Below are 140255 nucleotides of genomic sequence, written 5' to 3' on the forward strand. Positions count from 1 at the left end.
AATATTTTGAAGGATTCCATTGTCATAAAACTTTAATTTATAGTAGCAGGGTAGATGTGTTTGGCAGATGTGTTTTTTTCTTTTTTTGTGTATGTGTATATTTCTTTAGCCGATCATCAGTAAATATAAATTAGTATTATTGATCATTTATTTTATTCTTTTTTTCATTGATTTCTTGTTCTTTTATATTCTTAAAATGCTGAGCTGGAGCATTGAAGAATCTTAATATTGATTCTATAGAAATCGTAATCCTAATGGATATACAGAAATTCCCAGTTTTATTTTTATTTTTTTATTTGATGGAGATTGAGCTAGGCAAAGGTAAAAAAAAATAAAAAATCATAGATTTGAAAATTATGAGACTGATTTATTTCTCCAAGATGACCAGGTGCATTAGTTTGTAAATCTCAACATAATTTGCAGCACCTAAACTATTCTACATTTCCTTTAACAAGCACAAACAAGCCAAGGAAGAGTTTGTTTCCAAACTCAATATGAGATATAGATCAAAACTGCTTTAAAGCTGAAACATATATGATAATTCCATAAGAACAGTCCTGCTGACTTTAAACTGGAACACAATACATATGGTCAATTTAGTGTCCCCCCCCCCCCCCCCCCCCACACACACACACACACACACAACCACACTTTATTTTCCCAGTGGTTTAGTCCTGCTCCGTCTGGTTTTATTTGCCATCAATATTAATAAACTATCTGTTCAAAAAGCAACAAATGGATGAAGAATGGGATGAAGCACTATGAGCACTATGGGAAAGCAATACTTTGAGGTTAACTGTGAGCACAGCATGGCTGATAATGGTTGTGAAACAAAAGCTGGAGACAGGATGATGTTAGGAGCAGCAGACTAGATCACATCTGTCAATCAACTACATCGGTATCAACGCACTCTCAGCCAATAGACGTCATTACCAGATGAGTTCTAGTCTACTTATTGGTGACTTCTGCGAATGAAAGATATTTCCTTTGCATTATATTTTACTTCTCTTACCCATATGGAGTATAGTTTTGGGAATGTGTTTGCTAAAAAAGATTGACATACGTTTAATGGAGAGATCCAATCAGAAGTGGCAGTTCATGTGCCTCGGTTTACACCTGGTAAAATGGCTCCAGACGGACTGTGATTGAATCTTACTTCTTTATACAAATAAACACGCACGCTTCTTCACTCACAACAGCTGTGGACAGAATGGACATCCTGTAGGTCTGCTCGAGTTTCTGCAACACCCCAGGTTAAGCTCGGTGACCCGAACCACAGAACAGACCGCAGCATAACATAGGATTGAAATCTTTGTCAAAATACAGCAATCAGCGTGACTGAGGGAAGATCTGAAACATAGATGTGATATTAGAGACATGGACAAATTTATGTGATGTGAAGCTTGGTGTAAGCATGCCTCAGCCCCCTTCAGACTTATAAAAGGATTCTTAGCTTTGATTTCAGACCAAAACTGAATCTTTTGGAAATCTGCTTACAATAAATTTTGCACTGCTTGTTCCAAAGTAGATTAATCATTTGGGCATTTTATAATTCACAGGAAGTGCAGATAATAGACTAAATATGTTCTAGATTGTCTAAAAGTGAGCTTAAAGATGTATTCAGTGTGTTAACAGATAAATATACTCTAAAATGCAAGGTTTACCAGGGGTTCAAACAATGTACACACTATTTCATTAGATCTTCATTCTTCCATGTTTATTAATATCAGAAGCATTAGATCTTAATGGACAACCAGAGATTCAGTTTTCTTTGTATTTTCAAATAAAAACTACCAAGTTGTTCCTGCGTTGAGGCTGGTTGCTGTTTCAAAGCTTTGCGTTTGATAACTAATCATTTCTAGTTTTCTGCCATGTTTAAGATTATTTATGTTGAAGACTAACTCTGACATTTAACAGACGACCTCTATTTATAAGAACACTTATTCCTTTCATTAATTCGTGAAATACCATCCTAAACCTAACAAGGTCTGTATCTATGGTTTGCATCTATAAAACTGGAATCTGTTGACGTTATTAGCCTGTTCTTGCTCAAATCAAATATAAAAAAAAAAGTCTCACACAAACCTTTTCACCTCTCACTGTTCTGTAAACAAAATCAGTGAAAGCTGTTACAGGTTCACAACTTTGTGGACCCAGTGAATGCGTGTTTATGCACACACACATTTGGTCATACGTCGCTCGCAAACCGCAACCCCACAGCGATCGCTGGCTCTCCATCCGTCTCCGTCAGGAGGAAAAAAACGTTCCCACATTCACGTGTAGGTCAGCATGTTGAAGTGATCACAGCCAGGAGCTGATCCCCGGTTTCTGCTCCGTTAATGTGACCAAAGTCTCACCTGCTCATGTAAGTTAATATCACTCTAGCATTAATGAGCAACATTGCACAGAATGATGGAGCATTTTGTTTCAATTTTCCAGATGTCAGTTTTCTTTTCTGGTATATCTGCGATGTCTGCAAATTTACATTTTACAGTTAGAGGAGAAACACCAACATGAATTAAGATTATCTCCTTTCTTTTTATTGACAAATAAGAAATAATAGTGTTTTCATGCCACTGAATGGATTATATATTTTGTCATTTTTTGATGATAATTTGCATGGTTTTCAACCAAACCACCACCTCACTGTAGTGTTTCACATGTTGTCAGATGGATTCCTATGCAATGTTCAGATGTTAAGCCTCCTCTACCTGTCACAGTTTTCTCACTCTACATGTGCATCTCTATTATTATACTACCAAGGAAAAGTTTATTTCCTCCAGTAATTTTTGTTCAAAAATGTAACCTCTTATTTCAAAAGACCACTTAAGATAGGCACCAGCCCCAGCTCCCCTGCAAGGATAAACATGGACAGATAATGGACGGATGGATTTCAAAAGGATTTTATTTCTATAATAGTTTTTTCAAAGGTTTGTTTGGATGTCCATGCTTTTAATTCATTATAAGGAACCGGTTACTGGCCAGAGCTTCCCCAAAAGGACCCAGTTTACTCAGAACCAGAGTAATTGATCTCTTGAGGTAGGAAACTGCAACCAAATCTGACGTCAAAAACACAAAGATTATGACTTAGCCTTCAAAAAATTAGAAAATAAAACATGTCTTTGCCCCTAGAGAAAATGAATGCAAACTAGAATTATCATTGTTTTCCATTGCGTCAGAGATTCACTCTTTACCAAAAGTATCATGCATTTAGCTCTTACAAAGTCTGGTTCAATAGTTGGATTTAGTGTCCTCCCAGAACAAAACAGGACATTAACATGAAACTGATGGTTTCATGTTAATGTCCTGTTTTGTTCTTTTTGTTGTTGTTGTAGTTTTTCTTTGTATTTTGGGTGTGTGTAGGGTTAGGGTTATTTTTTTATTTATTTTTTTGTAGAATTAGATCATCAGTCTGCATTTTTTTACCTTCTGTTTCCAAATCAGATTTTATTTGAATGTGGGATGTGAGGCAAAGTTGTGAACTTGATGATGCTTAGCTTGAGTGGTTTAGAATTTGGAAGATCGGCCATTAGTAAATTACTAATGACAGCAGAAGGTTACATTTTCTGGGAGATATCAGATCAAAGGAAGAATTCAGGGTCTATAAAATGTCTTTCTGCAACACCAGTGGCTGTCAGCTTTAGTTTTTTGCAGTTGAGTGTTTTATTGTCGCCAACTTTACATTTATGATCAAGGAGAAAGAGATTAGAGAGCTTCCACAGTTGAATGGTATAAAAAAATCCAAAAATAGAAGTGTTGTGTTTTCATGTACCGATTGGAACTTATAATATCTTAACCCCGAGTTGGGAGAGTCCTTTAATCATAATATGTTGAAACCTTTATACATATGATATGCATTAAATAAAGCATTAGGATCCAAAAGGAGAAGCATAGACACAAGCACAATGCCTAATGTTTTACCAGCACTGGTGTTATTCTGCGGCATAATGTGCTCCGATTCCTACCAACGTTTTATAAACGATACCAGACCACAAAACTAATATTTTAAATCATTGAAGACATTTGGGGAAAAGATGTGATTACCGGTGCTTCTTATGTTATTCGTAGCAGAAAGTCGGTCAAATATCACGTGCAAATGATTTTCTTTCAGGACTTCTTTTCTCTGTGTTTCGTTTAGCCGTTTGGAGAGCAAAGTTCAGCTGTTGGAGTCTCAGCAGAGAGGAGAGCTGGAGGACATGAGAGTGGAGAAGAACCGGCTGCAGGTACAGTTAATGAACAAGACATCTGTGTGTTATTATAGTAAAGAAACATCATTGGCAGACGACTGTTTGGACAGGTGTCTGGGTATGTATTAAAATTAAAATGAATCATGAAAGGTCTCTCAGATGTTTAGACTCATTTAATCATGATATCAGTATAGGTTTTGACTCCATTGAGCGCCATAGTTCATGTTGGAAAAATGAGGCTTTTAACATATGCAATAAAACTCGGTGTAATTAATGTAGGCCTGAGTCAAGCACAAACATGCAAATAACTTTTTTCTCATGTCATTCCAGTTTTTAAAAAATAATAATTGTTTTACTGCAAAGGGAGATCATCTCAATATTTAATGTTTGCACTTTTAGATAAAATGCATGATATCCTAACAGTATTTAGAATTGATAAAGGTGCTTAAAGAAGACGCAGACGAATTAAACCTAAATGAACCTTTTGTTTTTCAGTCTGTGATCAGGACTCAGATGGTGGCCATTGACTCCTTAGAGAGGCAGCTGAGAGTCGCCACCAGCAACAACACGGCTCTGCAGAAGCAGCAGGCTCAGCTGATGGAGTCAGTCCACACGCTCATCGACATAGTGGCCACGACCACCGGTACGTTCCCAAACACGACGAGAGGTTGTGTGAAAACGAAATCTTAACGTTTCATATCGTATAGCATAATGTCACGTGTTTTGCTTTCAGGGTCTCCTCCTCAGAGCCAGATGTGGAAGGACTGTGCAGATGCTTACAAGGCTGGTCGCTCTGCCAGCGGCCTGTATCATATCTACATCGGTAACAGGACAGAACCTGTGCAGGTAATCACGTTGAGCTTTTCCCACATTATGCTCTCAAACTAAAACTGACCAGTTTAGTAAACATTTGACAGTCAAAGGTCACTAAAGGATCAAAATATTTGGATCCTAGTGACGTTTTTAATGAGTCTGTGAGGCTAGGGCTTTAAAACACATCAAACATGTCTTTGCTTACTGGGCTGGTGGGGAGTGGGAACAATTGGGGCAAACAGAAGGAGATGCTGAGATCCACCACTGTTGGCCAATAAGTGTGAAACCTTCATTTGGTTGGTCGACCTTGCGGAGGACCATTAAAATAAATAAAATAAATGAAAAAAAGGTCTGGAAGCAGAGAAGTCTGTTAATGAGTTAAAGGCAGTTTCCAGGGCAATTTTCCAGGGTGGAAAGTTTGATTTCATGATGAAAAGTATGGGCCTAAAAGCATGACATGACTAAAAGATCATTAGTCCAACTTTGTAGTCCAACTGTTTTTAATATTTGCTTTTAATTTCTATTTCCCCATATTTTATTTTGTTTCTACATTTTATTACAATTCGCTTTTAATCTGTTTTATTTTCCTATGTTTTAATCATATAAAGCACTTTGCATTGTCTTCGTACTGAAATGTGCTATACAAATAAATTTCCCTTGCCTTGCCTTTAAGAAAAAAGTGTGAAAAATTATATTTGGTATTATATTTGGTATCAAAAACAAGGTAGAAATATGCAGTGTGCTCTTTTTTTAACTCTTATTTAACTCTTATTTAAAGTAACAAATTTGTACTGATCATCAAACTTTGCACATTATTTACAGCTTTGAATGCTGTCTGAGTTTGACTTAATGATCCAACTTCAGCTTCTTTCCTATGTGGACGCCATTGTCTCCCACGTTGGTGATAGTTTTCCATTTCCCCTCCTGAAGGTGTACTGTGACATGGAGACGAACGGCGGCGGCTGGACAGTCTTCCAGCGGCGCTTTAACGGCAGCGTGGATTTCCAGAGGAGCTGGAGGGAGTACAAAATGGTCAGCATGCCTGAGAATGAAAGCAATTAAAAACAATGAAGTTTTAAAAAAAAAATAAACCATCAGTCGAATCAGTTCACCATCACACCTCACCCTTTGTCCTCCCCCCCTCTCACAGGGTTTTGGGGACGTGTCGGGGGAGCACTGGCTGGGTAACGAAGTTTTATACCTGCTGACCAGTCAAGGCCAGTACTCTCTGAGAGTGGAGCTGCAGGACTGGGAGGGGAGTTCTGCACATTCCCAGTATGACCGCTTTACACTGGCCAGCGAAAGACAGCAGTACAGGTAAAAACATTCATTTGAATTTATGATTTAAATTAAAATTTAATATCTTGACTCGGGTCTCTCATATTAACTGGATTTGTAGTCATGGCAAAAAGAAAGTACACCTTCTTTTAGACCTGGGGATTAAATATAAAAAATACCTGGTTTGCCAGGTTTAAAACTACTTACATCTCACCTAAAATGCACAAAACACACAAAGTACACTAATATTCCTTGACTAAACACACTAAATATGAAATAGAACGTTATTGAAAATGTACACTAAATTTCTTAATAGCTACAAACACGGCATACACATTTTATTTTTAATTTTTTTAAACAGTCTTTTTTTTTTAACAAGATGTGTCAATACAAATTAAGCAAAAATTTATTTTTATTTTCATTCTTAAACAATATTCTTGAACAATAAGTCTTTTTCATGTTTCGCATTTAGGAATATCCCAAGAAAGTAAACCCACTTTAAATTATAAGATTTTACACAGTTTATCAGTGGTTAAATGACTTTTATCTTTTCCATCGTGGTTGCAGCCAGTCAGATTTGCAGCTTTATGGTGACCCAGGGAAGTGTAAACTTTTTGTTTTAATCATCTTTAACCTCTTTGTTTTGAGGGGTGTAGTTCAACCCCAAAAAAACATAAGTGATGACTAAATTCTGTAAACATTTTGATGAGATGTTTTTTTTTTTCTTCTTAAAATAGACCAATAAAGTGAAGAAAACATTAAATGTGAAATTAACTCTGTAATCATTGTTCCTCAGTTTAGGATTTTTCGCAGGTTTTGATTTTTGTGAGGATTAGTGCCAGGCAGAAACATGATGGTTATCAATTGTTGCACATCAAGCGCTCTGGAAAGTTCCTTTATTTGACTGTGATTGCATGTTTATAGGTAGATGGAGAAAGATAATGATGTATGACAATCACAAGCTTTTTTTTTTTTTAATCAAGCCAAAACACTGATAGGTTCTTCTGATTGTTTGTCCATACATCAAAAGCTTTTTGTCATGCATAAAACAGATGTAACATGATCAAAGAGCTGAATTTTTTTAATTAGCAACATAAAAACTGTTAGCTCTGTGATTTCTCATCACAACATTGAAACTATTGGAGTTCCTTTGGCTGTTGCTACTTTCTGGACTTTAAAAATGACTCCAAAGCATAGATCAAACACAAATGTAATACAATCCCAGATTAATGTACAACAGTCTATGAAAAGTTAAAAGTAAATGCACATGTGAATTTGATTATTCCTTTATTAGCTACATGCGTAGATGCACAGAGATTTTGAGGAACTAATCTGATTGTTTTAAAGTATTTATTTGATAAACTTAGAAAAAGGTTAGGGCTGTTACCATATAACCTGAACCTTGGTACAGTTTTGGATTTGAATCTTACAGCCAGATGGCAACAACAGTCAGAGGGGCTTCTAAAAAACAATTATCAAGAATTAAAGAATTTTTGTCCAGAGTAGGAAAAAGTTCATTTTTCCTGCTGGCCAGATAGAGGTAAAGGTGTCCTCATCAGTCTCAATTGAACAAAAATACCTCAGACGGCTGCAGTTCGTCCAAAGTTCTGCTGTCATGCTATTCACTAACACCGTTGAGGTGGAGCGCATTCCACCGCTTCTTAAATCACCACAACGGCTCCCCGTGTGTCAAAGGGTAGATTTTAAATTCCTATTATTTCTCAAAAAAGCTCTCCATGGCCTGAGGCCTAAATATATCTCTGATTTACTTGAAGATTACAAAACATTCTGATCTCTCAGATTGTCTGTGACAGGTTTAGTGAGTGCTGATAGAATCAGACTCAGTTTTTATCCTCCCTACCTGTGGAATAGCTTAACAACAGAGGGCAGCTCCAAGCGTGTGCTCATTTAGGTCATGTGGATTTTTGTTGTTGTTGTTGTTGTTGTTTGGCTAAGGTGCTTAACTCTGATTAATCAATCAATCATTATTAATTAGAGGAAAAAAGGTTCAGAAACTTAATGGATAGTTACCACAAACAGAATTATGTCTACAATTACTATACTACTTATATATGCATTAGATATGCCTTTTCCATGAGGAAAACCAATGTTTTATTAGTTAGTTAGTTAGTTAGTTAGTTAGTTAGTTAGTTAGTTAGTTAGTTAGTTAGTTAGTTAGTTAGTTAGTTTTTTTAGTTAGTTAGTTAGTTAGTTAGTTAGTTAGTTAGTTAGTTAGTTAGTTAGTTAACTTTTAGTTCAAATACAAGGAGTGGAAATAAAATTAATGAAAAAGAATGCATAGTCCAAATAAAAACGTTGGAGGACCTCCATAAAACCTGTGGAAATTAAACGTTAAAAAATTACAAAACAATCTGGTTTATTGGAAAGTAGAAAGGCACATTATTTATTCTTTTACATTTCTGCAAAAAAAACAAACAAAAAAAAAAACAAGACAAATGGTCAACCTGTCCCAACATATTTTGTTCATCATGTTGTCTGTTCTCCCTCAGGTTGTATCTGAGAGGTTACAGCGGTACAGCAGGAAGGCAGAGCAGCCTGATCACCCACGGCGCCGGCTTCAGCACCCGAGATCATGACAACGACAACTGCGACCACTGCAAATGTGCCTTGATGCTCACTGGAGGTACGCCTTCCTTTAGACTTTTTTTTTTTTTTTTATTGTCCACAGGATCAAGATCTACAATTACCCGCTATTAGAAACATTATCTTTTCTAAAGATAAGCTACTAACACATGAATGACAAAGTAAAAGTTAGAAACTTTTTTAATTTAGGAATTTCTAAAGGTGCAACGATGCAGATAACAGCTTACTACATTTTCACCCAACAGTCTCGCTCTATTATAAATCACTGTAAATGTTTTAATGCTTTAAATGCTTTAAGAAACATTTTACTGGCTGAAGAGCTGAATTATTGGTGTTTTGCCAAAAGGTTTGGTCAGTCAAACATCTGTCTCTGTCACTACAATTTGACCTTGAGCCACCGCCAACACAAACAGCTCTTTGGTTCTCCTCGGCCTCCCCTTGATGGCTCGTAATCGCAGATTAACTTAATCGTTTCGGCCAAAATCCTCGAGATCTCAAAGGAAAAGACTCCAGCAGTGACCATTAGTCAGTGAGTCATTTCAAATCACAGCACATTTACAGAGAAAGACAAAGCAAAATAAAATAAAAAAAACGAGAAAAAAAAAAACGAGAAAAAAAAAAACGAGCGACTGAGATGGAAAGGGCAAAGAAAAGTAAAAGAAAAAAGACAAACACAGCTCCATCATCTGTCCCTTAAGGCAGAACATACATTTGGGCCCAATTTGAAAATAATGAGTGCTCTTTAAAAAAAAAAAAAAAAAACATGTTGTTTTTAGGAATTTCAATGTAATTTCAGACACGTGTCACAAGGTAAAGCAAAAAGCTCTCTGTGAATCAGTCCACATTTGACTGAGTTTCTTAAAAAGCTTCTAATGACTCATTTCAAATGTTTTTGCAGATTATTAATGTTTGCAGAGTTGAACAACACTTTATTAAACATCTTATGAATTAATAAAAAATAACTATATAGTTACAACTATCTATTTTGCATAAGGAACTTGATTTAATTCCATATTTTAAGCTCCTTCTTGTTATTGTGCAGTGGTATTTGTTATCGCTTAGCATTTTAAATGCAAAGGGAAAAGTAATGTGGCTTCATTCCAGCATCAGAAACTTATATTGTCTGGGTTCTTCTAGACTTCACTACAGTCTTCATGCAGTGAATTTAAGTGGTGTTTATGCAGTTGTTTAAACATGACCAAGGCCGTCTGTTACTTTCTGAATTTTAAGGTTGAATCAGCGACACAAACAGAGAATGGCAGATTTTTATAATTGCTCATGCACAACAATTCTATGCTTTATTTTACATACATAAAAACATAAATGTCAGAGCCATTATTAGAGGAATCCATTCAATAAAACTTTGAGAAGTAGCCATTTATTAAACCAGAGCAAGGCGAGGCTTTTATGGGGTCCTTAAGGAGAAAATGGTTGGGGGCCCCATGCAGCATGTAATAATGCCACCGGGACACTCAGGATTTAACCACTCACATTCATGTTAATTGACTGTTGCAACTCCTGAGCTGCATTGCAACCTAAAATTATTATAAAGACAGACATGTGGGTCCAAGTATTCCAAACCGCAATTCTTTTAAGGCTTCGGTCTTCATGTTGCATTTGGCCAAAGTTCTACACGTGGACATATTCATGTGCCTGCAGAAACGTATCAGCTAAAAGAACCAAAACAGAACAGATAAAGTTTTCAGTTTAATAAAAACAATATTTTAATTGAACTCCCTTAAGGTCTCTGGGATTTGTTATTGAGAGATTGGGACCTAAACAGTGCCATGCTGCCAAACACGAATTACTCTTAATTGCTACTAATGAATCCCTGTTAGAAGTATGCGTCTGACTCGGGTGGTCCACAATTAGTGGTTCTGAAAAAGTAAAATAGTCCCTTCGCCGCCAATCTCTCCTTTCTCTGTCTTTCCCCTTTAAAATTAGAATTTGTGCAAAAACGATTTCTTCTCTCCGCTTGCATTCATCTCCCTTCGCGGTTGTGCTCTTTCTCCACCCAGGTTGGTGGTTTGACGCCTGTGGCTTCTCCAACCTAAACGGGATCTACTACACAGTCGGCCACAACATCAGAAAGCTCAACGGCATCAAGTGGCACCACTTCAGGGGCCCCAGCTACTCCCTGCGCTCCACCACAATGATGGTCCGACCTTACGACTTCTAAAAAGACCGCTCCACATTCAAGACACCTGATGTTGGGCAACGACCGTCCAAGCATCTAGATTCTGCTAAAAAAAAGAAAAGAAAGAAAACATTCCTAATAATGTTGCTAACTTGTAACTTGTAGCAATGAGCCTCAGCTTCTGCCTCATGGTGCAACCCTGGTGCATCCCCTGCTGGATCTAACATGGTACAGTCCCCCAATTCAAGACCAACAACTGATCCACTGTCAAACCCCTGCAGCCTAAATAACTTTCATCTTACAGGCTCTAGACTCATGAGAGATAAAACGTAATAAAAAGATTGTTTCAGTTTATCGAAGTTCATATTTTAGATTTCCTGATAGCAGGACACATTTGTACGTTGCTTTTGAAGCCACCGGTGTTGTTACAGTTGCTTGTGTACATTTCCAAAGACATGAATTGTGTTAAAATATGATGTTTGATTAAAAGGAAAAAAATAATCTGTGCCTTTCACATCTTGTGCTGCTCAGACAGGACGGCCTGCTAGTTGTTTTTCTGATTTAGAAAGAGGTCTTCACAGTGTCCTTCCACACACACAGTTGACAGGTAAAGGCAGGGTAAGATGCTTCAGCATCCTGGGTCAAAATTCTGCCATAGTCGTTTTCCTAAGCAAAGCAGAAAACAAAGTGTAGCTTGTAAATGATGAGCTTTTGATTGAAGAGCCTGGCTGCTCATTTTCTGCACCGCCCAGGGTCAGTCAGTCATCAGACTTTTTTAAGTGAAGTCAGTTAAAGCATCACTGCAATGATGGTGGGGGTAAAGGGAGGATGTATAATGTCTTTATGAGCAGACCAGAGGATGAAAAAATGTGATATCTTCGGCTGTTTGATACAGACAATGTGGTCCAACATCATGTTTATTATCTACAAATGTATCTAAAAAAAGATTACAATATCATCAAAAGTTATTTTATTCAGGTAATTTAATTCAAAAAGTGAAACTCATGTATTATTTAAAATGGTTGATTCTGTGATTACAGTTTACAGCTAATGAAAGCCCAAACGTCAGTGTTCCAGATCATTTCAAGATAATCCAGGATTGATGAGATGCTGATTGGGTGAAAAGTGTCTCCATGTGGTGTACAATACATGCTTGGTTGTGGCATTTGTGCATGAATTACTGCCGCCATTGCTGCTGACACACTGGTCAGGGTCACCAGCTGATTTGTTGATGCAGCTCTATGTGTCGTTGTTGTTTCTGTTTCTTGTTTGTTTTTTTACCTCCAAGAGAAATTATTATATGTTTTTGTAATTTGTTTTAACTGTCTAAGCATAAATTGACCCAGTCAAAATACATCTACATTGAAATGATTAAGGTTTCATTTAACAAAGTTCTACCAATTTTACAAAGCATCTTACTTTTTTTTTTTTTTTTTTATAAAACTCACAAACGGTAACCATTTAATCTACGGTTGGTATTCTTTTGTCACAGAAGCACAACAAAGCGTCAAAGCAATGGATATACATTTATTTGTGCAATCTAATAAAGACAACAATAAAGACACAGAAATCATATTTATCTAAAACTAAGTAAAAACATTAAATTAAGGTTAGTAGAAACAGTTTAGGGTGGCAGTAACAAGTTTCAGTTCGACAGACAATTTACAAGATCTCTGTTTCTGATGTGTTTCTGAAATGACAGTAAATATATTCCAACTTGTACCCAAGCTGTGAGAATGTCAGCGACAACAGATTTTCTACAGGCTTCGTTGATGGCAGTGATGCCAACCAGGTATTGGTAGTTTTGGCACTGTGGCCAAGGGCCAAGTCCATTAAAAAATTTATTCAGTTTAGATATTGTGAGCAAAAGGAAACATAGTGCTCTCGAATGTCATGGTAGATGGCTCCTCTGGCTTTAGACTGGATAAAAACACAATGGGACCAAGACCAACAAATGACATGACTTCACACAGAATCTCAGGCAGCTTGAACTCTGCACTTCTCTTTTTTTCCCGCCAACTATGAGACCTTGATTTCCAAAAGAAATGAAAAATAAGTGCTTTGGTCCACTGAGACACAGTCCAGTCCGTATTCTAGTGCAGTTAAGATGCTTTTGACATATGTGAGTCAGGAGTGGCTATGACTTTGTGTGTGTTCATGCCTTGTGAATCTACCACAAACTCTGGTGCTTGTGCACCTTTTTCAACCATGTTTGATTCCTTCCACTTAACTTTCTGTTAATATATTGGTATACACACTCTGAGAACTTCCAGCTTCTTTAGCAATGACCTTTTGCGGCTCACTCTCAGTGACTGACCGTTGAATCGTTTTAATTTATTTCTATTATTATTTCAAGTTACATTAGCTGTAAGCCATATTCCTCAAATGAATACCTGAAATATATTACTATCTGGGTAATGGATCTACATAAAATATGAGGTTCACTTTTTGAAATAAATGAATCAACTTTGCAACGATTTTGAACTTTTTGCCTGCACCAGTGCAGGCTAAAAGGTTTTTGTCTTTCCTTGAGGAAAAATGTTGCTGACAAAATGCTGTTAAACTGCACAGAATATTGTGGACATTGTCAAACTGCCACCAGATTTATTAAAAGAGCCACAAGCATTAAAATAAATGACGGATAGATAAAAAAGAAGAAAAACTGCTGCATGAATGAAGCTTCTCTTTTAAAATCACAAAGTATATGGGAATCCAAGGTACTCTGTGCTACTTTTATGTCTACAGTAAAAGTGTGCATCTATTGGCACCAAAGAGTTTGTGGACAAAGATGCTGATAAGAAGATTTGATGCAAAAACACGCCTTAACACACCAGGAACAAAGGAAAGAAGTGAAGACAATGGGGGGAGGAGGATCGAGTTGATTTGATGCCAGAGCATCAGGAGGCTGCAACAGATGTTCATCCAGAAAAAGGAAGTGATTCTTAAAGAGTGTTCTCATTCTGGGCTCTGGTTTCCTTCAGAAGGTGGCTGACTCTTACTGCCCTGGAGAAAGTGCCAAATACACATCTCTATGTGCAGCAGGACTAAACAAGGAGTGTGTTGTTGCTCATAAGAGTCAAACAAATATGAGAGTTTCTTCTGAGATGCCAAAAACAGACTAATGGACACAATTGAGTGCATCTCAAACCCTGATTACTGTGTACAATCCCTGTATAGGAAACAACTAACAGACACACTGTAAATAAATGGAAACTGATCAGTAATTGTGTGGCAGGTTAATGGAGGTCTTGCAGCTGTAAAGTTGCTGACTGCTGCGGTTTCCGCTTATTGTTCAGGAAACATAAGCACGCGAACAGTTTCTTTTCATGCAATTATCAAGTGATATGGCAACACTTACTGGACACTGATAGAAGGAGGAGAGCTAAGTAATCAGGAAAGAAGCAAATCATCTGTATAAGCGAACCGGGAGTGCAAGCCAAATCCAAATCAATCTTTTTCTTCCGTGTTTTATGTTGGGTAGAAATTCTGGGCAATGAAATTAGAAAAGAACAAATAAATGACAGATGTTGGAATTTGATGGGGTCCAGATCCTGAAGCAAATAAATGTTGCTTTGATTATTACCTAATCTGAACAATCTGGGCATGTTCTTGTTTCTTGCTGAGGTCTGCATTTTATTACGGCCTCTGGATTAATACTCTCATGGCACTCATTCAGATAATAAATAAAACCAAGAACATATTTATTCTATTCTGTGTATTGGTTTCCTTAAATTCTTCATTTGAGATGTTGTCTTCCCCCTTTTTTATCATCACACATCCACGACATGTTTTTTAAGGTTTAAAAAGTGCCGCAAACCTATTGTAGTTACTCCTCAGTTCAGTTCAATCAGTTCAGCTCAATTGGTTCAGATCAGATTTAACGTATTCTAAAACACTCATCTGAAGAAAGGTTTGTCAAACTTTAGAAGAGAACATTTTACATCAAAGCTTCACTTCGGTTGTACTTCTGCAGAACCAGACTAAGAAAGAGGCAGTGTCGGACACATCAGCAAAGAGACACTATAGGCAAGAAAATACTGCCAGCATTACAGAAAAGAAGAATAGCTGATACCGGCTACAATAATTGCAAATGACACATGGATTAGAATAAAAGAAAGTAAAAACAGAAGATAATGAGAAGCTTAAAGCTGTACCAGCATAGCTATTGTAATAGCTCAGCGTGACCTAAATTGCTCAAAGATATAATTTTTTTCAAAATAAAGGATTTTGATAAGTGAACAATTTGACAAAGGGACTGTATGCTCCTGAAATCTTTTTGGAACCATAAGTAAGCCTGCGGTCTAAGTGAATAGCTCAGGACCTGTGAGTTCTTTGGGAGGTATGGAGATTGGTTATTCTGAGCTTCATTTGTAGAAAATTTAATATTATAATCTGGATTGAAGGGAAGCTTATTTTGAAGGAAAGTGGTCCGACTTTTGACCTTTTATGAAAACGCTCACTGCTTCCTTATAGAAGAAGTAACGATATTTCAAGAATTGTTTTGGACATCTTGTTGCTGAAGAATCCCAAGAGATTACTCTCATTTACCAATGCATGGACTATTTCTGTGCGCTCTGTACCCCATCTTTTACCCAAAGACTGCAGTCCATTTCCAAGCCTTGTAACAATCTTCAGCATGATAACTCTTTTTTTCTGTATCACTCTGAGATAAGAGTTCTCTAAATTTTGGCAACACTGAGCAGATGAAACAAGGAGGTCTTGGCAATATGTTTTACATTGGACTTAGGAGACAAATCCTGCTCATTAATAACACGTTTAGCCATTCAGATTAATCAGATTGAGAATGAATGGGAACATTACGCACATGGATATCAAACACAGGTTTATCTTCATTTGGAAGCGTACGCATATGCAATAAAGGCTTATTACACATTAGAGACATGTTTGTAGATTATTTAATTCATTCTGGCATAATGGATACTAACCTTCAAACAGCTGTCCCTCAGACCCGGGAGCAGCTAGAGACCCATTTTTTACAGAGCTTGTTCCGCTCATAGATCATGAATGGAAATTTTGGTAACTCTATCTCTGTTTTAAACGTTTTCACAAGAAAACTTACCTAATCCTAATGCTCAATGGAAGCACGTAGGAAAGTAAGAGTATTGCTCCAGCATGAAACCCTGTGGAACACCATAACTAACTTTAGTGCATGACGAAGATTCATCATTTACATAAACAAACTGGAATTAATATAACCTGTACAAGCCTGGCATCATTTTTCTAATAATAACAACAGTGGAGCATTGAATTATTATTTTATTTTATGTTTATTTGCACAGTATTAATATGACTTTTTGTTGAACTGAAATTGATGAAATTATGTTTCTATTGAATATTTATTATTATTTCTCTGAGACTTTTTATTACCGAATGATATGTGGTATGATCCTTGTTTCCAAGGAAGATTTCTCTCAAGGGAGATTAGTAAATATACTTTGACTTTAAGCCTCTGAAACAAATTAGGACAACTGACTATCAAATGTAGAACTAAGATATAATAACTACAGGGATGAGTTCACTGTTATAAACTCTAAATCCAAACTCGACATTTTTTAATGACTTTGTCCTCATTATTTCAACAGACTAGATTAATGCAGAAATATTTGAAATTCCATTTTAAACTACTTTTTAGCATTTGGTACATATACCTGGATATAACTAGTTCAATTCAATTCAATTCAATTTTATTTATATAGCGCCAATTCATGAAACATGTCATCTCGAGGCACTTTACAAAGTCTAATCAATCATATTATACAGATTGGTCAAAAAATTCCTATACATGGGAACCAGTTGGTTGCTTCAAAGTCCCGACAAGCAGCATTCACTCCTGGAGAAGAGCTACAGGGAGAGTCGTCTGCATTGTCCATGGCTTTGCAGCAATCCCTCATACTGAGCAAGCATGAAGCGACAGTGGGAAGAAAAACCACCCATTAGCGGGAAGGAAAAACCTCCAGCAGAACCGGGCTCAGTATGAACGGTCATCTGCCTCGACCAACACATTGATCTAGTAATCTGTTCTACATTAGATGGTAGTAGCGGGTGAGCCGTCCTCTCTGGATGATGTCACAGTTAACAGAACGTCAGACCAGGTGTTCCTACTATGAAGAAAAAAGAGAACAAAAAGCTAAAAGCTGAAATGACAACAGTCATTTCAATGTAATGCAATGCAAAACTGGAGAACAGTAGAAATCAGTAGAGTGAGAAAAACAGGCCCTGATGTCCTCCAGTAGCCTAAGCCTATAGCAGCATAACTATAGAGGTAGCTCAGGGTAACATGAGCCACTCTAATTATAAGCTTTGTCAAAAAGGACAGTTTTAACATTGGTCTTAAAAGGGTGTCTGCCTCATGTGAGGCAAACACCTTGAGGGTCCAAATGTTAAATGATAACCATATACATCTGCAATACACAGCCTGACATAAATTCAGATTAATCACATTTAAAAATGGTGGATGTGATAGTTCTGGTGAAAAAAAGAAAACTCACTTTAAGTGGTCAAAAAAGTAGTAAAAATGAAACAACTTAATAATTTAGATGACAATACTGGGCTCCTTAGATTTTATTCCTGCTCAAAAAGCTGGAAAGAGCATAAGTAATATCATTTTAATAGCATTTTTATTTCTATTCTCATTTCTGTAGTTGGTCAGTTTTTATTTATTTATTTTTGCAATACAGAGAAATATTCTATATGACAAACTAATGGCGTCAATACAGCTGAGACTTGAATGAATACATGGTTCAACTTGCTTCAGACTCTTAAACGTTGATCCTATGTCTGACCCAGGTATACACTAGTTCAGGTTTAGAGTGAATTGCTTTAAAACTGGACAACAGTAAAGGGTTGCAGCCAAAGCGAAGGATTCCCACACACTGGACATCTTGACCCATGATGTAAGGTCTGGAATGAACACCTTTTAAAACCCCAGTTTCATCCCAAACATCAATTAGACTCGGCACTTTCCATTGCAAAGAGGGATTACTGGGAATTACTTTAGATAACAAAACATTATTTCAAAAGTGTCTGTTAAGACATTTATTAATACAGCTGCAGAAATATGAGCCAAAGGAAATCACATCTTGGGGATTGCTTCCTTGTTGTGAGGCCCTCTGCATACGCTTATTAGTGTCTCCTCCACATGTTCCTGAGCGCCCCCCGCCACACACATACACACACTAACAGTTTCTAAGGAAAAACTGGTTCCCAGAGGTGAAACACAGCAATACCCTTAAAAAGATGTCTAGAAAGATATGTTTGATTTCTGTTTTACATACCAATATAAAAATATGGATTTAAAACTACTAGAAGGGCATATAAAATATTACATAAAAAGCCATCTTTACTCTGGGGAAAATTTAAGTTTAGTAACAGAATGGTTGACATTAGGTGGAACAATGGGGGGGGGGGGGGGGGTTCAATCCCAACACATGCCATGTGCTGAACTGTCTCTGGGCAAGATGATGAATCACTCTTTTCCTTGATTTGCTCATAGGTTACATAATTTTCAATACTTTAAGTTGTTTTGGATCAAAGCTTCCACAAAATGACTAAAATGTAACTCAATCTTATTTTCACAGCCTACAGAAAGTATGCAGCGTATCGGCCAAGTAAGAACCCCAGCTGTGAGGAAAACAGCTATAATCATGTGTCAACGGAATCGCTACATCTCTGTCCATCTGTGTGCAGTTGGCAGCGAACACCGAGTGCAGATGTCATTCAGTCTTTCATCAAGAACTGGTAAATCAGGTCAAATTAAATCATGACACCGATTAAAAAAAAATAAGCTTTGCACACAGTAAAGGTTGCAAAACTAAACACTGTAAATTTGTAAACTTCTGTATTTGAAAAAGGGATAAAATGTATATATTCACAAAATGGTCTCGCACATGTTTCCTGATTTTAACAAATATAAATAACTTTGGAAATCCTAAATTACCTTAAACAGGAGGAGGTTTAGTCTAATATGTGGACTGTGAGTATGTATGTATATACAACCTTTTTTCGCAAAGTTAGAAACAGGACACCAAGATAAACATAAATACTGCATTTAACAACAGATAGACTCTCATTTTGCTGGAAAATACATATTTTATTCTTTTTTTTTGATCGTCAACGTTTCTATAGTTTGAAAGTGGCACTCTACTGCCTCCTGGTGGTTCATTTTCCTACTACACAAATTCTCTCCAGCTTGTGGACAGTGGGAGCCCTGAAGATCTTTCATAAAATGTTTAATTATCAACCTCTTCAAAGAGAAAATATTGTAGAGTATACTGTAAATAAGAAAGGAAACAAGTAGGTATGCAAATTATTTCTTTACTGGACATTTTATAGATTAAAAAAAAACGCATCACAAAGAAAGAGCCTAAAATTTTAAACATGATGAAATATATATTTAAAGGCATACAAAATAGGCGCAAGATCGACGGTACACTCTTCCACTCATCTTCAACCGAAAAATGTATACATGTATATTGTTTTGTGGTTGGGGACTTAATTTCTGATGAAATTGTTTTAGCATAAGTCACACAAGCATTAATTAAGGTTAGAGCAATGAATACACACATTTTGTAAAAAAGAAACTAATAAATAAAATATGGTGAAATTGAATACGAACAAGTTTTTTAGGAACATTGGAAGAAATACTCTAAACGCTATATTGTATAGAATTTTATTTCCCCTTATGACATCGACAGCATCCACTTTACTGGGCTTTTTGTCCTTTCGCGGCACCAGTAGAGACTCTTCCTGTAGGACTGAAGCTCAGCTGAAGTGTGCTAGCGGTTTCTCTGAAGGTCGTCGGCCTAACTGTGAGTTTATTAAGAATTCATTAAGACGTTTTCTTTTGTTGGAGTTTGTACTGTATTGCTCCTGACAACGACACCAAACCGTAAGATTCTGTAGGTTTATATTTTAATTTAGCTGCTGATCATCCTTGACGCGGTCTGGTTAGCATTTAGTTCATCTTGACCTAGCTAACATTAGCTCGTCAGGAGCTAAATGCTAACTAAAAGCGGGTTTGATGACCCGGCGAATGACACGCTTAAATCGTTTTCTTTTTTGTTACTTGCATTTCTATGAATAATTTCCTAATTCTATGGGTTTGGATAATGGATAAAGTCGTTTCTCTGCAAGCAAACTGATACGACCCTGCGTCTCATTCAGCTGTTTTTGACTGTTTTACAGGATAATTTAGCTTTTGTACAGGCTATATTTAGGTGTTTTGCTCAATACGTGTTTGGTTTGACAGTATAACTCTAAGTTTTTAATGAAATTACTGTTGTGGACAGTCGACGTGTTTTTGGTGCTGACCTGACTTGGCAACAGGACATAATGGCGATCTACCTTTAGCTAAACATGCACGATACTCATTGCGTTCTCAAGGCTATAAAAATAACTTCGCGTCCAGGTTTATTGGTATATGGTTGTATTCATTTGTACATATCAATTAATAAAATACCTGAAAAAATAAATGTAAATACTCTAACGTCCAAAAGGTAACCAGTAAAGGTAAAAGAAAAAAAATGGCACAATCCTGTTCAGTTTAGCATTCATTAGTTAATGATCAGTTAAATTGGTTAGTCATAAAAGGTCTTTAAAATGCAAATAAATAGAACAAAAAGCACAATACTGAGAATCCTTAAGACTGAAGTACCAAAAAGTCACATCATAAACACAAGAAATGTACAAAATAAGTTAACTTGTATTATAAGAATAGCTAAAAGTAACATATAAATAATTCTCAGTTCTCCATAATTCTATGAAAAACTCTTTAACTTGCTGGATATATTCATTGGCAAGCACAACTTGATCACAGAAGGTCAGTGTAGAATATTCAAACCTAACCGATCCTCCGTACTTACACTAATGAATAATTGCAAACTCAATAGATAAAAAAACAGCACATAGCTGGAATAATGCTGGAAATTAAGAAAATATTCAAAACATTGTAGTTGAAAAACTTTAATTTTTCAGCATGAGGAGCAATGTTTTGAACTGGATGAAGTGACAGGAAAAAGTTTGTCAAGCGGGGTGATTACTGTTGTTTATATTTGGACAGTTTCGGCTCCTTAGTTGTTTATTTTGTACATTAATGATTTGTGTTAGGTCTCGCAAGTCACTGAAGCAAATATTTTATAGGTCAGGTGCTAATTTGCAAATGTTTGTACACCGGATTCATATAGAGCTAAGAAAATTAAAAATTAGTTTTATACAAATAAATTATCATTAAATTTCTGCAAAACAAAGTTTGTTTTAACTAAACTGCAATTCCAAGTTCATTTAGATGACTTTCAAATAAAAGGGTGAATGTAATAAATTTTCTCTGAGGAGCAATTAATAAGCAAATATGCTAGAAATCTAACATTAAGCATGCATAAACCTGTTAAAGAGGACTGCAATACTAAAGGTTCTGGTTTACACATCCCTTCACATTCTATACGGTACAACAGTTATTTAATATTGCTTAATTTTCATGTCTCAGGTTTACAGATGTTGTGGAGGTACAAACAGCACTAAAAAGGTCTTAAAACAAATATAATAGATTATACCAAGTTACATAAAAAAGTAAAAACATTTCTAGGTGGGCAGTTTAATTTAAGTTGGAATGTAGAACTCCAGGAATGTCCAGACATGAGACATGTTAAACGATAAAGGGATGTGGATTGTCTGAATATATTTTGCTAGTTAATGATAGAAGGTATAAATGTGGGTATAATGGTAGGAATGCATATTTTGACCAGAAAACAAAAAAACAAAGTTATATATCAATGATAACTTTCGTGATTTATATATTATAACTAGGCAAATTGATTATTGTTTGAGTTGGATGTTGGATAAAAAGGTAGATAGCTACAGTGTTTGTAAAGTTTGAAATTCTTGGGTAATTGTCTCTCAATATACATTCAAGCAAGTGAAAAATTGTGACCCAAAATAAAAAAAAAATGACATAATTTTTTAGATATTTCAGTATTCAATATTGCATATTTAACAAATCATCTTTTATGTTTGTCCTTCAATATTTGGAAAAAGTAAATAGACTTGCTAAAATCCTTTTTCTCAGCCAGAAGGTCGTGTTTGTTGCTTTGGATTATTTTAGTTTTACTAATAAAAATACAAACAGAGAATATTTAGCCTTGAAAGAAAGACATTTGGCATGGATTCCTTAAATGAAAACAATTATATAGTTAAAGCATATTTTGCTGGAATCTTTTGCTGTGCTGTAGTCATCAGTTCATCTTTGGTATATAGTTAACAAAAAATCTCAGGCATTAACCAAAAAATTAATTTGTTGATTTTAAAAGAAATTATACTCGTCTTTAGAAAAACAAAACTAAAAATCACATATGGTGTCGTTGGATCAAAACTTCAATAATAAACACCGGCTGTTCATTAACAGGTATGGGGGGAAAAACGTTCACTTTGCTGCTTATCATTGGGAATAATCAACACACATGAGCGATTTAAAATGTGTTTTTGTGGGGCTCTGCAGCAGTAATGTAATCACCAATCAAGAGCCTGGAGCACAAACGACAGGCTCTGGTTTGTATATATTATACCAACGATTAACCCTAAAATACAGCCTAATGGCACACAGTGCTTAAAGATGTATATTTCTCATGCTGATTTCCGTGATGATACTATTCAACTCAACCATATGAAGTTTTTCTTTTCTTGCCAACAAACATGTAAGAGGTGTTGGGGATTTTATTTTTTATTGTTTTATCCTTGGAAAACAAAATCCGGATGATTACTTGCCATGTCGTATGTTGTAAAGGAGGGTTACCATACTGGTCTGTGAAGTCATCATAAGTTACATTTTGCCTTTTTCCCTTCTACAGTTCAATCAACCATGTCTCTGCCAAAGCCAGTAATGAGGGGATTGTTGGCGAAGCGCCTGCGGTTCCATCTTCCCATTGCATTTACCCTTGCTATAACGGCAGCAATAGCTTTCAAGGTGAGAACAGGGCACACATTAGGGCTGGACAATTAATCGCATTTGCAATATAATCACAATTTTGAAAAACTCGATTTCCAGTTTTTTGGCTTGATGTTCAACTCAACAAGCTGTTCTCTTGAATAATAATATTCTGATTGATAAAAAGTTACATTTCTTGTTTTAAATGGTTCTTGATTACTAACATTTTTATCTACCGGCCATTTTTGTTGCTTATGGTTAAAGCAGAGAAAAGTCAACATTAAATCGCAATTATGGTTGAAATATATCACAATTTAGATTTTTAGCAAAATCGTACAGCCCTAGCACACATACGGCCCAACTGTGACTAGTTCTCTAATGCAAACTGTTGGCTCACGTCAAAATGTTCTGTAAGCGTATTCAGTGTCTTAAAAGGAGACAGATGTATCTACCTGGTGACTTCAAGCCCTGCACAAAGATCTAACAAGTCTGTATATTTTCCCAGAAGCACAAGAACAGAAATGAAGTCTGTAAATCATTTGTTAGCTAACATTTACTAAACACAGTTTTGATTGTTTCACGTTTTGAATTCCAGTGCAGAACTTAACTAAAAGCTCATTTGCTTTCATTTAAGTGTTTTAAGCCAAATAATTAGGAACTCTTTACGGGCATGAGGATGTGTGTCCATGTGTCAGCAGTCTCTAGAAGAAACAAACTTTGGTTGAAATAAAAAGTGTGAAAAATCTGCAACAACCCATCCCAACCTTTTAAACCTCATTTGTTGCAAAACATTATATGTCACATGTCAGAACCTGGCAGGCTGTAGCAGAAAAATGCTAATTTTAAATTTGTTGAAATGTATATTTACTTTGTAGCATATAGATTCTAAGTTGGGTTGCAATAGAAAGTATTTTTACACAACTTACACAACATTTTACAGGTGAATTATTAATGTGAAACTTTACACTTTTACGTTGTAATATTTACCCTTCAAACTTATTTTTATTTTAGGAAGAGTTTGGCCTAAACCTTACACTTTACCTTCCAGTTTTCAGGATTTATTTGTCAGTCCAGGTTATGTGAAGCAATAAAAAGTGAAATCCTTTTTTTGCTACAGTACACAGTGACCGAGCCCAGGAAGAAAGCATATGCTGATTTCTACAAGCAGTACGACGCCGTCAAAGAGTTCAATGCCATGAGAGAAGCCGGCATCTTCGAGAGCGTGCGGCCCTCTGGAGAGTAAAGCTTCTGTGAGTCTGTCTTGCCGTTGAAAATGGATTTTTATACTTTGTCAGGACAAGCAACACATTTCATGCTGATACGATAGTTTCACAACTGAAAGTAGCCGCGTCTAATGGTTATGCGTTTCCTTCCTCCAGCTCCCCCGTCCTGTCAGTCATTCCTGGTCTGAAAATGGTTTCCCTTTGATGCTTACTGATCACATGTGAACATCGTTCTGCTGTTGGTTCCTGAAAATACAATAAACTATTCTATTAATGAAACTCTGCGTCTGTGCTGTGATTAAAGAAAGTAATGGTAAATGGTTTTACAGATCAATATATTCCTCATATAGGAAATAAACATGAGCAGTTGTGTAATTAAATTGGAGATGTAATATTTGTAATATTTGATGCTGTATTTTTTAATACTATTGGGTTTTGTGTAGAACTTTTTCTCTCTATCTATCTATCTATCTATCTATCTATCTCTCTCTCTCTCTCTCTCTCTCTCTCTATATATATATATATATATATATATATATATATATATATATATATATATATATATATATATATATATATATATATATATATATATAATAAAAGACGACGGGAAATCAGAATCAAGTTTAATCGGCAAGTAGATTTGCACTTACAAGGAATTTGACTTGGTGTTGATGGTGCACACAAAAAATACAATAAAATAAAATGTATATATATATACAGAAGCTATGACTATAGGTGCATATATATATATATATATATATATATATATATATAGAGAGAGAGAGAGAGATTATATATACAGAGAGTATTACAGTATATGTAATTTACTGCAATTTACCGTGACTTTCCAAGCTGTATGCAAACGAAATTTCGTGCTGTGCATACAGAATGACAAATAAAGTTGTAGTCTGTGTGCTCTATGTGCCTATTGCCCCCTGCTGTCGGGGCTAGGTACTGCACGCTTTGTTTGCGCCGCCTTCGCCTTCCTGCCCACACCTCTCGGCACTTCCTGGTTTTCTCAGATGGATGTTAAGGCGGCTGCCAAGCGCTCTGTCAAACAAGTCTAAAGTTGCCCAGACAGGGGAAGGATGTGCCCGGCGGCGAGGATACCACGGCCTGACAAAACGCATTCGCCCTGTGAAGCCAGCCGTACAGAATGATCAACGCAGGAGGTGTTTTTTACGGCAGCCGAGCAACAGCAGCAGCAGCAGCGGGGGGATCGTCAGCCGGGACGCTGGTGTGAAGCGGCGCGTTAGCCGCGGCTGCTAGCAGCGCAGCAGACCTGCTACTGCTAGCATCCACTTGACGTCGGTCAGCTCGGTTCAAAGTTTGCCTCCAGACCCGAAAACGCGAGAGTCCGAGGGGACAAGAGGGGACGACATGGAGAACAAGGAGAAGGTGCAGATGAGGCATCACCCTCGCAGGTAAAGCCAGTAATGAAAGCAGCAAACATGGCTTATCAGGGGATTTTTTTTTTATCTTTCTAAACGTTAGCCTGGCGTTGTCCTCAAGTTTAATGTTGGGTCAGATATCAAAAACGCGCTATCAGCAACTTAGCGCGCAGTAAGTCTTGTTATATTACATAAAGTGACACGTTAACGCTTCTTTAGAACTTGGTGTAAAGCCGCAAATTATAATATTTTACTTCAAGTCATCTGGTTCAGTTACAGTTTCTCAGCTGACATTTACACGAGCTTAACCGCGTTTTATCCCACCATTCATTTCGATATACTTAGTCTAAAATTTAAAGAGAAGACCGTTTAATTTCGCATGGAAGCTGCAGGTTTCAGTAGAAAAAAATAAAATGAATTCTCCTAGCCTGGTCCAGGTTGCTCGTGGGTTGCTGTGGTTTGTAATTTCATTTAAGAGAATTGGCCGATTAGTTTTCTGATAAGGGGGGGAGCTGACAAATTTAAACCGACCAATAATCATAATTCTGTTACACAAAGGAGACCTGTGGGCTTTATTATTTCCACCAGACTCATTTCAGACCTGTTTAAATACCACATATCTCCCTGCTTGAGCTGTCCTGTTTTAAATCTCAGGGCCTGTTGCTGCCAGGTGCCTCCTAATCTAATTTAATAACTCTGTTTAGATCTTTCTCCCCGCTGCCTTAATCCACGGTGGTTTGAAGAAGAGCGTTTTATTTGCTCTGTAATTAGAAACTGGTACCTCGGTGTGAGTGAGACAACCCATGCATATCCGACCACATTACTGGTTTTGTGGCAAGAAAATAGATCCAGCAGGTGTTCAGACGTTTATTTCTAGAGAATGTGATCTGTAAGAGTTGACCGTGTGTTAGTTTTGAATTCATTGTGCACCAAATTGTTTTTAACACTGTTTTTAAAGGCTGCTTCCTGTATTTAATCATATAATATTGTTGCTTCCTGTGTCCAAACCAGGCCATCAAATAACTACAAACTTTAGGCCCAAAATGGGCAATTCCATTCCTTGAAAGCAAGTGGGTTTTTTTTTTTTGTTTGTTTTGTTTTAGATGTGTCCTTGCTCCAACACAGTTGAATAAAAATAAGTAATTATCCCTCAGCATCTATCCTAAGCTAATAATAAACCCTTCAAGCCACCCATGTGTTTCATTCAGGTGTGTCGAAGCAGAGAAGCGTCTAAAACAGGAAGGACCACGGCCCGGAGGAAGGGAATTACCCATTCTGGCCCCAGGCTGACGGCGCTGTATTTTACAGTGACTTGCGTCATCTATTGCTAATTCTATTTTATTAATATGAATCTGTTCACCGTCCTCAGATATTAACTATATGCAGTTAATATGCCTAATGTTTTCCAGCTACCAACGTTTTTAGGCGTTTTGGATCCTGTATCTGACCAAGGTGGATTTAAATGATCGTCACCAACTTCCTGAAGAAACGCCCCTCCTGATGCCTGTTAATGATTGGCTGCCTGACATTGTAGCACAACGCGACCCCTTCATTTTGCAGATCCAATTTTTTAAATTTTTTTTTTGTAAACTTTGCCCTGTTTTAAATGCATGCAACTTGTAAACATGTTTTAGTACACGTTACGTTGCTGTTGCTCTAACTGATCTGGGGATTTTTGCCTCACAATCTCATAGTTTTTCAAGCTCTACAGTGATGTCACGGTGAAAAAGAGACGGTGTTGGCTGCTGCAGCCTCCTGTGCATAGGGCTGTGCATAAAAATCGATACAAAGATTAATATTGATATTTTTATCAATGATTTAATATCGATTTTCTGGCTTTCAATACCGATATACCTCCCAACACCTAGGGGGCGTTATTACAGCGCGCCATTAATGTTCACTGCGATGAAGTGCAAATAAGACGAATTTGCGGAATGGCCGACAGGATTTTAGAAGCGCATTCGTCCCTAAAATCAGACGTTTGGGCACATTTTTGGTTTCTGTGATACGTTAAATGCATTAAACCAAATGTGCTTTATTTTGCTGTTAATATATCAGTGTTCAATAAATTTAACATAAATCTAATATTTGGCTGGTTTTGTTGATTGAATGACTCTGAGCATTAATTTGAAAGTAATAAATATCGATATTGGAGTCAAATCAAGCTGAGCTATGTCGAGAATCGTATTGAATCGGCTCATCCTAGATGATACCCAGCCCTACTTGTGCATTTGTGCCTCGCAGCTGGCTGGCTCTGCTCAGATCATTGCCCTCAGGACCGCGGTATAGGGAGCCGCTAACTGTCCTGTAGCTGCATTGGTCGAGTCAGAAAAGAGCAAACGAAGCCAGGCTCTTTTTAAAGGATATAGTCGTGTTCTTCACACAGTTCATCGCATGTCGGAGCGTTTGCGTTGAGGCAGACATCTAGAAACTCTAGTTGAATGAAAATATCTCATAAAAGAGACTCTAGCTTGCTGGATGTCATTAGGGAGGTAGGTCCAATACAGAGTATGTTTTTATTTATTTTTTTCTTTTAAAGCTCTTCAGGATGAAACGCTGAAGCTGAATGAAATATGTGGGGAAATCGCAGTGTAAGAAAAGTCAGGAAAAGGTTTTTCTGATGTTGCGCCACCCTGGTTTTAAACACACGTGTCTTAGTTCTGCTGGATCCTACTAACCGTAATAAAAAAATCAGACTGCAGCTCTGCGTAAACAAACATTGACCTGCTGAGGTCGGCATTAGGGTGGGAAAACTCAGATTTTCCTGATAGATTGGTTTGATCATCTGTTCGTAAATAGGTGACCCAGTTGAGGTTTCCTGTTGCCCTGCTGGTCTGCCGGGCTTAACCTGTTGTTGGCTAAATACTATTTGAGTCAGTAGGAAGGTTTCCCAGCCGAGTCGCCGACACCATCAGAAGATCGATCACCAGGCCAGGGTGTGAAAGGCGCCGTCCATCTTCCCTCCGTGTAATCTACTGCCTGAGCGTGCATCTGGGTTGGTGGTTTTGGTTTCACTGGCCTGCATGTCGCCTTTGCCTCTCTTTGCATGAGCACGTGATGGTTTGTTAAACGCAACTCCTGACAGTCAGCGACTAAAACACAAATCAGGCTCCCTGCGACTGAGTGGCACAGATTTACTGGAAGGTTTCTGGGAGCAGAGAAAAAAAATTCAGCCTTTGCTTCGTCTCCTCCGACTTTAACGTATGAAAGCAGGCGCCAGCGTTGTAAGGTGACAAAACCAAAACACAAGACACGGTTTCAGCTCAAGCAGTAACAGCTCCTAACGTCGGCGGTGAAGAAATGGCTAGACACGAGCTGCAGCAGACTGACTGGGCCCCGGTGACTGCTGGTGTCCCATTCTGAGAACGGTGGCTGATCTTTGTCGCTGCGCTGAAGTGATTTTGTTTGTTTTAGAATAGGAACCAGTCTGTAGCTCAGTTTGCAGAGTGTGTTTGGCAGTAGGAACTAAAGAGTTCCCATTCTGTCCACTTATCAGGATGATGACAGTAAAAAAAACGTGGCTCTGTCATCACTATGTCCCCTCAGTCATCAGCTGTTTCCTCATCCAGTCACTGCGACAAGCGGCGTTTAATTATCTTAGTTCAATGAGAGTCAGCAGCAGTATTGATTGTAGAAGTAAAAGGCATCATACCTGAGGAATTGCATTATTATATATATATATATATATAAAAATTATATATATATATATATATATATATATATATATATATATATAATATATTTTTTTTTTTTTTTTTTTTTTTTACCAATTAATCATGTCCTAAAGGTCTATGAGGTTTCTAGGCTTCTGAGTTAAAACATCTACAGCCCCTTTTACACCGGCTCCATCTGGCCGGGTTCTGCTCGGCTCGCTTTGCAAGTTTTTTTTGATTACAGCATTGTTTGCTACCAGGCTGGCATTCTTTGGGCTCGGCTCAGGAGTAAGGCTGAGATGTGAGGTGACCAGACGGCGACTGCTGTCCACTGATTGGCCAAGGGTGAGGAGAAATGAGGCTTTCTCCGAGCAAGTCCAGGGAAAAGTTAAAAGTTAAACTGGCATTAATATTAACGACCATGACAAATGGAGTGGGTCAAACCAAAATACATTTTTTTTTTTTTTCTTTTTACAAAACATAAACCATGTCTGAACGAAACAAAAGAAAAGGAACACTTTAGCTTTTTATACGCAGACAGGCGCACTGTGTTTAAAAACCTAAATCAGAGGCGTTTTCTCATTTCACACGCTGAAAGTTAAGTTTCATCTTTAGTGTTTTTGGTTCAAAATGTTGTTCACAGCCCCTGATCCGAACCACCGTGTGCGGGAGGAGAAAGAGAGCAGCGCCCGCTCTCTTCTCGGGATCTAACCCAATCAGCAACCATCCAATATCCAATCTATAAAAAATAATTTCACTGCAGCCAAAAGTCCACGATTTGAGTCCAAATGTCCCTGTAAAGCAAACTTTGGAGCTGATCAGACGGTCACTTCTCTCCTCAACCATTCCCATTTCTGTGCTGGCAGAAAGAACCTGTGCTTCATTCATTAGTTAAGGCTGGTCTGTCATCCAAATTATCCCAGTGGATTATTTTTTTCATGCAAAAATATTCTAGACATTGTGGTATACAATAATGTAAATGTATGTTTTAATTAATGATTTATTAACTTTTTTATTCCAGGAGGGCGAAATAGAGTAGAGTTGGTGTAAAAGGGGCTTAAGTCCTAAATAGATCCAGACTTCTTAAATGTTTTAAAATTCATCTTAAATTTTCACTTTAGGTTAATTAGTTTTGGCCATCCACTATTTATTTTTTTTTAAATTTTGGCATAATTCATTGGTCCAGTGAGCCGTAATTCACGCTAAATGATTCAAGCTGTATTACGCCGGGGTAAAACTACAATGCCCATGATGCAGAGCGCCATGTTGGAAGGAATTTATCACCAGACACTGAACCTTCCAGAAAACCGGTTAAAGAGTGCTTTACCTGCAACTTTACCTTTTGCGTGTTCAGGCTATTAAAATCAGAATGTCGTTGGTTTACCCACGGCTCCTTTGTCATGGTAAATCCTCTGGTGATCTTTACTGAATGCATGTTAGATAACCTTTAAGAAAAAAACATTTGAGTCACACCTAAAAAAAAACACCAAGTTGAAAACATTGCATTTAAACCACCTAAGTTACTCTCAATATAAATTATTGGGTAACTGTAAATTTGTCATTTTTATCATTAATGTGGGGCTTTCATATGAAGTTTTTAGTTTGTGGTTTAATGAGTTACACCCAAATCTCCCTATTGTGGGACAATGAAGGGATTTCTGTTCTACTCAAACCCGGTTTTAAAAAGGTCAGCACAACTTTTTTTTTTTTTTTTTTTTTTTGCAGCCGTTCTTTTATTTGGGCGAGTAAGGAGGACAGGAGCTGAAGCTGCACGGTACATTTAGTGCCACGGCTGTTTTTAGGAGGAAAATGGACACAACTGGGGGAAAAACTAGGAAAAAAATATTTTAAATTTAGTAATAGAAACATTTGGTGTCTCCCACTCCTTTTTTGCAGGAGTTCGAAGGGTTCACTTAAAAGCAGATTCTGATTTTCTTGTGGGCTTCTGTAACAAATCAGCATTTCAGGACGAAGTCTGTGTTGCTCTTGGCTCCAGGTTGACTGACAGAGCAGCTCGGCTTCAGGCTGGAGTGACCTATATATATATATAGAGCTGCGGTGCAGAGGTTTCACAGAAAAACCACAGACTTACCGAGCAATGATCTTTCTTTTTAATAAGGGAGTCTTCAAGGCGGAAATTATTTTTAAAAAGGATTATTTTGTAACAGTCATCAGTAAAACGGGCATTTAAGTTTTGGTTTACATTGTGTTTTTGTTAGTAGTTATATCCTAAAGTATTCAAACATGGAATGTGAATAAGAATCTGTTTTAATATTTAGAGTAACAGACTAAAAAGAAAAAGCAACAACTAGGATTTAGTCAGAGTCTGACTTTAGAGGCTCTACGGTGTTGGCTTTTATCTGTCATGAGGATTTAAAGAGTCGATGAAACCCTCAGAAGATGCGTCCAGAGCTACATGTTGTCTGAACCGGCCCGCTTCACATGAAGATGAAACATGAGCATCATCTGTTAAGATGTTCTGGCGCTGGCCGGTTTGTACCCACCACGGCCGACGGGCTGCCAAAGCTGGTGGGCTGGTTCTAGCTAAGCAGCTGGTGGTCCGGTCCACCCACACCAGCGTCCCTGGAGCCCTGACTCAGCAGTCTGGCTCTGATTTGGTATTTAACACTTCCTCCCGCCTCCCTGCTCCCATCTTAAAATTAACTCGTCGCGGTCTGCATCTTGGAAGTGTTTAGATCTATTTTTGTCTCCAAGCGGAGGATATTTTCGTCTCGGATAAAAGAGCTTTTAAAAATCTGTTGTTTCCAAGAAGCGATCGTCCAAAAGGAAAACAGAATCTTTATTTAACTTCCTTTGGTTACACTCATGATGACTTTTTGGTTAACGTAGGTGTTTGATTATTTTGATAGAATTTGGGTTTTACTTAGATTCTTGAACTTAAAGAAACCAAAACAAATACGAAGCATCAAATTAATATATATTTGCCTTTTTTTTTAGGTTTTGTTTTCTGGATGATTGTCTGTTTAGCAAATGCCTGATACTTGAGACAAAGATCTGTCTGATTCTTGACTATAAATCTAAATGGTTGAGATTTTATTGGGAAGAAAAAGTAAAAAAAAGTTATGTCATAATTTAAATAACATTAGTGGGAACTTGCTTATCTGATGCATAAACATCATTTTATGTTTCTTTATTGTATTTATCACAATGCCTTTGGGTTTTAATTAACGAGGGACTTGGATTATTTTTTTCTATTTCATTTTAAAGGTAGGAGGAACAAATAAAAACAATTATATTAAGAGTGTACTGAAAACAACTGAATGCAGCCCTGCTGAGGGTTTGACTCCAGCTCTCCTTCACCAGCAGCATCTCTTCACCAGCATCCCTCTCTGGCTTCTCATTACAGGCAGCTGAAGAAGTTGAGTGAGGACAGCCTCACCAAGCAGCCAGAGGAAGTCCTTGATGTCCTAGAGAAGCTGGGTGAAGGGTGAGTCACAGTAAGATGATAACTGATTACCCTGATAGCTGATACCGTCTGGGTGTCTAAACTTGCCTGCATTTAAAGGCCTAAGGGTTGGTGGTAATCAGCCTTTTTTTTTCTCTCTATTTTCTTTCATACTCTCTCTAGAGTTTGTGCCTCGTTTATTCCTCCCTGCTCGTTTGTCAGAAGGCTCCTCCCTTCTGTTGTGACTGTCAGTCTAAACAGCGCCTCTTCATATCCTGTTTCTCAACGCTCTTCCTGTTTTCAGCTGCTGATTGACGCTGCGCTTGCATGTGTCACAACCGATGCCAGGCGTGTCACCAGGAAGGAGCAGAACCGAATGAATTTCCATCTAATCCAGATTTTTTTTTTTTTTTTTTAAGTTTGTGCCCTGTCTCCTCGTGTTTTCTCATAAATCAATCATTAGCAGCGCCTCTGATGTGACTCCTCCTCCGGGCGACGTTTATACTTTATTTTTAAAGCACTTGCTACCAGTTGAGAAGGTGACAAAATAGGACAGTGACTACAGACTGGTGCTCGAAGCAATGTGGAAAACAATGCAGTTCAGCCGGGTCCTCAAAAGTGACAGATGTTGTCGACTGATAGCTGTTAGTTCCTCCTGCCTGAAAGGCAAAGCACATGAAAACTTCACAGCAGAACACGCTAATAAAAACGACAATATCCGCACCGACGGGTGGCCTGGATCATGATCTCCTGTTTTTAAAATGTCTTTAACTGCTCTGAACCAAATTCTGTATTTTGTCTATTTATAAGCCGAATAAAAAATGTAGTCAGACTGAAAACAAGCACTTAAAATGGAAAAATTACAAGCAGGATCACCAACTCCAGAGATATATGATGTCTGCCATGTTTGATGTGATTGACTGGAGATCAGAACCAGATGTAAAATATGAGAATTCACCAAATTGTCCTTTAACAGATTGACATCATAGCAGGGTTTTAAACTGTGCTGATGTTTATGGATGGATACTCTGGGTTTACTTTATCCTATCGGTTATTGGTCGTTTTTCACAGATAAGATCAACAGATAAAACATTGAGCGCAAACTGTGTGTGTCTGCAGGTCCTATGGGTGCGTCTTTAAGGCCAATCACAAAGAAACCGGGGAGATTGTAGCCATCAAACAAGTTCCCGTAGAGTCGGATCTTCAGGAAATCATCAAAGAAATCTCCATCATGCAGCAGTGTAACAGGTACGTACGGAACGGCTCCCTGAATTAGTAACACCATCACCTGTCTGACGTAGGGCTACTTAATGAGTCGTCCCGTACTAGTAAGAGCATTTCTGTTCAGTCCTAAATAAATAAATGTCTGACGACTGCATGTCTGCGTTTAGTCCCCATGTGGTGCGGTACTATGGCAGCTACTTCAAAAACAGCGACCTGTGGATTGTCATGGAATATTGTGGCGGTGGATCAGTGTCTGATATCATCCGAATACGTAACAAGACGGTAATATGACACTCACAGACACACACACACACACACACACACACACACACGTGTTGTTTGTGGAACGGAAAGTGGCCAATTGTCTCCAATCAACTAGTAAAGGACAGATGGTTTTTACACTATTAGGATTTAAACATCTTTGGTACAGACATACATTTTTTCTTAATGTCAAAAACTTTATATATACCATTTAATGTAATATCATATATATACATTTTTTAAATCCTAGTGGCATTTTTCCTCTTAAACATGTCCAACACTTCAAAATAAGACTTTTCTGAGTTATTCATTTCATTTTATTTAAACCTTTTTATTATTTATGTTGGAGGTTTTTCCTTCCCGTTAAAGGGGAGTTTTTCTTTCCACTGTCGCTTCATGCATGCTCAGTATGAGGAATTGCTGCAATACCATGGACAATAAAGACGACACTGTGGCTCTACGCTCCTTCAGGAGGAGTGAATGCTGTTTGTCAAGACTTGATGCAATCTACTGAGTTTCCTTACATTGGAAATTCTTTTTGACCAATCTGTATAATGTGATTGAATTTGACTTTGGAAAGGGCCTTGAGATGACATGTTTCATGAATTGGCGCTATATAAATAAAAGTATTTCCCGATTGAAACATTTTAAACGTATTAAACGTTGTTTCCCTGAGACGTTAAGCGGCTAATAAACATAAGTCTGTGAATGTAAGTACTTAACCAGCTCTAGATGGCTGCTGGATCACAACTCGTCTAATCAGTCCTTCTGTGTGTGTTTGTGCTTTCTAGCTCACAGAAGAAGAGATTGCCACCGTCATCCATTCAACTTTGAAGGGTCTGGAGTATCTTCACTTCATGAGGAAGATCCACAGAGACATCAAAGCGGGCAACATCCTGCTGAACACAGAAGGTCAAGCCAAACTGGCCGACTTTGGAGTTGCTGGACAGCTCACAGTAAGCAGACGGCCCGAATCCTGATCAAATCAGCCAATTATGTCTCATTAGTTCAACAAAACAAGCATTAGAAAAATATGTAAAACAGATCTTAAAATTGAAATACTTAAACAGTTTTTTAAATATACATTAAGCATGGTTTATATTGTAAAACGTTTTTTTTTTTATTTTTGCTGTGTTGTTCTCAGTAATTTACCATAATGTAATTGGACATCACACGTGATTTATGGTTATTGCCCTGATGGCATTGAACTTTTTTAAAGACTGTTATTTTAATGTAACGGTAAATGTTCCTGTCTTGCTTTTGTCCTCCGTAGGACACCATGGCGAAGAGAAACACAGTCATCGGCACACCGTTCTGGATGGCTCCAGAGGTCATCCAGGAGATCGGCTACAACTGCGTGGCTGACATCTGGTCGCTGGGAATTACAGCCATAGAGATGGCCGAGGGCAAGCCGCCCTATGCAGACATACATCCAATGAGGGTGAGGTTTGCTTTTCTAAATCTGAAGGAAGGAAACGTTTAAACCTACTGTGATAACTGAAACATGGAGCCATGCTATCCTATTATTTGTCCTTTAATAAAAGGTTTTGAATAGATTTATCATTTTTCTTCTTGCAGGCGATCTTCATGATTCCAACCAACCCTCCTCCAACGTTTCGAAACCCAGATCAGTGGTCACCAGACTTTGTAGACTTTGTCAAAAAGTGTTTGGTGAAAAACCCTGAAAACAGGGCGACCGCCACACAGCTGCTCCTGGTAAAGTTCTCCGCCGTAGTGGTGCTGGTAACACTTTAGGGCCACGTCAAGTTACCCAGACATGGTTTTTACATCACTTAGCAGTAGAAATGCATGTTCCTCTTGTTGTCTTATAGTTTTCTTTCGGTGAAGTCATTGCAAATTCACTTTGTGCAAAACATTTAACAACTTCATGAAGAGTTGTACAAATATTTTATGTAACTTTTTGGAAATATTGTTTTGTGTCATGTATTTTTGTTAAATATCTGAAATATTTCACCTTTAAAAAAACAGCAATATGTTTCTGCCATGAACAATAACAATACCTTTATTGTATTTTTTAACAATAACCACTTTCTATACTATTGCTTAGGAAAACAAATGTTTTTTTATGAATTTCAGACTTAGCCGTGTTTATCTTTCCTCCCTATAGCATCCATTTATCAAATCAGCCAAACCCAACTCCATCCTCAGAGCCTTGATCCAAGACGCCATGGAGATCAAGCTAAAGAGACAAGAGGAGGCAGATCAGAGGGAACAGGATGCTGAAGATGAAAACAATTCGGTACGGGCTTGGGAAGCTCTGGAGTTCAACTGTTTTGGAATGATTTTATTTATTTTAAATGCTGCCACTCGAACGCTGCCTGACCCCAGTGCCTCTGTATTTCAGGATGAGGATGAGGTCGACCAGGGGACGATGGTTCGGGCCGGAGCGGATGATTGTGGGACGGTCCGGGCTGCTGGCTCGTTAGCAAGCTCGTTTAGCGGTACGATGATTGAACACGAGGACACGGGAACCATGCAGTCGCAGCTTGGCACCATGGTCATCAACTCCGATGATGAGGATGAGGAAGAGGCTGGTACTATGAAAAGTAAGTCCTTCTACGCAGGTTGCACCTGTGCGCACATTTATTTGGTCTCAGGGTCTATAAAAAATCAGTTAGACAGCTTTAGGAAATGATTGAAACTGGACCTTAATTTTATCAGTTAACCTTATGAATCTTTTTTGAGCTGCATTACTTATTAGTAAGACTTTAGTAAACATTGTCTGACAGATTGGCTGTCAAAATCTTTTTAAAGTTGTTGGATATCTAGCTTGTTTTAAGAATGGAAATTTTTAACAAGTTGTATGCTGTAGGCTTGAGTCCGTTTATCCACTAGGGGGCGCAGTGTGTCCATGACTCAAACCAAAAAGACTGATGAGTTGGTGTGTTTGTAGTTGGTAAATGACCTTTGTGAGAAACTTGCAACAACAGTCTGTTCTTCTGTTTAATTCTCATAGAAATGGTTTTCAGGATAATGATCTTATATTATAAAAATATATATTTCTGACCCCCGACCCTCAGTAGTAAAGCTTTGGTTTTCTCTTTTCCGTTTGTTTTTAGGTGTTTTTTTTTTTATCTTGCTAAACACAAAATTAAGTTTTCTCAGCTGCTGAAACCTTTTTTTGGTTTCCCGCGTTACATTTAGATATCCTACAAAACAGGAATTAATGCTATTACTATCACATTTATATAAAGTTATTTTGAAACACAAGAATATGCAATTCCAGCTTGTAAATTAATTCATTTCATTCATTCGTTTGATATTTTTTTCTTTTTTTTTTTTCTAGCATGTATTTAATCTAGTAGTCTTGAGAGACTTGGGCAGTAATGTGTTGAATCAGGTGTCGGGTTGAATATATTACCGCCTGGTACACATTACAGTTTATTTGGCCAGCGTCAATTTGGAGTCTGCGGTGTAGGAGTTGGAAACATTAGATCTCTTGGGTGCTTTTGGCAGGGAGGCTTTATTAGAGTTGCATTCTGTTTGTGTGGTTGGAGTCTGTGGGTGGACTTTGTTTTTATAGGCATTAAAATTATCCCCAATGAGAGCATTACATATGTGAATGTGTGTAAGTTGGACTCGAGCGACGCACGCTGTCTGAAAAACGGAGCTGCGAGAAAACAAGTGATTGGAGAACATAACGATGCGATACCAGGACTCCTGCACTGCGTTTAATGAGGCTTCTTTTTAAGCCAGGGAAGCTTTGTGAAACTTAGAGTCTGAAACCGATATTTGCTTCATTTAGGTGAACAGCAGGGCTCTGGGTAATGAGTCATGAGCATACAAACCCCAAGATCCTGACATTAAGGCACTTGTACATCACCGTTGGCTTTTAGTCATGCATGCATGCTGTCTGTAGAAAAATAGTCACCTCCTTTCTGAAGGTTGTGGTCAGTGTAATCTTGTAAAAAAAAATGTATTCATTTTTTTTTACAAGTTTTTATGTTGGATGCGGGCTTCCTATAACCTGACAACAGCCAGCTGCATGTATCGCTCCGCCTAGCTCCACTCACATACATCTGGGACCTCGCCATAGGCATTGCCTTTACTGAAGGCTGGGCCTTATCAAAACTCCTTGCATATGATTGGATAAGCCACTTGTCTGTCATCTTTATCGACGTGCTATTTCAACCAGTCACACCGAAGCTAACCCGTGACGCTGATGAGACCGACGCCGGAAAAAAAAAAACGTTTTTTTTTTTTATGTGTTTGCGGCTCTAGTGCAGGGTACCGCGAGCCGGTCCGCGGAGAAAAAGTCATCCACCCTCCCCCCGCTCCGCGAGTCGGTCCGCCTCGCATAAGCAAATTCCTGCGGGAAACACTGTAGTGGCAAGCGTTTTATTGACAGTGAGCTGACAGGAAGAGGGGGGAAGACAGGCGGCAAAGCGCCGCGGGTCGGAGTCGATCCCAGGCTGACCGCGTTGAGGACTAATAGGCCTCCCAATATGGTTAGCGCTAACCGCCCCGGAAAACAAAACTTGCCAAATCCGGTCGGGAGAAGGGCGAAAACATGGTTTCCACCAACAAAAGCCTTCAGAGGCGTTCTCTCATGTTCTTTTAATGAAACGGTATCAGATAGATTGGACAACACGGAAGAAATAGCAGCATCAATGCTAACGCTTGCTTCCTCGATGCGAGCCGCCATTGTTGTTGGAATCTCACGGTGGCTTCTCCACTACGTCACATCCATGAAACACCCGCCCTGCGTCCTGATTGGCCAGACCAAAAATTTGGTTGGGGAAATCACTTTCAATGAGCCGTGTCCCAGATGTATGTGAGTGGAGCTAGGCGGAGCGATACATGCAGCTGGCTGTGGTCAGGTTAGGCTTCCTACGCTGTCTTTAAAAGTTTGCAGTTTGATCTCAGTACATTACAGGTATAGATAGATAGATATAGGGCTGGACGATAATTTAATAACGATATATATTGATCGATAGACGTATATCGATGATAGAGAAAAAAAAAGGGGTCAGTAAAAGTTCAATAGAGTAACTGTTTTCCTTCCTTATGCATTTTTGCCATTTAGGTTATTCATTACATCCTTTCAACCAATGAGAATGCAGACCCAGGGAAGCTCCGCCCCCTCAGAATTTAGAGAGTATGCGTTCTTTTGTTTTTTCTTTATTCAAAAACTTGTAGCTTTGGTTAAAAGTTGGTTGAATAAAGGGTTGAGTTTTAATACAGTGTGCTAAGCAATATTGTAAAATGGCCAGGGCTGCACTTAAAATATGTGTTTTGAATTTGTTGATAATTATCTATCGATCAATGTGATTTCTATTTTATCGATATATTTCTTATCTATATCGTCCAGCCCTAGATAGATATGGAAAAGAGAATAGGAGTGTGGAGTAAAATGTCTATTTTAAAAGTTTACTCTCTATTCTATTGCTTAAGGATTTGTCCTCCTCTACTGCCTTTTCTCCATTCTTCCAACTATCCGTTCTTTTATCTTTGTGGTGTTCTGGGATTTATATCCCACCTTTTTTCCTTTCTTTTTCCTTCATTCTCGTCTTCCATCCATGCCTCTCCCCGCTTATCCTTGCAGCAGGGTCATGGGAGTGGGGTGGGGGGGTTCTGGTGCCCATCTCCAGCGCTCATTGGGCGAGATGCTGAGGACATCCTGGGCAGGGCATATACACCAGTCTATTGCAACCATGCCCACACACTAACTCCTAACAACCATTTAGAGAGATCAATTAACTCACTAGTCATGTTTTCTGGTTATGAGCGGAAGTCTGAGCACCTGGTAGGGAACCTATGCATGCACAGGAAGAACAAGTGAACTCCTGGCAGAAAGATTTAAACCCAGGACCTTTATGCTTCCAGGCAGCAGTGCTACCAACGATGTCATGGTGCAGCCCTTAAAACGCACAAAATAAAATAAAATATTGAATACAAATTCATGTCCCTTAAAGTGCGTAATCTAATTCAACTGAAGTCCATTAAATTGGACACCCGAGTTAATGAAATGGAGATTATCTCATTGCCGACATGTGTTAAGTGGCTGTGAAAACATCAGTTTAAGTCCAGAGATGGCTTAAAGACATCTACCACCACTCTGAAGGAGTTAAACGCTTCAGTGGCTCACATGATGGAGATTGTCCCTAACATATATAGGAGAGATGCAAAAAAAGGTAAATATGAAATTGCCTCGTTTTGAATTCACCCCAAAATATGTGGGAGAGTCCAGGAAGAAGGTCATCTAGTCTTATAAGACTAACGCTGAGCTTTTCGGTCACCAGGTGAGAAGCTGTTTGCAACAAACAAAACGCCTTAAAGCATGGCGGTGGTGGCATCATGCTCTGGTGATTCCTCTCAGTTCGTGTCCCTGAAAGGGTTATAAAGGTAGAGGGGACCCTGAATCCTGAAAAATCTTGCCAAATTGTGAAGGATGGTCATATTCACCCTGTCGGAAAACAACTTGGGTTTAGATTTATATTCTAGCGTTGCAGAAACGGTTCAATAACAATAAGGCGAACGTTCAACTTAAAGCCTAGTTTTCCATCCTGTTGAGTTTGTCCCTGAGCTTGAAAATGGCTTTTTACGTCCTGTCCCCCAGTAACCTGACAGAGCTTTAAATAATTAAGCTGTTTGTATGGAGGGATGAAAAAAAACAGCATTTCTCAAATGAGCAAACCTTGAGATATACTCACACTAAGTGCTTTAATTGCCACCAAAGATGTTTACTTAACACAAACGAGAAGAAGGTGAATATTCTTGACGTCATTAACAGTTTTTATATTTTTAATTAAGTAACATTATTTTGTCAATCTGTTTTTGATGTTAGAGGTATTTTTTTGGTCACATTCTTCTCAAAAAAATCCAATTATATTGACCCATCAATATAATTTAACATCCAAATGACGAGAGACTTTAAATGGGCATTCAGAACACTAAACACTAGCACACCTTTGTTAAGGATTACCTCATCACACACACACACACACACACACACAATGTGATTTCTTGCCATTGTGTTAGCATGGATCTTCTCTGCCTGCACTTTAAACTGCATTAACACAGGAACATTTAGAAATCATAATTGCATTAAAACCCTACATGCTGCTGCTGTTGTGTGTATGTCTCTGACTTGTAATGCCCACAATCAATGATGTTTTAATTGTGTTTTTGTGTAAGGATGTGTGTGTGTGTGTGTGTGTGTGTGTGTGTGTGTGTGTGTGCGCGCGCCCATTCACCAAATGAATGACTGATTAGATGGTGCCATGGCCCTGAGGATTTAGCTGGAGGATTAGATCAGAGATCGATCTCAACTAATAGTAATAAAAAATAAAAAGCTTTTTAATTTACACTAATTATCTATTAGCCCTCTCTCACAATGATTCATAAAAAGCGTTTTGCCTCTCGTCATCGTCTCGTCTGCTGCTCCCTTTTACTGTAAACCCAATTAACTCAAAACTCATTCCTAAAATCTGATTCTTTATCAATCTCAGACTAATTTGATGTTTTTATTACGAATAACTGTCACACAAACCCAAGGCGTTCGATTTAGGTGCTATAAGCAAAGCTGACAGTAGGGTTCTAACTAGAAGTTATAATTTTTTTTCTTTCTTAAATTTGGTTGAAACAGCAACCTGTTCCAGCATATTTTCTTAGATTTAACAGACTTCCTGATTAGCTTTTTTTGTTATGTTTACATACCGATTAATTTAGTCTAATCCCTTTTTATTTCAGTTCAATTAAATTAGTGTAATTCAGTACATTCATTTACAGATTCAGCCTGGATTAAATTAGACTCAAATATGTGATGGAAAAATGGGATTTGACATTTTATCTTTTATTTGCATTGGTTTCACAAAGACACATGACTTCCTAATCTTTGTTTTATGTCAAGTTGAATGCTAATTGATTAGCTCAAGGCTGATTTGCATGTTAGGGCTCTGCAGTTAAATGTGTATTTTAATTTCAGATCTAAATAAAAAAACTAATATCGGCAAAAAAAATCTAGAATTGTTTTTGACACGAGTGTAACATTTTCTTGAAATGGAATAAAAATAAGAAATAAATAAGGTGATAGAACTTGTGCCTTTGTTCACATGAGGCTATAATAAGCATAATATGGACTTGTAGTTTTTATTATAAAATTTTAGAATTAAAAAAGTTGACTTTCCTCTTTTTAATTTTAACAGAATTTATTTTCAAAACGATTTTTGGCTGATTCGGACCCTATGCAGGGAATGCTTCAGAACCTCTGAAGCCCAGTTTAAAACCAATATTGCATCAGCATTTTGAAGACCCGTTTTATTTCAACCGCATTTTAACGTTTTTATTTACCAGGTTTAAAAAAAAAATAGGTTTAGGTTATAAATGGGAAGTAAGGCTTCCTAATGATGACTATGATTTTTAAACTTCAACTTCCTAAAGGTGTATAAAAAGGCCTCTACAGTAAAGTTCTTTTGTAGAAGCTGGAAAACCCGAACTCCACAGCTAGCTTGCTGAAGATAACTCTGGCTATGCTCCATGCAGGGTTCCTTATTAAAAACACTGTAAAGCATTTTATGATGCTCATCTCTGACAACCTTTAGTCTATGAAAGTTTACTGTGGTTGAATAAAGACGTGGGAGGACTATGGTTTGGCTTTAACTTGTATGTTTAAACTGTAAAGTATTTTTCAACTTTTTATTAAATGCTCTGAGGTTACTTGGGTAGAAGATGCTGAATTTATTTCATCATAAGAAGGAAGACAGAAGAGCAGAGAAGGTTTTTAATGTGTAATGAAGATGATCCATGTTGACTTTGTTGTAGTCATTGCATCAGAAAAGGCTCAGCAGACCAACCGAGTGAAGAAAAAGAATGCATTGGCAGGTTATACACGGTTTTCTGCCAGTTTTTGAAAAACAACTTTAAACCACTTCACTTCTGTATGGTTTATTTAGAACCACACTTGTTTAACTACGCGTTACATAACAGATAACCTATATCGGTATTCTTCAGTCATTTTGATGTTTTGCAGCATGAATCTTCTCGTTTAGTTGCCACAGTTCCACGTTTCCCTCACAGGAATGGTAATAAAAATGAACTTGACATATTAAACTATATATGAAAAAGAGATGCATTTAACTGATCTCACTGACCTCACTGGCATAAAGAGGAAACAAATCACATCAGGTCATAATTTACAGGGAGGTAAAGCATCTTCTGAAAGTATTTTTGTCCAGTGAGATAATTGCTAAAATTCCCAAATAACATTATTACCAAACTAACTTTAAAAAGACATGAGATCATGGATTTTTATAAGGATGACAATTAGTTTAAGATTTTGGGTGGGTGGGGGCATCTTCATATTGGGAAAGCTAGCAAACTTCCTTAACTTGTGACTCCTTAAATAAGCTCAGAGTCTGAGCGTAGCTTTTTAATTCAGCTTTATTTACGTAGCGGCAATTCACAACACATCATCTCAAGGCACTTTACCAAGTCAGTTCAGTCACATCATACAGACTAGTTAGAAAGTTCCCTATCTTTTGAAAACCTAGCAGATTGCATCGAATCATTGACTTGCAGCAATCACTCCTGAAAAACCATGTAGTGGACAGTTGCTTGCAATGTGTCGTTGACTTTGCAGCAATCCCTCATACCGAGCATGCATGTAGCGACTGTGGAGAGGAAAACTCCCCTTTAACAGGAAGAACCGTGCAGCAGAACCAGGCTTTGTATGAACGGCCATCTGCTGCGACTGACCGGGGGTTGGAGAAGACAGAGCAGGGGCACAAAAACCTGCTTGCTCCCATGACTGCCCAAACCTAAGAGGGATAAATAGGAGCTTTTTTCTGCATTTATTTGAGTTAAAATCAACAGAATGGTTTGATAAGTCATTATTCTGAAATTAAAAGCGGAACACTGCTGTGGGTCAAAATCTGGATTAATGTTGAATCATTTCATTTTAAAATTACTGAATCAAGAAGATGGCTTCCAAGTTTATTTTTCCGTTTCTTTGATTGCATAACTAGATTTAATTTTTATTTTTTTGTGCCTTGTGTTGGATCAAAAGGCTCGTCATAACTAATTTTGTTGTGTAACTACAAAATATTTCATTAGGTGTAGAGGATTTTCTAAGACTAGTAGGAGAAATGTTAACTGTTTTCACAGCATTCACTGTGTTGTTATTTTTTTTTGTTTGTGATGTGTGCATGCCGTGGGAGTTTTCCCTTGGTAACACCACAGCTTATTAAAGCCATGAATCCAACTCTGAACTAAACTCTCTGATTTGCCCCACTGGTGCAGTCACACGGGTCAAATTTGTGACACAGTTTGTGGAGCCGTTTTATTGCCCAAAGAAGCTGATAGATGGATCCTTCTTGGTTGTTTGTCATATGGTATCTTGTTATAAACTGGATTCCTCCCATTTTTATCCCATTTAGTAACACACTTGAATACAGGTCAGATAAAAGTTCTTCTGACATAAGTAAAGCTAAGACGGATTTTTATTTTTTATTTTTTTTAAATTAGTGTAAAAACCTTTCAACATCCTACACACTAGGCCTTTAGACTTTAAATGTCTTATTATTTAAATTGGATGGAGTGTTGGGGGGGGGGGTTATATGTTGTTTAAATGCATCCTTCAGTACTTGCATATAGGGAAGCACAACATTTCTGCATTACCATCGGTAACAAACAAGCTGCGTTTTGGTTGTTTTCACAATGTCAAAGAGTAGGGTCACATGTATATCATATTGATAAATGAAGGTTATTGGCCATAATAGCAAAATTAAATGAACGTTATTGGCCATAATAGCAATACTAAAATCGGATTTTGATATAAGGCTTGGCTGATAGAAAACGCTGGAAAGTGTGGCGCTGTTTTTCAAGATGAACAGCAGATTACGCTCACTGCAATATCTTTGAGGCAAAGTGTAAGAACAGCATGTAATTACTTCTAACGTGAAGAAGCACATGGTCACATGTGCCAATTTAGCGAATTTTTAACTATATTAAGCAACTTTTCTGACCCATCCAGCGATTCAAAAAAAGCAACTAGCAAAAAGTCTAGGAGCTGTCTTCTGATGTGAGCTCCTTCCCACTTCTCCAAGAGCTGTCTCACAATCAGCAGCTTCGTCCTGAAACCCGCCTGCAGCCAGAGCAAAGAGTGCAGAGAGGAGAGCCTCTCCATCCCAGAATTTTATTCACACAATCCCGTATTCACCTGGTTCACTCTGTGCCTCTGAAAACTGTTGTTATGGTAAAACTTAGTTTTATGGACTGTGGAATAAAATTCATAATTAAAACTTATAGATTATTCAATAAGGTTCGTTTGTAGATCCAAACAAGTTTATATATTGAGAAGTAAAAATGTTAAATTGATTTTTTTTTTTTTTTTTTTTTTTAGATTTTATTAATAAACAGACATTTATTACTGCAAGTCTCCTTGTTTTGTTTTGTTTTTTTTGTTCACTGAAATTGTTGTTTTAAAGACTTCAAGGTTTCTTTTTTCCACCCCATTTGTGCTGATGTTTTATGTTTCCTTTTTCATTTTATTGCTGCTTTAATAATTTAACATCTAGTTGATCCCTGTGACGGTGAATTGTCGTAAGTTGGAGCAATAATGCTGGTTTAATGTGCAGTAACCTGCAGCATCGAGGGATGTGGGGAATTGCACACAGGAGTTATGCATGCAGTTAAAAGTTTCCATACTCTGAGCATTGTGCTGCCTTTTATTTCTACACTGATTCCACAGCTAAAATGTAGCTATTGTGTTTATTTCATCTTAATGAAATATAATATGAAAGCAATTTGGTGAAAAGTATAACATTGATATAGTAGCTATTATTTACAGCTTAGGTTTTTATACTATTAAGTGTTCCAGTGTTTCACAATAGGGTAAAAATAATTACTATTAAAAAGATAAGTATAAAGCAACACTGAAAACATGAAATTACAGGGGATTGTTTAGGTTGATGCTTTGTAATGTGGTCAGAAAGAACTATAGTTGAATAACTTGTTTTATAACGTGGGTCTTTTTTTTGCTTTAAGTATTAAAGGCTAAAGGATGTTGTAATGGGGATGGAATAAAAAGAATAAAATTGTCCTTATTTATGCTTGAATTTATGTCCTGTTCTGCTTTACTGCACCCAGAGCTCCTAAGTGCAGCAACTATTAAACCCACTCACACTTTAAATCCCACCATAGACTTAAGATTTAATTGGTTGGATGCAGCTGTATCGGTTTTACAACCTCCTTCATGTTGTATTGCCTATGTTCTGCCCTGGCACCTCATACCATTCTTTGCATGAAATGCTTCATTGTGTGATTTATTTATTTATTTATTTATTTTTTTTATAGTTCCAGAACAATATCTTCATATGATTGAATCTGATGCTTTAAATCCTTTTGTTTTCCTGCTTTAACCCTGTCTGGATTTAGGATTGGGTAAAAAGAAACTATTCTAAAACAAAAGCAATTGAATCAAGTTCTCTTAAATCCCTTCTGTGGCCTTTTAGAACAATCTTCTTTCCTATCTTTATTATGTTAATGATGTCTGCTAAAAGCATGCGACATGTGGAGTTCTGCTAAAAGACCTTTCTGCAGTCAAGTAAATGTTGGTCTGGTTGTGTGGCACACAGGGAGAGATGACACGATGCAGCAACCCAAGCCGTCCTTCCTGGAGTACTTTGAGCAGAAAGAGGTAAACAATCACAATGATGGAGGACGCCGCGGAGAAAACAATGCAGAGAACCGCAAACTCCCTGCTGAAGGAGATCTCGAAGTTGTGAGTATGAGACCGACACTTCAAACCACTGAGAGAGAAAAGAAAAACAGATGTTTATTGTAACTTTACCACTCGGCACCCCATAGACAGAGGCTTTAAGCTACTGGGTAACTTTTTGTGCATCTTGCAGCACTGTAGCTCATCCTGGGATGAATTCAGAAAGCAGATTAATGTTTCCATTTTTGGGACTGTTCTACTTCCACAATTTGCTTTGGGTCTCCACTGGATTCACAAAGCAGATTGCAATAATTACCTCCAGGAGCAAACATTCCCGTTGAGTTCAGCAAATGGGAGCAATGTGCATCTATTTTTGCATCAGAATGCTCAACAACATCTGGCTTTATCTGATTTATTGGGGGGGAACATTGATTAAAGCTGGAAATATATCAGATTATAACATCATCACAGGCAATCTACACAGATACTATTGTAATTGTAATTACATGATAATAAATATTTGTGAGTGGTTACATCTTGTCAGTACGGAGTTGCCTGCATGCCTTTTGGCAAACTCAGAATGTGCCTTCTTTTTAGCACCAAGTAATAGGGTTGAGCAATATGACTTTAAAATAAAATCGCTGATTTTATTTTAGCAAATCCAATTAATCGATTCATTCTATTTATTTATTTTTTCATTTTGCAAAAAAAACGTAAGAGATTATTTTAAAAACATGCTTTTATGTTAACTATATGGTCTGGGAGTTGACCTGAATTCAAAGTGCAACTAAATACAAGCTGTGAAAAGTGCTAGTAAAACAAGATGGCGGCCCTGTCACAGTAAACAATGAAAATATAACTAAATGTTTGCTACCCGTAGGATTACAACGAGGAGCTTAGAACAGACTTCACTTCATTTGTGTAACTTTGGGCTAACTTAAAAAAAAAAAAAGTAAATGAGTGAATTAAAGTGTGTCATCTAATGGTAAAAAAGTTTCCTATGTACACTAGTTTAACAATATATTTTTCTAAACATATATTCAGCATTTCATACTATTCTCTTCGTGGAAGCTTATTTTGTTTCCCAAAATTAAATCTTATTTTTTTTTTTATTCAAATTAATTGATTGAATTGATTTATTGCTTGCCCTACTTCTACAATTTTTAAAACCACAGAAGAAGAAAAATATCAATGGTGAATAGCAGAGTACTGTTTGTACTGCTGACTCTTCTGAATATAACCCAACGTTTTGTTTTTTTTTATCATGCAGTCACCTTAAGTTAGCGTATTGACTGATGGCGAGGTTAAACTGTTGCTTTATTCTCTGCCGTCTCAAACATTTATTAACTGCTACTGCATTTAGGCAGAAAGTTTCCGTATGCCTTGAGTTTCAAAGAACAAAGCATAGCACCAACTAGTGGCACGGCGAGAGAATTGCACAACTTTCTGGTTGCTGTGTAAACAGAGATTGTAATTAGAATGTTGTCATGTGGATGTATTAACAGATATGGGGGAAAATCCTATTTTCAGTATATTATGTAAACAGGACCTGAGATTGCTTACAGGTAGACTTTATTCAACTAATAGTGACTTTTAAAGGTAATTAATTGCACCAGAACGTTTTAGGGGCTTCATAGCAAAGGGAGGGAATACACATGCACATGTCAATTTTCTTTTTTGTTATATATATTTCTTATGTCACTTCCCCAACTTAGACTATTTTTGCAGAGATCATCACATATACATTTTGGATTGTAACAAAAATAGGTAAAAATCCAAGGGGGCGGTGAATACTTTTGCAAGACACTACAACTTTTTCTCTTAAAAATATCTGTGGCTCATAATAGCATGAAGTGAACCCTGAGGTTCAGCACCAGCTGTATCAGATTCTGTCGTGTCCCGTCACACAGGACCTTGTTTGGGTTTTTGAAGCAGGAATTTAAACTTTGAACATCTGCTCCAGCTCTCATTAACTTGTGATGCAGTTGGACGTTCTCTCACTGGGTCCAATTACACAAAGCAGAATTTTGGTCTTCATCTGATTAAGACTGCAAATAAATTTACAGCTACGTAAACAACAGTTTCTTAGAAGGACAATCTTAGTCCTGTTATGGATAAATGTGTAAATCTTAATTACAATATTGTATCCTGTCAGAGATTTTGTGGAATTTGTCAAAACAGCTCTTCTCCACATGCCTCCCTTTGGTTTTAAAGTTGTCAGGGATGTGTATTAATGAAATTTATGGGCTTATTAAAAAGAAAAAAAAATAAAAATTAAAGTGTGCTTGTAGTTGCTTTCTTGTAAAGACGCTCATTATGACTGGATGGCAGTTGGGATCGTAAAGCTGGCGTGACTTATTACTCTTCTTTGCAAAACCTAAACAGGAGTATAAGTTGAAAAATCTGGTATCCATGTAAGGAGATTTACTAGTAAAATTGTCATGTTTAGCATGTAAACAAAGCCTGGGGCTGATTAAATTAAGTAGCTAAATCGTCTCACTGATTTATACCCATTTTAACTTTATTCTGTCACTACTGTAAAGAACGGCTGGGTTTTATTTTGACTAACGCTGCTCTCACATCATTTATCAATGCATTTCAGGGCCATGAATATTTCTACAGACGTTGCATTACTGTGAAAATGCAGGTGGTGGTTGTCTTGCTCAGAGACATTTACACAGTGCAAACAGCTGCTGCTGGAATTAAATATTAAATACATGACCTTTTTAAATATAAGATGGATCCTCTAACTAGATCACAGAGCTGCCATTTCACCTTTAGATGTTCACCAAATGCTCGTTCTCACTCTTCCTCTGCACAGCTTTAATGAAACTGTTAATATCTTTGTTTTTATCAGGTCGCCTAAAGATTCTTAGTGTACGAAAAGGGTTGCTGCTAATAAAAGGGATGTTGAAGACAGAAAACATACAGCAGTCTCCTTTTTCTTTTTTTTCTTTTTTCCCAATATATGAATGTGTTTCATGGTTATGGAGAATCGTGTGTTTTCTTTTCTGTGCCAGGCTACACACGTTTGTTTCTAAAACCAGAGCAGAAATGTGCGCCAGTGGAAACATATGTGTGTCTTTTCTAATTTTTAATGAGCTGCCTGTTTGTATGTTTCATGCACCTCTTGAGGTTTAGGTTTCTGTCACGGTGGATTTCAAGGTTGCATTTTATTTTTTGATTGCCTGTCATTGACTGGTTCCTCATGCTTGACCCAGATTTTTCTTTTGTTTTTCTCTGTAGAGCCTCTTAAATAGATGCACGGTATCTTTTTACTGTCACATTTACTGTTGTTGCAGTGAAAGCGCCTTTAGTGAGAGGATCATCTCACTCAGGGGCGGGTTCTTACAACCAGTGGAAAACAGACCAGTTAATATAAAAACTAGTGATGATGAACTCGGAAGTCAAAGTTTCTGTTGACTTAGAAAATAAATCAATAAATCTATCTTTTTTTTTAATTCTTTATTGTTGCTCAGAACTGTCTTGCACATAAAGATTGTGGCATAATAATAGCTTTGGGTATTTTTTAACCTCTTAAACGAGCAGTCTGTTATTGAATTAAATCTGGAGACGTATGAGTTAGACACGGGCCGGTGTGACGGTCTGAGATGGTAACCTTCAGCAAATTACCAGTTTCACCATACAGAAAAATATGGCATTATCACATTTTGGTTCGATCCAGATTTTAATTTTGAAAAGCAAATAAATGCAAATGTCAAATCTTTTTTTTTTTTTTTTTTTTTTTTAATCACCAAATGCAGAATCCTAAGTAAGGCCAAACAAATTTGTTTTAAAGATTTAATTTTGGGTTGAGCCGATCTGCGCTGTCTCGTCTACAGTTGGATCTGAGTAAAGAAACGGGCCTGTTCACAAAAAAATTAATAAAAATCCTTTCATTTTAATTTGATCCTAGAATTATTGCAGTGGCTTTCTGTGAAGTATAAAGTTGAAATAAGAGTTTTTAGTTTTTAAGACATAGCATCGTGAGCTCCACCAATATCACTGACCAGCTGTTTAAGGTGAAAAGGTGAGCGAGCTTTTTCCAGGGCGGGGTCACAGTTATAGAGCAAACTCCCTCGCCTCATGCACTCTACTTCCATCATTCAGTTTTAAATCTACTGTATGTTTTAATTTAAAAAAAAAACATATTTACATTTAACAAAATCGTGCTCTATTACGCCTGGCTCACACAGCTGCATAATTATGCTGATTTAAAAAAAAAAAAATAGTATTTATTTTTTTTTAACCATATTTTTCTTGTCCAACAATGTTAAGGACACCTCCGCTATTGTAATGGCTCTAAAGATAATCTTATGAGCTATTCCTGCTGTGTGTGGCGTGTCAAGAGTGATCTCATTTGCTCAGACAACGTCCCGATGATGACATAGACGCACTTTGTCATTCAACCGCACATTCACAGTGGGAAGTTTAGTGAAATTTGTTGCAAGACTCAGACTAAAAAGATGAGAAACATAAATATCAGTTCAGGATTAAAGATTAAGAGGTGTATTTAACTTTTATGGGGACAAATGTCTTGTCAGTATAAACATTTTAGGCATTTATGTTGTGTTTTACAAAATATTAGATTTAATCATAATTTTTCATATTTGATGTGAACAAAACCAATATTTTTTCTTAACACAGAACTCTCAACAGATCAACTAACTTTGTTTTTCCTGGGGTTTTTTGGGGGGTTTTTTTGTATGTTTTTCTGTCATTTTGAGGAAAAGTACTGATTTTAGTCTAAATATCCAAACTGAAGGAAGTGCATAAAAAAAGATTAAATATGAGCGTTTTTTCCACCATCCGTAAGCACCGGTGTGTCAGAAGATCAAAAAGGCTTTTCTAGCTGACATAAATCCTACTTGGTTAGACTTATTGTTCCATTAGACTTGCAAATGAAAGGATTAAAAAAAAAAAAAAATCTTTTGGGACCCAGAACACACTGAAGCAGCTTGACAGCTTCACATTGGCCATGTTTTATTTTAGATTTGTCAACCTGGTTTTTGTAGTTTGTAGGCAGTTGTCTCTTTTTTCCCCATGTAAGCGGCACCATTGGTAGAAAACTGAAAGGCTGCATGTAAAATAAATGATGCAAACATTTTAAAGCTAAATTTAGATGTTCAGTTGAGAGCAGTATGTTTTTTTTTTTTTTTTTTTTTTTTTTGCTTAACTGTATATTAAGACTCGTACCAGTCGTATAGACTACTTTCCATTTACATTATATCTGCAATGTCTTGCTCTAGTTAGGGTTTTGTCTGTTTTTGCTTTAGCAGCTTCAGTGATGTGACAACGCTGCACAGAATGCGTGATTTGAACTTTCTAACCTAAATATTTCATGAAAGGCAGATGTAGAAGAACCATTCTGTCCTCTTTACATCTATTTTTATACTTCAACTTTCACCTCTCCACCCCCCCCCCCCCCCCCCTGCTGTCTTTTTACCGTCGCTTCCAAGCCGGATCACCCTTAAACACGTGTGAGCCTCAGTGTGAACAAAGCCGTTTGTAATTATGCTGACAGAAGAGTAAATATCAGCTTCAAAGTTGAAATTTGTCAACTTATAAAATTTCCCAAAGTAAATTAAACGCCTGAGGCTATTTATACATTAAAAGGACTGTTTTTATATAAGTTTAAAATGCAGGGTTGGCAAATATGTTAGAAAATGTACAACCATCGATGCAACAATCTGAGTGTTTGCCAGGAAGAGAAAATTTTAGTTTAAAGAAAAGTGAAACTATCCACCCAACCACTAGCCCAGTGGTGACCTAGTGGTTAGAGCAGCGTGCTTCTACTCTACTCTGAGGATCCGGTTCAATCCCCGCAGACTGCCACTGGGGGTCCCTGAGCAAGACCCTTAGCCCCAGATTGCTCCCAGGCGCTGTGATCGCTGCCCACTGCTCCCTGAGGGATGGGTTAAATGCAGAAGATAAATTTCATTGGAATGTACAATTACAATAACAAAGCAAGATTTCTTCATCAAATGATCTAAAGATAACAAACATAACATTTGAGAGTAAAATGAGTTTAATGTGTCAAAGGATTCCTGGAGCTTTAAACTCTGCGGTCATGTAGGAAAATTGTGATTTTAATTTGTACAGAACCTTCAATGCAGTTTTCAGAAAAAAAAAAATAGCAGAACAACAATTCCTTATTAAATGGCTTTGTTTTAGTTTTTTTATTTGGCCATTTATTTTAAAATAGAAATTGGTGCAACAAGACTGCATATCCGACCATTCAATTTCTGAACCGTTGCCAGACTGCAAGTTACTTGCTTTCAAGAAAATGTAGCATTGGCAACCAATCCTTTTGTTGCAGAAACATTTTGTCTTATTTTGAAATGGTGTCCTTTTTTTAAAGCAGAGTTGGAATACTTGAAGCTGCCTGCAGAAATAATTTATGAACACATCTACAGAAACATAGGATGCATTTTACAGGCATTTTTTTTTTCTACTTGATTCAGTTAAGACTTGGTTATGACGGCACTTCCACGTTGTTAATTTTTGATGGTCAGTTCAGTGTAGTGTGTTGAGTTTGAACAGCTTTAAATCCTTGTATTTTATGCTCCATTTAATTGGAAAAGCACTTTTATGTAAAGACTGTTAAACTGTGGCAGGTTTTCTTTTTTCAGCTTGATGCAAATATGTCCTGTTATTAGGTTAAACTTTCAAATTTAGTAGTTTTTTGAGCTTGATTAAAAACATAACACCTAAACTGGGTATAAATTAATAGATTTTTAGGAGAAAAATGAAGGAATTGCGATCTATGCGACATATTGACTAATGTAACAATACTCTGCTTAATTTTGAAGGTATAATAAAATCTGCATGATCACTCTCGGTCCATTTTATGCCAGCACTGACCCCTCAGCGACTGTTGACTCTAAAGTCATCCAGTAGCAGGACCTGCCAGCTTTTCTTCATTGGACTCTGTGTAGTGGACTAGGACGTCGGTGTAATTTTAGCTCTATCGATCGGAGGTAATAAATAGCTGGAGAGCGATGTGCTGCTGGTAAAAGCTAAGACGGGAAACCTCCTGGGGAAGGCTAAAGGAGGCACCGTTCCCGATCGGACCGACGACACAGAGAGGCGGTGAATGCGTGTCGGTGGATGTAACCTCTGACAAAGCCTCGAAAATGGGTACAATCAGACACCTCGGTTAGTGAGGTCATGCGTAAGAGATTATGAGGTTGTGAAAAAGGTTTAGTCTTCATCTACACATAGTGCTGGCTATTAAGTTGGGGAAAATCCAATCATTTTTTATCAAACTTTAAATCAACACGTTTTTTGCCCTCAGAAGTTTAATAAACCACTGCTTATAAAAAAAAAAAGCTGTAATTAATGAAGAATAATTCAGGCAGGGTTGACTGTTGTTTTAAACTAGCAGTGAATTATCAGATCACAAACTGTTGTATTTATTATCCGCTTAGTATAGAACAATCCAACTTGGGTTCGATGAATTAAAGTGTTTTAGATCATAAAGCTTGTAGTAAAATCCCATCTTCAATGCCAGTTTAACCAAACAGAGTCATATTGGTTATAAATGGACCGTGCTCTTTCAGAAAGACTTCCTGAAGATGAGAAATATTGGAACAAGCTTAACAGTCAACAAATTATATTATTGAGGCTAATCTTGATAGCAAAGTTTACAAGACGTTGCTTCTAAATTGCAAATGAGATTTTCTTTAGTTTTTCTTAAACAGAACTTCATTTTTTAAATACTTTTGAACTGTCTCTCAAATGGGACCATTTATAGTGTGCCATCGTATTAAAGAAATAAAAGTTGCTGTCTAAGGGTGATTAAAATAATATTTTATATATAATATTTCTTTGTGCAGGTCGGTACGTGGTCGGTGGAGGAGCTGCGGGTGAGGCTCGCCTCGCTGGATCCTCAGATGGAGCAGGAGATAGAAGAGATCCATCAGCGCTACCAGGCCAAGCGGCAGCCCATCCTCGACGCCATCGCGGCCAAAAAGCGACTCCAGCAGAACTTCTGAGAAGGGTCTGCGGAGCTCTTTACAGGACAAATGCAACCGGATGGTTTCTCCTGTTTAAACTGCTGTTTTGACTGATGTCTCGTCCAGATAGCTGGACTTAAAGGATTTAATGTAGCTGGATGTGACGTCTGGGAACCTTTTGGAAGAGGTGGATCTTTGGGTGGAGAGCAAACTTCCGACACAACGTTGGTTTGCTTTGAGAGAATCTGCACTCTTCTAGAGCTCCTTCAGTTTGATGTGAGAGTGGAGTTGAAAGTAAAAGTTTTAGATCAACAAGTGATCTGGATCTGTGAGTTATTTTCAGCTCATTTCAAACCTGCACGCTTTTGTCTGGTGCGACAGTGACTTTTCTCAGACCATCAAGTTCCCTTTTAAGTTTTTAAATGTTTTTTTTTTTAGGTTTTGTCAGTGGGTACTTTTTATCGAGGGTTTCCTCTCAGTGCTGGAAAAATGGTTGCTGCTAAATGTTTTAGTGTTCCCACCCCAGACTGTGAAAATCAAGAAATGATCAAATAACTTACTTTCCGCCGAACTTGGAGGTTTTAAATTATTAGTTTAGTCCAGCACACGACTGCCTCCTTGGTACACAAGTCGATCAGTTTACAGGTCAGAGTTTAATTAGGACCCAAACCAACTTGAGGCCTTCAGGAACAGCCGTAACAAATTTAACGCCGAGAAGAAAAGAGGCCGGGTTCCTTTTTTATTCCTCAACCCGGGCAATATTTACTCACATAGTTCAACCTTAGTTTCTTTAATTCGGTACATGTTTGTTATTTTTCCCCTCAGCCCTGAATGTTAAGCTTGGTGGTTTTATTCTGCATAGGAAAAGCTGAACCTGTGTGCCTCGTGACATCACCGGCTCTGTTCCCTCTGATTTGTTGTTTTTAAAGAGACCAACTGCAAAAATCTTACAGAAAGGAAGCAGCAAGAGTTTAGGTTTTTCTTTTTTTTTTTTCACATTATGCTTCATAGCCCAATAATGATGGTGAAGTTGCCTTCTTCTCCCTAAAAATGCTCATTTCTTTCTTTTATTAAGTGCCGCTGGTGCAGGCCCATAGTTTATCTTGTAGAATTATGCTTCTGATGCGTTTAACTTAATGGATCCAAACTGGACATCTGAGTTTTGACCCGACTGCAACCATTAGTGTTACCCCTCCATTTTCCTCTCGTTCCTTTTCCATAACAGCAGCCTCCCTCTGGGACTCTCTGCTCCTGGGTCAGATTTATGTTCTGGATATCTTTGCATCTTTATGTCTGAACTGTTTGTTTGTCCGCTGTTGCCTTAGTAGACGTTCCTTCCCCGTGAATCTAAAGAGTGATCTGGGGATCAGTTAAGACCAGAAAAAACGCAAACTATTTAAAAGCACAAAACTATATTTAGAGTTATGCCAGTGATATGAAGCTGGGTTTAGAGCACACTGCAAACGGAGATGGGGCATTTTTTTTAAGGTTTCCCACTGTTTTTGAGGCATTTTAACTGCTTACAGTAATTTAAATTTATTAGTCCATTTTTCAAGGCCTTGGAAGACTTGTTTACACTTTTATGATTGCAGTGTTTGAAAGTATTTACACGTCTTTATGCATCACATTAGAATTTTAAATGAGGAGAATTGAAAGCAGAGAGGAGCCGGTTTTGTTTGCTTTCATTTCATTTGGCTCTTGATTAGTGGCTCGTTGGGAAATTAAACTTGATTTAGTGACAAGTCTATAAGTTTTGGATGTACTGACCTTAAGGTACAGATGTGGATTTGAATGTTTGACAATAATTTGAGGTTTATGGTTTTGGTGTTTAGCGTAAAATAATGTTTGAAGGGAGTTTAATGTGATATTTTTGCCTTGTTTTCATCACCAGAGCCCTTAATGTTCTAATTTTAACCTTTCTTTTCTACGACGTATTGTAATTCCAAACTGACCTTGAAAATGGCAATTAGACAAATTTATTGGAACAGATTTAACGAGGATACTTTTATCTACTTCAAAACAAGTTTAAAGCGGTGCCAAAAGGCCTCAGTCCCGCTCTGATCCAGCTCTACGTGCATCATTCCTAAGAATCGCCAGCATTTTCAGACATATCTGCTTCTCATCCAGCACAAATGGGCGGGGGGGGGGGGGAGACGTAAACAAAGGGAGCGAGTATATTTTTGTTACATAGGTTTAGCGTTTGACACAGAAAGGAAGGACGCCTTTGGTCACTGTGTCAGAGTAAAACGAGCTTCTCAGGTCATGAAACTCCTCAGGGGTGTAAAATAATGACGATGAGAAAACTGCTGTAGATATTCAGGAGCGCTCCACGCAGAGCGAGCGTCTGTGAGTACTGTATGAGAAACTTTGGGCCGCGCGCTTGTTGTGAGTCGGCTGGACTGCAGAGGAGATCCCTTCGGCCGAATGCTGTAATTAACTGAGCCTGTTCTGTGGATGCCATGAATCTCTCTAATAACTCGTCTTCTGTATTTACAAGCTAAAGGGATTCTTATTTTAAGCTGTGGTTTTACACTGAATGCACTGTTTTTTTTTGTGACCGGCTGTCACCTCCTCGTAACGGACAGCACAGAAAAGGGACAAACCCTGAAAACGACAGTGATGTCGAATCGGATGAATAATCTGCTGGGTTCTGCTGAAACGTTTATGAAATAAAGTCAAAATCCACTGGAAACGTCGCTGACGGGAAGCTCGTCGCAATGTCAACCAAAGTTTTGTTTCTGTCTTGTTTGAAAAGCAACTGTTGGACTTTTGAAAGAGCAGGGAGGTCAGATATGCCTCAGCAGGAATCTGCAGCTCCACAAAAGCATTTTTTTTGTTTGTAACAGCAGTAAACTTTGAGTCTGTTGGAAGAAAAAAAAAAATACTTTAAGTGAAGCAGATTGTGGGTAGTTTAATTTCTGTTATTTAAATTATTTACATACATTAGGTGTACTATTGGAACTAATCATGCAAAGTGTAAATCCTGCTGAAACAGTTTCTCAAGTGTTACCGCTGTTCTGGGAATAAGTTTCTTTTTTTTTTTTTTTTCCTTTTTTGGTTTTTCAGTTTTGTATGGCTTTTCATCAACATGCAGTGTTTTTATATTCATGGAAAACTTAATAAACGTTTAAGCAACAGACTTAAATTGTGGATAGATGTAGGATTTATTAGAAAGTATTATGCCTCTGATAGCGGCGTTTTGGTTCATTCACCTTTTATCTCACAGAAGTGAATAAATCGGAGGGGTTTAGAAGTTATTGCCTTTTACTTTTCAGTCTCTAAGTACAAAACTGCTTGTCTGCATGTGAGTTTACTCGTCACTCTCCGAGGTGTATTTGCCTTAAATTTACAGCATGCAGTACAAGTCGAGCATATGTTGCGCTCAGAGGCATTTGCTTTGTGTTTTATTTGTTTGCTTCTTTATTAAAGACAAACTAAACATGCGGCTTCTCTTTTTTTTTTTCCATCCTTGTCTCTCTATACATCCATCCATTATCTGTACACACTTACCCATACACGGTCATAGCAGGCTGGTGTGACTCCAGCGGTCAATGGGTGAGAGGTGAGGTGTCCCTGGACAGGGTCGCCTGTCCATCACAGGGCAACGCAGATACAGGATGAACATTCATGCACACACTCACACCTACGGGCAATTTGGAAATGTCCAGTTCACCTAACAAACAAACAATGGACTGTGGGAAAACGCTGGCGTATCCGGACTGAACCCATGCAACTCCTTGCAGAAAGGAGGATTTAAACTTGGTGTCTTTTTGCGAGGAAACAGCACTAACAACTGCACTGCTGTGCAATGTTAGAAATATGCAACAGCAGAGGCTTCAGGGTATAGTAAAAATACCTTTGGGTAAGGTTTCCTGATTAATTTTAAAAGTCTTAGTTTACAAAGTTTTTAATGCTAGTTTCAAAGTTTATCCATTTAAAAACATGCGGTGCAGTTACAAGCCTAAGATAGACTATAAAAACACTATTTTAAAGATTAACATATATTTATCATTACATTTTCTCCAAACATGAAAGTGAATTCAGTTTACTTTAATATTTTCTAAATATTGTGGATTTACCGCCTCATGGCAGTTTTACGACCCAATGTTTTTGTTATATTGTTTTTGTTCTGTTTTTTTTTTCTTTTGTGTGTGTGTGGGGGGGTCTGGGCCTGTGGAATTATCAAAGGGTTTAGAAGGTAAAGGAATGATTTGTAGTGGCTTTGTCACTGAATCAAATTCAATATGCAATTTTTGAAAAACACAGAAGGGCCACGGGATGCACTTTTATTTTTAAAGGGGTATTAATCGCTGGAAGGAAAAAAAAAACGTAAAAAAAGGGAGTTCCTTCTCCAAAATACAAATTCTGGCAGGATTTTTGACAATATGCATCAGCACAATTACTTTTGTAATAAAAAAAAAAAGGGCAAGGGACCCTGGGGAGCTGAAGGTACTGTTTGATTTATTTCAGCTGAGTTTCTATTTAGTGCTTCTGAGTACTCAGTAGATTAGCTGCGGCAGACCGCTGTCAGAGCAATATCTGTTTGAAAATGCAAGAGGAAATTCTGAAGGAGGGCTTAGTGGGTCCAAACAGAAGGTAAATTAGTTCCTGCATGGATCCTGGCACTACTTCAGGGTTGCTGAGGTGGTCATTGGAGTTAGATCTTCCTCCAGACCAATAAAACCCATGGGGACAGAAGGATTATGAACGTGTCCCCTAAGGCTATGGTTGCAGCAAGAGTACGACTACCAGCCAATGCTTTTAAGGGGGACCCAGTTATTTTTAGAACCTCAGCAAGAGTTGTGTGTATTTTTGGCACAAAGTTGAGATTCATCCCGGTGCTGTTTGAACTAAGCCAGGACTGCCGCTTTTCACTGATTGGGTTCTTCTGGTGCTGATGGACAGGATTTAAAAAAGGTAGTTGTGGAGATGAGGTCATCATGTCTGCTTTTAGCAGATATGTTTCTGTCGGCTTCTTCAAGCCATCCGGAGTTAAATCATCTCTGATATGGATGCAGCGAGATATGGATAGTGAGATAGGGACATCGTTTGCATTAATGCAGATGTTGCTCTTCTAGTGGGGAGGAGGGAGCTGTCCGTCTACATTCCAGCCTTCAGCCATGGCCATGAGATCTGGACCATGACTGGAATAATATGTTGGAATCACGCAGCTGAAAGTAGCTTCCCATGTAGGTTTCCTGGACTCACCCTCAGAAAGACAGTGAGGATCTGCATCATCAAGCTTGGAGTTGAGCTTATACTCCTTTGCTTTTTTAATTTCAATTTAAAGTTGAGTTGGTTTGGGTGTCTGGGAGGAGAGCCCAGGGCAGAACCAGATCCAGATCTCTCTAGAGAAACTATACAGTCACATTCAATAACTTAGAGTATGCATTTCTAAGAGGTTTATTTGTAAGAAAAAAAGGACCTTTGGAAAAACAACCTTTAAGCAGGCATTAAATATATGCCTGCTTAAATAATAATATATTATGCCTGTATACTATATTATTAAGCCCCCATTTCTAAATGAATTGGGTTTTAATTGGTCAGATGCTAAAATTCTAATCTTAAATGCACTGTTTTTATTAGCTGGAGGTGGAAAAAATATAATTAACACAGACCGGTGATGTCCGATGATCTATATAATCTGTTTCCCTTAGTAAAATAGTTACCAAAATAAATTCGCTTTTCAATAAAAGTGTATGAATAATTTATTGAACATGATTGGAGATCCATTCTGGCCAGGGAACAGATTAAGATCCTCCAGAATGAGATGTCGAAGGAAATTTAGACCTGTAACCTCTACACTTCTCTGTAAAGCAGAAGACTGTGGATGAAAACTTTGATTTTTCACACGTCTTAAAGGGTGTCCTTACTATTTTAGATTTTTCTATGGGTCGACACACACCTGAATCAAATAAATGACTTGTTACGAGGATTCTGCAAAAGTTGATGACATACTGAGGAGATACTTCAGCTATTAATTCAGCTGTGCTGGGGAAGAGACACCAGCTTTTGGAGGACTGGAGCTGCTAAACCTGGTTTAGATTCCACTATAAAATAAAGACTGAACGCGTATTTTTCTTTTTGCATATCAGGGTGTCATCCTGACTCTTTCAGTTCATTTTCTGCCCTCACTATCACTCAACTTTGAGCAGTGGACAGACCGATTGCGCTCAATGTCCCCTTGACTTTCTAAAAGCCTTTTCTTGTTTCATCAACAAAACCTTTGAGGCACGTTTCCTTTTTCTTTTTTTTTTTCCATGTTGAGAGTCACTTCTGCCAAAATAGCTGAAATGAATATTTAATCAGCCAACAACAAATCTCATCTCACTCTCCTTCGCTGGGTCCGCGGGCCCGCTGGTCCTCTACACCCTAATTAGATAAATGTGTGTGCTTACAGAGGACAAACATTTGCGTCCAAGAGAGTCTTGTTTGTAAGAACAATTTTCCATGTTGTCCTGACACTTACTGGGGAACATTGTTTCATTCTGATTCATTTTACATCTGGCTCATGTTTCAGTAAAGAGTGTCTTCATGCAACATTGAGGGCATTCAGCTGCCTGATCAGAACGCCTGACAGTATCCTCAGCTCAGTTCTGAGAGGACAAAATTGCAGATAAAGAAGAGCAAAGACTCAAAGAGATGCTGTTAGATTACTCTACTGGACCAGTGTTTCTCCCCCAAGAACTTAAATGCCTAATTTTTATTTTATTGGGAGGAAAAAAACATCAACACCTTGATTTCTTTCTAAAACTGCACGATGCTGCAGTTACACTTGATACAAGCAAGAGTTGCCTTTTGTCAATGGTGTTAATGTTCTAGCCAACATTTTCTTAAGAATCAGTGGAGTTCAGCTTTAATTCGTTGGGAATAAAATCAGTTTTTATTTGTGTCTCTGCTTCATTTTTATCATCTTTATATAACCAATTTCACCAAATTATTCAGGAATCAACGGGAGACCATGAACCTTTATCATCATACCAAACTGTGTTTAAATGATGTCTTCATATGTCAGTTGATGTCATGCACTTTTTTTTTTTTACCTTGTGTTGAGTTTCGTACCAAGCACATAATACCATGGGTTGTGTTCACCCATTCACACATGCTATTACAGTTATCGCCTGGTGCTTTTCCTCTGCAACCAGAACCATGATCATATATGGATTTTTCCCAGGGCTACCTGTTGCATAACTTTATGGAAACCATCTCTTAATTTTCCTCATCAGAGCTCAATGATCAGGCTGCTAATATGAAAAGGTTTGTCTGACATCCCTATCCAGATTCACACATATATTATGGTTTTATCATTTTTTTTATATAAATGTACTCATTCAATGGATGTATTTTTCTCCTGATCTGGACGTTGTTTATATCCGTTTTGTATCAGTTGGTTCTGTCCCCCTACTGTTTGTTTCAGTTTGTAGATTTTGCTTTTTGCTGCTGCTCCATCTTTCCTGCTCTTTATTTTTTTTAACAAGAATACCTCTCTATCATTTAGCTGTCCCCTCTCTCAGTGGTGGGGTATCGCGGTTTCCATTGTTCAGTGCATGATCCTTCTTTGAGGGGATAAGATTTGACTTATTTCCCCCTAGTGGTGGCAGTGACAACAATTTCATTACAAAGTTTCCTGGTCAAAATCAATTATATTGATGACAGATCTGACAAAGAATCCCAGATTTACAAAAGAAAAAAAAAATACAGATTTTACAATAATTAGTCACAGGGTACTGGAAGTTACATCATTGTGATGGAGACCAAATAACACAGATTTGTCACCCCTTTCTTTTAAAATGAAATGTATTTTACAATGAAAGTGTCTCTGGTAAAATCGATGCTTATAGTTGACATACAAACTGCATCCTCCAGGCTCTTGTGATGTTAAAATGAAACCCTGATAACCTTTTTACATTGTTCCAAACCCTCTATCCAAAAACGATGGACTGTCACTGGGTTTTATCACAAATGCCCAAAATGTTTTGTATGTTGAGGCTGGGTGTGGGGGCAGATGACCTCCCCTCAGCTCCTCAGGTGGAATTAGTGTCTATGATTCATAACTGGATGCTGTCTATCTGATAAAGGTCCCTGCTGTGAAGCATGATCTGAAGAAGGCTTCACTAGACTTCCCTTTTTCACACAAACTGATATATATATATCAACAATTTGGAAATAATCAGATTGCAGCATCATTTTTTTTTGTTAATATCCAGCTGTACTCAGGTCTGGATATGGATATTGGTTCAAAAGTAAAGTTTTACCCGTGTATTTAGGCAAACTGCATGGCAATGCATCAAATAACAAGGTAACCACCAGACAAAGGTGTAGCCAAAAAAAAAAAAAGAGTAACACCAAACTCCAAAGCTAAGTTGAACTGGATTCAGGTTAAAGCATTAAACTACTTTAACAACAAACTACTCCTGTTTGTCTTAGCTTGGTGCCATTGAGACTTCTAAACATCAGAATCAGCTGTTTATTAAAACAGAGCAAGATTTAGAACACGGCTCCCTCCTTCTTCACAAGTTTCCTTGCTGCTAACAGAACAATTTACCTCAGCTCATCCCGCAGTGAGCCTGAACAGGACCCGACTTCTAGCAGGTTTTTCTCCCATGTGAGAGCCTTTAACAGGAGGGAGGAGATGCCAGAAAAGTCAGTCATCCATTAAGTGAAACATAAGCTCAGCAGCTGAACAGCAATAATTTCATTGCTACTTTTAAGACTGGCACAGTTTTCACCTTGCAGTTTTACAATAGGCATTTGTCTTCTAGAATGGATCTAGGAGAGGGAATGTTGTGTGTTAAAAGGGGTTACGACACCGATGGAGAGCAATCACCCACAGCAAAGTATCGTTTTAAAGCTTTCTTGACTTCTAAATTAGCAAATCAGGCACTGAAAAAACTTTTAAGCATTAACATCCTGCAAGGTCATATCTTCTTCATGTTTTTAAGGCCTTGGAGCGCCCAACTGGGTGGATAATAAAATGTATTTTAAGTAGACCAATGTCCCTTCAAGGCCATTTAGTGTTTGGGGCAATTTGAAAAAAAAAAAAAAAGTCACAACAGAGGGTACACTGCACAACCCAGTTCTCAAAGAAACTAATCCCCCTGTTTTATTTTTCTGAGAATTATTAGAACCCGATCTGACAAACCCTGTAAAAATGTCCAATTATATAGAATATAGTGGAGCTTAACTTTGGAGAGGTAATGTCGGACTCTGCAGCTTTCAGCATCCACAGAGACGGTGAGAATGATTGTAGGAGAGAGGAATCTGATAACTGAAGACCCTTTTTCTTACTTTTAGAAACTCCCAATCAGCCAAAGTTACATTTTGTGAACATAGAGTACCACGTAAGGACTGCATGAAACAAAAATAATAAACTTGTGGTCTAATGTGTAGTATATTTAAAATTGCGCCAGTAGAGGCAAGCTATAATCTGAGGGAGTGAATGAGCTAATTGAGCCATTTGTTTAACTGTGTTGAAGCAGGAAGACGTCTAGAACGTGCAGGAGCCTGGAACCTGAGGGCTCACTTTGGACAGCCCTGGTATTAAAAGTCAAGGTTTCACCATCAGGAGGTAACTGGATTAAGGGTTTCCAATGATAATCATTTTGTCTGAATTTAGAAGACATGAATCTTCCTATAAAGACTTTTTTGTCTGTAAAACTTATTTGGACTCTGAATAGTTGATTAGAGTCTTGCTTTGGCAGTTCGCCTGATGCAATTTGGCAATCCAACCTTGCCTAATGGAAGTGTTTTGTTTAAAAAATGTTGATTCAAAAGGTGACCTTTTTAGAGCTTCATTATTAACTACAGTGCATAAAAAAGATTTAAAATGTACTATTTAACCCAGCCAAGTCCTATTTCCTTATAGATGTAATATCCCTAAGCCTCTGTAAAAGGATATTATGATTGCTTGGATCAAGCACAGCACTGAGCAAGTATTAATAACTTTCACCAGCATCTTTCTCTGCTTTGATGGCTTCTGACCAGACCCAAGCTGAAGGACGGTTTCAGTGTTTGAATCTTATGACCTTTATAAAGCCATAACGGGATAAAGATAAATAATTGGCTAAAACCAATATCAACAAAAGTACTTACAGTAAAGATTTTATAACTCTTGGCTACAAAGTCTACAAAGTATGCAGATTGACTCTGTTTACTGAAGGAGGATTCATCGCACCCTGTTTAATGGTTTAGATCAGACTACTGAAACGACTGGGGGAAAAGTGGCTGAACGTGGATCAGGTTGGACTGTTGCTATTAAAGATGGCTCTGATGTTCATGAGCCTGTGATAAAGAGCGGAAGCCTGACATACATTTTCTGAAAGATTTTCTAGAAAGATTTTTATTGATAAAGATCCATTAAGTTGTAATTACAGAGTTACAGAGACGCATGTTTCAAAAGATCCATGGCTCTGTGTTGGTTTAGATACAACTGATATAAATAAGCTCTATGTGGGTGTTGTTTTCCTCTGTTAACAATGCATATAAAGTGGGTCCATCTTTTAAACGTTATACTCTATATAAGAACAGTACTGGATAAGAATAGTACTTTTCAATTTAGCTGGATCAAGTCTTTCTTAGTTTTACTGTAATTAGGCTCTAACTTTGTTGAGGTCATCAGGTTCTTTTAGTTTTGAACTAAATAAAAAAAAACAGAGTAGTACCTTTTATAATATGATTTCCCTTCAGATGTTGAGTAGTAACTAAAAAAAAAGTTAACTATTTTGGTTCCTTTAAAAATCGGGTAGACTTACAGTTAATTGTTCACTTGGTTTTTCCTACGTCAGAACAAGATCAAGGATAAGATGAAGAGGGAGCAATTTTACCAGCGGTTTTGCAAGTTCTTTGTCAAATTGAATTAAAGACATCATTTATCATCTAGACGGATCTTAACATCTAAAAATTTATAAATAGTGTGTTGCTGAGAGGTAAGATAGATTAGTAGATCCCTGTTCCCTCTCCTCTTCTCGACCTGTTGACCGTTATATGACTATAGGGAAGGGAGTTTATTCAATATATAATGAGTCGCCTGGTATGTCTGCACCAGTCTGCATCTGTAAGATGAAATAAATCCAAATAATTACCGCAAACAATGATGGCAAACTTTCTGGAAAAATGCTCTAAGTGAAGGAGGAAGGATGCACCACATCTGGATAACATTTTTCAAATAGAAACAAATTTGGTCCAGCTGTGACGGTGAGAGCCGCAGTTGTAGTCCTTGTCGTCTTCTGCTGCCTCCTTATTGCTTCCACCATGCTAAAATCCCACTGAGACTGTGTCCTCCTCACGTACCCAGGATAAATAAATCAGCAGAAGAGGAACAAATCATGAAAACTTTATTAAAATGAAGACTACAACTTTCTCCCAGGCTTATCTGTGAGCAGCTGCCATGGTAGGGCAAAAGGGAGTGTTGGCATAAGGAAGAGAGAGCACATTCAGGAGTAGAGCATCACCACTCCATAATCCCATTCCCTAAAAAAACACAAAAACTCTGCTCTTTAACAGGGATTATATGCAGAGGTGAAAAGAGAGCTGATGTGTAAAACCTAAGAGGTAGTTTAACACAAAGCATGCTGCAAACTCTTCAACAACACCTCCTAAAATTAGATTAACCAGAAAAGGTATCATCAGAAACTTCTACTTAGCACTGAATGCACCGAAGAATGGCAATACAAAGGTGAAACCACATCAGATAAATGAAAAGGGCAACAATAACAAGGTCCAACAGTATTTGTTTTGGACATGCAGATGATGATTTCAGAAAATGTTGTCAGTGCTTGTTTCAGGTTATCTTTACAGTTTGCTTTAGTGGTAGCACTTCAGCACTGCTCTTGATTTTAGGGTGCCGTGCAGGTGGATAAAGTGCCTAATGGAAGCCAAATCATTTCCATCTGGTGTACACACGCGAAGAAATTCACTGAAACATTCTGGAAAAGGGTGACGTTCGAGGGTCTTCCTGTTTATTTCCCCTTCGAGTGTTGTCAGGAAATGCATTCAGGTGTCATGTGGGATGTGTCCATAAAAACATGCCAAATATCTGCTGTTACTACACACCTAGAGGTGGAGGCAGTTTGATGGTGTGAGGTGGCATCTTTCTCATGGAAAAAAAATAAGGCTGATCAATGGAGATAAGTGTAATGTAGAGAAATATTGAGATGAGATTCTACCTGTGGCAATATAATTTATTCCCCCAAACTCTTTCCTCTGAGACAATAACACTTGCCCCAGAGGAAGGCTGGATTTATCAGAAACTGAAGCTTTTAACTTGATTTAACTTTTAGAATGGCCTGTCAGTAGTCCTGACCTCAACCCTATTGAAGGCTTTTGGGATCAGCTGACCAACACGACCACGTTAGCTGACTTGTGACAAAGGCTAGCCCAGGACTTGGATGTCATCCCGCGTCAGTGGGTGACCCACACGTTTGTGGTGGTGTACGATTCTCCCACACATTTTTTTGGGAGGATAATATGTCTCATTTCTTCAAACCTAAATCATTTAAACCCACAACTGACATCAAACAAGAATTGGTAGCAGAATACAGAGAGGCAGAGAGGATTTGGTGAATTTTTCATGCAGCAAACCACATTCTCAATCTGCTCCTTAACCCGCATATGCATTTTTTTTTTCTCCAAATGTGGCACAGTTTGAGCTGAAATAAACCACCTTTTCAACAGTGTAATATTCATTGCCAGTAAATATTTTAACAACAAAGACATAATCAGTCCAACACAACTGATCTTCCTTGTTCTTATAAGCATTTATGGTTTCTGCTGAATCGTCTCTCTCACAGGTGAGGCTAGTTTACCTGTTTTGACTTTGGCTGAAGCGAATCTAGCAGCTGTTACCTGTAGGTTTAGGTACAACAGGAGACATATTTAAATGGCATGTTTATGGTAAACATGTCCTCCATCTTTTTGCTCACAAATGCAATTAAAGTATTTTTAATGGTATATTTTATTTACATTACAGGGCCGCATGCTTTTTCGACATACATTCGCTTAGACGGGGTCTGCCATTGTCCTTCGATTGTTTTTTACTTTCATTTTCAACAAGCAGAGCAACAAATCCAGTAAGCGAAGCTCAGTCCTGAAACTGCTCACATGCACATTCAGTGGCAGCAAGTTACAATAATTCATGGAAGCCCCATAATGTGTGTGTGTGCTCCGCTGTATTCCCCTTTCACAGCCTGTCTCATTCACCTAAATGATCTTGAAGCATCAAACTTCGATCAAACTAGAGTCAGTCGTTGTCCTCATGGTATATTCAGTTCCTTGAGCTACGGTAGAGTTTGTCATAAAGTTTCAGATCTTTACAGCTGATACAGCTCCTTCTTTCTCAGGGTCGACGTGTAAGACGGATGCTCCACATAGCTGTAGTTTATCACCCCTCCTTCGTCCTCAAAATCAATGTCATCTTCCTCAATGTAATCAATATCATCATCATCATCATCATCCAGGCAGCGACTGTCCCCATCTGATTCCTCGTCCTCCTCCGGCTCGTTGTCGCAGGTCACCTTGATCTTCTTGCGGTTGTTGTTCCTCACCGACGCCTCCAGAGCTTTCTGCCGGCGGTAAAAGTGGGAGAACTTGTTGAAGATGATAGTGATGGGCAGAGCCACCACCAGCGTGCCGCCCAGGATGCATCCACTGGCTGCTAGCTTTCCGGCCACCGTGACGGGCACGACGTCTCCATAACCCACCGTGGTCATGCTGACGGTTCCCCACCACCAGCAGGCTGGAATCGTGTCCAAACCTACGTCCTGAAAGGGGGTACAAATGGATGCTTAAAAGAGAGGATGACATATTCAACCATATCTCACTTCTGAGCAGCTAACAAGCCTTAACTAAATTATCCAATTCTTTTAAATAGAGTTGCTCCAAGATCAATTCTCTATTTGCCACTTTGCACCATCACATCTTTGATGTAAACCATCTCTCTGTAGCTCTGGCTACGTTTATCATCGCTATCCTCCTGGGGGCTGAATGTCCGCCCAAGTCTCACATCAGTATTAAGCTCCATCCACCTTCCCATCAACTCTGATCAGGTTCCCTGTGCTGCTGAAGGAAGACATCTCTGCAGCATCATACTGACTCCTCCATAGATATACAATCTGGGTCTACCTTTAGGTTTTCTTTCTACATTTAAACAATTTTACCACTCTCACAACGGCCAGACCAGTGGAGTACATGACTAAAAATTATGCTCTCAACACATTCTTCCACCTGAGCTGTACATTTCTGCAGCTCCTTCAGGGTTTGAATTAGCAAAATTGTTGCTTCTCTAATTGATCTCCCCATTTGCCTTGTCAGTTTAGGAGGACGGCCATGTCTTGGTAGGTTAGAAAATGTGACATACTTGTTTTTCTTTTGTTTGTTTTTTTTATCAGAGGATGGACCTAACAGGGCTTAGTGAGATGTTTTACACATTGGAATGTTATTAATCCCTGACCTGTCTGCTGTGATCCTTCATTATGCTGTATGTTAACCAATGTTCTCTGAGAAACCCCTGAGGCCTTCAGAAGACTGTATTCATACCTGTGATAAAACAAAACAAAGCCAAAAGACACAGGTGGACACCATTTAGTAATTAGGGAACTTCTGAGGTTAATTGGTCTACTGGGCCCTTTTTTTAAGGAGCATCCGAGTAAAGGGGGCTGCATACGTTCCAGATCTGTATTCATAAAGTGTATTGTTTACCTTCCACTTCACTTCCAATATACTGACATTTGTAGTTATTACAGTATGTGGAAAAATGTGGGGAAAAAAAGTTAAATGGGTATTGATACTTTTGCAAGGCAGCATGTGTAAGGTGGGAAGTAGTAACCTGCTGAAATGGTTCTTATTGCAGTGGAACAGAAGATGAAAAGATGTGCGTTGTATTTTACACCTCTGCAGCCTCCTGAGTCTGGAATTGCTTTTTGCCACCATTTCTAGCTGAACAACTTAATATTGCATCCCTGACACTGAAAAGCTTGTCTATTTCACCTGATTATTAATGCAGTACTCCTTCCTCACTGTTTTTATTTTACCTTGTGTCAAACATCCATTGTGTTCTCTCTTCAACTTTTCTGGCAGCTGTTGGGATAGTAATCTCCAGGCAACATCATGGCACTATTTTTTAAGAAGTGGAGTAAGATCCACCTGAGATTACTTGTGCAGCACGGCTTCCAAACTGCCATGGGAAGAACTACATTCAAATATGAATATTTCAGCAGTTGAAAGAAAATCCAGGTCTTCTACCAGAAGTCAAGAAATTACTCGGGGTTCTGCAGCAGACTTAGACTTGTATTGTGCAACAAAAGTTAACTTGAAAATGGCAGCAATGGCAGAGATGCAGCAGCAAACTCTAAGAATGTATTTGATGTATTATTTAGTGTAGACAAGGCAACTTCCAAAAAAAGTTATTTGAACAGGGTTAGGCTGTAGAATATACGGACCACTCCTCCCCACTCTGCTGTTTTCTGCTGGTGGTGAACTTTTGCCGGCACAGACCCAACATCCAGGGAACTGATGTTGAGATAGTGGACTCTTAAAAGAACCTGAGTGTTCACCTTAACAATAAACTGGACTGGAAACACAACACAGATGTGCTTTACAGGAAAGGTTATGGCAGACTCTACCTACTGAGGTGTGTTGGAGCAGCAGCTTATAGCTGACAGGAAAGAGCTGGATAAACACATTAGGTGGGCCAGCTCTGTTCTGGGATGCCCCCTGGACCCATTGCAGGCGGTGGGAGACAGAGGGACTTTAAAAAGAAGACATCATTTTAACCCACTAACTGAACAGCGTGTTAACATTTCTCAATCACTTTTTAACAAAAGTAAAACATGTCTACTTCCATGTCTGGTCGGATAAAAATGAGAAGGAGCTGAATGGACCGGCTTATCATGGGTCCAGTTAGCTCCGCCTCCAGCTCCGCATCACCCTCGAAATTAACATAATCTCAAAAGTTGAGAGGTCTGTCTAAGAATGTGTTTAATGTTCGACGAATGTATTGGTTCTGATAGTAAACCCTAATTAGTTTATGGATATTTTATTGCAAACAGAAAAATACTAATAAGCTTGAATGATATTCAACTTTTTCTTTTACAAAACTGAGTTTTTGAACCACTGGGGTACAGAATCTAAATTGTGAAAGTAATGCCTTTATGCACTTTTTTCTTAATTGAGTATAGATCTCTTACTAGGGGCATTTTTCTCTAGTTTCAGCAATTTGAAACATGTAAAAGTAACTTCATTGTTCATGTGAAACAATTACTTAATGAATTAGTAAAAAGCAACATTGTAAATTTTTTTTATTCAACTATGATAGGCGTGGTCTGTTTCCTTGTTTGTTACTTTTACTATTTATTTGTTATGATTCCTTTTACATTAACTGGCCTTTAGTACAGCTAAAACAGGAACTTAACTGACCCTTCATAGACATTCAGGTTCAATGTATTGCCAGAAAACCTAATGAAGACAACATGAATGGGAGTGGGGCAGGAGCGGGAGTCATTCGAAATGGCAGCAGGATGGGAGTGGGAGTAATTTTACCAGGAGTGGGACGGAACAGGACTTTTTTTCTACTCTAGCCCGGGATTGGGACAGGACACAAATTTGTTCTTGGAAGTGGGATGGTACAGGAGTGAAAATCCACTCCCATGTCACCCTCTAATTTGCACACACTTTAGCTACCCTGAGGTGTTTGCTTATACAGTAATGCATATATTTCTTACATTGTTGCATAAATCGGCTGCTGTCCCTCACCTGTTTCATTTTAATATTTAAATTTTTACTTGAACATGTCATATTCAACAATGTGCAATACTCACTCTGTTTTATTTTTTTTATTTTTATCTTCTTATAAGTTAATTCTCTGTTGCGTTTAGAACTAACTTTGGATTAGCTTGTTTGTCATGTAGTGAGTGATTTAGTGTGTAATTTTGTCTATGTGTTTTTTGCCACTTTTGTGCCCAACTTTCCTCATTGTGGTACAATAAAGGTATTTCTTATCTCACTTCAACATTTGGTTGTCTCTCTGTACCTGTTCCACCCAATGTATGCCTGGCCTGGGGCCTGAGTGTTTAGCTATGTCTTGCTCCTAGATGGATCTTGGACAGAGCTATTTCTGGCACAAAGCTTTTGTTATCCCTTTGTTTTCCTTTCATGTAGAAAGTAGAAATGCTTCTGTGTGTCGCTGTGTTTCCTTCCTGGATACAGCCATTCACGGAGCCATTATAAGTACTAACTGTGTGAAGTTTTTTATCCATTCACGTAGAAGGTAGTCCTGGCTCACTGATTCTTTGTTTAGTCTTGTTTGTCTGAACTGAATTTGAATAAAGTGGACTTTAAATTCCTTAAATGGATAGCAATTTGAGTGATTGATTGGCTTGATCTGAATTGAATTTGGACAGAGTCTATGTAACTGGATATGCATTAGACCCGAATTTCTTGTATAGTGCATTGAAATTACATTTGTTGGAAACTACTGCTTTATTAACTGAATAGATCTCAATCTAGTTGTTAGAACCTGAGTCTATGTCATCAGTTTAAACACTGTATGTTCATAAATGACTTTTAATTTGATAGTTAACAGGACTCTAACAAAGCCTTTGGAAATGCTCATTGCACTCTACGCTACAAACAGCTCCATCGAAATAAATTGTCCTAGCGGAAAAAAAACTGTCGATGTGAGGGTTTAAACAACAAATGAAATGGTTTACAATAGACTAAACATACATGCCACATACAGATACAGTGACACCGCATGGGGATTGTAAGCTGTGAAACCCAACCTAAACTTTACCTCTTCACATTCAGCGGTGTAAGCGATCCCAGAAAAGACCGACACTCCGACACCCAGGTACAGTAGCAGTATCCCCACTTCACGGTAACTGTGCTGCAGACATGACATGGAGAAGTTAGAAATCATCGTCCGTAGAATAATTACAGGAGACACTTAGGCAGACACTTAGTTTACCTCCAGGCTTTCCTGTTTCTGTACTCGTAACACTGCCTGGAAAGCCATTTATTGATTGATCGATTGATTGATTGATTGATGAACTTGTGTGAAAGTAACTTTCCTCTCATGCCATGCGTTTCTCATAAAGCGACATTTATAATTTACCAACATCGTCAAATATCAATAACTAGGCCTTGAGAGCTGGGTAGCGTTTGAAATATCCAGGAGCTAATACTGCTTCCTTGGAACTTAGTATGCAAATAAAGCAGAGAGACGCTTTTCATGCTGGGCATCATGGACGAATGGTGGGAATCACATTTAAATGAGAAGATATCTACTGTAACATTTTATTCAAACTGCGTAATCCAGCCTCCCTCCTGGGAAAACACAGAAGAACATCCTCAGTCAATTTAGCCAACTAAAAATAAAATAGGGCCTGGGCTCGTACATTACTTTGATGCAGTAATGCTACACTGCCTGCTGCTAAATATAACTGATGGATTTTTGTTGTTCAAAATACTGTGGAGTTAAAAGGCAAAAACTGTGCTAAATGTCATTTCTGGTGCTTCTGTGACGACAGATTGAGAAAAATGGAAAGCAGCTTGTTTTAAAAAGTTTTTTACCAAACATTTAGTGGGAGTAAATCAGACATTACTAACCCAATAAGTAGACATAGGTCTGTTTCTTTAGTTTTGAAATTAAATATGTTATTCAAAATTACATTTCCTAAACTTTGAATTAATATGGATTTAAGGTTTATAATATAATGAGGAATGAAGATAAAATGAACTCTCTACAATAAGTGTTGATGCTTCTCATAAAACAGAGCATTTAATAAAGTACTAATTGTTTTAATTACAACTAGAACACATCCAAACCCTGTAGACCTGCAGCATTCAAAAAGTTTAGCACTTCCTTTAAGAAACTCTTATCTCAGTTTGCATCCTAGAGCATTTAAATATTGATCTGTGTTGCAGTGATGAGCCTCTCTTCCTAATTTAGATGGAGGAACCATGGCTGTAACAGGAGCCACTGAAAACAGCTTTAGACTCAGCTTCTATCTCTGGAATATCTTTGTTATAGACACATCTTCTTTAAGACTCCATTGAAGGATGACATAATGCATAAACACACTGCGTTACAGAGAATATATATATATATATATATATATATATATATATATATATATATATAGTTCATTAGGAGTAAAAGGTTTGCAGACAGACCATTTCCAATTAACTTAATAGATAGCAATGAAAAATATGACTTTAAATATAAATCCTGGCGTCACATATTAAATACTTTGGTTTCAGGGAGATTTAAATCAAACTTGATTGTTTCTTGCATAATTCTGCATGCATGTCATCCACTGGATTGGCCACTAATTGGGCAGAGGAAAGAGCAGCAGCATCAACCAGACCTTCAAACAGATGGGGTCAGATGAATTTCAACCAGTCTGTGAATGATTAACCCTGTGTACACAGGCACGTCTGTGCACCAACATTAGTCTGGCTTGACTTGTAAAACTGTGAGGATGTGTGGTTCTCTCTGATAGATCACAGTCAGTAATCTTTACTGCCATTTTTAACCATGAGCAGCGGTTTAAGTAACAAAGTGCAGCACTGATCAACATACTCAGCGACAGCTTCTTACAATCCACTAAAAAACAGCGCTTATTGTGTTAGCTTGTGATCTGAAGGCTTTTGCACAGCACTGTAATCAAATTAGCTCATTATGTTGGACTGGAACCTGTAGGTCAGTCCCACACAAGGCTACAACGGAGCTTCAAGTTGATTTTTGATCTGTTTAAAATAACAATAATTTAAAACACATTTTTCAAAGATGCACAATTATGTCATTTCCATCCTTGATGGAAATGCATCTCAGTAAATAAAATATCATTGGAAAGTCAATTTATTTCCGTAATTCAGTTCAAAAGGTGAAACCTATAAAAAGCATTGTAGACACTGATGTACTTCAAGAGTTGATAGTTTACTCCATTGACAACTGCTTGATTTAACAAATACCCGGAAATCGCTTTCTCAGATAATTAGAATCTTACGTCAGACCAGAAAAAAAGGAGTTTTTAAACAGAAATGAAAATTTTATGGCTTACACAATAATGGGAAAGACTTGTGATCTAGCCGCTGTCCTGCAGAGAGTAAGCTGCATAAGGGCGTTGCTAAAGATGGTGGCTGTTCAAAGAGAGCGATGTCCAAGCATCATGATAAAAAGCTTGTCAGCATAGTGGTAGAAAAAGATACACAAGCAGCAGAGACAACCACCGCCTTAAGGAACTTTTGAAACAAAGTCAGTTCAAGTTTAAGTGATTTAAAAGGTGCTGCAGTTGGCACTTTGAGAGCCACCACACACACACACACACACACACACACACACACACACACACACACACACACACACACACACACACACACACACACACACTCACTCACTGTCTTCTTGATTTGGGAAGCTATGTCATTTGCTGGCGTTGGCCCACTGTTTTATCAGGACCAAAGTCAAGCACTTCATGCTGATTTCATTTTCCAGCAAGGACTTGGCACTTGTTCACAAAAGCAAAAGTGCCAATACTGGCTTTAAGAGAGGCACCAGAGCAGCACAGGCTGGCTCAACACCTCAGGGGAGATCACCTGTATGCCATGCCGCATTGATCCAGTAATTCATCCGAACGCAGTTTGACCAGGTGATCAGTGCTTATACTGCACATGGACATACTTTTCACCATATTGATATTTCTGTATTAAAAATCCATTTTCCATTAGTCTTATGTAATGTTAACATTTTATGAGAAACAGAAATTTTGTTTTTTATTAGCTAAAATTTATAGTCGTCAAAATTAACTGTATATATGTATTTCAAGTATAGTTTGTAACATACCACTCCATCTGTATCAAATCTATATATATTTACTGAATATATACATACATATACATATATATATATATATATATATATATATATATATATATATATATATATATATATATATATATATATATATATATATATATAACTAAAACAAATAAACTGATATCAGCCTGTCGATGAGGTCTCTTTAAGATCTGTTAGATGTTGACAGGCTGTCAAACTGCTGTGCCACGAAGTTTGATGTTTTATGAGTATATGTGAAAAGACACCGACTCACCCGAAGTGTCGCTCCCAGAGAGCGCAGACCTGTAGAGTGCCGTGCTAGCTTCAAAACTCTGAAGATCCTCATTAACCTGAACACCTGGGAGAAAGATACGTTATGTGTCTCCCACAAAGAAAATGTTTCTGTCACACAGTCATGGGGTGATTAGCAATAATGAGGCCATATTACAAGTTCCAGTTTTCTCCTAGATTAGTAACAGTTTCTACGGTTACTAAGATTCTTCTTCTAGTAATGAATTCAATGGGCTTTTAGAACCAACTATGCAGTTTCCTGTCATTTACTACACAGTCCAGATTTTAAACATAAAAGAAAAACAACTGCATTTTCGTTTTTGAACAGCAATCTAAAACCGATGTTTCAGTTTGAATTATAAGCTTTCAGATCACTTTTCCTGCCATTTGTGATTGGAGTGTCTCTGTCACCTTGGTAATCAAGGCATAAGAACTGTTCCATTTATTTATAGGGCTATGTTATTTTCAACCAAAATAGCTGTTTTCCTAAAATCAGTCATAGTCTTTGTTGCACAAAAATCAAATACCAGGCTGCACTGACTTTTCGTCTGTGCTGTAATGCAACAGTAAGCACGAGTGTACACCAGTAACCTGTATGAGTCGCCCCAGGTTTCCCAGTTCAGACTCAGATCCCAGAGTCAGGTCAAAGATCACGGTGATGTAGATGGGAACCACGGACACCAGGTCAATGATGTTGAGTGGGTGATGAAAGAACTTCCTCCTGTTTGGAGCGAGCAGTAGCCGCGTCACAACCTGAGTTCAGAAACAGACGTTTGGTCTCCAAACATCGCCTGCATCACCAAACGTTTGGTTTCTGTGCGCTCACCTCAAAGGTGAACCAGCAACTACAGAACACCTCCAGAGCCTGTGTGGTTGGGTCTTCAACCAACTTTCCATCTGAGTCAAAAGTCTGTTAAAAAGGAAAAGAACGAGCTGTTGTCATCTGTCAAAGCATATGAGGACACATCAAGTATAACCATTTATTTTTATGTGTTTATTCACCATCCTAACTTAGAAACTTATAGCAATCCTTTGCCATGATGTGCTTTGGTTTGGGACACTTAGCAAAGCAATACATGTTTTTATCTGATCATTATCTATTTCTGTGGTGTGACCTAGCTCTAGCTGCTTTCACTTGTTTGAAACGTGATAATTGTGAACTCACTGGCAATCTTCATTTTTGTATTTGCAAAGAAAAAAAAATGCTGCATTGTTTTCACCACACACTTACCCATAGCATTTATTGAAAGTGACATCAAAGTGAAGACTGAAAACTCAAAGGACTTGAGCAATATCAGAAAATGTGTTTACTGTTACAATTTCCCCTTCTCCTGGACTGCAAAGATTACCCTGAACCCTTAATATGCCCTGGGCTATCCTTTGTGTGTTTTTTTCCCACTTCAGTGCTGTTCACATAAACTATGAATGCTGACGCTGACAGGATTACTCCTCCTCGGTACTTCCAGAAGGGGTTTGAAGATAACAACTTGTCAATACAGCACAGCCATAAGCATCAAGACTCACTCGGAAAACAAAGATCAGAAATTTTCAGGAGGACAACTTATGGTTCTGTCACAGCAGCTCAATGCTTCCAACAAATACACAAAAACAAAACCGCCTTCATTACGGCTCTCTTTGTCTTAACGCATTATACAAATTAATCTCAAGAGGGAATAAAAAGGGCATGTGTGCTTTCATAGCATAGAGCTGAGCTAACAGAACCAAAGCCCTCTTTTGGCTGAAGCAATGTGTGTAAGATGGTTTCTCTGCTCTTTGTTGTGATTAAAATGTAAAGCGGTTCAAATGCATTCAGCGCTTTAGATACGTGAAAAGATGTTGGGGTGATCCTCAACAGATGAACAGTAGACCGATCACGACTTGCCTTTGCTTTTTGCGCACCTACACACTGAAACATATCAGGAATCAACCAATCAGGAAGGGTTTGCAACCCCCCCACCCCACACAAAACTCCACTTCAAAGATTCAGGGTAATAATAATGGACCACTTCTTAGCCAGGCCTGTTGTCTGGTAATGTGTTTCTACCCTGTTAGAAGCAGTGAAAATGAAGGGGGGTAAATATTGGCCCCTCGTTATTAAAACGAGATCTCTACATAAACTGAGCCTGTTAGTTTATAAGACAGCTCTATAGCTACTGGGCCAGTTGAACTGATGGTTCACAATGGGATTGTCCACATAGGATGAACTAGCCGCACACTAACTGCATGTGAGATAATTACACAGCCCAGCGGTCTAGTTTGTGTAGGCGTGAGCTGTACGCATTTTTGCTCTCACTCAAAAAACAATTAGCATCTAGATTTCCTGATGAAAGGTGATCCTGAATGAGACCATGTCTGCATCCAGAAATAAATTATCCTACAAAGAAACTTCTCAAGTAAATTAAGACTGAGTAGAGCACTGGTTTATTATTGCCGTCTAGTATTTTGAGAAAACCAAGCAACACATCATTTGTTAAGACATAATGAAATTGTGTTAAAAAAAGTTTGTGTTACACAATTTGAGATAGTACTTTGATTTAAGTTGCAGAATGTTAAGCAACAACCGAAAAAAATCTGGAGGAGCAAGGATGAGTACTTCAATTGCCTTCGCCAATCGCAGAGTTGTAAATCAACAGATGTGATGCTATACTGTAAGTGGTTTCCCATCAGATGCACTGTTACCTGACCTTTCAAGCTACCAACCTGATACTCTGGGATGCTGTTAATGCACATAGTGGCGATGGATGTGAGCACCACTCCGATGGAGAGCAGACTGAAGAGCTTGCTGGGGATGGAGTATCCTGGGTTCTCAAGCGTAAGCCACAAACATTTCTTGACGTTCCCATAGCGAACCTCCTGGAAATGCTGCATGTCCCTGTGAGGCGGTAGAAGGACGACAACTTAATGGTCAACATTAAAAGGGGGGACTTTCAGAGCCTGATTTGGAGCCACGATGTCTGACTTGTTTAAATCAGAAATCTCGTCCACAGATGTGTCGACGCTGCTGACGTCACTCTCGTCATCCCAGCTGCGGTGTCGGCCTCGCTCCAGCTTGCGGTCATGGTACCGGTAGCTACAGCAGGTGTCCAGGAAGAACTCGTTGATGCCCCAGTACTCTATCTCCTGACTGTGTGGAGGGAAAAAAGAAGCTAAAATCAACTTGATCCCCCAAATACAGTCAGAAACAATGGTCAGGAATCACTTAAATATTTATAAAACATCTTATTTTTACTATTCAACAGATTTGTAAAGTTACTGAGGTCAAGTATCTCTTAAACTTCCCTACTGTAGCTTTAAAGGAGGAGGAGGCACTCACAGGATGCTAAACAAGCACATTAGTAGAGATTTAAAGAAGACCTGCTTCTAAATCTGCTTGCAGTGCAACATACTAAACCACACATCTAATGCTTATGCCAGAAGATCACAATTACTGTAGCTCAGATAGCTCGCGCAGCAACCACTCTACTACTCAGCGCCTCGTTAAAGCCGGTGAAATGTGGGGGAATTTGCAAATAAGTTTTATTAGCATAACATTTTTATTTAGTTTTTTCCTGTGTGACGTGATGGAGGACGTGGCGGTGAGATCAAACAGACCTGAAGGAGAACACACAGAGTTCTTCCATCACGTGAAGTTTGCCAGTCTGGTAAAAGTGGAGGACATAAGGGAACAAACCGGGGTTCCTGTCAAAATAAAACTCTTTCTCCTGTACGTCATAGTCGTCACACACCTGCAGGGGTGAGGAAGGTAAGATGAAAACCGGAAAACACAAAGGGAAGAAAAAAAAACTTAATCCTTGTGTTTCTACCAGTTCGTTTTGTCAAGCACCGGGCCCACCTGCAGTATGTCTTCCTCTGAATCGCAGGCTAGCAGTTTTCCCAGCCTGGTGTCTGGGAATTTCTTCAGCGTGCTAGAACAGAGGCTCCTCTTCAGGCCGCCGACATTCACACGGACGAGACCCTCTTCAGAGTCCTGATGGACCCAGCTGGGCAAAGCCTCCTTCACCATGGTGAAATCTGCTGAAGCAAAACAGACACAACAGAGGTTAGCGTTAAACAGCGGAGGTGCAAATTATGTCTTTCTGTTGTCTTGGAGTGACGTTTCACATAGAGGGACACAATAACAGAATTGGTAAGTAGGTATAAAGTGGGGGGAGCATGAAATTTCCATTCACCCACTTTCTTTTATCCGCTTCCAAGAACAGCAGGTCTAGCAGGGAAACCCAAAGATCCTGTTCCCCAGCTCATTCTGCAGGAGCTCAAGCCTTCCTAAGGCCAAAATAGATGGAGAGTCTCTCCAGCAGGTCCTGAGTCTGCCTCAGGGTCTCCTGTCATATGGATGTGGCCAGAAAACCTGTAAAGGGAGGCGTCTGGAAGCGTTCAGATCTAACGCTGGTTTCTTTTGCAATATTTAATGGCTGGTTCGGTGAGACCGGCTTCACTTACTAAAAACCCACAGCACTGCAGGAGCTGCGCAGTTCGAGTTATTGACTTTTCGAAAGGCCAAAGCAGCCTAAAGCGGGCTCACCGTTGCAGCTATATTACATAACTGTATAGTGAAAAATGGTTGGAAAATTCTGGGCTGACCTCTGGGGTCACATCAACTTTACACTAAATACAGAGACGTTTTAAATGTAAAGCAAATATAAGAATGGTGTCTAAAAACTAAAGGACCTTTTGCACATAGAAAAACTAGAGATTAATGAATTAGGCAGGCCATTCTTGGCAATGTGTGCAGTGTGTTGCCTATGGCCTGTTCTATTCATACTCAGTAACCTTTGAAGGTGAGTAAAAAGCAAAGTTTGAAAAGTGATCTAATAAAAATGCCTTGATCATTATTATAAACAGAATATACCAGGGCATGGTGTTGGAAGTAAAATTAATTCAAAAGATATTTCTGTGACCCAAATACAAAAGGAACCCTTTGACAGTTGCTGCTCTGACCAATCATGAATCCCATTGCGATGACATTTCACAGGGAAAACGTCTTCTGACAACAAGCGAGGGACAGATGTGACGGCAGCCTCCTGCTGGATTTGTGGATGCAGCAGCTCATGGTGATGATGAAAAGTTTGCGTGACTTTCTTCTGCCGATAAAAAATAATGAGGCAGCCATGATTTGCTTTCTTTTTTTTTTGCCGTAATCTTTGCCTCTTTTCATACTGATAAATTAATGATCTTTTTTCTGATGTGTTTCCACTGGAAGTGACAGAGAGCAGTGAAAGTTAGAATCATTAAAGAGTTGTCTTCAAAACATCTATTTTTTTTATTTAGCCTTTGTTTCTCAGTTTCTGAATCACAGCAGGAAAGAAAGATAAAAACGAACCCAAGGACTTAGAGAAGTACAACCTTTGGATGGTTTTAAATTATACTTTTTTCCTGCTGTCTGACTATAAAACTTAGAGTCTATATTCATATTTGGGGACCTAAACAGACATTATGTAGAGATTTTTGCTTTTTTTTTTCCAGTGCAAAAGGGATCGATAAATTAAAACCCTGTCCGAAAAAGGTTTTCAAATTTAAACATCAACAGAACATAAAACCATTTGGATCGCAATTTTCTTTATCTTAAGCATAAAGTGGGCAGAGCATATCGGGTGACTTGTGTCAAACAAAACAAAAATGCAAAAGTAACAGTAACACGCTTATGTCATGAATACTATTTATGTTGTGACAAACTATTTATTCATGCTTGCATCATCTTGCTAATACATTTTTTCCCTGCAGATGCAGCCACCAGAGAGCAACCTTTTATAGACAAACTACATCTGTTCAATGAGAGTTGAAAAAACAGTGAAAAATAAATTATGAATTTCTGTATTCATGTAAATTATCTGACATTAAGTCAGCATTATGAATCTACTCAAGTCTTATCAATACATTTCCACATGTAGAAGTTTAAATATTCTGATTTATTTTTTTTGCTCTGTAATCTAGGCTCCTATAAAATTAACCCTGCTAATTCTCACATTTACCATGTAGCATCAATAGTGGATTATTTTATTATTTGAAAAAAAATGCCTGTTTAAGTGTCAATTGTTTAAAAAGTACACTCCTTTGTAAAACTGTTCATACAACTTGAGTTTCTTCATATATTGTCACATTATAACCAAGAACTTGAATTGTGTGATTGAGATTTTAGCACAGCGTTGTACAGCGGAAGGAAAAATATGGATTTTTTTTTAAACATTCTTATAAACACTAATAAAAATCTGAAAGGTGTGGAGGACAAACATGTTTGGTTGTATGCAGAACATTGTCAAATCTTTTTGGGAACATCTTGACTAATTTTACGCATTTACAGACTAAATTCTTCCCCCCATTTGTTTTTACAAAATAGCTCAGGTTTAGTCAGAATGGATGGAAAGCGTATCTGAAATCAATTTTCAAGTCAAGCCACACAAACCAGCTTTGATAAAGTCTCAATTTTGACAGGTTCCTTCTAACGTACAGAGTTAAATCATTCAGCTGAAGTTCTAGCTATAGGCTACATTAGCATTGTTGTCCTGCTGGAAGGTCAACCTGTCCCTGAGTCTCAAGTCTTTTGCAGCCGGTAACAAGTTTTCTTCCAGGATTGTCCTGTACTCAGCTCCATGCATCTTCTTCTCAACCCTGACCAGCTCTGCTATCACTGCGAGAGAAGAGCGTGCAAACAGCTGTATGCAGCCTCCACCCTGTATGTGTTACATTAAAAGCTAGGTTTGTGGATCACATGACTGACAGCTGTGATGTCAACAGATTTCCCACCTGAGCTGTGGACTGCTAGCCTCGTGAGACCATCCTGATCTCGCGAGCTTTCAAGGTTTCACTCGCAGATCAGTCTGGCTACTCTCCGTTAAAGAAAATTTGGAGCCGTTCACCAAACGAACGTCCAATCAGCGTTGGCTTTGAGACGGGTTGAGGTGTGACGCAACGAGAAGCGCGACAGTTCAGTCTAAAGAATATGGCGGCTTCAGCCGATGAAACTAGCGTTAGCGTGGCTATCGAGCAAGTTTTATCGGAATTACAGAGTATTTCTTTGCTGAGCTAACGAGCCTTTACCTGCAGCAGCAAGAGTAGCTTGGCTTGTGGTTGTGTTTTCGTCGTCGCTCGTAACAGAGCGACGACGAATCTGATTAGTTCATTTGGCCCGTCTATCACCAACATAGGCCAATCAGCTAACCAGTATTTTCGCCCCTTCCCAAAATTACTTCAACGGAAGGTTTCCAGATGGATATGCGGAGCAAATCTATCTGGCGGAGTCAGGTAAGTGGACTGCTGCTGCTCCTACAGAGTCACGTTGGACCTCTTGGGTACTCCTTTGATTCAGTGTGTTAATTGTGGATGGCTGTGTCTTAGAAGATTTGCATTTGTGCCAAATTTGTTCCATATTTTTATTAGATTGAGCGAGCAGTGCTGAGTAAGATGTTTTGACCTTGATCTTGCTTTATAACCCAACTTCTGCTTCCCCGCAGCTTTCTTCCTATCTGCACTGTCTCTTGGTGCTCATGATGCTGTTTGTTCACTAATGTCCACTAACAAAGATATGTGGCCTTTAGAGAATAGCTGCGTTTATACTGAGATTAAACTACACACAGCTGGACTCTTATTTATTAGGCGACTTCAGATGCAATGGGTTGCACTGGATGTTATTTATAGGAGTCAGACTAACGAGGACTGCTGCTGAATATATATGCACACCTTACTTTTCAGACTTTTGTTTGGAAAGCAATTATAAAACCCATTCAGAGGCATTATGATTTGGTTTCCATGTATATTATCTTTTATTTCATTATACTAGCCACCCTAGCAGCAAGATTTTCTTGTAATCTTTTAAACGAACTTCACAGGTTATCCTCCAAGCTTTTTCAGGTCCTTGAAAGTATCTTATGGGCTTACAAATGTTTGGTGTTGTACTTTACTATATTTTGTGGGATTTTGGGATACCGTCTGCAGGATCTAGACTTAATCTATGCAGAATGAGTCCAAAGAAGGGCTAGGCGAATCTCCACTGTCCCCACCCACCGGACAAAGTGCTGGTTGCCCCTCCCTCATCAGGTGAGCGCTTCAGAAGCCTTAAAGCCAAAACAAATAAATTTAGAAACAGCTTCTTTCCAAGAGCTGTGAGGGCAATCGCCCCCTGATGGGAGACTGCAGTCCAACGCTTTAAAATCACCCCCACTGTTACTAGCTCATCATACATTATAATCACCTTAATGTTACTGACTACTGCACACCATCATCTCTGAATATCTAAATGCACATTTCTGTAAATGAAGCTTCAATCACCCTTATTCAATAAACACCTTACTACCTCATTATCTTTATCTCTGACTCTCCTGACCGCTAAAAAACAAAACAAAAAAAAAAAAAAACACTGTAACTCTTAATCATTGCCTGTTTGTTTGTCAGTTTTTTTGTTTTTTTGCCTTCATGTGTAATGTGAACCGGCATGGCCAAAGAGAAATTTTGCCACGGTAACACCCGATGACAATAAAATACTCTGATTCTCTGATTTTTTTTCCTGTTTGTTTTTTTTATAAGCCACTTAAGTTTGACTAATTAATTAGGGATAAAGGGACTCTTAAACTCAAAGGATGAACTAATGTCTTTGTGTAACAGATAACTGAGGCTTGAAAGATGCTTACATGGAGGACCTTTCACATTTGGTTTCCTGACATCACCATGAATAGGGTTGCCTCATAAGACAAATTTATACTTGACATCGATGAACAGTGCTGCACGAAAAAAAAAAAAACATTAGCGTAGCCCCAATCATGGGTGGGTTCTGACATTTTATCATGTTGAGTGCAGCGGTCACTGTACAGTAACAGCAGCAGGGTAGATTCTGGGAGAACTTTTGTTTTACAGGCATATGTTCAGCGGGACACAACAACAGTTTGAATATTTAAAACTAAATGTTACATAAATTGAACAAGTAACATGGTTCTAAACATTGGTTTGCATGCTCTCTAGACTTTCCTTCTCCTACTGCTTAATATACAAAGGCAGGTTTTCTTTGAGCCTCTTTTCTTTAATTGTATTTGTACTGGTGACAGTCTAGTGTCATCTGGACTCGCAAATGACTTTCTAACATGACACATCCGGATAACAATTAAGGGATGAAATAATTTTATTTAAGCAACAAAATTTTGTCTTTTTTATCATATAGCTTCTTGCTGATTTTAAATAGCAGACAACTGTTCTAGCAGTCAAATAAATGAGCAAAGAATTCCAAAGAAACACATCATTTACCGTCTGTTAACAAAACCATGCAACTTTCTCCAGGTAATGATGTTGCGAGAAAATGTTATAAAAACAGTAGTTGCACAAATAACTCCTACACGAGCTAATTCACTGCACCCCCCAGTATAAACACCCACGCAGTAAACACTCTGACAGCAAAAAAAAACTACGTTGTGAGATCTTCCACCAGAGGAATTAATTACGATGGTAATGTTACACTTTAAATCTGGTCAAAGGACTGTGGCATTTTCACTCACTCGCGGATGTTCCTCCTCCCCGTTGTTGCCTGGAATACTTTTCACAATATGAAGGTAATACCACCGCCAGAGAAAAAAAAAAAAAAAAAAACTAATTCAGTCCAGGTCTGTTTGCAAATGTTGGTTCAACATCGCTTAGCAACAAGTAAAGTTTCTAAGAGTCGCTGTTTTTAGTAGCTGTCTTCCTTACAGACATACAGAATGCAAGGTTTCAGTGAAGAAATCTGCTGAAAGAATGCAAGGTTTCAGTGAAGAAATCTGCTGAAGCTGCTGTGAAGCTATTAGTGAACAAGTCTTTCCTGAGATTAGTTATCACTCAACTTTCTATAATTAAAATGCTGCATTAATTTTATTATTTCACACATTTATTCCATCACTTCTGAATGTCTGATCAGCTGCTTCTTACTTCATCTATCAGCCCTGACATGGGCTATTCAAAGTCCACACTGAGCGCTCATGGTTTCAGGTAAAGTGCAGCTAAGATGTGATGCCCTAATGCTATAAAGTCTCTAATTGGTAAATGTGGAAAAGAGCCCGAGGACTGCGGTGCTAACCTAATGTGAGCGTAATGGTATTTTAGCTGGAGTGATCTGACTCCCTTCGTTCCTGAATGGTTCTCTCTCTTCCTGCTGGTATTTAATCAGATCTTTCCTGAGTTATACGGTCACGTGACCTGGCTTCAGCAAGCCGTACTGACATCGGCATGTTGGTGTAAAAATCACATGTGGGCGGTGTGTTTGTTAAAGGGACACATAATTAGGTTTTAAAATAAAAGTGGTGAATAGTGGCTAAAAAATGTAACACATTAGGTCATTCCTGACTATAGTATTGTAAGGGACATTTTGTGCCTCCATTGTGTGTATTGTTTTTTTTGTGTGTTCTTTTTCTTTCCTTTTTCTTTTTGCAACATAGTTTTGTGAAGTTTTGCCTATTTGTCGAACTTTGTAGTCATCACAACTACATTCGAATTGACAATTCCCGCAGAAGAACAGCTTTCCTCCAGTTCGTTCACAATGTTTTTCATTTACATCTAGAGTTAGCAACAACAACCTCTCATCCCACACATTTGGTGTCCTAGGAGCTTGACCTTAGATTTATGCTATTGATCAATCTGAATGTGAGCTCATCTTTTTATTCAATACAATGATAAAATGTTTGAAACACTAAATGCAAAACAGCTCCAGTATAGTATTTTATCTAAAATAAAATAAATATGATACTTAAATCTCTCTGTATACTGAATAAATTGCAAATAAACAAACAGAAACCTGTGTGAATGTAAAACATTACATGTTTTCCAAATTTCCAGAATTCTGACTCAGCTTTTTAAAAATATCTTGATACATCTCAATAATATAGGTGGAAAAAAATGTAGTAGGTCCTTCGGACTGGTTCTTTTTTGCTGGAATGTTTTGTTCTTCTCCAAGAGACTTCCTCAGTCTGAAGAGTTACAGACAAAGAATAGTAAAGACTTAAGATTTTTCAGCATTTGAACACATAAAAACTAAAAACTCAACAGCAAGTCGTGGAAGTATCTATTTTGTATTTATTAAAAATCGGTTAAAGGTTAGCAACAAATGTATTTTCTTGATTCCCTACTCCACTAATCTCTGTACAAACGTATCCTAATCACATTTTTCGCTTGTATTATAATTTCAATTCAGTTTATTTATGTGTCGATTGATTGATTGAAAGTGTGGTTGTTTTAATTTTTAGCCAGCTGGCCAGCAGTGTGCAGCAACAGTTAGGGACGGTGTAGCTTTACTGTTGTAAAGTTGCTAGCTTTACATAGCTGGTGAAAACTCAGGTCATTATTGAAATGAGTCTATGAACCAAGCGTTTGTTTGAAAGAAAAAAGAATTTGAAAATTCAGATTTTTTTTTCATTATATTTACAAATGAACTTATAAAAATGCCGCAAGTTCCTTATTTCTTCCCCCTAAAGTTCAGAAGTGATCTTGCTTTTCTTAAGTAATTTGTTTAAATCAGCCAACCTGATGCTAAAAAATGTGATTTAGCTAGATAAAACTCAAAATCCATTAAATAAGCATTCTAGTTAAAGAAAACAATGAGAGGTAGTTTGTTTTATCATTTATTACAGGAAAGCCAGCTATATTTAACGGTGGGAATCTCTGTGTGTGATGACATGATGAGCTTATGCTGAGCTCTCAGTGGGGCTGCACATCATGAAAACAGAAATAAAGTTGATCTATAATTCAGCGCTTCCGCTTGAAACCAAGCTACGGGGAGATGCAGCTGCAGCAACAAACTATTACAAACAACATTAATACGATAACACGAATCATTGTTCTGCAATCGGCGGTCTGCACAGAATTTCTGAATGGACGATCTTAAAAGCGCCTGGCTACACACCCAAGTGAGAAAAAGTCTTTAATTGTAACTCACGTCCGAGTTTTCTGACGACGCTCCTTCATCACCAGAATACCGTCCTCATCCTCAAATGCCAGACTCACCCCATGATTCTTTAATAAGTTTTATCCTTCCTTTTGCCAATCTGAAACAAGAAGGGGAAACAAGACGACTTATTTCTCTTGATAAACTCAGCCTTTTTCCTTCGTCTGTAAATAAAAAACTAAACTGCTAAGAAGAGAAGCCAGAGTCAGCTGGAGGGCTGCAGGTTTCCTCCATCGGAACTACGGATCGTCTCCATCTGTCTCAGCGGGGAGTCTTCGGCTTTTCCCGTCACAGTCCGGAAAAAGAGGCCTGCTGCCAAAGAGTGTTGCCTCCCCGGGCTACAGTAACGCTGTCCTGTGGTGTATTGGCGACATCCGGTGGATAATGGTGGTAATGATGGCTGTTAACAAAGTTTTTTGTTGTTTTGGAGTGGAAAGGGGTTGGTTTACGCGTTGATTGGTGATTACGCACTGTTAAAAGCAGGAGATGCATATGGAACCGCAGAATTGACAGTCTGTCCAAATTACAGTGATCATTCTGCGAGACACGCCCCAAAATGCTGTCAATCTCATGGGTCTGATTCTTTTATTTTTGTTTGTTTGTTTTTAGTTTTATTACAGCTCACACAATATTAGTCAAAAGTATTTTAACAGCTTTTGTCACAGCAGATTTTACAAATTAGGTAGTGTTCAAAAATGTATTATAGTACTCTTTTAGTTAATTTGTTGTTGAGTTACAAGCATACATAGTTACAAAAAAAAAAAAAAATAGACACGATATTTCTAAATAATTGAGAGGTATAGAGAGTGAGTTGTTCTTTTGCAGGTGAATTTAAAAATTAAAATTGCCATCTTTTTCCATTTCTCCTGCAACTCAAAGCATCACTATGACAATACCGCCATCTGGTGGCCAAAAGGTTGTCCTGCTCGTCAACTATAACTTATGTTAACTTAGCTCCTTTAATTAACAGAAGAAAGCAAGAGGGAGAGCTGTATTGACTCTGTATAATGACAGATGTCAAAGGTTAAAAAAAACAAAAAACACAAATCTGTGCGTACTTCATATTTGCGTAAAATATTTATTTAGTTGTTCATTTATACACCGCTATGGAGATTTATATCCAGCTTTGCAACATCATGAGAAATATAAATGAGTGATTATTTGAACTAATGTTGCCTTTCTATAACCTCGATCCACTCTGCTGATTCTTTTCAGAGCTTTGAGATCAACAAACCCCTTTTGACCACATAACTGTATATTATTTGGACCATTCTTTGCAAACACAAGAGATGGCTGTGAACTAAAATTTCAGAACACTAGTCTCTAAACAGGACAGCCTGTCTAGCATAAAAAAAAAATATCATGTTATCGTCCTACTAACTTCAAGTATGTAATAGAAAATGGTGGCAGATGTATGCATTTAGCTGTTTTACCTATTTTGAAACATTAGCATAATTTTCTAGAATTGAGTGTTGTCCTATAAAGTTTGATGTAATGATTCTCAGCTCCTCCACAGAAATCATGTTTTTAATGAAATGGTTTATTTGCTTCTTAAAGAACTTATTGGAAGGTCACATTAACACCAACAATAGTACATTTGTATTCATTCTTTGGATTTACTGACATTAAAAGTTTATTCTGAAAAAAAAAAAAGGTTGCATTTCTGATTAGGTCAAACCCAGCAGTTCAGCAGTCGGGAATTTAAACAATCGGACACCAATTAGTCCTAAATCCTGAAATCACAACATACTGCACTGATTAAAACTGGAGCCAGACCTCAGCAACAGAAGTCATAAAGATGGTGGGCCACATGCTTCCCACGCCACTTTATTTCACCTGCAGGCTTCTTTTAAAGCTTCAGGCCTGACCCTAATAGTCCTCTGACTCTGACAGGACAGATCCCGGATCCAGTACTTCCTGAACAGCTCATCCCGGAACCCATAGATAACTGGGCTCATGAAGCGGGGGATTATGTAGACGAGCAAGAAGAAGATGTAGCGGATCTCCAGGCTCAGCTGGGGAAAGAGGGAGATCAGAGCAGCCTGGAGAGAGGGAACCACAAAGGCGAGCATGCACAGCAGCAGCTGGAAGTGAGGAAGGGAAAAACATCAGAAAAACAATTGGAAGAGACTTCATGAGCACAAGACAAGGCAGAGAAAGTTTAGGATAAAGTCATCAACGGAAACCAGTAATATCCTCTTGGTATTGAATGATGGCTCAGTGCTTTAAAAAATAAAATAGTAAAAAACTATTACCCTAACAAAAAATAATTATTTAATCAAAACCATTTAAATAGTTACATACAAAATACATTATATGTTGTTTATAATCTCTTTCTCCCAGTAATGTGTATGAAAGAAATACTTTCAACAAACTTAATAAAGATGTTATTTAAAAAGGGGACAAATTAACAAATTATGGGGTCGTCCCTTTTTTTTGCCAATATTTATGAATCAAATTAGTTAGCTGTCCTCAGATAAAGCATAAAGATTTTTTTGCAGCACTGATTTTTTTGTGACTGTCATTTACAACATTGCTACAAAAGTAAAGGGAAAAAAGTATAAATTAATTTAGTCAACAATTGTTGTCTGGACCTGGCAAATTATTTGGATTAGAATGCATTTATATGGGGTGCAATTCAAAACTTTGGTCTGTGATGGTTTCTGTCGTGACTTTTTACTGATTGAAATATGTATTATAATTTTGAATTGTTGTTGTGCCTTTCTTTTTACATCTCCCTTTGCAGGTGAAGAAGCAGACGGAGGATGTATCGTTCTCTCCCTTTTCTCTCCTCTTTCTCTTTCACCTTTTCTCCTATTTTTCCCTCCTCTCTTCTACCTTCTTGTATCAGGGTCCATATAACACTAAATATTCCCTGCATTAATTGTAATAAAGATTCTTGCATGTATAAATCAAGCAGAGCAACAGTGCGAATGCGATAAGGCTCTGCTTGTGAAAGTAAAATCTGTTAGCCTGTTTTTAGCATTAAGACAACAGATCTTATTGCCACGTTGCCAAATGCAAAATATTTAAACAATGTCAAGACTTTTTGTAGGTAAATTCCTGGTATTGTATTGTTTGGAGACATTGCTCCTCATCTCTGAGACGTCACCTGCACCCCATGAAGCAGCACGGTGTTCCTGGCTCTCTTCACCGATGCCAGGCTGGTGGAGGCAGCCTGCGCCGTCAGGATGATCTTAACGTAGGTGTAGAGCAGCGTTAGGGCCACGAAGGAGAGGTACAACCCATCGAACACACAGTTCTTGTAGTAGATGGAGGGATCAGGGAAGAGAATAGATTGGTCGCAAAAAATGGCTCTGTGGAAGAAACTCGGAGGCTCCTTGAGGACGGTGATGAGGAGGTCGGTGACTGGAGGGGTAGCGGTGAGGATGAGGATGACGCCGATGAGGAGAAGGGTGCGGGACACCGTGCACGTGTGGCTGTAGTGGAGGGGGAAGCAGATGGCGATGAAGCGCTCCACGGCCATGCCAGCCAGGATGAGAGGGGTGGAGCGGGTGGTCAAGACTGCAGTCATCACCTGAAGATGGGGCAAATATGTTGCAGTGGTGGTCAGAAAATTAATACAGAGAAGTACTGATGGCTTACAGTATACTGTAGAGTTTAATCACAAAAGTGCTCTGTTATGCCGCAGCATTTAATGTACTGCAAGTCAACTTTCTCGTTAACACAAAACATTTTGTGGTGCAGGAGGCAGGGATACATTTTATTGTTTAAGCCTTTAGTTAGAAGGATTTCTGTACTCCAACAGTTAAACAAGGCACACTTTTTGCTCATAACACTGTATTCTGTGTTAGGACCAGGGAAGGTGAGAACAGGCTACGCAGTGTAATGTGGCTGTAAGACTTCAGGCATCCGGGGTTCTAGTTCCCGTGGCGTCTGCCTCAATCCTCTGCAGGGTGGGTCTTTGGCTCCTCACAACTGCTATTGAGCATTTCTCTTATGGATAGACTTTACATACACAAGCACACTCTCACAAACACCTACATGTGCTTGGCTTCAGGTGCTCACAGATTCACTTCTATACAGAAAACCCCTATTATTATCTTTAGCTGTCACTTTACACATTTTGTATTAAATAATACTGTATATTCTTCAGTGATGGTATCAAGGTGTTGGTCGTTTCAACCTGTAATACTGTATCTGTTGGTTTTGCTGTTCTTTTTATATCTCTGCAGGTGTAGAAGCAGACTCAGAGGATGTTACATTGCTCTCGCCCTTTCCTCTCCTCTTTTCCTTTCACCTTTTCTCCCTTTTAGCATTTTGTCCCATCTGTTTCTTTCCCTTTTTCCTCTTCTACCTTGTCGTTTCTGTTTTCATTGAACATGAAATAGTCTCAGCATAAATTATAATGAAGCTTCTTGCATGTATAAATCAAGTGGAGCACTATAGCAAAAGCAATAAAGCTCCACTTATGAAAGTAAAATCTGTTGGCCTCTTTTTGCCATTAAGACAATTCATAGTGCCACATTGCCAGACAGGACACACACACACACACACACACACACACACACACACACACACACACACACACACACAAAATTATCAGGTAAAGATCTGTGTATTATAATGATGTTCTGTTGACAATGTACAAATTTACATTCAAATAATCCCACAGTAAATTTATACCACTAGAAAAGCAATTTTTGAGCTTAATTATCTTTTCTTTAATTTTCCTACTTTTCTTTTCTCGTCTTTATGTTCCTCCACATGACTTAGGATATTTTAAAAAAAATTTTGTGATTATATGGAAAAACAAATCTGAGTATAAAAGATTCAAAAAAGTAGGCAAGTGTAGCTGTCTTTTTTTGTCATAGTTCTGCGCAACATAGCAGATAAAAAAACAAGGCAGAAATTACCAGAAAGCAGCAGACTGAGACATGGATCTTTCTGAAGATGTAGCTGACCACATACAGAGTTGTTACCAGCGTGAGCTGCAGAGCATCATTGACCACCATGCAGATGAACATGATGTAGCGAGAGTTCTCGTAGAAGAGACTAGGGTCAAAGGAAATGAGCTGAGAGAGAAATGGACACTGATATGTTCACGTTGGCAAGAAGAGAAAAGGCAACAGCTGATGCAAATTACTTATGGGATAATCTCTCTATTGTCTTTTAGGAAAGGTAATGCCACAACTGAGGTTGTATTTTTGTAGTTTAGTTCCCAAATAATTAGTTTCTTCATTTTCTTCAACAACAAAAAATACACCTACACAGTAAATTTGTCAGAGTAAAACTTATTCAAATTCAAGATATACTCAGAAACATAACATTTCTTCGATTTCAGTAAATTTACCTCATAAAATGTCATGAGTAGAACATTAATTAAAATACTGTTAATCTTTACTTATATATCGTTAATCTTTACTTATATATTTCGTGTGTTTTTCTTCATCTGTAGTACAATCATAATAAACATGTCAGAGCCCTGATCCTGTCATTTTATATCTGATGTGAATTTCAGAAAAGCCTCCATACCTGTGGTGTAGGAAAGTGTGCACCATGCTGCTGTTGATGATGCTCAGGGTCAGCCACACCATCATGGCCATAATGTTTTTAGCCAGAACATTAGAGAAGCTTTCTTTAGGCAGAGCCACACCACCCCCTGTCTGTACAGAGCTGCTATTACTCATAAGAAGAACAAGATGTGTGGAGGAGTTGGGATTCATCATCAGCATCCCCTCTTCACTCTCTAAGGAAGCACAGAGATTCAATTTAGTGTTCAGTTTTTGGACTCATGTTCCATTTTTTCAAAAGTATTAAAGATATGTGTAGAAAGATTGCTGGTATTGTAACAGTAATAAAAAATAACTGTTTGACAAAATATTTTTTATACTAATCCTGTTATAAAGGTATATTTCATAAATAATGCTGTCATAGAATAATATTTAATGAACAGTTTCATAAAATACTTGCAGACAAATATGAGATTTATAAAATAAATTATGGACAGACACTCACCTTATTTAGAAGCATCTACAATTCATTTAGGAGACTCTAAAGAATGCGGGTTTGAAAAAAACATAAAAAGGTCTGTGTTATAGGGAAGGGTCAGGGCTACAGGACATGCACATAAAACACTGATGTTGTTTTAGCATTTTACCCCAAAATCAATTATTTCTGCTCCAAATTATCTTCACTGGAAAGACAAATGTAGTATAACTTGGAGTATGGACAAGTATAATAAATAGATAAGCAGAGAAACTTTCTTATCAGAACCAAGAAAAAGTTGCATCCTAAAGCTCTGACACTAAGTAAAACAAAATTATATATACTCACAGACTGTAAACTGAAGATGGAGCAGTCATGTTGTGAGATATTCAGACCCCTTCTTGCATATTTATAGAGAACCTGATTATGCTTTGGCCTCTGAGTCAGTATTAATCAGTTATAGGGATTGGCTGAAGGCTATGATGCAACAGGTTACACTGTAATTCCCTGTAATGACTATGTGGAAATGTCACTTTTTTTTAAGCTATCAACAAATCTAGAATAAGGAATAGCATGCCTGAGTTTGGATTTAAACAGCCCAGCTTTTAAACAGCTTTCATCCAAAGCAGTTATCAGGTTTTAGAATGGCTTCATGATTAGGAATGTTTTATTAAACAACAACCAGTCAACACAATCATATTGTACCTTGTAGTTTGATGTTAAGCATGAGAAAAATCAAATATTTACTAAACGTGCTTTAGATAATGATGATTTTTATTTGTTTTTTTAAAGCCCTTATTCAATAAGACTAAACATGTCAGGTGAAGCTTTTTCCTTTACCAGAAACAAAGAGAAAGCGTGATGGAGACAGGTAATGTGTAAATAAGCTGTCTTTGCTTTATGTTTAAAATTTAGAAAACTTAAAAGTAAATTCAATTGTATTAGAGTTCATAAATCAGTCACTGTCCTGACTTAAAATCAATATCAATAATTTTACACTGCCAGAAAAAGTATTATGTGAATGATTTTTTTCAACACAACTCAGGCCAGGTATGATTCACAATCTTGGCACCACCAACAATACAAAACAAACAAACAAGCAAAAATGTAACTAACAGACAAAATCAAAGTAAAACTAATAGTAATCCAATTAGATCCATTTCAACACTACACGTGGATCTACTCTTGTGTCTGAACACTGCTATGCAGCACTTCCACCCACATGTACTGAAGTTGTTTGAAGCAGCGTTTACAGATTCAGAGATAGACACATTTATTTTTGTCATGATTTTAGTCCTGCCATGTTTTTGCTACTCTCTCCCTCCACTGCTAATTGATGATGATTCTCACCTGGGCTGTTCCCTATTTAAACACCTGTTTTTCACCTGCTCTGAGCGAGATCGTCTGCCTTTCCACAGCGTTCAAGCCTTGTCTCATGAATCAAGTTTTCCCTGTGCTTCGACCCTGCCTGTCCCTGACCACTGCTTTTGCCTAAACCTGTTCTCTGAGTGACTAGAGCCTTTTTTCCCTGTATGTTGCTGAACTTTTGCCTAACTCTGACCCTGATTAAGCCTACAGATTCTGGAAACGTCTTGCCTGAGTGATCTTCTGTGTATGACCCTGGACTGTTTATGGACCTCAAGCCTGTTGGATTTTGGACGCTCGGACCCTGCAATCTGCAAACCTCCCCAAGGCCTCAAGACCCCATCTCTCAATTGGTCCCTGCCCCGTTGGAGCTGGACTGCTACACCTGATCCACCAGAGTCTCCCTTCTTAAACTGGATTACTTCCACACCCTCTTTTGTCTATTTTGCAAAGAATAAATATTCAACTCAATCGTTGTTTTGGCTGTGTGTTGGGTTCTGCTCCTTACTAAAAACGTGACAGAACGATCTCGCCAATATGAACCCACAGCCAAATCAAGAATGGTGTTTAAAGGTGGAAGGTTCTATTACTGGCCTAGAGAGAAGTGTTCAGGAGATTTTACAAGGACTTTCTAATCTTCAGACCTCTCAGAGTCAGGCTGGGCCTTCTGACAGACGCCCTGCCCCTCTGCCTGTTACACCCACAGCAAGTGCTTGTTCTGAACCCAAGATTCCTTCCCCAGAACGTTTTGCTGGAGATCCTGAACAGTGCAGGCCTTTTTTGACCCAGTGTTCTCTGATTTTTGAACTTCAGCCCTCGGCCTTCCCTTCTGAACGTGCCAAGGTGGCCTATACTATCTCACTACTATCAGGTAAGGCAAAGCAGTGGGGCACTTCTGAGTGGGAGAATGATTCTGACAGCTGTGACTCATTTTCTGATTTTTCTGATGAGATGAAGAGAGTTTTTGATCCAGTCCGGCCTGAGAGGGAGGCTGCCAGGAGATTGTTTACTCTCAAACAGGGGTCTCGACCAGTGAATGACTATATCATTAATTTTCATGCCTTAAAATCCAGTTGTCTTTGGGACAAGGAGGCTTTGTTTGATGCTTTTTATCAGGGCCTGTCAGACGATATTAAGGATGAGATTGCCACTCGTGATCCTCCCAAGAGCCTCAAGGGTTTGGAACAGTTGGCCTCTCGGATCGATCAACGCCTTCGTGAAAGGAGAAGAGAGAGGTCCATTTACTATCAAAGAAGGGTCCCCACCGTCCAGGTCAGTCCACGCAGTATATCCCCAGCCCCTGTATCTCCTGCAGTTTGCCCCGAGGAACCCATGCAATTGGGTAGGACCAGGCTCTCTGCTGAAGAAAGAGAAAGAAGGTTCAGAAATCGCCTGTGCTTCTACTGTGGAATGAAGGATCATCATGCCATTGGTTGTCCGTTAAAAGGACAGACTCAGTAAAGCAGAGGAGGTCTTTACTGAGTCCTATCTTAAGATCCAAGAATCCTCCTCACAATCTGTGCACCATCCAATTCCCTGGGATCTCTCAGGAGGAGTTCCCTGTTGTCATTGACTCTGGGGCAGATGCAAACTTTATTGACATCAAGCTTGCTCACAAGTTACATCTGGAGGTGGAGCCCCTTGAAATCCCACGTGAGATTTTTGCCATTGATGGTCATAAAATAGATAAAATAACTCACAAGACTAAACCTCTGTCTGCACTAACTTCAGGCAACCACCTCGAACGGATCACGTTCCTCCTGGCACAGTCTTCAGAGATTCCAGTAATTCTGGGACGACCTTGGCTCATAAGACACAACCCAGTCATCAATTGGACCACGGGTAAGGTTCAGACTTGGGGTCCTTCCTGCTACTCGGATTGTCTGAGAGAAGCTCTTGCTATTAAGTCATCTTCTGAAGCTAACCATGATTACCCAGATTTGTCTAAGGTCCCGGAGGTTTATCATGATCTGCGTGAAGTATTTAACAAATCTAAAGCCACCTCTCTGCCTCCCCACAGACATCATGATTGTGCCATTGAACTTCGACCAGGATCCACCCCCCCTAGGGGCAGACTGTATTCTCTCTCTGGACCTGAGAGGGAGGCTATGGACAGTTACATTTCGGATGCCCTGAGAGCTGGACTCATTAGAGAGTCCTCTTCCCCGGCAGGTGCCGGGTTCTTTTTTGTAGGCAAGAAAGATGGGTCTCTTAGACCCTGCATCGATTATCGCGGCCTAAACGAAATCACTATCAAGAATAGGTATCCTCTTCCCCTCATGACATCAGCCTTTGAGCTCCTTCAAGGATGCACTGTCTTCACAAAACTAGACCTAAGAAATGCGTACCATTTGGTTCGTATAAGGGAGGGCGATGAATGGAAGACAGCCTTTAACACCCCTTCAAGGCACTATGAATATTTGGTGATGCCATTTGGGCTCACAAATGCCCCTGCAGTCTTTCAGGCTTTGGTCAATGACATCCTTAGGGACATGCTTAATAGATTTGTTTTTGTCTACCTCGATGATATTTTGATTTTCTCTAAGGACCTGTCTTCCCATATTCAACATGTTCGTGAGGTCCTTTCTAGGTTACTTCGAAATAAACTTTTTGTTAAAGCAGAGAAGTGTGCTTTTCATCAGTCTTCTGTACCCTTCCTGGGGTTTATCATAGCTCCAGGTAAAATCAGTATGGACCCCTCCAAGGTGTCGGCTGTCCTTGACTGGCCAGAACCAGTTAGTGTTAAGGAGCTTCAAAGGTTTCTTGGTTTTGCAAATTTTTATCGGCGCTTCATCAAGAACTACAGCTCTGTTGCTGCCCCCCTTCACAAACTCACCTCAACTAAGACTCGATTTAAATGGTCTGCAGAAGCCCAAGAGGCGTTTGACAAGCTTAAGGGTATTTTTACTTCAGCCCCCATCCTTCGTTTCCCTGATCCTTCAAAACCATTTGTGGTGGAGGTGGATGATTCAGATACTGGGGTTGGTGCTGTCTTGTCTCAGCGGTATGCAGATGATGCCAGGTTACATCCATGTGCCTTCTTTTCTCGTCGCCTCTCAGACTCTGAGAGGAACTATGATGTTGGGGACCGAGAACTCCTGGCTATCAAATTAGCACTGGAGGAATGGAGGCATTGGCTGGAAGGATCAGCACATTTCACAGTATGGACAGACCATAAGAACTTGGAATACCTCAAATCGGCCAAAAGACTGAATCCTCGCCAAGCGAGGTGGGCTTTGTTCTTTAACAGATTTGATTTTACCCTGGCCTACCGGCCTCAACCACCTCCTGATCAATGTCCCAAGAATCTTCTGTTTGTTCCTGAAAACAAGGTAACACAGTTCTGCTAACTGTTGTAGATAGGTTTTCCAAGATGACCCATCTTATACCCCTTCACAAGTTGCCGTCTGCCCCAGATCTTGCGGACGTGATGGCTCGAAGTATTCAGGCTCCATGGAATTCCCCTTAACATTGTGTCTGATAGAGGACCACAATTTGTCTCCCGTTTTTGGGGTGAATTTTGCTCACTTCTTGGCATTGACATCAGTTTGTCTTCAGGTTTTCACCCCCAGACAGATGGCCAGACAGAGAGGATCAATCAAGAGGTTGAGTCCAAGCTGCACATCCTTTGTGTCGATGCTCCTGGTCAGTGGTCCCAGAACTTACCTTGGGTAGAGTATGCCTTAAATGGATTACCATCAAGTGCTACAGGTCTGTCCCCATTTCATGTTGTCTATAGTTACCAGCCACCGGTTCTCTCTGTCCAGAGGTTAACTCAAGTTCCTGCTGCCCATGTATCTGCACGCCACTGTCTCAGAGTGTGGAGAAAGGCTCGAGCGGCTCTCTGCAAGACAGCAGTAGTATATGCCCGCAATGCTAACCGCCACCGCTCCCAGGCCCCTAGATACATAGTGGGACAGAAGGTGTGGCTTTCGACTAAAGATCTGCCCATTAAGGTGGAGAATCGTAAACTGGCACCTCGTTTTGTGGGCCCATTTCCTATTGCCAAGATCATAAACCCAGCAGCCATAAGCCTGAGACTACCTCCATCATTACGGGTACACCCCACCTTCCACGTCTCCAGGCTTAAACCTTCTCTGACATCCAGGTTGTGCCCTCCTTCCAGACCCCCGCCACCCGCCCGTCTTATTGATGGGGCTCCTGCTTTCACTGTGAATCGCTTGTTGCGTTCTCGGCGTCGGGGTCGTGGCATACAGTACCTTGTTGACTGGACAGGTTATGGCCCTGAGGAGAGGTCCTGGGTGGCGTCTCGTCTGATCCTGGATAAGGACCTCATTCGCAGCTTCCATCGCCTGCATCCGGAACAGCCCAGAAGGGCGTCTAGGGCCGCCCCTTGAGGGTGGGGTAATGTCATGATTTTAGTCCTGCCATGTTTTTGCTACTCTCTCCCTCCACTGCTAATTGATGATGATTCTCACCTGGGCTGTTCCCTATTTAAACACCTGTTTTTCACCTGCTCTGAGCGAGATCGTCTGCCTTTCCACAGCGTTCAAGCCTTGCCCCGTTGGAGCTGGACTGCTACACCTGATCCACCAGAGTCTCCCTTCTTAAACTGGATTACTTCCACACCCTCTTTTGTCTATTTTGCAAAGAATAAATATTCAACTCAATCGTTGTTTTGGCTGTGTGTTGGGTTCTGCTCCTTACAAAAAACGTGACAATTTTACCTGTGGAAAAGAAAACACTAGCTATATTTTAAAGTTTGGCCTTATCCCACACTTAAAGGGAACACCTCATGCATGTTCTTCCTTTTCACATTGAAATTATTCAATTGTGGTTTATATAAAACGGAACTGCAACCCTTTGGTCCAAATTCCATGTTCCCCCCATTTTACCCCTGTACTGAGGTACATCTGAGAGACACTTATTTTTTTTTGTCTCTTTAAATCTAAAGGAGATTTTTTTTTTATATATATATCCATCCATCCATCCATCCTCTTCCACTTATCCGGGGTCAGGTCACGCGGGGGTAGCAGCTTCAGTAGGGAGGCCCAGACGTCCCTCTCCCCAGCCACTTGGGCTAGATTGACTGGACTGGTAAATCGAGAGCTTCGCCTTTTGACTCAGCTCTCTCTTCACCACAACGGATCGGTACAGCGCCCGCTTCACAGCAGACGCCGCACCAATCCGCCTGTCGATCTACCACTCCATCTTCCCCTCATTCGTGAACAACACCCCAAGATACTTGAACTCCTCCACTAGGGGCAGTACATTCTCCCCGACCCGGAGGAGGCACTCTACCCTTTTCCAGCTCAAGACCATGGTCTTGGATTTGTAGGGCTCATCCCGGCTGCTTCACACTCGGCTGCGAACCGCTCCAGTGAGAGCTGTAGATCACGCCCTGATGAAGCCAATAGAACCATGTCATCCATGAATAGCAGAGACACAATTCTAAGGCCACCAAAACAGATCCCCTCAACACCTTGGCTGTGCCTACAAATTCTGTTCATAAAAGTTATGAACAGAATTGGTGACAAAGGGCAACCTTGGTGGAGTCCAACTCTCACTGGAAACGAGTCCCACTTACTGCCGGCAATGCGGACCAAACTCTGACATCAGTCATACAGAGACCTAACAGCCCTTATTAAAGGGCTGGGTACTCCATACTCCCGGAGTATCCCCCACAGGTGCTCGCCAGCGTGCACCACCTCCAGGCCTGGCTCCAGAGTGGAGCCCTGGTGACCCACGTCCGGTCGAGGGAACACTACGTCCATTTATGTTATTTATCATAAGGGTTCTTTGGGCTGCTCTTTGTCTGGTCCCTCACCTTCAAATCTTCTGAAATTTGTGGCAGTGGCAGCTAGTAGTGTCATCTTGTAAAATTTGTATATTTATTCAGTTTCCTGTTAGGTATCTTGCCACAGGGGACCCCTACAGGACAATAGGCAACAGTCCCTACTCTCTGCAGCATGTCCCTCAGGTGGTGGCTGCCATCTGGGACTGCCTGATGGAGGTGTTCATGACAGTACCCGCCAGCAAAGCCTGGAGGTCCATTGTTGAGGACCGGTGGACCTTCTCTCTCTGCTGTGGCACTGTGGAGAGAAAGCATGTCCAGATGACTTCAACCCCCCCCCCCCCCCCCCCCCCCCGCCACCCCCAAACTCTGGATCTAACAAGGGAAATTCTACATCGTCCTCCTGGCAGTAGTGGATGCGAGGTACTGGCTCCGTGTGATCGATTTCGGGAGGTATGGTCGGACCAGTGGCGGCATTTTGGCCAACTTCGTCTTTGGTTAGGTTTCACTGGCTGGCGACCCTTCCCTAGACACAGCTGTCTGTTCCTCAAGGAGCGGGTGTTTAATTACTGCCTCCTCTGGGCATGCCTCGTGGTGGAGAACTTCTTCGGTGTCCTGACCTAACAGTGGCATTGGTATGACAGTGTTGTTGAAAAACGCAGTGAAGTTATAGAGCTGTGTGTGAAGGCAACATGTGTGCTTCACAACTTTATGCGTGCTTCCATGAGCGATTATCCACCTGCTCTCACCTGCTCTCCAGCTGCTGCCCTGGGGCAGCAGCTGGAGAGGTGCCACAGCAAGGCGTGTAAGGGATGCCCTAAAAGTATTCTTCTTTGCAGGGGGAGCAGTACCATGGCAGCCCACAGCATGATTGAAGAGTGCTTTTAAGGACTTAATTCGGTTTTTTTGAAACCCACCCACAAACTTTTTAATGGTTCCATGACATCACTATATAAACCGTTTCATGTTTATATGAACATGAAACGGGCCCTCTGGCGGTGGTCAGAGGGCCCGGTGGCGCCGGTGCATGGCAGCCTCGCCTCTGTCAGTCTGCCCCAGGGCAGCTGTAGCTACTAACATAGTTCACCACCGTCAGGGTGTGTGTGTGTGTGTGTGTGAATGGGTGAATGACTGAACTGTAGTGTGAAGCGCTTTGGAGGTCGTCAAGACTAGTTAAAGCACTATACAAGTACAAGCCATTTACCATTTACCATGTAGTTGGCATTGCTACGTATGTAAATTTTCCAAAGAATTTCATTAAAAAACAATAACGTCATCTTGTTGGTTTTTTATGCCAAATTTCCATCCTCAGTAGAAGGGTTGGTAGCGGAAATTATATGCATCTCTACTTTGTTGACTTCACTCTGATTGGCTACAACCATATTTGGAAATTTACAACCATATTTGAAAAACCGGTCCAACGCCTTGTTGTCATGGCCCCTTTAAAGACAAGATCATGCAAGCCTTTTTAAGACAATACTTGACTGTTCACTCTCCCATCGAACAACTCCAGACTGTACCTACAGCAAACATTAATCGCTGCGATAACTTTAATCTATAAGCTGTTTTTGTATTCTGGCGGTTTATGTCCTTTTAAAGTAATGGCTTCCTCCATGTTAAGTGGCATTTCAAACCATGTTGGCACAGGACATATTTGATTGTGAATATAAACACTTTTTAACCAGCTTCACTGCTTGACACCAAAATACATTAAATTCAGAGAAAAATATGTTTCCTTTCTTGAAATGCTTCAGAAGAATCAGGAAACCTGATATTCAACTCAGACATGGTGTTGTGTTTTAAAATGTTTAATAAATAAATAAACAGAACATGGTGCAGACAAGAAAAATGGGTTGAGGGCAGGGATCAGGTCTAAGAAGCAGGCAGAGTTCGTACACTATCAAGGCAAAAGATGACAGACGGGTCCAAAGTGCTGGGATAGATACGTGGTGAAAGACAGTCCAGGTCAGGTCCAGAAAATCAGAGAGCTGAGGGCAAGACAATAAAGGGAAACCCAGAGATGAGAGACTCCAGAGCTGGTGGGAAATACCCTATTGACTAGAATGGCGTTTTTTGTGACAATAATGATATATGTGCACTTGTTTTAACCAACAAATGTTGGACCTTCAAGAATCTGGGAGTTGCACCTAAGGCATCAGAATTGTGGACATCTGCAATATTCTTCCTAACACCTTTACGGTTGCTTTTGATTTAACCATGATATCCAACAAGGAAACGGTTTGAGGTGCTGCCTTAAAATACATTCAAAGGTGTGCCTCCACTTTTCATACGTTTTTGTTTGGGAGAATAATACAAACAAGAGCTTGGGAGCAGCATGATGAACTTGAAAGCTTTAATGAGAATGTCCAATTCTGGCTCTGTAAGGTGGTTGTTGAACAAGGAACGGAGACAGGTATTCAACAAAAGAACCCAGTAACAAATAAAAACAAACTGACTGCTTAAATGGAGCAGAGAACAGGTGCAGGCTATAAGGCTAAATGAGGAGACACAGGTGAATGGGATCCATTAATTACCCACTTCTCCCTGTCTGCCCTGGGGCAGAAATAAAAACAAGAAATAAAAACTAACAGAGCCTATCCAATAATGCAGAGTAAATACATGAGAAAGCAATGGCATGACTAAATTGCAACACTAAGAAATACACAAGAAAATAAGATAAAAACACCTTAGATTAGAAAAAGAAAAACCAATATGCACAGATTATCTAATTATTAATTGATTGGGTGTACCCCGCCTCTTGCCCAGTGAATGCTGGAGATAGGCACCAGCAAACCCCCATGACCCCATCAGGGATTAAGTGGGTCAGAAAATGGATGGATGAATGGATCTATACACATCTGGATTGAGCTTTATATGATATATTTTATCAAAGAGTAGTTATAAAAATTTAATCTCTTTAAATTAAAAGACCCCCAGGTTCAGCGTTGTCTTTATCAATTTTTACGTATTAACCATTTCTAAATGTAATAATTATTTTTCACATTCAGTCTTTGTTCAGTGGAACCACTGGCTTTAGCGTGCATCGGCAGCTGCATCTCAGCAGAGACATCCTGAGATATTTCCTGAACTTTTTGTCTCTGACTCCGTAGATTATTGGGCTCAGGAACCGGGGAAGAATGTAGACAATCAGGTAGTTTGCATATCTCATTTCCAGAATTCGTCCCGGAAAGATGATGTGTAGAACAACCTCCACGCTAGGAGAGATGTAGGAGAGCAGACACATGGCCAGCTGGACACCGTGAAGGAGAATGGTGTTTCTGGCTTTCTTGGCTGAAGTGGTAACTGTTGAGAGGCCTCGGGCTGCGAACATTATCTTCAGGTAGGTAAAGACCAGAGTAAGAAACACGCAGGAGAAATAAATTATATCAAAGGCTTTCCTTTTCTCAGCCAGGATCGGGTCTTTAAACACGTTCTGCCGCATACAGAACACAGACTCGTGAAAGAAGCTTAATGGCTCAGTGGCCAGGGTTATAAACAGATCTGTTATATCTGGAGCCACACATACAAACCAAATCAGTCCGATGACTATGTAGGTCCTCCTCGTTGTGCAGATTTGAGTGTAACGTAAAGGTTTGCAAATGGCAATGTAGCGCTCTATGGCCATGCCGGCCAAATTAACGGGGGTGTTTCTGGTAGTAAAGACTGCCACCAGGATGAAAAAGCAGCAGAGCGAGACATTAATCCTGTAGAATATGTAGCTGAGGATGAAGAGTGTGATGGTCACAGTTAGCTGAATGCCATCGTTGATCACCATGTGGATGAAGAGGATGTAACGAGGATCTTCATAGAACATCTGTCGGAAGACAAACAAGAACGGAGGGGCTTCATTTAGTAGTCGTGCATGAATTAATCATCTGGAAATGCATTAAAAGTAGGATAAATGAAAACATTCACCATGAACTGTTTTATGACTAAAACATCTGTACCAACAGGCTGGCAAACAGATGAGGATAATCTATCAAAAACTGTGGCCCTTGAAACTCCACCCAATAATCGATCAGTTTTTAAAAACACAAATAAAACCATAAAGTTGTACCGTACATGCATTCAGCCCATTTTACTCTGATACACCTTATGCATTTCTTCATCAGTTAATACGAACTGGTCAGAGATCAGAGTGGAAAAGACAGATGGACTTAAAAATGAAGCCAGAATTACGATGCTATGGTTTAGATTAGACTGTATCCATGTGTAAAACGGGCCTAGTCAAAGTCTAGAGCTTAATGCAATGAAAATCTGGAAAGACATGAATATTAATGCGCTTTCAGCTATTTTGTAAAGAATAATGGCCAAATATTTTAATCTTTAGTCAAGCTGCAGTTTTCTACTTAGAGCATTAAAAAGCATGTATTATTTTTCTTTAACTTCACAATGATGTGTTATATTGTTTTGGTCTATCACATAAAATCCCTATAAAATTAATCAAAGAAATATGAAGTTTCATGTCTTTTCATTCTGTCTCCTGTAGAATAAAATATGTTTCAACTATAGAATCATCATTTAACCTCATTACATTTTTAGAAACTAAAATCAAGCAATAATTTATATTTCACAGTTTCTACGACAGCCGATTGTTCTTCATATATAAATCTATGGAGAAATATGTTGAATATATATTTTGCAAAAACAAATTTAAAAAACGCAGTATTTCTTTGTTGTATAAAATTAACCAAAGAAATATGCAGTTTCATGTCTTTCATTCTTTATTTTATTTAATATAATATGTTTCTACTATAGGATCATATTGAACACATTTTTACACAGTAAAATGAATCAATCATTTATATATATATACACATTTATAGGACAGCTGATTGCTCTTCATATATAAAGTCTATGGAGAAATATGTTGACAATATATTTTGCAAAAACACACATTAAAAAAAGCTGTGTTTTTTGTGGGGGCTGTTAAATATGTATTAGTGGGTACCTGGTGTCTAAAAAATGTGGCAATCAAGATGCTGTTGATGAACGTGAGGATGAACCAGACCAGAACAACAATCAGATTCTTCACTAAGGCTGTGGTAAAAGTATCTCTGATTATTACAAGCTGAATAAAGAAAGAAGAAACAAGTAACAGTTATTACAGAAAAGATCACATCCTTATCTTTCATCTCTTAAGATTTGTCAGACTATGACAAATGATTAGCAAACAAAGTCCAAGAAAAACAATTCCTCCTTTAAACCTTGATGTGCCTTAATAAGATGCAGTATTATCAAAGCGAGAGTTCAATCAGCTGGTTTGGTATAGAAGTAGTTTCATTACACAGTTCTTTGCTTTTCAAAAATTAGAACCTCTACCAATTTCTTAGTCTTCCTTTACTCTTTCCCTGTGACCCCACATAAAAAACATCCCAACAGGCGTCTAAACATTATTTTTTATTTCTCAGAAAGACTTCATACATTAGTTCATGCCCACAAAGGAAAAACAAATTTAATTTCCATAATATCTTTACTTTGTGGTATGCTGATTACAAAAAAGAACCCTCAACTGGCTTTTACAAAGGAAACATAATTATGACAGAAACATAATAATACTATTAAAGTAGAACAAAAGGTACATTTCAGTAATATTCCTTTCAATGTGCCACCCAACCTGAGAAGGGGATGTCATGTTGCTTGTGAGACCCATTAATAAGCTCATTCTTCACTGAGACATCAGAAGAAGCCAAATAGAAGAAATATGAAAATAATCATTAATAAAGGTACATTAGAATTGTTTTAAACACATTAATACTTTTTACCTTTTATCAGCAAATTATTGTTAAGAGATATGTGAATGGTTATTTGGCTTCTATATTTTGAATAGACAGAAATAAGTAAATAAATTATTTTTCAAAGATGTCAAATGTGGTACAAACTTAAAAGCAGCCTCATCAGTCTGGCTTGGCAGGTGAACTATGCATGAATCTCAGCAAAGCAAAAAATGTTACAGTGACCTTTCAATTACTCTCCAAACAATATAAAAACAGATCATTTTAGCTCAATGAACCAATTTAAATCAAAGTTTAGGTTCTGAATAAAATATTAATACTGTACCTGTTCTCGTAGAAGCAAAGCCAAGTCCTGCACCTAATCTGACAGATGCTTACCTGACCTCTGGTAAGACAAACAGAAAGAGACTGCAAAGATGAGCCTCTTATAAAGATGGTCTTTATCAGTGGGCAGGGAACTGATGATGGTATGACCAATGTTTTTTTTTTTTTTTTTTTTTTTTTGGGGGGGGGGGCATGGTATGTTACCATTTCTAACATAGAAAGGATTCCTGGATCAAAGTGTGCTTCTGTGTTTCCTTGTGTCTCTGGTCTGTCTTCTCAAACCCCTGATCAGATGTGGCAGATAGCTGTTCACACTGAGCCTGGTTCTGCTGGAGTTTTTTTTTTCTTACATGTAAAAGGAAGTTTTCCTCCCCACTGTCACTTCATGCATGTTCAGAATGAGGGATTGCGGCGAAGCCATCAACAATGCAGACGACTGTCCCCTGTGGCTCTACGCTCTTTTATGAGGAGTGAATGCTGCTTCTCAAGACTTGATGCAATCTGCTGGGTTTCCTTAGACAGAAAACTTTTTGACTAATCTGTCTATATGATTTAGCTTGACTTTATAAAGTGCCTTGAGATGATGTGTTGTGAATTGGCACTATATAAATCAAACTGAATAGAATTGAATAGAATAGCTGACAATGAATGTGTACAGGTAGAATGCTGTGCTTTTATTATTAGTAGTAATATGTTCAATCTTTATTACAAGAAAGTATAGCTCATGGAAGCTGCAGTTTGGAAAACAAAGACAAATCGGTAAATCATATTTTTTATCAATCGTCAGTTCCAGCAAAATTAATGGAATCTCTCATTATTGTGCAATTAAAAGATTATATAGCAAAAAATAAAATTCTAAATGAGTTTCAGTCAGGTTTTAGACAAAACAACAACAGCTGTTTTAAAAGTTTTTAATGATCTGGTTGAGAGCTTGAACAACAAACAGCACTGTGCAGCATTGTTTGTTAATTTATCGGAGGCTTTGGAGACAGTAGATAATAAAATACTAATTCAAAGACTTACTTCTATTGGTTTATCAGAACAGGCAGTTGATAACCATTTGTCAGAAAGAACACCATGTATGCAAGCAGAGTTTCCTATTTCCATTCAACACTGGATTTACTGGCATCTTAGTGTTTATAAGGTATTACTGCGACTACTTCCCCCTTGTTTCATTTCCCTTATTTATCAGAAGCCTACAGGATCGCATCATCTGTGTTCACAAGACTTTTCTTTCATTGATTGGCTATAATCCGCATTAAATTTGGTACAAAAGCATTTAATTTAGTAGCACCATCAGCCTGGAATCTGCTTCAGGATGAACTTCATTTGATAGAGTTGGTCTCTTTTTATTCCTTCAGGGGTCTTATGAATGATTTAGCAGAAACACCATCTGTATGTCACTGTTTACATTTTAGGAGACTGGGTTTTATTTAATGATGTTATTGATATTTTACTGTGTTTTTTGTAACTAATTGTTTAACCTTGTTAGGACACTCTTTCAAAATAGATTTTTGATCTCAAGGAGTCCTGGCCTGGTTAAATAAAGGTTGATGATGATCAGCATATAATGGATGCCTGGGCTTCACACTTAGTGGAGACCTAAGATGCCCCAGGACAGGGGGCAGTCCAAAACCCAGCCTGACAAAAAGACAAACAGAAAACCAGGTACACAGTGACATTCACACATTCCAACCCTGGTGCCCCCACATGCAGACACTCTAGTGCAGTACTCTTACCCACACAAGAAAAAAGTTAATTAAAAAACGGATGCTGTACTCACACTCACCACACACATCCTATACTCCCAGGACCAGGTACCAGCACCCTTTGAACCCCATCATCAGGATACGGAGTACCACCCTAAACCCAACAGTCCCCAAACTAGATGTACCCCTCCCACCCCGATCCCAGCTCCGACGACCTTCGAGCCCATCCACCCGGAGTTGAGGCCAAAGCCGCCTCCACCTCCTGAGGAGGCTGAGGTCCTTTGGAGTGAGGAGGCCCCTGCTTAAAACCTTCTATGACTCTGTGGTGGCCTCAGCCCTCCTCTACGCTGTCGTCTGCTGGGCCCCTGGCCGCGCAGAGTGGGACAGAAGAGACTGAATAAGCTGGTGAGGAAGGCCACTTCTGTCCTGGGCTAGACTCTGGACTCGGTGGAGGAAGTGGCAGAGAGGAGGGTGTTGTCCAAGCTAACATCCATCATGGAAAACATATTTCACCCCCTGCACCAGACTGTAGAGGAGCTGAGCAGCTCCTTTAGTGACAAACTTAGGCGACGTTCACACTGCAGGCCTTGATGCTCAATTCTGATTTTTTTGTGAAATCAGATTTTTTTTGTCCGTTCACACTTCCAAATATATGCGACTTGTATGTGATCTCCTGTGTGAACTTAATTCATACAACTTAAGTGTCCCGCATGCACAGTTGAGGACGCGATGACGTCATACGTAGCAAGCAAGCATGCTCAGTGTTTGCAGAAGTAAACATGGATCGTAATGCTGCAGTGTATCTTGCGATCTTTAAGTTCTTCTCCAACCAGAGCCAGCACATTACCGACGCAATCTTTTTAAGAAGATTGAAAAGAAAGAGAGCCAACTTTTTGGCAATGACGTTTTGAGGGGCCATAACAGCAACATCTGTACAGAGAAAGGTGTTGGTGCGGAGTTGAAGCCAGGAATGGTGGGATAGTGATGTGAGTGGCTTTACTGATATGGACTTCATTTATAATTTTCGAATGACAGAGGCAACCTTTATGTGCGTCTGTGAACGGCTCTCTTTAGCGCTCTCACGTAAAGACACACATCTTCAGCTGGCCATAGCTGTGATTAAACGCGTTGTCATGGGGCTGTATTGGCGTGCAACAGGTGCTTGTTACCACACAACAGCCAACCTCTTTGGCATAGCCAGGTCCACCGTTGTGACGTTTGTAAAGTATCAATGACGTGTAGGTCGGATGAATGCGACTTGGCCGTACAGACACAGGTCGCATTTGAAAAGATCAGATACGTATCGGATTCAGGACCACATATCCAAGTGGCCTGGGTCGCATTTGAAAAAATATGATCTGTGTTGTTCAGACTGTCATGAAAAGATCAGATAGAGGTTGCATATCAGCAAAAAAATCGGAATTGGGTCACTTCAGGCTACAGCGTCCTGTTTGTAAAAAGGAGCGCTATCGCAGGTCATTCATCCCTGCAGCCATCAGACTTTACAATGCTGCACTATAACTGCAACAACTTGTGCAATAACTAATGTGCAATTACTATTTAATACCCTGTGCAATAACCTGTGCAATAATCCTGTTAAACAAGAGACTTCAGCTGTTATAGTTATCTCACTACCTCACTGTTGTTCTCTACCTGGTACCACTTTAATGCACAACGTCAAATCCATATGTATATAAGTCACCTTAAATGTACATAAGTCATCTTAAATATCTGCTTTATTTCTTTTTTTCTCTCTCGATCCACTGTGGACGCTCTGTATATACCTCATGCACCCTTTCCTCCTTCTGGCACCTTCTTTTGATTTTGAGCCAATGTGACACGTGAATTTCTCTACTGTGAGATCAGTAAAGTGTAGCTTATCTTATATAACACAATTTGAACAAGCCAGCCCACCAGAGACCACCCCACAAACCCGGAGATGCTCACCCACACCCTGCCCTCCATAATTAAGCCCTACACCCTATTCCTGAGGAGACTAGACGTGCCAGCCCCAACCTACTCCCAGGACCCAATGCCCATCGCCAGCCCACACCCCGGCTAGGTGGGCAGCTCCTCCTCCAGGCCTCAAACACTGGATGACAATCGGAATACAGGGGTGTGAAAAAAAAACAAGCCTGATTCTCCCTGTTCAAATCTTGTGTTGTAGCCTGTTGTTCTCAAGTGCAAATAAAACTGAAAGGGCTCAAAGGGGGGCCCCCGGCTCAAACCTTCCCCTCTCCAGAAGAAAACCAGTGCCAGCGCACCCCCTCCTCACATACCACCAGTGTTGAGAACGTCACTTTGAAAAAGTAATTAGTTATAGTTACTAGTTACTTCTCCCAAACTAACTGAGTTACTCCAATATAAAAGTAACTAATTACCAGTAAAAGTAACCATTGCGTTACTTTTTCATTTCTCTCCCCCATACACTCCCCCCCCCCGGCCCCCACCTTCTCAGACCTTGTTTCATATGCTAGATGTGCACGACAGTGCACAACAAAGACAAGTACCTGCACAGAGGTTTGCTGATGAATGCACTCTATTAGTTTTATTATTTGTTCAAACAGGACTGGAAAAAAAATGTCATCCTTAATTATACGTGAATTTTGTTATACATGTAATCTTGTACTAAACATTGGTTTTATTAGAAAGTAAAATTATCGATTGAGATTTTAGCGCCCTCTGGTGTACACATCATAAACTGGAGAAGACCTCGTCATTATAGCAGCCGAATTGTTTATTTTTTTCAGAAACCGAACAGGTAATAGAACAAAGAACACACATAAAGCCAAGGCATACCTTATTAAAATACATTTATTAAGCACAGAGTACATACATATGCAAATCACTTAAATGATTTAAAAAAAACAGAAGAATATTCTAAATCAAATACGTTTCTATAAGCCTATACGTATATATGTGTTTATAGCTGTTTTTTTTATGTACTTTATTTATTTATTTATTTCCCTAACCACAACTGGGAAACATTTTTGCTATAAAAATAAATAAATAAACAATGTATTTTTTTATGTATTTCTGTTGTTTAATATGTAGAATATGCAATATTATCGCAAATACAAAAATATACAAAAAGAAACCCCCGCCTCGAAAAAATAGAAAAGAGCTTGCTCCGCTCTCGGGCAACAGCGCAGCAGAGCAGCTCATAGCCCAGTCCCGGGGCTGTTTGGAGATCCTCGCCTCGCTCAGTCCACCTCGGAGGCGGGTATACGCGGTCACTCAGGTACGCAAGCTGTGGAAAAGTCAGGCTGAGCTCCTCCCTCTTGTCGAAGAGACGGGGCTGATGGAGGAGCTGGAGTGGAACCACAAGGCTGCTGTTGCTCAGCTTTTCGGCAGAGCGCCTCCTCCCAGACCCTCGTTCTCCACCGCTGCTGCCTCCCCCATTCCTGCCGCTCCTACCACTGCCGCTGCCGAGTCCGCTGCAGCTCCCGTCACGGATCCAGTCTTAGCTCATCTCACCCTGTCGCTGCTGCTGCTGTTCCAACTTCCTCATCACCAGCTGCAACCACTGTCTCATCGCCCGGCAGCCTGACAAGGTTGCCGGGCGATGAGACAAGCATGAGACAAGCATGATGTCAGCATGGAGCTGACATCACCTCCACGTCCCTGGTGAGTCAGTCCGAAGGCATTGCGGCTGCCCCAGCAAGCCAGAGCGGAAGCCATCTTGTTCCCCATCGTCTTTGTCACCACCTCCACGACACTCAGCTGGCTCCACGGGTGAAGTCTTCAGCCGCTCCTCGGAGGTCCACGCCTCGTCCGGCCAAAGCGCCCCTGATCCATGAGACCCGGCTGTGGGACTTCTTTTATGGGGATTGGGAAGACCTGTTTCCCTATCAGTCTGCACTCATGTTAGAGGCTGAGGTTTTCGTCACCCCACCACCGGCTTCAGCAGAAAGCCCAGTCCCAGCTCACCACGCAGTCAAAAGTTCTGTTCCTGCTCTGCCCGCAGCCAAGGACTCTGTTTCTGCTCGGCCCGCAGCCAAGGACTCTGTTCCAGCTCAGTCCACCGCCAAAGTCTCAGTCCTCATTCCAGTGTCTGACGCGGGTGCTGAGCATGCCAGTCCGGCATCCGACGTGGGTGCTGAGCACACCATTCCGGCGTCCAATGTGAGGACCCAGGCGGGTCCGCCGTCTACCATCGACACAGGGACACAGGAGGGTCCGCTGCCTCTTGAACAGCGCCAGTTTCCTGTAGCCCAGGGTCTCCTGTAGTTGAGGTTGAGGCTGCTGGTTGGGTCTTGGTATCCACCCACGGTGTTGGGGTTTGGTTGACCCAGAACTCGTCAGAAGGACTGTATATCCTGTCTGGCCTGGGAACACCATTTGATCCCCTCACAATAAAATGGACAATGTTGCTGGGAAGAGGGATGTCTGGGTTTCTCTCATGGACCTGTTGCCACTATGGCCTAATCTCAATTAAACGGAAGACAATAGATGGATAGATGTTATCCTGGCACATGTGTCTGCATTGGCCCGGCAATGGACTGATGACCTGTCTGAATGTCTGTAAACATAAATAGGCAAATACAATCCATTGCATGATTATCAGTTCTCAGGTAATGGTTCCTCTATATTTAAATGTACTTGAATTTATATGGTGCTTTACAGACAATGTCAAGAGTTAACAGCCACCCTTTTACTGTTAAAAAACCTCAACGATCTCAAAAGTCTTGAGCCACTTACCTACAACCCCCTACTCACCCTGAAACCTACTCCAGCGCCCCCAGGCAAATTTACAGAGAAGACATCTACGGCAGAAGGATATGGTGCCATGTGCAGTACTTAGCAGAACCGGTTTGGAGCTGTTGGTGTATGGAGTATCTGTCCAACATTACTATTAGACAACACTGGCAGCTCCAAAAAGAAACCTCCGGATTGGAGATGTAGTCATGCTGAAGGATGATATCTTGGCAGGAATAAATCGAGGTTGGGGGGAGTTTTGGAAACTAAAGTGGATAGAGATGGTTTGGTTAGGAGAGTAAAGATATGTGTAGGTGACAGAAAACTAGGATAACGGGGTGAGCGCTTCACCAAGCAGTCAGTCTCGAGTGCCCAGTTCAAAAACTGGTGTTGTTGTTATACAATGACTAGTTAGTCACTAATGCACATACAGATTACATTTTTTAAAGTGTACCTTAAGTGTCTTTGAAAATTTTGAACACTGTCTTTAAACCATATTTCTGGTCATTAGTCATCCTTTTGTTTAGAAATCATTTGTGTTTTCTCTTTTCATGGTTATCAGCCTATGTAAATAGTTTGTATTTAAAACAACAATGATTTGGTGGGAATTCAAATGACCCATATTATTTTGTTATAACTCACATCTTTTATATGTCCATTGTTTCTATTATTTGTGCCATAGGCATAATGCTGTCAATTCATCTGCTTGTAGTTAATAATTTAGAATAATAAGAAATAACACTGAAAAAGTTTATGTGACCTTTATTTTGAAGGCAGTGTGGCTCTTCTTATCCGGTCTATAAAAAAAAAAAAAAAAACGAGTAAAAAAAAAAACCCTGCTTGATGTTTGCACATTTATGCAAGGTTTTGGTTGATGAAGTACCTTAACGGTTTCTATCCATCTTTGTATTTAGCACCTAGCTGGAAGGGGAACATCTATGGCAGTACAATTTGGTGCTGTTTTATTTGTATTGATTATAAGTTTAATAATTATATGTAAAATACATTTTTTGACCAAGCTAACGCTAGCAAGTGCTACACGTTCATCCTCTTATGGTTAGCTAAATCTAAAACATGGTCATATGCAGGGTGCATGTGTATGATTTTGTGTTTTATTTTATTTTCAGCTCTTATGGTGTGTTTATTGTCTTCTATTAATAAATAAATGGGTTGCATTACCTCATGATCCATCAGTCCTTATTATTGAGTGTATCGTCTGAATAAAGTCCGGCTAGGATGCTACACAAACTTTCTAGGTGGGTGTAACATTAAATTAACTAACCTTCCTCAACGTAGACTTAAGGCTTCCCTGATTCATGACAGAAATCAGTCATAACTTCCCAGTTTTTCAACAGGAAAAACATTGAAACAAAATTTAAATCCAGGGATGACTGAATCATCATACAGAGAAAATCGACCAAATCAACCTTCCCAGAGTACTACCTTTCTACTGGGGCTGTTTTCTAGAGGAATACATTCACTGACGCAGCAATGTTTGACCCTTTTAGATATAGTGGAAAACAGCAAAATAAAGAATGTACCCCCCAAAAATTTGCTGGCTGTTAAAAGAGGGTTCTTGAAAGAATACAGCCTTATGTTGGTCTTATTTAAATCTTTTCTGGATTAACATTTGTATTGGTGAGCAACAGATATCGTTTCAAGTACTCTCTGAACATCTTGTCCCTTATGCCATAAACCATCGGACTGATGAGACGTGGCATAACCTGAATCAGTATTGTAATTACATGTCGAATAGTCAGAATATCATTCGGAAACAAACTTGAAAGGCCAGCTATTGTTATATTATAGACATACTTTAGCATAGACAGCAACAGCTGGAAGCCATGGAGTAGGATGGTGTTCCTCGCTTTCTTTGCATTTGCTGAAGCAGCCTTTGCAGTGAAAAGAATCCTGAAGTATGAATAAAAGAGAATGAGCCAAACAATGACTAGAAACACAATGTTGGTCACATGTTTCTTTTTTGCAAGGATCGGGCTTGTGAAAATGTTATCCCACATGCAGAAAATCCTGGAATGAAAGTACTCTGCAGGACTTGTGGCCATCACTATGAACACATCTGGTAGGACTGTCAGTAAACTTAGGAACCATATCACCGCAATCACAATGTAGGTTTTCCTGACCGTACAGATCTGGGGGTGGTGCAGAGGGAAGCATATGGCCAGGTAACACTCTAAAGCCATGGCCGCAAGCGTTAAGGGGTTGTTTAAGCTGGAAGATGTGGCAATCACAAGCATAATGATACAGAATGAGACATTGAGTGTGAACAATATGTAACTTAGGACTTGGAGGAGGATCATCAATGCCAGTGTGGTGATATCGTTGATTACCAGGTGGATATAAAGGATGTAACGAGAGTTTGTGTTGAAAACCTGAAATAGAGAACAAGATTATTTTGGGAAATGCATAGGAAAGAAAGACTCGATATGTTAGCAGGTTTACCTTTTAGTTTAGACTTCTTAAGCACATAGCGTTAAACAATCTGAATACCAATTTGTTAAAGAAATGTTTTTTCACTTCATTTTTATTTGAAAATGTTTTTGTAAATATCACAATGTGACAAGGTCAATATAAGCAATATCTTAATGTTGTGTAACCTCTCACTAATGATGAAGTCATACTGAATTTTTATTTTTAACTGATACCTTTTTGTTTTGAAGGATCTGCAGAACATCTTGGGGTATTTTTAAGAGTGCTACATTCTTTTCCAATTCAATATTGTTACAAAGTTGTCCTTTTAAATGCACTTGCTGCTGTGAGTAAAACTTTATGTATTTTAGTTTCCCAACTCGTGTTAAGTCTTGATTTATATTAAGATGATCAGACATTTTCAGATCACAAACTTCAGCAAATGTTTTATAACTGCTAGTTTTATCATTACATTATTTTTAACAGCTGGAGTAAAACCAATAATGATTGAGGAAACCAACACATCTTAACCCATCTTAAACAAATATTTATGAAGAGAATGCAGATATGTCAACTCAAAATTACCAATGGGCTTATTTTCTTATTCTGTCATTTATGTGCTCAGTTTACTTTCAAACTGCAAGTACAACAAATAAAAATAATATTTCTATAATTGTTACCTCACTTCTCTATATTTACTTCATACCATTTGAAATCAAACTTTTCATAATGATAGATAACTTGGTATGGGGCACCTGTGTTATCACAAAAACCACAACAAAGACAATTACCCTATTGATTTGAGCACTTTTGAATTCGCTGTGCAAAGTTATATAAAAACAGACATAGACAAAATTGATAGCCCACCTGATGTTTTCTAAATGTGTGAACCAGAGTGGCATTAACATAGATGATTGCAAGGGAGAGCGCCACAATGATTACATTATTGATGATTTCTACAAAGAGCGGTTCCCGAATGACAGTTGCAGTATTATTCATCCCAGAATTTAGACACCAGACACAGTGTGGCAACCTGCGGAGAAATGTTCAACAGGTTAAGATTAAACAGAACACACTAATGTTTTATAAAGTCAGAAACAAAGCAGTTGAGTATCTGTAATATTAAATATGCTTGATAATAAATATAATTCAAGCAATCATCAGTATGGAATCATAAATACAAGATACCAATAACCTGACATTTGTAGGCATTGTGTATCTTAGCTCATTAGTTCTATAATCTTCACAATTAATTATTCAGGTCATCACTTTAAACAAATTAATATTTTCACTTCATGCTCATTTTCAAAGATGACAGAGGTTTTTACCTAAAAACTGTGATCCATTTAAACACATTTTACATTCTCAAATGAAGATATTTTGTAATGGTTTATCATCATAACGATACAAGGTTTTATGACAAGAACGTCGAGATAACACAAGTGTGTACAAAGTTTAATTATCTGTTTTGATCAATAATTATTTTCTCCACTGCTGTAACAAATGCATCTCCAAACCAAAGACAGCAAAACAGTTTAAATTGGAAAGCATAACAGTAAATATACATTTTGTTAGTAACAATCAATGTATTACACATCTTACAGTTTTATTCCCTTAACAGAGGATATTTAATTAAGCAATCATTATTCTGCTTAACCAGAAATAACATCACAAAGCACAAGCTCACCCGCTGATGGCCACATAAGGTTACGCTGCACGCAATAAGTCAATTCTGCTTGACATATCCCAATATATAGTTAATATGGAGGAAAGTCTTGGGAATAAAAACATAGTCAGCAGAATAATATGTGTGGGTGGGTGTTTTTGTGCGTATGTGTATGCATGCTACTGGGGCAACGTGTTTGTAGTAATGTGCAAAAAGTGGGGATGATGGGATGATTTTTTTGTCATTTTTTGTCATTCTTTCTCATGGTTTGTTTCTTTGTACCTGGTCATTTTTTCTTCAATATTAAAATCTTGCACTTACCAGTTTATATTTAGGTCCTTCCTAAACCAAAACATAACAAAAGTGCTCACATGGCTTTTTTTTACATCCTAAGAAATCTTAACAGGTTGATCTACATGTGGATCCTATTATTTGTGGAACAGGGTTTGAATCAGTTAGAATGTGGGAGTGTCAGGTTCTTATAGCATAATGTCTTCTAACATGATTTAAATAAAAAGGCTTATGACAATATAGGCCAATACGAGCATATCCTGCAAATGCTATGTGCTCCATCTCAGTGTCTAATTCCCAAAGCAAATAAAATGAATGAAAAGCTGTATTTCACACATCTGTGAAGTTCGAGTTTCAACAACCAACACTTATTTTGCTTCAAGTTAACATTCGCATACATGGGATCTAACTGAGCCCTGGAGACATGAGAGCTGCACATCAGCTCTGCTGCCCGCTGATTGCCAATAATGAATGAATAGGATATGACTGTCTTTGTTTTTGTCTCGTGGCAATGCCGCTGTCAGGTATTAGTGAGAGGCAAAATCAGAGGGGAGACACAGACAGGGCAGATGGGCTGCAGCTGGACCAAGCGATTACTTCCACCTAGATAATCTCTGCTCTGTTTCTCAAAGTGCTGGAACTTGATCACTTCACAGTTTCCTTATTCAAAAAGTCTAGTCTTATTTAAAAGGTCAGTTATAGTCTGACTTTCCTACCACACTGCCTTGCATAAGAAGTAATTAAAACCTTAAAGGACACAACTATCTGCTCATTTAATTTCAATATATTTTTCATTCACATCTTTGCCTAACCAAACCTTACAGTGACCAGGAGGTACATAAACCTGATGTTGCCCTATTTGATCATTTTTCTGTTACCTTTGAAAGCATCATTTCCAGTGACTCATTTAGCCAAAGGGACATCGTAAGAAAACGCACCTTTAAGGACAATGCCACCGAAACTTTTATTCAAGCTTACCTTGATACTTCAACCTTGGGCTGCAACTCAGTAGATAAGCTAGTAGATAACTTTCATTCTAAAGTCTCAGACAAAATAGACTGCATTGCTCCAGTTAAAGTGAAAGTTCTTTATGGGAAGAAAAAATCTCTTGGAGAAATGCTCCAGCAGTTAGAGGTGAAAAAAGGGAGTGTCAAAAAGCTGAACGCAGGTGGAGAAAGAACAGACTGCAGGTTCACTATGACACCTATAAAGAGAGACTTTACAGATATAACTTACAACTGAAAAATGCAAGAGTATCTTTCTTCTCTGAGATCATCAAGAAAAACATTAATAATGCTTGTGTCTTATTTTCCACAGTTGACAGGTTAACAAATCCTCCTGTGCCTGTGACTTTTTATCTCCACTCCACCAGGGCATGCAATGAATTTGCAAACTTCTTTACTGAAAAAATCCTAAAAATTAGAGGATCAGTTTGTACTTCCATATCAACACCAGAACCAAAGCTGTATTCAGCTGGAACTTATCCTGACAAAATGTCCCAATTCAGTCAAATAAACCACAAAAGCTTAGAGGAGATCATTCAGCAGCTACGTTCCTCCTCCAGCTGCATTGATGTTCTCCCCACAGCTTTCTTTAAGAAAGTTTTACCTGGCATAGCGTCTGATTTGACCCAGATAATAAACACGTCCCTTCTGTCAGGTGTTTTCCCCCAGTCCCTAAAAACAGCAATTATCAAACCACTGCTGAAAAAGAACAATTTAGACAAACTTGTACTCCAGAACTACAGGCCCATCTCAAACCTCCCCTTTATCAGTAAGATTATTGAAAAAGCTTTCAACAATTAAACACCTTCTTAACAACGACCAGCCGCTTTGACATTTTCCAGTCAGGTTTCCGTGCTCACCACAGTACAGAGACCGCCCTTATCAAGGTTTTTAATGACATCCATATAAATACAGACTGTGGAAAAACCACAGTGCTGGTTCTGTTGGACCTCAGTGCAGCATTCAATACTGTCGATTACTCCATTCTGTTAGAGCGCCTGGAGAACTGGGTCGGCCTCTCTGGTACAGCTCTTCACTGGTTTAAATCCTACTTAAAGGACAGGGATTTTTTTGTATCAGTAGGTGACTTTACATTAGAGATGACAAAAATCACATGTGGGGTTCCCCAAGGGTCCATCCTGGGTCCCCTCCTCTTCAATATCTACATGCTCCCTATTGCTCAGATAATAAAAAAAACAACATCAGCTACCATAACTACGCAGATGACACACAGCTTTACATCACCATGTCACCAGGTGACTATAAACCAGTTCAAGCACTGAGTAAATGCCTAGAAGAAATCAATACGTGGATGTGCCAAAATTTTCTTCAATTGAATAAAAACAAAACAGAAGTAATAATATTTGGACCAATAGAGTAGAGATCAAAAGTTAGCACACAGCTTCAGTCGCTTCAGCTAAAAACCACTAATCAGGCCCGAAACCTCGGTGTCGTGATGGACTCAGACCTGAACCTCCAAAACCATCTAAAGACAATTACAAGGTCGGCTTTCTATCATCAGAGGAACATTTCCAGGATTAAAGGACTATTGCCTCAGAAGGATCTGGAAAAACTAATCCATGCATTCATCCATGCAACGGTGTTTTCCCAGGCCTGCCTAAAAAGTCAATCAGACAGCTGCAGCTGATCCAGAACACTGCTGCCTGCGTCCTCACTAAGACTAAGAAAGTAGAGCACAAAACTCCAGTTGTAAAGTCCTTACACTGGCTCCCTGTATCTCGGAGAATAGACTTTAAAATACTTCTGTTAGTCTATAAATCCCTGAATGGCTTAGCACTTCTGGCTCCAGCCTACTCTGCATACCTAGAACCAGAACCAAACACGGAGAAGCAGCATTTAGTTCCTATGCTCCACTTATCTGGAACAAACTTCCAGAAAACTGTAAAAGTGCGGAAAGCCTGAGTTCTTTTAAATCAAGATTAAAAACACATTTGTTTAGGATTGCCTTTGACTGTTCTAGTTAAACTGTTCTACTGAAACATCATTAGCTCAACTTTTTTAGTCCAACTGTTTTCAATGTTCTATTTTGTTTCTACATTTTATTCCTACTTGGTATTATTCTGTTTTATTTTCCTATATTTTAATCATGTAAAGCACTTTGCATTGTCTCTGTACTGAATTGTGCTAGATAAATAAATTTGCCTTGCCTTGCCTTACCTTACCCTGCCTCTCGGCCATCAAAATGCACCCCTCGTGACCCCGTGAGAGAAAACCCGAAAAAGAAGATGGACAGATGACATCATTCATATGTGCCATAAGCATAATGTTTGGGATTCATCTGCTTGTAGTTAATAATTTAGACTAATAAGGAATAAAACTGGAAGAAATTTATGTGACCTTTATTTTGAAAGCGATATGGCTCTTCTTTTTCGGTCTATAAAAAAAAATGCTTGTTGTTCGCACATTCATGGAAGGTTTTCTCTTGAGGAAGGAGATTAACAGTTTCTATCCATCCTTTATGTAGCACCTAGCTGGTAAGTGAATATGTATGGTTGTACAATGTGGTGCTGTTTTACTTATATTGATTATAAGTTTATTCATTATATGTAAAATACATTTCTTGACCAAGCTACGCTAGCAAGTGCTAGTTCATCACGTTCATCCTTTTGTGTGGCTAGCTAAATCTAAAACATGGTCATATGTGGGGTGTATGATTTCATGTTTTATTTTATTTTCAGCTCTTACGGTGTGTTTATGGTGTTCTATCATTAAATAAATGGGTTGGAATACCTCACCATGATCCATCAGTCCTTATTATTGAGTGCATTATCTGAATAAAGTCTGGCTAGGATGCTACATAAACTTTCTGGATGGGTGTAACATTAAATGGGTGGGTGTAACATTAAATGTAGACTTCAGGCATCCCTGATTCATGACAGAAATCAGTCATAACTTCCCACTTTTTCACAGCAAGAACACTGAAACAAAATTTAAATCCAGGGATGACTGAATCATCATACTGAGAAAATTCAATCAAATCAACCTTCCCACCATACTACTTTCCCACTGGGCCTGTTTTCTGTGGTATACTTTCACTGATGTAACAAAGTTTTACCCTTTTAGATGTAGTTGAATGCCGTGCGACAGACTGGCGACCTGTCCAGGGTGTACCCCGCCTCTCGCCCAGTGAACGCTGGAGATAGGCACCAGCACCCCCCGCGACCCCATGAGGGAGAAGCGGTTTGGAAAATGGATGGATGGATGGATGTAGTTGAAGACAGCAAAATAAAGAATGCACCCCCCAAAAATTTGCTGGCTTTTGAAAAAGGTTCTTGAAACGATAAAACATTATTTAAATCTTTTCTGGATTAACATTTGTAGTGGTGAGCAACAGATATCGTTTCAAGTACTCTCTGAACATCTTGTCCCTTATACCATAAACCATCGGACTGATGAGACGTGGCATAACCTGAATCAGTATTGAAATTACATATCGAATGGTCAGAATATCATTCGGAAACAAACTTGAAAGGCCGTCTATTGTTATATTATATACATACTTTAGCATACACAGCAACAGCTGGAAGCCATGGAGTAGGATGGTGTTTCTCGCTTTCTTTGCATTTGCTGAAGCAGCCTTTGCAGTGAAAAGAATCCTGAAGTATGTATAGAAGAGAATGAGCCAAACAATGACTAGAAACACAATGTTGGACACATCTTTCTTTTCTGCAAGGATCGGGCTTGTGAAAATGTTAGACCACAAGCAGAAAATCCTGGAATGAAAGTACTCTGCAGGTCTTGTAGCCATCACTATGAACACATCTGGTAGTATTGTCAGTAAACTTAGAAACCATATCATAGCAATCACAATGTAGGTTTTCCTGACCGTACAGATCTGGGGGTGGCGCAGAGGGAAGCATATGGCCAGGTAACACTCTAAAGCCATGGCCGCAAGTGTTAAGGGGTTGTTTAGGCTGGAAGATATGGCAATCACTAGCATAATGATACAGAATGAGACATTGAGTGTGAACAATATGTAACTCAGGACTTGGAGGAGGATCAGCAATGCCAGTGTGGTGATATCGTTGATTACCAGGTGGATATAAAGGATGTAACGAGAGTTTGTGTTGAAAACCTGAAACAAAGGACAAGATTTTTTTAGGAAATAAAAAAGAATGAAATATTTGGTTAGCAAGTTTACCTTTTAGTTTAGACTTCTTAAGCAAATAACAAAACAATCTTGATACCAATTTGTTAAAGAACCGTTTTTCCCTTTCTGGCATTTTATTTGAAAATGTTTTTGTAAATACCACAATGTGACATGGTCAATAAAAGCAATATCTTAATGGTGTGTAACCTCTCACTAATGATGCAAGAAAGTCATTAAGTTTCTATTTTTTCCTGATACCTCTTTCTTTTGGAGGATCTACAAAACATGTTGTTTCCTAGTGGTATTTGTAAGGTGGGTTATATTCATTTCCAGTTAATTATTGTTACAAAGTTCTCCTTTTGAATGCTCTTGCCGTTGTGAGTTAAAAGTTTTTGTATTTCAGTTTCACAACTCTTGTTAAGTTTTAAATTTACCTTTAGTTTTAAATTTTAGTTTAGAATTTTCAGATCACAAAGTTCAGCAAACGTTTTATAACTGCATTATTTGTAACAGCAGGAGTAAAACCAATAATGATTGAATAAAACAACACATTTTGAGGATCATTCTCCATCTTAAATAGATATTTGTGAAGATAATGCAGATATGTGTAAATTAAAAATTCCCAATGGGCTCATTTTCTTATTCTGTCATTTCTTTGCTCAGTTCACATTTTAAACAGAAAGTACAACAAATAAAAAACAATATTCCTATAATTGTAACCTAACTTCTCTATATTTAACTATATTTACCTTTTGAAATGTAACTTTTCACGAAAGACAACTTGGTGTGGGCTACTTAGGCTATCACACAAAACCCATGATCGATCGATCGATCGATAGATAGATACATACACACACACACACACACACACACATACAAATGTACATAATTGATTTAGGCACATTTGAATTGACTGTGCAAATTTACATAAAAATGGACATAGACAAAATTGATAGCCTACCTGATGTTTTCTAAATGTATGAACCAGGGTGGCATTAAGGTATATGATTGCAAGGGAGAGGACAACAGTGATCACATTCTTGATGATCGCTACAGAAAGTGGATCCCGAATGACAGTTGCAGTATAATTCATCCCAGCATTTAAAGGGGTTGTGACACATCTGACACCTGACAGTGTGCCAACCTGCAGAGAAATGTTCAACAGGTAAAAGTTAAACAGAACACACTATTTTATACAGTCAGAAAAAAAGCAGTTGAATATTTGTAATATTATTATGCTTGATAATAAATACAATGCAAGCACTGATCAGCATAGACTCATAAATACAAGATACCAATAATCTGACATTTTTAGGCATTTTGTATTTTAGCTCATATTAGTTCGGTAATCTTCACAATTAATTATTCAGATCATCACTTTAAACAAATTTACATTTTCACTTCATGCTCATTTTCAAAGATGACAGAGGTTTTTACCTAAAAACTGTGATCCATTTAAACACATTTTACATTCTCAAATGAAGATATTTTGTAATGGTTTATCATCATAAAAATACAAGGTTTTATGACAAGAACGTCGAGACAACACAAGTGTGTACAAAGTTTAATTATCTGTTTTGATCAATAATTATTTTCTCCACTGCTGTAACAAATGCATCTCCAAACCAAAGACAGCAAAACATTTTAAATTGGAAAGCATAACAGTAAATATACATTTTGTTAGTAACAATCAATGTATTACACATCTTACAGTTTTATTCCCTTAACAGAGGATATTTAATTACGCAATCATTATTCTGCTTAACCAGAAATAACGTCACAAAGCACAAGCTCACCTGCTGATGGCCACATAAGGTTACGCTGCACACAATAAGTCAGTTCTGCTTGACATATCCCAATATATAGTTAATATGGAGGAAAGTCTTGGGAATAAAAACATAGTCAGCAGAATAATATGTGTGGGTGGGTGTTTTTGCGCGTGTGTGTATGCATGCTACTGGGGCAACGTGTTTGTAGTAATGTGCAAAGGGTGGGGATGATGGGATTATTTTTTTTGTCATTTTTTGTCATTCTTTCTCATGGTTTGTTTCCTTGTACCTGGTCATTTTTTCCCTCATTATTAAGATCTTGCACCTACCAGTTTATATTTAGGTCCTTCCTAAACCAAAACATAACAAAAGTGCTCATATGGCTTTTTTTTACATCCTAGGAAATCTTAACAGGTTGATCTACATGTGGATCCTAATATTTGTGGTACAGGGTTTGAATCAGTTGGAATGTGGGAGTGTCAGGTTCTTATAGCATAATGTCTTCTAACATGATTGAAATAAAAAGGCTACTACAATGTAGGCCAATATGAGCATATTCTGCAAATGCTATGTGCTCCATCTCAGTGTCTAATTCCCAAAGCAAATAAAATGAATGAAAAGCTGTATTTCACACATATGTGAAGTTCGAGTTTCAACAATCAACACTTATTTTGCTTCAAGTTAACATTCACATACATGGGATCTAACTGTGTTCTCTGAGAGATTTCCTTAAATGTTGTACATTTTATTTAAGACATTTCCAACACACACTACTTTTTTTTATTCTTTCATTACCCTAAGTTGCCAATAAAATAACTTATGCTAGAACTGTCCAGGATGTACCCCACCTCAGCTGGAGAAAGGCACCAGCACCCCATGTGACCCCAATAGGGATAAGCGTGTTGGAAAATGGATGAGTGGATGGATAACTTTAACCTGACGAGCCAGATGAATTTCGTTCCGCTTAGCTCCGCCTAGCTTCACTCAGGACGCAAGGCTGGAGTTTCATAGATGTGACGTAGTGGAGAAGCCACCGTGAGACTGTTTTGATTCAGACATCAAGGAAGCAAGCGTTAACATTGATGTTGCCATTTCTTCCGTGTTGTACAATCTACCTAATATTGTTTCATTAAAAAACATCAGAGAACTTTTTGTGATTGGCTCGCGGACTTCCTGTTTGCGTTAAGGCGTATTGTGTCACTTCCTGTTGTTGCTGTGTGAACGACGGAGCTTTGCTCCAGGCTCTCTCGCTTTTTATCTTTAAACCTCTTTGCTGTAACATCTGTTTCCAAACATAAGCACTTTTAAAACATTGTCTGTGGCTGCTCATCACGTTTGGGAACTCCTCGTGTTTCACACGGTTTGTTCTTTGGCGTGATAATAGGGCGTTAGCCTAGCGCTAGCCAAGCCTTAGCCTCATAATGGCTTCTCCGTCTCTGACTAAGTCTCCTATCTGCTGCTCTCTGTGTCAGATGTTCAGTTATTCCTCTGCCTCCTTTAGTGATGATGGTACATGTAATAAATGTAGTGTTTTTGTAGCGTTGGAGGCGAGGGTGTCAGAATTGGAGACCCGGCTCCGTGCTGTTGAAAACCAGCTGATAGCCGCTCTTTGCTAGCGCGGAGCCGCATAGAGTAACTTCACGTAGCGAACCTAAAGCAGTAGCACCCGAGCAGCCTGGTAACCAGGCTGGCTGGGTGACAGTTCGTAGGAAGCATAGCTCTAGATTACAGACCCCAGATCACCACCAACCCATCTGCGTTTCTAATAAATTTTCCCCTCTGAGCGACAATCTCGCCGAGGAGCCGACCTTAATTATTGGCAGCTCCATAATGAGAAATGTGGCACTAAAGAAACCAGGGACCATAGTTAAATGCCTACCAGGGGCCAGAACAGGCGACATAGAATCCTACCTAAAACTACTGGCTAAGGATAAGCGTAAATACCGCAAAATTGTTATTCACGCTGGCGGTAATGACACCCGGTCACGCCGATCAGAGGTCACCAAAGTTGGTGTTGCTTCGGTTTGTGAGTTTGCTAAAACTATGTCGGACTCTGTAATTTTCTCTGGTCCCCTGCCTGATCTGACCAGTGATGACATGTTTAGCCGCATGTCATCATTCAACCGCTGGTTGTCTTGGTGGTGTCCAGAAAACGACGTGGGCTACATTGATAACTGGAGAACTTTCTGGGGAAAACCTGGTCTGATCCGGAGAGACGGCATCCATCCTACTTTGGAAGGTGCAGCTCTTCTTTCTAGGAATCTGGCCGGATTTATTAGTTCTCCTAAATGCTGACAACCCAGGGTCCAGACCAGGAAGCAGAGCCATAGTTTAACACACCTCTCTGCAGCTTCTGTATTGTTACCTACCCATTATCCTATTGAGACGGTGTCTTTCCCACGGCCAAAACTTAACAGATCAAAAACTGATCTAAAAGGAACAAATCATAAAAACCTAATAAAAATCAATATGGTTCACCTTGAACCTAAAAATAAAATAATAAAATGTGGTCTATTAAATATAAGGTCTCTCCCTCCAAAGACCTTGTTAGTTAATGAATTGATTTCTGATAATCAGATTGATTTGTTTTGTCTCACAGAAACCTGGCTACAAGAGGACTACGTTAGTATAAATGAGTCAACCCCCTCCAGTTATTCAAATTTCCACATTCCCAGATCTGTGGGAAGAGGAGGAGGAGTGGCAACTATCTTTCAGTCTGATTTATTAATTAGTCCCAGGCCAACTAATAATTACAGTTCTTTTGAACATTTAACCCTCAGTTTCCCTCATCCAAACTGCAAAGCAATAAAACCTCTTCTGTTTGTTGTTTTGTATCGTCCACCAGGCCCTTACACTCAGTTTTTGGATCAGTTGTCAGATTTCTTATCTGATTTGGTGTTAAATACTGATAAGGTTATTATAGTGGGTGATTTTAACATCCATGTTGACACTGAATGTGATAACCTTAGTGTAGCCTTTAAAACTATCCTAGATTCAATTGGTTTTGCTCAAAATGTGCATGAACCGACGCACTCTCGGCTCCATACTTTAGACCTTGTTCTGACATATGGCATTGATTGTGAAGAATTAACAGTATTCTCTCACAACCCTGTCCTGTCTGATCATTTTTTAATAACATTTGAGTTTAATCTAACTGAATTCTCCACCCCCAAAAGAGGGTTCCATTATAGTAGATTTTTATCGGATAATGCTGTATCAAAACTTAAAGAGTCTGCCCCCTTTTTAATATCCTCAGTATTGCAGAAATGCCCTGTAGATGGCAGCATTGCTGTTTCTTCCCATTCACAAATCGATACCTTTGCTAACAATGTGACTTCCTCATTGCGTTCTGCATTAGACAATGTAGCTCCCTTGAAAAAGAAGGTGATTATTCACAGGAAGCTGGCTCCTTGGTTTAATTCAGAGCTGCGTTCCTTGAAGCACAATGTTAGGAAATTGGAGAGAAAATGGCGCTCTACACACCAAGAGGAATCCTACTTAATCTGGAAGAACAGTCTATTGTTGTATAACAAGACCCTTCGCAGAGTTAGAACAGCATATTTTTCATCATTAATTGAAGAGAATAAAAATAATCCTAGATTTCTCTTTAGTACAGTTGCCAAACTTACCCAGAGCCACAGCTCTGTTGATCCATCCATTCCCTTAGCTCTTAGTAGTAATGATTTTATGGGATTCTTCATAAATAAAATTGATGCCATTAAAAATAAAATAATTGGCATCCTCCCAAACATGATTACCTCGTCCTCAGTAAGTGAGGCAGCATTGGAGGAATCTTTAGAATCTGCGCAGTGTTTGAACTGTTTAGAAGCAGTAGAGCTTTCTGAGCTATCTAAAATTTTTAGCTTCATCTAAACCTTCTACCTGTATGTTAGACCCAATCCCAACCAAGTTGTTTAAGGACATATTCCCTTTGATCAGTGGCACTATTTTAGACATGATTAATCTATCCTTAGTAAATGGATATGTACCACAGGTTTTGAAAGTAGCTGTTATTAAACCTTTACTTAAGAAACCTTCTCTTGATCAAGATGAGTTAGTAAATTACAGACCTATATCTAATCTTCTTTTCTTATCTAAAATTCTTGAGAAAGTAGTTGCTAATCAACTTTGTGAACATTTACAAAGTAATGACCTACTTGAGGAGTTTCAGTCAGGCTTCAGAGCTCATCATAGCACTGAAACAGCTCTGGTGAAGGTCACTAATGATATTCTCATGGCCTCAGATAATGGACTTGTGTCTATACTTGTCCTGTTAGATCTCAGTGCTGCGTTTGATACAGTTGATCACAATATTCTCCTACAAAGACTTGAACATACTGTAGGGATTAAGGGGAAAGCATTAGGCTGGTTTAAATCTTATCTGTCAGACAGATTCCAATTTGTTCATGTTAATAATAAATCTTCCTCAAACTCTAGGGTCACCTGTGGAGTACCACAGGGTTCAGTCCTTGGACCAATTCTCTTTACTATATATATGCTTCCGATAGGCAAAATTATCAGACAGCATGGGATTAATTTCCACTGTTATGCTGATGATACTCAGCTATATTTATCCATAAATCCTGATGAATCCAATCAATTACTTCGACTGCAGTCATGTCTTGATGACATCAAAAGCTGGATGACTTTAAATTTCCTGCATCTAAATTCTGACAAGACCGAAGTTGTAATCTTTGGGCCAGAGTCTTAAAAAAAAAAGTTCTTAATCAATCACTTAATCTGGATGGCATTAACCTGGCCTCTGGTAATAAAGTAAAAAATCTTGGTGTTATTTTTGACCAAGACATGTCATTTAAATCCCATATTAAACAGGTTTCCAGAGTTTCCTTTTTTCACCTTCGGAATATCGCCAAAATTAGAAACATTCTGTCCAGGAGTGATGCTGAAAAACTGGTCCATGCATTTGTTACTTCAAGGCTGGACTATTGTAATTCTTTACTATCAGGAAGTCTACAAAATGCAGTTCAAAGCCTTCAGCTGATCCAAAATGCTGCAGCAAGAGTTCTGATGAAAATCAACAAGAGGGATCATATTTCTCCAATTTTAGCTTCCCTTCATTGGCTTCCTGTTAAATCAAGAATAGAATTTAAAATTCTTCTTCTAACGTATAAAGCCCTTAATAATCAAACTCCATCATATATCAGAGCTCTGATTACCCCGTATGTTCCTAACAGAGCACTTCGCTCTCAGACCGCAGGTCTGCTGGTGGTTCCTAGAGTCTCTAAAAGTAGAATGGGAGGCAGATCCTTTAGCTATCAGGCTCCTCTCCTGTGGAACCAACTCCCAGTTTTGGTCCGTGAGGCAGACACCCTGTCTACTTTTAAGACTAGGCTTAAAACTTTTCTTTTTGACAAAAATTATAACTAGTGACTCATGTTACTCTCAGCTACCTTTATAGTTTTACTGCTATAGGCTTAGGTTACTGGAGTATATCAGGATCTAATTTTCTCACTATATTGAGTTCTACTGTTCTTCAATTATGCATTATGTGTTGTCATTTCTGCTTTAACTTTCTGTTCTCTCTCTTTTCTCTTCATAGTAGGTACACCTGGTCTGGCGTTCTGTTAACTGTGACATCATCCAGAGAAGACGGCTCACCCGCTACTACCATCTAATGTAGAACAGATTACTAGATCAATGTGTGCTTCTGTGCTTTTTTGTTTCTCTTGTTTTGTCTCTGTTCTGTCTTCTGTAACCCCAGTCGGTCGAGGCAGATGACCGTTCATACTGAGCCCGGTTCTGCCGGAGGTTTTTCCTTCCCGTTAATGGGTGGTTTTTCTTCCCACTGTCGCTTCATGCTTGCTCAGTATGAGGGATTGCAGCAAAGCCATGTACAATGCAGACGACTCTCCCTGTGGCTCTACGGTTCCCCAGGAGTGAATGCTGCTTGTCGGGACTTTGATGCAATCAACTGGTTTCCTTATATAGGACATTTTTGACCAATCTGTATAATCTGACCCAATCTGTATAATATGATTGAACTTGACTTTGTAAAGTGCCTTGAGATGACATGTTTCATGATTTGGCGCTATATAAATAAAATTGAATTGAATTGACGGCTCTGAAGACTTTTGTTGGTGGAAACGATGTTTTCGCCCTTCTCCCGACGGGATTTGGCAAGTTTTGTTTTTTTCCTGCGTCGCTCTCATCAGCGTCACGGGTTGGCTTCGGTGTGAGTGGTTGAAATAGCACGTCGATAAAGATGACAGACAAGTGGCTTATCCAATCATATGCAAGGATTTTTGATAAGGCCCAGCCTTCTGAAACGCCATTCCTATGGATCTGTTCCAGATGGATGAGTGGAGCTAGGCGGAGCGGAATTAATTTGGCTAGGGTCAGGTTAGGATAACTTATGCTATGTAAGCATCACAAACAGCACACCAGGACATAAGGGTGTTTTGCCTTAAAGCCATGTTATTAACCATTTATGTGTGCCTGCCTGTTATTGGAATATTATCCTAAAGTCACTATGACATGACGCCATTTCAGACATGTGAGCCCTGGAGACACGAGAGCTGCACATCCGCTCTGCTGCCCGCTGATTGCCAAGGTCAATGTTGGCGTATTTGCTGTGCGAGATAATGAATAGGATATGACTGTCTTTGTTTTTGTCTCATGGCAATGCCGCTGTCAGGTATTAGTGAGAGGCAAAATCAGAGGGGAGACACAGACAGGGCAGATGGGCTGCAGCTGGACCAAGCGATTACTTCCACCTAGATGATCTCTGCTCTGTTTCTCAAAGTGCTGGAACTTGACACTTCACAGTTTCCTTATTCAAAAGTCTAGTCTTATTCAAAAGGTCAGTTATAGATTGACTTTCCTACCACACTGCCTTGCATAAGAAGTAATTACAACCTTAAAGGACACAACTATCTGCTCATTTAATTTCAATATCTTTTTCATTCACATCTTTGCTTAACCAAACCTTACAGTGACCAGGAGGTACATAAACCTGATGTTTCCCTATTTGATATTTTTTTTACCTTTGAAAGCATAATTTCCAGTGACTCATTTAGCCAAAGGGACATCGTAAGAAAACGCACCTTTAAGGACAATGCCACGGAAACTTTTAATTCTACATTAATCCCTGATTCATGACAGAAATCAGTCATAACTTCCCACTTTGTTTTAAGAACACTGAAACAAAATTTAAACCAAGGGATGACTGAATCATCATACTGAGGAAATTCAGTCAAATCAACCTTCCCACCATACTACTTTCACACTGGGCCTGTTTTCTGTGGTAAACTGAAATAAAGAATGCACCCCACAAAAGTTTGCTGGCTGTTGAAAAGGGTTCTTGAAATGATACGACATTATGTTGGTCTTATTTAAATCTTTTCTGGATTAACATTCGTATTGGTGAGCAACAGATATCGTTTCAAGTACTCTCTGAACATCTTGTCCCTTATACCATAAACCATCGGACTGATGAGACGTGGCATAACCTGAATCAGTATTGAAATTACATATCGAATAGTCAGAATATCATTCGGAAACAAACTTGAAAGGCCAGCTATTGTTATATTATAGACATACTTTAGCATACACAGCAACAGCTGGAAGCCATGGAGTAGGACGGTGTTCCTCGCTTTCTTTGCATTTTCTGAAGCAGCCTTTGCAGTGAAAAGAATCCTGAAGTATGTATAGAAGAGAATGAGCCAAACAATGACTAGAAACACAATTTCGGACACATATTTCTTTTCTGCAAGGATCGGGCTTGTGAAAATGTTAGCCCATATGCAGAAAATCCTGGAATGAAAGTACTCTGCAGGTCTTGTGGCCATCACTATGAACACATCTGGTAGGAATGTTAGTAAACTTAGAAACCATATCACAGCAATCACAATGTAGGTTTTCCTGACCGTACAGATCTGGGGGTGGCGCAGAGGGAAGCATATGGCCAGGTAACACTCTAAAGCCATGGCCGCAAGCGTTAAGGGGTTGTTTAGGTTGGAAGGTATGGCAAACGTTAGCAATATAATACAGAATGAGACATTGAGTGTGAACAATATGTAACTCAGGACTTGGAGGAGGATCAGCAATGCCAGCATGATGATATCGTTGATTACCAGGTGGATATAAAGGATGTAACGAGAGTTTGTGTTGAAAACCTGAAACAAAGGACAAGATTTTTTTTAGAAAATAAAAAAGAATGAAATATTTGGTTAGCAAGTTTACCTTTTAGTTTAGAGTTCTTAAGCAAATAACAAACAATCTTGATACCAATTTGTTAAAGAACCATTTTTCCCTTTCTGGCATTTTATTTGAAAATGTTTTTGTAAATACCACAATGTGACAAGGTCAATAAAAGCAATATCTTAATGGTGTGTAACCTCTCACTAATGATGCAAGAAAGTCATTAAATTTCTATTTTTGCCTGATACCTCTTTCTTTTGGAGGATCTACAAAACATGTTGTTTCCTAGTGGTATTTGTAAGGTGGGTTATATTCATTTCCAGTTAATTATTGTTACAAAGTTCTCCTTTTGAATGCTCTTGCCGTTGTGAGTTAAAAGTTTTTGTATTTCAGTTTCACAACTCTTGTTAAGTTTTAAATTTACCTTTAGTTTTAAATTTTAGTTTTGAATTTTCAGATCACAAAGTTCAGCAAACGTTTTATAACTGCATTATTTGTAACAGCAGGAGTAAAACCAATAATGATTGAATAAAACAACACATTTTGAGGATCATTCTCCATCTTAAATAGATATTTGTGAAGATAATGCAGATATGTGTAAATTAAAAATTCCCAATGGGCTCATTTTCTTATTCTGTCATTTCTTTGCTCAGTTCACATTTTAAACAGAAAGTACAACAAATAAAAAATAATATTCCTATAATTGTAACCTAACTTCTCTATATTTAACTATATTTACCTTTTGAAATGTAACTTTTCACAAAAGACAACTTAGTGTGGGCTACTTAGGCTATCACACAAAAACCATGATCGATCGATCGATCGATAGATAGATAGATACATACACACACACACACACACATACAAACGTACATAATTGATTTAGGCACATTTGAATTGACTGTGCAAAGTTATATAAAAATGGACGTAGACAAAATTGATAGCCTACCTGATGTTTTCTAAATGTGTGAACCAGAGTGGCATTAAGGTATATGATTGCAAGGGAGAGGACAACAGTGATCACATTCTTGATGATCGCTACAGAAAGTGGATCCCGAATGACAGTTGCAGTATAATTCATCCCAGCATTTAAAGGGGTTGTGACACATCTGACACCTGACAGTGTGCCAACCTGCAGAGAAATGTTCAACAGGTAAAAGTTAAACAGAACACACTATTTTATACAGTCAGAAAAAAAGCAGTTGAATATTTGTAATATTATTATGCTTGATAATAAATACAATGCAAGCACTGATCAGCATAGACTCATAAATACAAGATACCAATAATCTGACATTTTTAGGCATTTTGTATTTTAGCTCATATTAGTTTGGTAATCTTCACTATTAATTATTCAGATCATCACTTTAAACAAATTAATATTTTCACTTCATGCTCATTTTCAAAGAGGTTTTTACCTAAAAACTGTGATCCATTTAAACACATTTTACATTCTCAAATGAAGATATTTTGTAATGGTTTATCATCATAAAAATACAAGGTTTTATGACAAGAACGTCGAGACAACACAAGTGTGTACAAAGTTTAATTATCTGTTTTGATCAATAATTATTTTCTCCACTGCTGTAACAAATGCATCTCCAAATCAAAGACAGCAAAACATTTTAAATTAGAAAGCATAACAGTAAATATACATTTTGTTAGTAACAATCAATGTATTACACATCTTACAGTTTTCTTCCCTTAACAGAGGATATTTAATTAAGCAATCATTATTCTGCTTAACCAGAAATACCATCACAAAGCACAAGCTCACCTGCTGATGGCCACATAAGGTTACGCTGCACGCAATAAGTCAGTTCTGCTTGACATATCCCAATATATAGTTAATATGGAGGAAAGTCTTGGGAATAAAAACATAGTCAGCAGAATAATATGTGTGGGTGGGTGTTTTTGTGCGCGTGTGTATGCATGCTACTGGGGCGACGTGTTTGTAGTAATGTGCAAAGGGTGGGGATGATGGGATTATTTTTTTTGTCATTTTTTGTCATTCTTTCTCATGGATTGTTTCTTTGTACCTGGTCATTTTTTCCCTCATTATTAAAATCTTGCACCTACCAGTTTATATTTACGTCCTTCCTAAACCAAAACATAACAAAAGTGCTCATATGGCTTTTTTTTTACATCCTACGAAATCTTAACAGGTTGATCTACATGTGGATCCTAATATTTGTGGTACAGGGTTTGAATCAGTTTGAATGTGGGAGTGTCAGGTTCTTATAGCATAATGTCTTCTAACATGATTAAAATAAAAAGGCTACTACAATGTAGGCCAATATGAGCACATTCTGCAAATGCTATGTGCTCCATCTCAGTGTCTAATTCCCAAAGCAAATAAAATGAATGAAAAGCTGTATTTCACACATCTGTGAAGTTCGAGTTTCAACAACCAACACTTATTTTGCTTCAAGTTAACATTCACTTATATGGGATCTAACTGTGTTCTCTGAGAGATTTCCTTAAATGTTGTACATTTTATTTAAGACATTTCCAACACACACTACTTTTTTTATTCTTTCATTACCCTAGGCTTCCAGTAAAACAACTTATGCTATGGAAGCATCACAAACAGTACGGCAGGGCTTGAGGGTGTTATACATTGAAACCAATATAAAATATATATTTTTTTCTGGTTTTCTATTTCTAAGTAATGTTATTAACCATTTGTGCCTTCGTTGCATAAAGAGAAGTGCAATCATCAAGAAGTTTGAACAGCACTTAACCACTATAGCCTTCACAAAGTTGGTATTCACTGCATGTCAGGAAATGCATTTGTTTTATATTATCTTAGCATTGTCAAAAAGGTTAAAATAACCAATGCTGGTTATTTTTCTTTGCATATTCTGACATTAAAGGAAGCATGCTTTGTAACAGACTGGCTTCTTCGTTTAGCGTATACATGGCATTTGAGAGCTCGCTGAAGAATGTACTGGGCCTTGCTTGGTCCTCTCAGCTTCTCAGTTAACTGGACCAGACTGATGGCTCAACATTGTGTTAACATTTTTCCTGCTTTTTATTTGGTCTTGCTGGGTGTTGTTTGGATATATATTTTGTCGTCCAAACGACCATCATATAGCTAGATTTGGACTGTCAGTGGTGATGTTTACCACAAAAAGTCTGAAGGTGCTCTCTCGATTATTTCTACGATAATTGGCTTGTAATTTTCCCAATTAATGGAATTACCACTGAAATGGTAAGCCACCACTTGCTTCCATCTTGTTGTGCTTCCTGTCAACATAAAAACATGTGTTGCTGCTCTCCTGAATGCGCAGGCAATGACACATCCAAAAAGCTTCCTTGTTCCTGGGTGCAGCTTCATGCTCGTTGTGATCGCCATTTCATCCAGAATTAAGACACCTGGTTTTAGCTTAATATCTTGTAGTCTTCTTTGCTGGTTTCAAATGTCATGGAGAGGAGGACTCATGTCCTGAACAAACATGTAGCCTGTTGAGCACACAGAAAAACAGATTGTGTGTGTTTCTATGTGCATTTGCTCTACCAATTGCCTCAGTTATTCTTTAGCCAGTGGCCTTCATTTGATATTTGGTAAAAATATGAACCAATTTCTTTTCCATAGTCAAAACCGTGTTTCCTAGGACTGATTTTTTTCAGTCTTAAATTCTCCTTCAATACTTGTAATGTGATCTTTATGGATTTCTAATTCATTCCTTAGTTATTTCACCTCAGGTCAGGGCTTAGTATAATAAAAGGCCTTTCATAATAAAATATTTGGTTATCTGTTTTTGCAAAACTGACACATGCCTATTTTTCACCTAATATGGTGTTCCCTTGTGTTGTGCCATCAAGCCATGGCAACATTCAGATTGAATTGGGAACAACATGTAACCTGAGAAGAAATCAAAATGGGTGTGAAGCGAAGGAATTTCACACATTCCACACAGAAACAGCCTCTCTCAGCAGGGTGCCTGCTATGAAGCCAGACTTCACCTCGCTATCTTAAGCCATTTACACTACCCTTGTTAAACCGATCCATGCCGAGCTCGGTCCGAGCTTGGATCAGTTAACCAAGCCGAGCTTGGTTTTAACGACTGTTTACATATCACTCTATCTCTGCTCCTCGGCTCCTAGTGATGATCTGCGGTACTACTACTCTCTGGGATTGAAGGCGGGACCAAACAAATCAAAATGGCGGTGCCCGTAACATTCAGGCAGTCATGCTTGGTTATAATTGTGATATGTCATTGTTTGTGGAGAGTCAGGCGAAGACGGCAACTTTTGGTGAATTTACTTGACAGAGTTGGCTTTTGGGAAATGGATAAGACAAACGAACGTCTAATAAGGATTTTCAGACGCAAGAAACAACAACAGATGCTGAGGTTCATCACACTACTAAACAGGATCATCACTGGAAATCGTGTGGCACAGTAGGGAAGCTAGTATTTTTATGAATGTCTGAAATGTCAGCTGACCACACGGAGTTGACGCGGTCGCTCATGCACTCTTTGTTTATTAGAGAACCGGGCCAGAGGAAAAAACAGGCCGAGCCCACACCTGGAACTGGGCTGCATTTAAGCACAGTCCGGTTGTGTCTGGCTTGATTGAGTTCAGCTTGCGTTCCATTTACACTCGATGGTATCTCGGTTACCGAGCTCGGACTGGTCTCAGCCGGTTAAAAAGGGATAGTGTAAACGGGTATTATACTCTTCTTGCCTTGGATTCTGAAGGAGAGGATCCACTCTGGGGAGCAAGCCAGCCACACGGCCTCACATGGGGCTCAAAAGCTAACAACAAGCTGAGTAAAATGTGCTTTCTGTGAAACTCATTTCCGTTGCTTCAATGGAGCGACCAAAAGGGGAAATTGTGTTTTGTCCTGTGCGGAGCGGAGGACCTGACGGCCAAATCAACTGTTGCAGCAAAACGGACCCAGACAGAGCCAGAGCAGCCAGCACAGAACCCATTTTCCCAAGCTGAGAGCAAAATCTGGACTGAGATGGCCTACTGCATGCTGGGACTCGACTGCAACTCGTGGCCTGCTCCGACCACGTTTCAGCTAGCTCAGAGCCCCATGCCCGCTGTTGAAATAACCAACGTGTCCTTGGAGTACTGTTTTGCCTTGGAGACCCAAAGTGAACCAAAATGGCACAGAGGCACCAACAGGTTTGGCAGAGAAATAAACAGGGAAAGTTAAATGGGTTATTTAGAAGGTTACTTAATGCATTTTCACTGTGTTTTGGAACACATGGAGCTTACAGGGTAGCTCCCGGTAGCATTCTTTAAACCATGCCATTGCCGATGTAATTCAAGTGTGTTTTATGGTTTATAAAAATGTTATCTCCACTAGGGTTTTATAAATTGATGGGCTATTGATGTTTGTGTCATCCGGTCCGCTCATTACGACTAAAATAAAGCAGAAGTTTTTTAAATTAGTGCCGAATGTCCGCTAGCCTATTGCTATTAGCTTCCGGATAACTTCTGCTCCTCCCAGATATACGGTTTGTTTCAAACATAAGGTTTGTTTTGTTCGCTCCACCATTGTTTTGATATAGCAATGAGCATTATTGCCACATTAATATGGAATATTAATGTTGATTCAAAGGTGTTTTTGTGTTTCTTTAGATTAGCCGATTTTAGCGACCGATCGCTTCATCGACCCCTAGCCTCCCGGAGGTATATTTGCATTAATAAAATTGAGCGTTTACTGATGTTTACTGAGAAAATCATTCTTTAAAATGTTATTTTTATAAAATAATGTTTTGTTTAACTCAGGATTTGCATTGTGACTGGGTTAAACACATACCAAATGTTCTGAATTAGTTAAACTACTTCAGACCCACAATTAACATTCTTTAAGATGAACTTTGGTTCTTTAACTCAGATCTGCAGTGAATCAGGATTCACTGAATTATTCTGATGATGCTGATGATGATCAACCACTTTGTTTTGTCTTTTGTTTCTTTTTGTGTCTAGATTGTTTCTTAGCTCTTTTTATCTTCATTTTGCTTAGTAGTTAAGTAAAAGCCTCGTACAGAGGTTTTTATTGAAACATAGTGTTAATTGAAATAAACAGCATTCTATACTGATGTTCTGTGGATGTTCATTTTTTTCTGTTAATACATTCTTGAACTTGAAGAGAACTTGTCACTCATTTATTCTATGTGTGCAGAGTTTTGCTGTTAAGATAACGCCAGTGCTCGAATCATCCCTTTCAACTATGGTTCTGATATTATCTCTTAGGCTGATATTCACTGGACAATACCTAATAGACAGAGAGTTATTTATTAAACATTAAATAACTTAAAACACTGCAATTGCACAACACTGAAATTGCTTGTCACTTGTTTAACCTTGTTGCACTGGTTGACATTTCAGGATTTATTTTAAAGTCCTTTTGTTTGTTGTTAAAGCATTACATGGTATTGCCCCCGCTGTCTCACTGAGCTGCTGCAACCATATACTCCTCAGCTTAAGCAAGTCGACCCATTTATATACAGTATATGCAGTTTCAAACCAAACGTTGAACCTTCAATCTGGAAATTGCACCAAAGGAATTAGAATTGTGGATATCTACAATATTCTCCCTGACATATTTTTTGATTGCTTTTAATTTTTCCATTATGTCTGTCATGGTTTAGGTTTTGTCTGGTTTCTTTTCTTGTCATTTTTGCAGTTCACTCGGCTCACCCTCCTTCAGCAATTAGTCACACCTGTCTGGACACTAATAGCCTTCATTCTCGTCACCTGTCAGGCTCCCTTTTTAAACTCACCTCGTTTGTTTCCTCGTCGCTGGCTCGTAGTGTTTGTTCCTGACCATCATGCCTGTCTGCTCCTGTTTTCCCCGCCTTGGTTCCTGTCTCGTCAGGTTTGGGTTTTGGTTTGGCTGCGCTGCTAACTTTTGATCACTTCGTCTTGGTCTCGTTCCTTGTTCCGCAGCAGCCTCCACTTTGCCTTGGGATTATTGCTCATGTTTTTGGGACTCTGTACCTGCCATCCAGCTCTTTCATCCTTCACCTCCGACTGGTAAACTGGTTTCTCATGTCACCACCATCCACCTGCAATAAACTGTCTTAACGACTCCCCTGTGTGTGCGTGCTGTGTCCGGGTTCATCCACAACAAAATCATGACAATGTCAAACAGGAAACACTCTGTTTGAGGTTTTGCCTTAAAAATTTTTCAAAGGTGTGCCTCCGCTTTTCATAATTTTTTTGTTTAGGACCAGATGTAGACAAATTTTGGTAGCAGCATGATAAACTTGAAAGCTTTAATGAGAATGACAATCAGCACCCAGAACCAGGATGAAGCAAACAAGGCATGGAGAATGGTAGCCAACAAAGAACCCAGTAACAAATAAAAACAAACTGACAGCTTAAACGGAGCTGAGAACAGGTGCAGGCTATACGCTATATAAGGAGACACATGTGAATGGGATTTGCTAATTACCTGGTTGCTTTGCTGAGGGAGAAAAAATTATGGGGCAGACGGGGGAGAAACACACAGGGGGGGGGGGAACTAACAGACCTATCTAATAATACAGAGTAAATAATGA

The 140255-nt window shown here is 38.8% G+C and overlaps 9 protein-coding genes and 1 pseudogene across 13 annotated transcripts; 3 read left to right on the forward strand and 7 right to left on the reverse strand.

Moving 5' to 3' along the window:
• The first annotated feature begins 3915 nt into the window (after nucleotides 1–3915).
• Nucleotides 3916–14719, forward strand: angpt4 (angiopoietin 4). The gene is made up of 7 exons (XM_036134751.1): nucleotides 3916–4223; nucleotides 4683–4830; nucleotides 4921–5033; nucleotides 5931–6032; nucleotides 6151–6317; nucleotides 8789–8922; nucleotides 10901–14719. Exons 1-7 carry the CDS (start codon nucleotides 4197–4199, stop codon nucleotides 11059–11061), a joined length of 852 nt encoding a protein of 283 aa, XP_035990644.1. The 5' UTR covers nucleotides 3916–4196; the 3' UTR covers nucleotides 11062–14719.
• A 5012-nt stretch (nucleotides 14720–19731) lies between these two features.
• LOC105920077 (cytochrome c oxidase subunit 6C-1) lies at nucleotides 19732–24456 on the forward strand. The gene is made up of 4 exons (XM_012855583.3): nucleotides 19732–19847; nucleotides 22878–22993; nucleotides 24072–24204; nucleotides 24334–24456. Exons 2-3 carry the CDS (start codon nucleotides 22889–22891, stop codon nucleotides 24195–24197), a joined length of 231 nt encoding a protein of 76 aa, XP_012711037.1. The 5' UTR covers nucleotides 19732–19847; nucleotides 22878–22888; the 3' UTR covers nucleotides 24198–24204; nucleotides 24334–24456.
• A 718-nt stretch (nucleotides 24457–25174) lies between these two features.
• LOC105920076 (serine/threonine-protein kinase 4) lies at nucleotides 25175–58195 on the forward strand. Its single transcript, XM_012855582.3, has 11 exons — nucleotides 25175–25604; nucleotides 32592–32672; nucleotides 33750–33878; nucleotides 34022–34136; nucleotides 34907–35071; nucleotides 35389–35556; nucleotides 35694–35831; nucleotides 36244–36375; nucleotides 36481–36682; nucleotides 46712–46857; nucleotides 54633–58195. Exons 1-11 carry the CDS (start codon nucleotides 25561–25563, stop codon nucleotides 54789–54791), a joined length of 1479 nt encoding a protein of 492 aa, XP_012711036.1. The 5' UTR covers nucleotides 25175–25560; the 3' UTR covers nucleotides 54792–58195.
• Nucleotides 58196–66068: 7873 nt separating this feature from the next.
• On the reverse strand, nucleotides 66069–88075 carry si:dkey-43k4.5 (potassium voltage-gated channel subfamily S member 2). Of its 2 annotated transcripts, XM_012855579.3 has the most exons (11): nucleotides 87758–88075; nucleotides 79709–79887; nucleotides 79468–79601; nucleotides 78836–79000; nucleotides 78577–78748; nucleotides 76703–76786; nucleotides 76468–76629; nucleotides 75860–75943; nucleotides 72538–72630; nucleotides 68450–68509; nucleotides 66069–68311 (listed from the first exon to the last, which is right to left on the reverse strand). In XM_012855579.3, exons 2-11 carry the CDS (start codon nucleotides 79877–79879, stop codon nucleotides 68060–68062), a joined length of 1377 nt encoding a protein of 458 aa, XP_012711033.1. In that variant the 5' UTR covers nucleotides 79880–79887; nucleotides 87758–88075; the 3' UTR covers nucleotides 66069–68059. The 2 variants fall into 2 exon arrangements, with proteins under 2 accessions (XP_012711033.1, XP_012711031.1); XM_012855577.3 differs by having other exon boundaries at nucleotides 66069–68509; nucleotides 87758–88072.
• On the reverse strand, nucleotides 87972–93782 carry LOC105920071 (odorant receptor 131-2). The gene is made up of 6 exons (XM_036134737.1): nucleotides 93746–93782; nucleotides 93263–93476; nucleotides 92644–92782; nucleotides 90879–91304; nucleotides 89652–89850; nucleotides 87972–88120 (listed from the first exon to the last, which is right to left on the reverse strand). Exons 2-6 carry the CDS (start codon nucleotides 93460–93462, stop codon nucleotides 87972–87974), a joined length of 1113 nt encoding a protein of 370 aa, XP_035990630.1. The 5' UTR covers nucleotides 93463–93476; nucleotides 93746–93782.
• Nucleotides 93783–102678: 8896 nt separating this feature from the next.
• On the reverse strand, nucleotides 102679–106961 carry LOC105920074 (odorant receptor 131-2-like). 4 transcript variants are annotated; one of them, XM_036134744.1, is made up of 4 exons: nucleotides 106896–106945; nucleotides 106453–106506; nucleotides 105787–105906; nucleotides 102679–104649 (listed from the first exon to the last, which is right to left on the reverse strand). In XM_036134744.1, the coding sequence occupies exons 2-4, from the start codon at nucleotides 106498–106500 to the stop codon at nucleotides 103840–103842; spliced, it is 978 nt and encodes a 325-aa protein (XP_035990637.1). In that variant the 5' UTR covers nucleotides 106501–106506; nucleotides 106896–106945; the 3' UTR covers nucleotides 102679–103839. The 4 variants fall into 4 exon arrangements, with proteins under 4 accessions (XP_035990637.1, XP_035990638.1, XP_035990639.1 ...); XM_036134745.1 differs by having other exon boundaries at nucleotides 106453–106501; nucleotides 106896–106932; XM_036134746.1 differs by lacking the exon at nucleotides 106453–106506 and having other exon boundaries at nucleotides 106896–106958.
• Nucleotides 106962–114908: 7947 nt separating this feature from the next.
• LOC118562388 (odorant receptor 131-2-like) lies at nucleotides 114909–116753 on the reverse strand. Its single transcript, XM_036134766.1, has 2 exons — nucleotides 116596–116753; nucleotides 114909–115691 (listed from the first exon to the last, which is right to left on the reverse strand). The coding sequence occupies exons 1-2, from the start codon at nucleotides 116725–116727 to the stop codon at nucleotides 114909–114911; spliced, it is 915 nt and encodes a 304-aa protein (XP_035990659.1). The 5' UTR covers nucleotides 116728–116753.
• A 5178-nt stretch (nucleotides 116754–121931) lies between these two features.
• On the reverse strand, nucleotides 121932–125235 carry LOC118562384 (odorant receptor 131-2-like). Its single transcript, XM_036134754.1, has 3 exons — nucleotides 124597–125235; nucleotides 123762–123944; nucleotides 121932–122785 (listed from the first exon to the last, which is right to left on the reverse strand). The coding sequence occupies exons 2-3, from the start codon at nucleotides 123891–123893 to the stop codon at nucleotides 122003–122005; spliced, it is 915 nt and encodes a 304-aa protein (XP_035990647.1). The 5' UTR covers nucleotides 123894–123944; nucleotides 124597–125235; the 3' UTR covers nucleotides 121932–122002.
• A 6685-nt stretch (nucleotides 125236–131920) lies between these two features.
• Nucleotides 131921–134529, reverse strand: LOC118562387 (odorant receptor 131-2-like). The gene is made up of 3 exons (XM_036134762.1): nucleotides 134507–134529; nucleotides 133679–133861; nucleotides 131921–132704 (listed from the first exon to the last, which is right to left on the reverse strand). The coding sequence occupies exons 2-3, from the start codon at nucleotides 133808–133810 to the stop codon at nucleotides 131922–131924; spliced, it is 915 nt and encodes a 304-aa protein (XP_035990655.1). The 5' UTR covers nucleotides 133811–133861; nucleotides 134507–134529; the 3' UTR covers nucleotide 131921.
• A 3557-nt stretch (nucleotides 134530–138086) lies between these two features.
• LOC118562378 overlaps nucleotides 138087–140255 on the reverse strand; it is a 4304-nt pseudogene continuing 2135 nt past the window's right edge.

The sequence above is a fragment of the Fundulus heteroclitus genome, unplaced genomic scaffold, assembly GCF_011125445.2.
Source record: "Fundulus heteroclitus isolate FHET01 unplaced genomic scaffold, MU-UCD_Fhet_4.1 scaffold_90, whole genome shotgun sequence".
Taxonomy (NCBI): domain Eukaryota; kingdom Metazoa; phylum Chordata; class Actinopteri; order Cyprinodontiformes; family Fundulidae; genus Fundulus; species Fundulus heteroclitus.

Bases quoted from the DNA above. Each gene is read 5' to 3' on its own strand.
- LOC118562388 (XM_036134766.1), bottom strand. From the start codon at position 116,727: ATGAATAATACTGCAACTGTCATTCGGGAACCGCTCTTTGTAGAAATC. The intron at 115,692-116,595 runs GTGGGCTATCAA...TCTCTATTTCAG, and splicing joins ACACATTTAGAAAACATCAG to GTTTTCAACACAAACTCTCG.
- LOC118562384 (XM_036134754.1), bottom strand. From the start codon at position 123,893: ATGAATTATACTGCAACTGTCATTCGGGATCCACTTTCTGTAGCGATC. The intron at 122,786-123,761 runs GTAGGCTATCAA...CCTTTGTTTCAG, and splicing joins ATACATTTAGAAAACATCAG to GTTTTCAACACAAACTCTCG.
- angpt4 (XM_036134751.1), top strand. From the start codon at position 4,197: ATGAGAGTGGAGAAGAACCGGCTGCAG. The intron at 4,831-4,920 runs GTACGTTCCCAA...TTTTGCTTTCAG, and splicing joins CATAGTGGCCACGACCACCG to GGTCTCCTCCTCAGAGCCAG. The intron at 6,318-8,788 runs GTAAAAACATTC...GTTCTCCCTCAG, and splicing joins AGCGAAAGACAGCAGTACAG to GTTGTATCTGAGAGGTTACA.
- LOC105920076 (XM_012855582.3), top strand. From the start codon at position 25,561: ATGGAGAACAAGGAGAAGGTGCAGATGAGGCATCACCCTCGCAG. The intron at 34,137-34,906 runs GTAATATGACAC...TGTGCTTTCTAG, and splicing joins TCCGAATACGTAACAAGACG to CTCACAGAAGAAGAGATTGC. The intron at 46,858-54,632 runs GTGAGTATGAGA...TTCTTTGTGCAG, and splicing joins CTGAAGGAGATCTCGAAGTT to GTCGGTACGTGGTCGGTGGA.
- LOC105920077 (XM_012855583.3), top strand. From the start codon at position 22,889: ATGTCTCTGCCAAAGCCAGTAATGAGGGGATTGTTGGCGAAGCGCCTG. The intron at 22,994-24,071 runs GTGAGAACAGGG...TTTTTGCTACAG, and splicing joins CGGCAGCAATAGCTTTCAAG to TACACAGTGACCGAGCCCAG.
- si:dkey-43k4.5 (XM_012855577.3), bottom strand. From the start codon at position 79,879: ATGGTGAAGGAGGCTTTGCCCAGCTGGGTCCATCAGGACTCTGAAGAG. The intron at 79,602-79,708 runs GTGGGCCCGGTG...TCACCCCTGCAG, and splicing joins CAGAGGAAGACATACTGCAG to GTGTGTGACGACTATGACGT. The intron at 76,787-78,576 runs GTTGGTAGCTTG...CCTTTTTAACAG, and splicing joins ACAGCATCCCAGAGTATCAG to ACTTTTGACTCAGATGGAAA.
- LOC105920071 (XM_036134737.1), bottom strand. From the start codon at position 93,462: ATGCTGATGATGAATCCCAACTCCTCCACACATCTTGTTCTTCTTATG. The intron at 89,851-90,878 runs GTGACGTCTCAG...CCTCACTTCCAG, and splicing joins TGCTGCTTCATGGGGTGCAG to CTGCTGCTGTGCATGCTCGC. The intron at 88,121-89,651 runs GTCAGAGGACTA...AATACACCACAG, and splicing joins CCGGGATCTGTCCTGTCAGA to GACAGCGTTACTGTAGCCCG.
- LOC118562387 (XM_036134762.1), bottom strand. From the start codon at position 133,810: ATGAATTATACTGCAACTGTCATTCGGGATCCACTTTCTGTAGCGATC. The intron at 132,705-133,678 runs GTAGGCTATCAA...CCTTTGTTTCAG, and splicing joins ACACATTTAGAAAACATCAG to GTTTTCAACACAAACTCTCG.
- LOC105920074 (XM_036134744.1), bottom strand. From the start codon at position 106,500: ATGAGCTTATTAATGGGTCTCACAAGCAACATGACATCCCCTTCTCAG. The intron at 105,907-106,452 runs GTTGGGTGGCAC...TTCTTTATTCAG, and splicing joins ACATGACATCCCCTTCTCAG to CTTGTAATAATCAGAGATAC. The intron at 104,650-105,786 runs GTACCCACTAAT...GTCTTCCGACAG, and splicing joins CCACATTTTTTAGACACCAG to ATGTTCTATGAAGATCCTCG.